The 144,179-nt window shown below is 37.2% G+C and overlaps 1 protein-coding gene across 4 annotated transcripts; it reads left to right on the top strand.

Annotated features, from left to right (window-relative positions):
* Positions 1-34,712: 34,712 nt before the first annotated feature.
* MINDY3 (MINDY lysine 48 deubiquitinase 3) lies at positions 34,713-114,803 on the top strand. Of its 4 annotated transcripts, XM_040645370.1 has the most exons (16): positions 34,714-35,050; positions 47,178-47,257; positions 50,862-50,922; positions 52,622-52,795; positions 56,052-56,103; positions 56,970-57,084; positions 59,814-59,887; positions 60,738-60,817; positions 74,037-74,107; positions 78,966-79,046; positions 96,537-96,609; positions 106,697-106,769; positions 108,825-108,912; positions 112,362-112,433; positions 112,756-112,788; positions 113,833-114,803. In XM_040645370.1, exons 1-16 carry the CDS (start codon positions 34,957-34,959, stop codon positions 113,980-113,982), a joined length of 1,371 nt encoding a protein of 456 aa, XP_040501304.1. In that variant the 5' UTR covers positions 34,714-34,956; the 3' UTR covers positions 113,983-114,803. The 4 variants fall into 4 exon arrangements, with proteins under 4 accessions (XP_040501306.1, XP_040501304.1, XP_008690251.1 ...); XM_040645372.1 differs by lacking the exon at positions 78,966-79,046 and having other exon boundaries at positions 34,713-35,050; XM_008692029.2 differs by lacking the exon at positions 52,622-52,795 and having other exon boundaries at positions 34,715-35,050.
* Positions 114,804-144,179: the final 29,376 nt, after the last annotated feature.

Consider the following 144,179-nt stretch of genomic DNA (forward strand, 5'->3'; position numbering starts at 1 on the left):
ACTGTGTGCTAGCATTGTACTAGGCATGGGAAATATAATAGTGAACAAGCTGCTTCATCAGATTTTATTTTAACCATAGGATGTTGGGAGTCTTGTCCAATTTTTTCAAATACCAACTGGATATAGGAAGTCGGGGTATTTTGCTTTTTTTTTTTTTTCATTTTTATTGAGATTCAATTGACATATAACACAATGTAAGTTTAGGGGTACAATGTGTTGATTTGATACACTTGTACATTACAAAATAATTACCAGTATTGTGTTGCTAACACCTCCGTCCCAAGACATACCTACCATTTCTCTTTTGTGGTGAGAACATTCAAGATCTACTCTCTTAGCAACTTGCAAGTATATAATACAGTATTATTAACTATAGTCACCATGCTGTACATTAGATCCCAGAACTCATTAATCTTGTAACTGGAAGGTTGTACCCTTTGACCACACTTCTCCTCATTTCCCCCATCCCACAGCCCCTAGCAATTACCATTCTACTCTTCTATGACTTTGGCTTTTTTAGATTCTACTTATAAGTGAAATTATATGGTATTTGCCTTTCTCTGACTTATTTCACTTATCATAATACCGTCAGCCTCCCTCCACGTCATCACAAGTGGCAGGATTTCCTTCTTTCTCATGCTGAATATTATATTACACATATATGCCACATTTTTAATCCATTCATCTGTTCACAGACACTTAAGTTGTTTCCATACCTTGGCTATTAAATAAAATGATCTTCCCAACCAGATGTTACGTCTTCTCACTCTGAAGAATCCAATTTATGTTTGCCTTTCTTAGAGACCTTGGGCCATTCTTCTTTGTATTCAAATTAGTTATGTAATTGTCCTTTTAATCACCACTGTCATACCATCACTCCTCACTATACCCCGCCCCAACATACCTTTTCTGAACTAAATGTCCTGAAACAAGGACTCTCTGTTTCTTCCACAGCCCTCAGCACAAGTGTTAAGGAAATACTTGTCAAATTGAAATTTATTCATTAAATACATGTAATTGTCTATAACTTCAGGGACTCAATGAAGATTCCAAGTGTATGATGTGACGATTTCATAGAGCTATGAGGGAGTTTCATGATGCCTCATAGCACCTATTCCTGTGGTCTCATAGAATTATAGAAAAATCTATTATTTTGTCTTTCCCGGGGTTAGCAAAATTGCCAAAACACATAAAGCCCATTGAATAGTACTAAGGAATAAAATATTATTTTCTGACACAGTATTAGAAAATGGATTGTCAACAATTTAAAGGACATGTTGTCCAATTCCAAGGATAATTCCCAGTTATTTGGTATCCACAAAGCAGGTTAGCCAAATTTCTGTGAGATAGGCCCCTAGGCACTATTACAGGTTGAAAAATTAACCTTCCTTGCCTTAAAAAATACAATAATTGGATAATTTTTACCAACATAGATAAGGGTATTTAAATCTTCATTTCAACATCAGCCAAGATATTATATATATATATAAGAATTTGGAGAATTAACAAATATTTCTGAAACTTTGGATCATTAGCAAGTAATAGTTTTCAAGAACAAAGTTCAATTCACTTAATCTACCAACAGGCTCCAAATTCCCAAACTTCGAGTGCAAACTAGAACACCTAACTTTTGGCTGGAGATCTTCTGAGTGACAAATAGCTTCCCCTCATGCTACCAAGAGCTATGGAAAATGGCTTATGAGTGATTTTCCTGATGGTAAGTACCTTATCTTATACTTTTCATGAGATATAAACATACTAAAAATAATATAATTCCCACTCTCAACCACACTCTACTGTTCTAACACTCACTCCTTGAAAACAGATAGAATCCTGTTGTATCAGCAAACATTTTTAGCACTGTCCTCTCTAACTTGATTTCCCTGATATTAACAAGCATTCATATTTTGGAAGACACTTTACCAGAGCACAGTTAGCCTAAGTCTTTATTCAACAGTACCTGGCAGGGAGAGGTTCTGTAGGGGTGTATTCTCCTGGGAGAGGAAGACAAGGTGTTTTATAAGGCAAGAGAGCATCATCAATGTGTGGAGGAACTGTTACTGGATAAAGTCAAAAGAAATAGAGGGTGGGGAGAAACAAGTACCAGAGACAAAACCATGCAAATGCCAGAATAGGAAACACTCAAGTCTGAATTCCTTCAGGGTTTTCACAGCGTTGGTAAGTATGTTGACAGTAAAGTCCAAAACAACATAAGAAAATCAAATCTTAATAACGTACAACAAAGCTCCATTGTAAGCGGATAGCTTCTAGCTCAGTACATGTGTCATTTCTAATAGTGGATTTTGTTAAAACTCATCCAGCTCCAGCTGAGTAGAGGATATTAATTTTTGTTAACATTTTGCAGAATGTTGGTAGAAATCAATTTCAAATAATGGTTACATGAAGACTTTTTGTGATTTAAAACAATATTAGCTTTGGTTACATGATTTTCATAAGTATTTCTGTTTTGGTTGCCACGTAAACTACAGAATTAACTTTTATGCACTTTGTATTTATTTGTTCATTTTTAAAATGAATATTTATTAAACCACTGAAGTATAAGTAAAATGTTTTGCCAGGATATTATAAAAAATAAAGTGTTTGACTTAGAGGCTTTGACCTGCTTGGGATAAAATAGAGATAAAAATATTCACAAGGATCATTGGCACATGATAAGCATCTATATGTTTATTTTCCATATTGGGAATTTTAATTTATTTTACAACTAGTACATTTTTATCACTTTTAAAAACTAGAAAAACAGATAAAAATAAAATATGTTTTAAAATTAGCTGTAATCTCTCCTTCTAGATAGACAATATTAAGACTTTCTCTTTCATCTTTCAATCCTTTCCCCACACATATTGGTGAATCATATGTAGCAGGGAAAAAAATTAAGCATCCGTAGTCTGTGCTGGCTTAGAAGAATACTATCTGTCCTCAGAGCTCTTTGTTAGTTTACAGTGCAGAATGCAGTTGTAGGAGATGGAAAGTTATTTAAAAGTAAAATAATCAAGACTGTAGTCCTAACCATCTCTTTTCTGTTTGTTCTCTATTGTTAAGTCTGTTTCTTGGTGTGTGTCTCTCTCTCTCACTCTCTCTCTCTCTCTCCCTCCCTCTTCCTCCTTCTCTCTCTCCTTTTTTCCTTTGCTCCTTTGTTTCATTTCTTAAATTCTACATATCAATGAGATGGTTACCAGAAGGGAGGTAAGTAGGGGGGTGAAAGAAATAGGTGAAGGGGATTAAGAGTATACTTATCATGATGAGCACTGAGTAATGTAGAGAAGTTTTGAATCACTATGTTGTATACCTGAAACTAATACAGCACTGTATGTTAACTATACTAGAATTAAAATTAAAAACTTAATTTAAAAAAAAAGACACCACCATGGAAAGAAGACTGGAAGGAAATATACCATTCTTTGGATGATTAAAAAAAAAAAAGACTCTAGTCCTACTTGCCTACTTTTGCTTTTGGTGTCATATCCAAGAAATCATTGCCTTAGACCAGTGTCATGAAGTTTTTCACCTAAATTGTCTTCTAGGAATTTTATAGGTTTAGATTTATGGATTTAAATCATCAATTCATTTTGAGTTGTTTCTTTGTGTGTGGTTTAAGGTTAGGGTCCTATTTCATTCTCTTCTGTGTAGATATCTAGTTTTCCCAACACTGTGTGTTGAGACTGTCCTTTCCCTGTTGTGTATTCTTGGTAGCCTTGTAGAAAATTGGTTGGTGGTATATGCATTCTATTCCATTGGTATGTATGTCTGTTTTTATTCCAGCACCATATTGTTTTAATTACTGTAGTTTTGTAATATACTTGGAAATCAGGACATCTGATGCCTCCAGGTTTGCTATTCTTTACCAAGACTATTGTGACTATTTAGGGTCTTTTTTGATTCCACATCAATTTTAGGATTTTTTTCCTGTTTCTTTAAAAAAAATGCCATTGGGATTTTGCTAGGGATTGCACTGAATCTGTAGATATCCTCGGATAGTATGAACATCTTAACAATATTAAGTTTTCCAATCAGTAGACATGAAATATCTTTCCATTTTATTAGCCAGTCACAGAAGGACAAATACTGTGTCATTTCACTTTTTTGAGATATTTAAAAGTCAAACTCATAAACAGTATAGATATGGTTGCCAGGGGCCAAGGGGAGAGGAAATTGGAGAGTTGTTGTTCAATAGGTATAAAGTTTCTGTTATAAGAAATGAGTAAGTCCTGGGAATGTGCTGTACAACATTGTGTCTACAGTTAATGATACTGTATTATGCACTCAAAAATTTGTTAAGAGGGGCGCCTGGGTGGCACAGCGGTTAAGCGTCTGCCTTCGGCTCAGGGCATGATCCCGGCGTTATGGGATCGAGCCCCACATCAGGCTCTTCTGCTATGAGCCTGCTTCTTCCTCTCCCACTCCCCCTGCTTGTGTTCCCTCTCTCGCTGGCTGTCTCTATCTCTGTCGAATAAATAAATAAAAAATCTTTAAAAAAAAAATTTGTTAAGAGGCTAGATCTCATGTTAAATGTCCATACCATAATTTTTTTTTTAAAGTAAGAAATACTGACTTGAATGATTTACATAGAAAAGGGCATTGACAGAGAATGAAATAGATGTGGAATATGGAAGGAAAAGAGAAAAGAAGATTGTAATGAAAATGAATGTAGGTAATCTGACAGAGGGAAAATAAAGCTTTGACTATCAGATGGGGGGGCGCTGTATGTGTGTGTGTGTGTGAGACAGAGACAGAACAGAAGAAACTTTAAGAAATGTGTGTCAACTATGCCACTATAAAGATTTAAATATCTTTTCAAATGTTTGGAATATGTTGTACTGCTATTTACTTAAATGAAGACCAAGAATCATATATTTACATATTTTATATAATGCCTGTGGAACTTGTACCCATTCCATAATCATTCCCCTTTTGGGAGCTAAGATGGAGGCGTAGGAGGAGGACCCCAGCCTTACCTCATCCTTTAAACACAGCTAGATAACTATCAAGTCATTCTGAATACCCAAGAAATTGATCTGAGGACTGACAGAGCAAGCAGTACAACTAGAGGGAGAGAAGAGGCCATACTAAGGAAGGTAGAAAGTGAAGAGACGTGGTTTGGAAGATAAATGGATCAGAGTGCTGCAGAAGGGAGGGAGCCCTGGTCGTGGAGAAGCCAAGGCCAAAGGAGAGTGGAGTGCACAGGGATGTGCACAAGGAGACCACTTTCCCAAAGCCATCTTCTGGGAAAACAAGGGGGGTTGATTTTCATGGGTTTTTGCAACCCCCAGGGCTCAAAGGAGAGTGGAGTGCACAGGGATGTGCACAAGGAGACCACTTTCCCAAAGCCATCTTCTGGGAAAACAAGAGGGGTTGATTTTCATGGGTTTTTGCAACCCCCAGGGCTCAAAGCCTGGAGTTTTAGAGGTTGGCAGTCTTGGCTGGGATAGAGCCCTGAGGGCACTGCTCTACTTCTGGAAAGAAGGCAGGCAAGCAACACCATGGCAAGCTGCATGATCTGAGAATCACCTAGAGTGCATGAGGAGAGACTATTCACTCTGTGGAGTGCATCTGTGAGAGGTGGTGTTTGCAGAGATGCCTCTTCAGGTACAAAAGAGCCAGTGGGCACCACTTCCCTCTCCTGTCCCTCAACATAGGCACAGGGACACCTGCTGAGGGCAGCTAACCCAGACACTGGCCCTTTGGTCTGCTTTGTTCCAAATCCCATGCCCCTGTCAAACCTGCATCTGTCCCAGTGCAGGCCACTGCCATAGTACGTCCCTAAAGTTTGGAGTTTTAAAAGTCAGCATACTTGGCTGAGATAGAGCCCAAAGTGTACTGCACTTGTTCCAGGCAGGCAAGCAACCTGGAGAGAATGTGAAAACAGTGACCTAAAAATCACGAGGATGCATGAGGGGAAATTATTCACTCTCCTGGGAGTGCTTCCCTAAGAGCAACAAGCACAGACCCCTCTCCCAGGACAAAAAAAGCTGGCTAGCACCATTTCCTTCCCCAGCCTCTCAGCATAAGCCAACTTCAGTAAATAGCACAGCACCAACACTGGCTGCCTAACCTGCTTACGCCAATTCCCAAGTCCCAACCCCTAACCCCCTCACTCTGATGGTACTGCTTTTCTCAGTCAAGCATGCCCAAGAAGAGCGCAGCAGGCCCCTTCCCCAGAAGGCCAGCAGAAACCCTGGCACACCCCATGTGTACTGACCACAGAGTTCTGCAAGGCTTCAGTTCTAATGGAAGTAGCATCAGGTCTCATTTAACAAGCAGACCAGAGCATGCCTAGTTAAAACTTGCCACACTCTGGCCAAGGTCCAAACACTGCCCATTGCAGGCAAGGAAAGCCTCTATAAATGACTGACCTAAGGGATAAAGCAGCCAAAACACAGCAGCAGAGTGTGCACAGCACACACCAGAGACACTCCCTGAAGCACGAGGCCCTGGACACTATATGACCTCTTCTACATAAAGCCGTTACACTCAGGAGCAGAAAACATAACAGACTTTTCTAACACAGAGAAAAAGACAGGGACCTAGACAAAATGCCAAGACAGAGGAATTCATGCCAACAGAAAGAACAAGAAAAGGTCACAGCCAGAAATCTAATCTAAAAATCACAGCCAGATATAAATAATATGCCTGATGGAGAATTTAAAGCAACAATCATAAGGATACGCACTGGACTTGAGAAAAGCATGGAAGATATCAGGAAGACCCTTACCATAGAGATAAAACAGTAAAAAACAATCAGGCTGAAATGAAAAATACAATAACTGAGATTCAAAACCATCTGGAGGTAATGACCACAAGGATGGAAGAAACAGAGGAATGAATAAGTGATATAAAAGATAGAATAATGGGACATAATGAAGCCAAACAAAAGAGAGAAAGAAGAATTATGGATCATGAGAATAGAGTTAGGAAACTCAGTGATTCCATAAAGCATAATAACATTCATATCATAAGAGGCCCATAAGAAGAAGAGAGAAAAGGGGACAGAAGATTTATTTGAGGAAATAATAGCTGAAAACTTCCCTAATTTGGGGAAGTAAACAGATATCCAAATCCAGGAGGCATGGAGCACTCCCATCAAAATCAACAAAAGTAGGCCAACACCAAAACATATTATAGTTAAATTTGCAAAATATAATGATAAAGAAAAAAAAAAGTCCTAAAAGCAGCCAGACAGAAGAAATCCCTAAGTTACAGGGGAAGACCCCTAAGGCTAGCTGCAGATCTCTCCACAGAAACTTGGCAGGCCAAAAGGGAGCGTCATGATATATTCAACATGCTGAATGGGAAAAATATGCAGCCAAAAATATTCTATCCAGCAAGGCTGTCATTCAGAGAAGGAGAGATAAAGAGTTTCCCAGAGGAACAAAAACTGAAGGAGCTTGTGACCACTATGCCAGCCCTGCAAGAAGTATTAAAGGGAAGTCTTTGAGTGGGACTGAAAGACCAAAAGTGACAAAGAGTAGAAAGGAACAGAGAAAATCTCCAGAAACAATGACAAAACAAGTAATAAAGCACTACTAACTAATAAAGCACTAGGAACAATCACTAAATACATATCCATCAATAATTCTTCTGAATGTAAGTGGACTAAATGCTCCAATCAAAAGACATGTGGTGTCAGAATGGATTAAAAAAAGACAACACCCATCTATATAAGCTTACAAGAGACTCACTTTAGACCTAAATACAACTGCAGGTTGAGAGTGAGGGAATGGAGAAACATTTATCATGCAAATGGATGTCAAAAAAAAAAAAAAAAGCCAAAGTAGCCATACTTAAATCAGAAAAACTGCAATATGTGCCCTCCTTAATACCCATCACTGGCCTATCCCAATCCCCCACTCCCCTCCCCTCTGAAGCCCTCAGTTTGTTTTTTTGTTTTTTTGGTTTTTTTGGAATAGTCTGAGAAATATTGGTATTAATTCTTTTTTAAATGTTTGGTGGAGGGGTGTCTGGGTGGCTCAGTCAGTTAAGCAACTGCCTTTAGCTCAGGTCATGATCCCAGGGTCCTGGGATCAAGTCAGGCTTCCTGCTTGGTGGGGAGCCTGCTTCTCTCTCTCCCGCTCCCCCTCCTTGTGCTTGCTTGCTCGCTCTTTCTGTCAAATAAATAAACAAAATCTTTTTTTTTTAAATGCTAACGCTTCACCTCAACTTAGGACAACTCTATATAGGGCCATTTTGACTCCAGAGCTCTCATGTAGTCAGCCAAGACTGGTGTTGGTTCTGCAACACAGCTGGATCTTCCTCTGCCCAATGCTACTTCCACGCCCTCCCTTCCACAGTACACCTCTAATAAACATCTGGAACCCTAACCTCTGTCTCAGAGCCTGCTGCCCAGAGAAGCCAACCTGCAACAACTGGTACTAAGAATCATCTGCGAAAGGAGATAAGATGGAGTTTTGGAGCTGGGTTACTTGTCACTTTCCAGCAATGAGGACCATATCACTGCTAGTAGGCAGAGCATAGGTAACAGTCCAATTGTTAAAACTTTCACTGGTGATGAACTGGGATGGTATGTCAATCAAAAAGAATGCACTACATGCTGTGGTGAATCAAGCATTGAGAGATATGGTGGAAATAGTAACTACAAAGATAATGAAAATGGGTGAGTCTGGTTAAACCATATTAAATGCTGGAAAAAGATAACAAAAAGCTCAGAGTGATTAGTGGCCAATTGAAAGCTATGTCTGAAATCCAGATGGTTTCCTTTGTAGTTTATCAAGTACTGGGAGGGCAGTGAAAGCTGAGGATCATGCTTAGGAATAAACTTTCAGTATACAGTTACACTGAAACTCTAAAGAAAGTTGAAGTCAAAACTAGACAGGTCAGGGCCAGGGTCTGATTGGGAAAGAATGGCTCCTGGCACATGAGAAGGATACATCTGGCTTAATGGTCTCAAAATCTTGAATCCCAAGATTCCCCTGAAACTTCTGAACATGTACAAGTGTTCCACCCCTAATAAAACCTGGCATCGTCTTAAAGAGAATGCAAAAGCCTTAACATGTGCCCTTCTCAAGAGCTGCCCCATCTCCTGTCTTGGTGTCTAGGCCTATAACTAGGATTATGTCACAATATAACACATTCAGGAGCATGCTGGGCCTGATAATGGAAGAAAAAGACTATACTTCAAAAGAACTACAAGATTAGCTTATATATACTGGAAAGAACCAGGGATATTCTCATGGGATTAGATTCTAAGGGAGTTATGATGAAATGGGCTAGTACATAAAGTTGAATGCATATTCTAAAGATTCAGGATTTAATATCCTGGCAAGGACCCCAGATGATGGTACTAGAAGCATGGAAAAATTAATGGACCACACTAAAGGATTTGTAATACCAGAATTGCCATAGAATATGGTAGAAAAAGGGATTCAAAGGCTCAAAGTAGTGTTCATGCTAGAGTGAATATGTCATCTAAGGCCAGAAAACCTATCAAATTATTACATTCTATTGGAAATCCAAAAGAGACATTATTTCCAGTCCATAAGAAATACACTGGTGAAAGATCACCAATATCATTAAAAACTTCAGTAGTATATCTCCTATGTAGTATGGGACTGACAGTAGGAAAGTCCTTTAAAGAGTCTCCCTGGTAACTATGGGGTTGATAGAAGCCCCTACACATTAGAGTCCAGGTGAATGCACATAATCATAGGAAAACAGTTGGGTGCAATTATAATGGGTAGCAAAGTTGGAAGGGCATCAGGATGGACCTGATACATAGAGAGTTGTGGAAATGGTTTAATAGAACACGCTCCCCCAGGGCAAAATGGATGGATAGCCAACAAAGTTACTACTCAATTTGTCCCATCGAAAGAAAGGATTTATTTGAAGGCAGTTGCCACCGTATTTTTTTAAAAAGTGATGATCTGTACACCAGCTTCCAGACCTCGGTCAGGTTTTAAAGATGGAACTCATTGCCTTGAAAAAATGACTGGGTCTCCAGGAAAAAGGATCTTGTAAACAATATAGCAAGTATACACAGTCTTGATTTTCCATAGTGCTTCCCCAACAGAACCTACAGGTATTTACTCATTGAATTATGCACTGGAATTGGCGAATGAGCCGAACATTTCTAGAACTCTTTAAACACAGAGTTCAAGTTAACAGTGACACCCAGAGACCCAAAATATTATCATGGCCCCCTATTATTTCAGGGGCATATGGGAACAAGGCAATAAAAAAGTCCTGGACAGGGTGGTGACCCTCGGTGAGTTCACTGGGTCCATGTACAAACCTGATGGTCACTTCCCTGGATCCTAAAAGTAAAATTGGAATGGACATTACTTAGGGATTAGCACAAACCCCACATTGGATTCTTGGCCTATAGGGTAAGATCTATCATAGTGGGAAAGACCAAGTGGAAATCTCTGAATCTGCCTCCCATTCAAGTTAAGGTAATAATTTTTTTTTTAATTGTCATATTGGGCATGGGTCAGAGGCAGAAATGAGTGCCACTCTTAAAGATTCAGGATGAGGGAGCGATGGATCCCACTACCTAATTCACCACTCTGGCCCCTATAAAAAATAGATCCTAGAGAATGACAGAAGACTACCACAGACTTAACCAAGTAGTAGATTTAATTGCAGCTATGTTACTAGATGTGGTCATCGTTGCTAGAGAAGATTATTAAAGCCTCAGGTACATGCAGCTGTTGTTTTGGTCAGTGAATTTTTCCAATCCTATGGAGGGTCAGAATCTGTTCACATTCCCATAAAACAGACAACAGTATATACTACAAATTTTCCCAAGGGCTCTGAGTCTCCCACTTTCTGTTAAAATATTGTCTGAGAAGTATGTGGACATCCTTCAGAATATCACATTGATCCACTATATTGAATGTTCTCATACAAAACACCAGGCAGCTGGCATCCTGGAGACCTTTGTAAGACACATATACTCCGGAGATGAGAGATAACTTTGCCAATACTCAGGGCCCTGCCACATCAATAAGATGTTTAGGGATTCAGTTGTCAGAGGCACACCAGAATATCCTGTCCATGATAAAGGACAATTTATGACACCTTGTAGCTTTCACCAAGAAGAAGGAAGTACAAAGCCTGATAGATATCTTTGGATTCTAGAAGCAGCATATTCTATACTGGTAGATGCTCCAACCCATACACTGGGTGGCAAAAAGCCTGGAGCAGGAAAGGGCTCTATAGCAGATCCAGACTGTGGTGTAAACAGTCCTGCTCTTTGGTCCGCACTACCCATTAGACTCTATGATATTGAAAGAATCAGTATTGGGAAAAGTTGCCATGGGATGTTTTTGGCAAGCCCCACATGAGAATCACAATGCAGAGCCTTAGAGTCCTGGAGAAAGGCCATTCCACCTTCAGATATGCTCCTGGAACCTAGTACAGACAGTGTCCCACTGATGAGACAGCAAGAGATCATATGGCTACAACTGCCCATCTTGAGGTGGTTTCTGTTAGGCCCACCAAGTCTTGATGTTGGGTAAGCCCAACAATAATCCATCACAGGTAGCAGTAATACATCTGGGATCAAACCAGAGCAGGACCAGAGAGCACAAATAAGCTCCATGAGCAGATGGACCACACCTCCAATCATCACCATAGTTGTACTAGTACCTGTGTCTAAGTCACACTGAGGGATTCCTTATGTTCAGGTGACAGGGGAGGGGAAAGTTCAAGCTTGATTCATGGATTGGTCTTCTTGGAATGTAGTTGCAAGCTGAAAATGGATGGCAGTATAAATCCACTCAAGTACAGCCTTGAAAAACAGGAGAGATGCACCTGGGTGGCTCAATCAGTTAAGCATCTGCCTTCAGCTTGGGTGATGGTACCAGAGTTCTGGGATCAAGCCCTGCATTGTGCTCCCTGCTTAGCAGGCAGTCTGCTTCTCCCTCTTCCCCTCAGCCTGCTTGTACTCTCTCTCAAATAAATAAAAATAAAATCTTTAAAAAAAATAGAAAAGAAAATATTCTCCCCGTGGCCAGAACAATGTACGTGGTCAGACATTTTATGGAGAAAGAGACATTGCTTAAGGTTAAAATATATACAGACAGACTCTTGGGCAGTAAAAATGGCTTGGTCAACTGGTCAGGGACATGTAAGAGGAAGAAAGATTAGAAGATTAAGTTCAAGGAAGTCTGGCATAGAGGCATGAGGATAGGCATGTTGAAAGGGCATGAAGTATGAAGACATTCATGTTACTGTCCATCAGAAAGCATTCACTATGGATGAAGTATGACTCAACTAGATGACATTAGCCATCTCTGACGTCAGTTGTTCCACTGCTGGCACAATGGGCACATGGCCATAATGGCAGGGATTGAGGACTTTGGTGGAGTAAAGATGGACTCCACTTACCAAATGTACCACACTCCAGCAAAAACTAAACCCTAATATGGCACCATTTCTTGGCCATTTGCTGGCAAGATGACCACAATGGACCTTTTCAACCCTGGAAGAGATAGAAATTTATTTTAGTATAAATAGATACAACCAGTACAGCTTATGCTATCCACGTTCTGCAGCTCCTTTGATGAATAATCCCTTTTTCCTTAAGCAAACCCAGAAATTCTCCAACTGGGTTATGTAAAAGCCATCAGGAAGAGGCACCTCCTGGCCAAATTGGAGGCATTTAGGGCATCAGAATAAATAATGTTAGTAACATATCCCATGATGATTTAAATGATTATAAAAATAAACAAAAATTACATAGCAAATATGCCAGAAAATTAATTACTTCAGTACTTGATGACATATGAAATGTTTACATATTTTTGAAGTATCCCACTATAAAATACTTATTAATGACAAAAGAGGAAAAAGTAACTTTATAGTAGAGACACCTGGAAGTCACTGTTTTGATCATTTAAGTGACCAAAGTGGACATCATTAGTAATGGAACAAATTGAAATCACATGCCATTTGACAGGATGCCATGAAGAGAACACAGCATTCACTATCAAAGATGTATAACCTGAGTTTCATCATCGGAAATATTAAACAGATGCAAACTGACTGATATTCCATAAAATAAGTGTCCCATATTTCTGAAAGTGTCAAAGCTATTGTTATGAACAGAATCATGTCCCTCAAAATTCATATGAATTTTAGATTGAAGCCCTGACCTGCGGTGTGACTGTACTTAGAGATAGGGCCTTTAAGGAGGTAATTAGGTTTAATGAGGTCATGAGGGTAGGATCCTAATCTGATAGGGCTTATAAGAAGAAGAACAGAGGGAGATAAGGAGTTAGAGAGAAAGAGAGAGAGAGAGAGAGAGAGAGAGAGAGAGAGAGAGAGAACAAGAGATCTCTTGGTGTCCATGCAAAGAGGAAAAGCCATATGAGGACACAATGACAAGATGGCTACCTACAAGCCTAGAAGAGAAAGAGGTCTTATCAAAAATTGGCACTGACATCAGCTTGATCTTGGACTTGCAGCCTCCAGAACTGAGAGAAAATTAATGGTTGTCGTTTAAGCCAGTCTGTGGTATTTCGTATAGCAACCCTAATAGACTAATACAGCATGAAAATCAAGAAGACTAAGTAACTGGCTTTGCCTTTCTAATTTGTACACATGAATCTTGGTTAAGCAAAATAATTTCTAAAATTATATTAGCTATATTATTTGTCTCAAATGTCTTCTTTATGAATTTTGTAGAGAACATTGTGGTTAACTCCTCAAAATCCAATTCCACCTTTCCTCCACTACGTAACAACAATATGATTGAGTAAATTACTTTAGCTCCAGGAATGATTTCTGATTAATATAAACCAATCATTGCAATTATAAAACTCTTCTTACAGAATGGTTTCTACCTTCAAGCTTAAACCAATCACAATGTAGCAATCCCCTGGCAACAGAGACGGATTTCTAAACTATTGGCCAAATTAAGGAAGAACACTTCTTCAAAGCTTGACGAAGAGATGTGCTCTTTATTCCACTAAACATGAGTGAAGAAATAGCCATTATCCTGAAACTCCAAGAGGAACAAGCCTTAAAAAGAAGCGTATACTTTGTATACCAAAGAGCAATAGTAAGGATATAGGGCCTTGAGGACATTCTTGTACTACTGGATCAACCAATCTTGACCTTTATTCTATTTCTGGACTTCTAGTTGTGTGACCCATTTTCATTAATGATTGCAGTCTAATTGACTTATGTTTTCTATGTTGCAGATTAAAGCATCCTAATTGAAGCAGTAAGCAATTAATTATTTTTTCAATAAATACAGAATGAATACCTACCATGAGGCAGGGACCCTCCTATATGTGAACAAAGGAGAAACAATTGCCTTTGCCTCATACAGCTTATTCTAGCCAATTATCTTTATTTTGATTCCCCATCCTCTCTACTTCACCTACCATAACTTACACATTGCTCTAATCTTTTGTATGCATGCTGGAAGACTTATTCTGGTTTGTCTACTTCAGTGCTTAACTGATTTTCTACACCACTAATTATGCTTCTTATCACCTCTATGACAGATATTTCCTCTTCCCTCTACTTCCCTACTATGTTTTTAGTTTCTTCACCATCCTCTCCCAATGCAAATCTATTTTGTATCATCCATCCTCACTTTCCTCCTTATCTATTAACACTTTATCGCATATTTTCTATCTTTATGGGTTTTTTAATAAATAAAGGTAATTTCTTTTTTATACTAGTGATGATGCAAACAATATCTTAAGTTGACCTCCTGCAGTATTTTCCACTGAAAGCATACTGTCTTCCTTGTAACTTCACCTGTTCTCCATGATCTTCAACAATAACAAAAAAATTAAATCCTCTATTTTCTTCAGTTTCTTAAGTTATACAAACTTCATTTGTTATATGTTTATATGTAATATGCAAGATGAATATATATAACCACTTTGCATAAAATTTCTATTAAAAGGGGCGCCTGGGTGGCACAGCAGTTAAGCGTCTGCCTTCGGCTCAGGGCGTGATCCCGGCGTTGTGGGATCGAGCCCCACATCAGGCTCCTCCGCTATGAGCCTGCTTCTTCCTCTCCCACTCCCCCTGCTTGTGTTCCCTCTCTCGCTGGCTGTCTCTATCTCTGTCAAATAAATAAATAAAATCTTTTTAAAAAATTTCTGTTAAAAAAATGATAAGCAACAATTTTTTCAATGAATAAAAGCACGCTTTCTACTACCAAGGAATACAAAGTCTCAAAGAAGATAAAAGGTAGAGCCTAATTAATAAATCATTATTCACTTCCCTGGCATAAAGAAAAAGGGCAAATGTAAAATCTTATAATCTCTCATAGAATGGATAAGTACCTGCAAACAAACTTTGAAAGGGCATAATGGCAGATAAGAATTGAATATTAACAAAATAAGTCTGGAATATACCTGTTTTGTGCCAGGAAAAATGAAACTCCCCTCTCCTAACTACTCCAGCTAGAAGAAGAACCACATCTGAAAATCAGTGATTCTGCCACCTTAATTTAAACCCTAATGAAGACAGAATTACAATATGGTAGGATAATTCATGGAGAGGATAGGATACATATTGTCCATTAACACAATTTAATAGAAATAACTTTTGTACTATTCTGCATACTGCCCTTGTCCTCTAAACTTCTTCACTTACCGTACTACAAAGTAACTATAGTTGTGGTTTTTAATCTTCTCGATCCCCATTTTCTAATGAAAAAGAACACATAAGATAGAGGGATCTGGCTTAGTCTAGGCTACAACACTTAATTTCAGTGTAACTTTTGAAGATTTATCTTAATTGTGAATTGTGAAAAGAAATGGATTGTTACAGACTTGTATAATAAGAATCAATGAGAATAAATTTGAAAATGTGTCTTTAAACCACAGAAATATGTTAAAAATAATTACATATTAAGTGTTTCATTAAAGGAACATAATTTTAAGAATATCCCTTAGCTCATTAACAAAATAAAACAAAATGTGTTTACTGTTTGATAATTGTATCACTTAACATATAGCCCCTAACTTGGGTCTCTGTTCCCACGTGGATTATATGTTATCTACTTTGAAATGGATTTTCCATCTGCTGACCTACTCATCTAGCCAATATAAATATGTTTGTTTCATGTGTTGATATTTGTGTTGCCTACATTTTTAGTACTGCTAAAGAACTGTATCATTTTCCTTTACTTTTTTCTCAGATCGTCCATATCAACAACACAGGACTGACTAATTAGCTTAGAAGACCTAGCTGTTCCTGAAATCACTGAGGAGAATCACAAGAAGCCTCGAAGTAATCTCTGTCAGTAAGTTCCCACTTCTTATTCCCACCTTCTGCGATCATGCTGTGACTTTGACAGCCGCCCTTGAAGGAATAGTTTTCCCAGCTGACATAGTGAATCAAAGGCAGAACTAGGAAAGGGACGGAGCCCAATGTTTTCCACTATTTGTCGTCTTTATGTCCGTGCACACGGGGTTTCCTATTCCAAACTGACCCTGCATGACTTGCTGCAACATGATAGGATCCCCGCAGTGGTGTTATTTCTGGGAACACTTAAGTACAAAGAGAGCTCTTGACATAGCTATGACCAATGTAATATTTAATAGCATCCGTAAAGGAAAAAAACACAAATGGGTATTGTCTTGCTCTTCTCAGTAGTTAAAAAAAATGCAGTGTTCTTACAAATACAAAGGAGTATTTTGAAATTAATAAAATTAAAATGAGAATTTGTGATGATCTAAAATATTAAAGTATATATTGTAGATAAGTAGATACTGAATATATAGCTACCTGTCACAAATATTTTTTTGGTAATGAATTGCTTTGCAAACAAAATAGCATACAAGTGCTCCTACAGTTTCTTAAAGTATAACATACATTAGAAGAATCCAGCCAATTTTATTCCACATGATTCTAACAATATAACAGTTCTTTTAAAAGAAAACCTAAAATCATGGGGTGCCTTGGCGGCTTAGTGTGTTAGGCATCTGACCTTGATTTCAGCTCTGGTCTTGATCTCAGGGTCCTGGGATGGAGCCCTGTGTCAGGCTCCCTGCTATGCAGGGAGTCTGCTTGTCTCCCTCTCCCTCTGTCCTCATATTCTCCCTCTCTCTCTCTCTCTCTCCCTCTCAAAAATAAATAAGTCTTTAAGAAAAAAAGAAAACCTAAAACCAAAATTTCTAGGTCCCAAAAGCAATGACAGAATCATCTAGAAAAGGTGAGATGCTGGCTGATAGGTGCAACTATTCCAATTTTTTTTTCTTTTGCAATATTCAAACCATAATACAATGCCACCACCTACTGATGGAATGGCAGAACTGAAATCCTAAAATTACAAACAACACAGTATCAAATATTCATGGGAACTATAAATCAAGGTACAGAACATAGGTCATTAACCATTGATTAGATGACATCTATCAGTAATACCTTTAGATGGTAATTGATTTGTTTACATCAATTTCTTCTTTGACTTTCTGGCATTCTGTGGAACAGCACAGCATTTCTTTAAGGGCTAATTATTGGTTAAACATAAGAAAATATATAATTAATGTTAGTTTTCTTACATATATTTAAAAGTAAATTTTAGAAGAAAAATATTGTAAGAATTATTTTTTCATATAACTCATAGTCACACTGGATTGAATATTAGAGATCTGCAGAACATATTTTGGGGAATCTAGACTTCATTTTCTGAAAATATGTTGGATTGGATAATATCCAGTAAACACATTTAAAAATAAACTTTATAATATGGAAAACGTACTCTCCAGTACATACTTACACTTGCAAAAAAGCAAGAGACATCCACATAGACCAAACCTGAGGAAGAGCCCCAAAAGGAGAACCATAAGCCAGTGAACTAAATATCCCCCAGCTGTCCTGAAGGAATGTGTATCTGTGTTTGGGAGTGGAGGTGGGGATTGCTTTCAAAGTTCTTGGGTTTTAAAAGGAGTCAAATCAAAAGACAATAAGTTGAACTTCTATGATGTTGTTAGATGGAACTGAACCTTTCAAATAGCTATACATTTAGTAAACGTGCAAAATAGAAAAAAAAATACACCCACCAACTCAGGAAAATGACAAGGAAGTAAGTTTGTGTTGACACAAAATCTAGATGGATCAATAGAAAGTTGGGCTTGAGAATTTGTGATATTGGAGTTTTCCTCTGACAGGATGAAGTTCTTATTTCCACCACCAATATGGTCCAGGAATGTTTTAGCTGAAAAAGCAAGATAAAATTAGTCTATGGCTGCATTACTGTACAATATCACTGGAATGTCTGGATGAATCAAATTCAAAATCACTTTGAAGGCCAAATGATCTAGATTATAAAGCCGTACAAGATTTTCACAAATAAAGCTTCACAGAAAATATGCTTATAATCCAAAATCATAAAATCAACAAGGAAACATTTCATCATAAGTGAGTCAGATAACACTATTATGAAAGCTCTGGCAAATCTGAAAAGCAACCACATATTTTGATTTGTATAAATTAAAAACAATCATTGATATTTAAAATTCAATAAGTTGGTTAAAAGCAGGTAAAACAAAGCTAAGTAGAGAATTAATAAATAGAAGACCTTATTTCATGTATAAAATGCTGCAGAGACAGATAAATGAAAAATATGAAAGACAATTTGAGGCATAGAATATGAAATGATTAAACCCAATGTGTGCTTCTTCAGAATTCCAGAGATGGACAATAAGTGGTATGACTGAGAGAAAGTATTAAAAATTAAGTGGCTGACAAATAGCCATGTTGATGAAAAACCTAAATCTCTAATTCAAGAATATACAACAAACACCAAGCAGGATAAATAGAAAAGAACCATACCTACATAATACAATGAAACACAGAAAACCAAAGGTAAAGAAGTACTCTCAGGTGCAAAGAGACAAGTTTCCTAAAAGAAATTGCAATTACATAAATTACAGACTTCTCAACAGAAACAATAAACAGCAGACAATGGTAGAATGTTATCATTAAGCAATGGGAGAAAATAATTCTCACATTATTCATGTATTTTATTATTTTATTTTATTTATTTTATTTTTATTGATGTAGGGTTGCCACATAACGTTACATTAGTTTCAGGTATACAGCATAGTGATTCAACAAGTCTATGCATTACGCTATGCTCACCACAAATGTAGCTGTTACCTTCTGTTGCCATATGACACAATTAACGATATCATTGACTATATTCCCTATGCTGTATCTTTTTTCCACATCACTTTTTCATTCCATAACTGGAATCCTGTATTTCCCACTCCCCTTCACCCATTTTACCCATCCCCTTTCCCCCTTTGCCTCTGGCAACCTTCAAATTGTTCTCTGTATTTATAAGTCTGTTCTTACTTTTTGTTTGTTTTGTTTTTTTAGATTCCACATATAAGTGAAATCATATGATATTTGTCTTTCTCTGACTTATTTCACTTAGCATAGTATCTTCTAGATCCATCCATGTTATTGAAAATGGCAAGATCTTATCCTTTTATGGCTGAGTAATATTCCACTGCATCTATCATTTCTTCTTTATCCATTCATCTGTGGATGGACACTTGGTTGCTTCTATATCCTGACTGTTGTCAATACTGCTGCAGTCAACAAAAAGCTGCACATGTCTTTTCTATTTAGTGTATTTGTTTTCCTCAGTTGAACATCCAGTAGTGGAATGACTACAGCATATGGAATGACTGTTTTTAATTTTTTAAGGAATCTCTAAATTGTTTTCCATAGCGGCTGTACCAATTCATATCCCCACCAACAATGCACAAAGTTTCCTTTTTTCCCACATCCTCACCAACACTTGTTATTTTTTCTCTTTTTGATTCTAGCCATTCTGACAGGTGTAAGGTAATATTTCATTGTGGTTTTGACTTGCCTCTCCCTGATGATGAGTGATGTGGAGCATCTTTTTATGTGTCTCTTGGCCATCTGTTTGTCTTCTTTGGAAAAATGTCTATTCAATAGGTCTTCTTTCCATTTTTTAACTGGATTATTTGTTTCTAGGGTGTTGAATTGTATGAGTGCTTTATATATTTTGGTTATTAATCCCTTACCAAATATATCATTTTCAAATATTTTTTCCCATTCAGTAAATTGCCTTTCTGTTTTGTTGGTGGTTCCCTTCTTTATGAAAAAGATATTCTTTGGTGTAGTCCCAATAGTTTATTTTTGCTTTTGTTTCCTTGCCTGATGAGACACCTCTGGAAAAATGTTGCTACAGCTGATGTCAAAGACATTACTGTCCATGTTTTCTTTCAGAAGTTTTATGTCTTGGGTTCTCACATTCAGGTCCTTAATTCATTTTGAGTTTATTTTTGTATATGGTATAAGAAAGTGGCTTAGTTTCATTCTTTTGCATGTAGTTATCCAGTTTTTCCAACACAATTTTTGAAGAGACTGTCTTTACCCCATTGTGTATTCCTGCTGCCTTTATCATAGATTAATTGACCATATAAGTATGGCTTTATTTCTGGGCTCTATATTCTGTTCTATTGATCCATGTGTCTACTTTTGTGCCAGTACCATACTTTTTTTGATTATCACAACTTTGTAGTATATCTTGAAATCTGGGATTGTGATGCCTCCAACATGGATGTATCCTGGAGTATGTTCCACATGCACTTGAAAGGAATGTGTATTCTATTGTTCTTGGATGGAATATTCTGTTTATATGTGTTAAGGCCATCTGATGTAAAGTGTCATTCAAAAGATACTGTTTCCTTATAAACTTTTTTACCTGGATGATCTGTCCATGGATGTAAGTGGGTGTTAAAGTCACCTACTATTATTGTATTACTGTCAATTTCTCCCTTATGTATGTGTTAGTATTTGGTTCCTGAGCACTCTGCATCAGAGGTGCCCTAGAAAGCTGTCTGAATTTGAAGTGACAGAGACCTGGAGTGTTCCCAGTGCAATGGCTGGAGCTGTAGAACCAGGGGTGTTGCAGTGTGCCCCATGTAGGACCGTATCGGTAGAATGGCTGGAGCTGGTGTGGTCTAGGTGACCAGGACTCACTGAGGCAGCAGGCTGGCTATAGTGTCTAGAACCCTGCTCTTGTCCACACTACCAAGGTGGAAGGGGAGCATAAACTGGGACATTTGCCACCCCCTCGAACCCAGAGAGTTCCAGCAACTCCCCCAATTTTTGGCATAATTCTAGGCCTAGTTCCTTTATGTTCTATTGCTCTTTTAAACCACAGCTTTTTTTCTGTACCCCAGGGCATAGCAGGCTGGATGGGCTAGGGACCTTGCTCACCAAGGCAGCAGGCCAGCTATGGCATCCAGAACTAAATATCAGACACTACCACTACTCATACTAATTGAGGTCGTTACTTATAGTTAAAGGAATAATTTTCCAGATAGAGATAGCAATTCTAAATTCATGGACACCTAATATATAATATGGCAAAATATAAAGCAATATTTGTCACAATAAGATAAATATTGACAAACCCTCCTTAACAGTGGGAGATTTAACATTCTCTCTAAATGACCGATCAACTAGATTTTTTTTAAGATTTTATTTATTTATTTGACAGAGATAGAGACAGCCAGTGAGAGAGGGAACACAAGCAGGGGGAGTGGGAGAGGAAGAAGCAGGCTCATAGCGGAGGAGCCTGATGTGGGGCTCGATCCCATAATGCCGGGATCACGCCCTGAGCCAAAGGCAGACGCTTAACCGCTGTGCCACCCAGGCGCCCCTGATCAACTAGATTTTTTAAAAAGTTTTTCAGACTGCGGCTGGATACAACAATGAATTAATCTCTTAATTTATTAGTGATACATTGGATGATATACTAAAAAATCAGGGAGCAGATACTCCTCTCAGTCATGGACAAAACTTTTACAAAAGTCGATCATGAACTAAGCCTAAAAGCAAGTGTTTCCAAATACCAAAGTAACAGGATCACAAAATTTGTGTTCACTAAACAAAATATAATCAAACTAAAAATTAATAAGTAGATTAAGAAATATTTGAATATTTGAAATTTACTTGGAAATAATAAATGAAGGGAGAAAAATAATGGGGATGTAAACATATTTAAAGGAATGATTATGAAAATAGTATACATCAAAACTTGTTTAATCTTACCAATTTTGTAGTACTAAATACTATATTGGAAAGCATCAGAAAGATTAAAAAATAATGAAACTAACAAACTAACTCAGAAAATTTAAAAAATAGGACAACAAATGAAAAGAAGATAATCGTTTTGCATTTCCTAATGAAGTAATTGATTCAGGCGAAGATTTTTAGTAGATACCAAACCATTAAATAAAGGGTTGACAGAAAATGGAATTGATAAAGAACTAAAGTATAAAGCCCACAGATTCCTTGCTGGTGACACCTTCCACTGATCAATATCAGCAACGTTAATAATTAGACGGCCAGCTTTTAGATGTGATGTAATAAGAAGCACATAGTTTTATTCTTAAAATATTCTTGCAAAGAAGCATTTTACCAACTCAATAATGTATTCAAATAAAATCTTTACACCTAAACTTTCAATTTACAGGAAATACCAAAACCTGCAGTGATCCCAAATACCAAACAATCCACAAAGGAAGCATATATACTTTAAAAATCAGATGTTCTAAGGGAAAACTGATCTCTTCAAAAAACTAATGTCATAAAAAAGAAGGGAGGGAATGCACGATATTAAAATACCTTTTAGAGAAATACAATATATTGCCATTGATTGAATCATGGTCTGAAGAAAGTAGATTTGAAAGGAATTGTATGAACTAATCGAGACATATGGATAATATTAAATGATACTAAATTATTTTAGGGAATGATTAATTTTGTTAGGTGTGATAATACTGTTGTGGTTATGTAGAAAAGTGTCTTAGTTTTAGAGATACATACTGAAATAATTAGGAGTATATTGTTATGTTATCTTTAATTTATATTTTAAAATTTACCAAAAACAGATGAAACCAATGATTTAATTGTTAAATCTAAGAGATAAGTGTTTATAATTCCCTTCATTTTTTGTGTTTGAAATTCTTTTATAATAACAGATTTCAAAAATAAAAAGCAAAGAAAATAGAAGCAGACTCAGAGATCTGCTATTCTTTGCTAATGTAAACCAGACGTCAGCCCATCTAGGCTTCAGCCTCATCTAGAGCTGCCTCCCAATGTGCACAATGTGTGGCACTGAAATGTTTAGGGGCAGAGGTCATTCATCCCTCAGCAAGCTTGGCATTCTGCTGTGAATGATCATGACACTAATTCAACCTGGGAGTTCATGATCATACACCTTTTCCTTCTCTGGTTTTATACTTAGCATTCCAATGTGAACCGTGAGTCAAGCAAATTTGGACAGCTCCTACTTGAGATAACCAAGACAACTGGGGAGACATTCTGGAATTAAAAGCAGTTTCAACTCTTGGAACCAATTTTCCTATCCAGTTTTACCATTGCTACTTGGTTTCAATCCTGCAGAACATTTCTTTTCTGGCTGTCTCATTCTCTCCAATTTATAAGCTTTACCTGACAGAAATTGCCATTCTTCTTCCAGAATATGGAAAAAGAATTATATTCTAATATTGATAAAAATTAAGCAGCTCAACTTCATATTCATGTATCCAATCTATCCAAAACGCATTCAGTATGTGCTGTGAGGGACTCATACATAGGCAAGCCCTAGAAGAAAGCGTGACATTGAGAAAGATCTTGAACATTAAAGGCAAAGTTTGCTACAGAAATCCAGAGAAAAAGTACTATCTATAGAATGAAACATGGGGCAGGCTATGAATAATGATAGTGTTGTTTCTACCTTATTCACCCTTTCATTTCTTTTTCTTGTCTTGCTGTCTATGACCTCCTTTTTTATGTTGAATAAAAGTGACAATAGCAGGCATCCTTTTCTTGTTGCCAACCTAAAAGGGAAAATTTTCTAGTTGCTCCACTAAGTATGATGTTGCCAAAGGCTTTTTTACTTTTCGTTCCTGTAATGGATTCTATTGGTTTCCACCAAGATTCTTTTCAATGAATCAGTCAGTGTAGCCAACCCCCAGCTACTCAAAATTACTGACAGTTAAAGTTTACAGGTGCCCTTTTCCATAAAGAATTATCCTGAATCAAACTGGAGCCAGTGGGGCAACCAGAGTCTACTGACTGAAATAGGATTACAAAGACGGACCACTTTGTAAATACCATTGAGACATTGAGGAAAGAAAAACACAGGCTCATATTTATTTATCAGCAGTCTAAGACAAAGTATAAGGCTCAAAATTCTCCTTGGCAGCATTAAAAAAAAAGGACCCATTTCTTGCAGTAAGGGAGTTAACAAACCTAAAGGCTAGATATATAATTTATTTGTGAGAATATCAGAAATTCAAAGGAAGCCAAATTCTCGTTGTATAGATCAGGGCCCTCATAATAAAGTGGGATCCTGAGGTTTGGAATGGGGATATGCAGCCTCACTTGCTCTCTACATGCGTCTGTTGGCAGACAGTTTAAATACCTTCCCATTATGGCAGTTGGCTTCCCACAAAGTGGAAGATCCAAAAGATGAAGCAAAAATTTCAGTACCTTTCACGACCTAGTTTTAGACATCAGGTACCATTACTTCCTCAATACTGTGTAGGTCACACAGTTCAGCGCCATTCAGTGGGAGGAAATCACTCAAGGGCTGGAATATCAAGAGACATGAATCATGGTTGCCATCATGGAGTCTGAGTCCCACAGACTATCCTTTGGCTTTTAATAATTCAAGTCTCTCCTACACATGAATTCTCATAAAGTCTCATACCTTTGCAACATCAGTTTGAATTCCATGGACCTCATCATCTAAATTAGGGGCAAGTGTGTATGAGCTTCCTTGAATGTAGTTTCTGAAGACCAGTGAATGAAGAGACAGTTATCTGGTCTGCATACCCATCAGAATGGTGGTGCAGGGATAGGATAACCATAATAGACTCGTCTATATAAAACTGGTAAAACAGAAAGTACACAGGCATTATGGGCCCATAGCATTTCTACAATCTAGAACATCAGACACATGTTCATAGTTCCTTGATTAGGATTTAAGTCTTGGGAATGATTCACTGTGGTTCTGGATCTGCCCTCTGAACTTTCAGTTCTACCCTTCTTTTACTATGAAAGGTATCTTATGTTTGCAGCTGGGCCGTGTTCTCGGGCTTCTTCCTGTATAAATTTGAGGATTCAAAGTCCAATTCTTTTTTTTTTTTTAAGATTCTATTTATTTATTTGACAGAGATAGAGACAGCCAGCGAGAGAGGGAACACAAGCAGGGGGAGTGGGAGAGGAAGAAGCAGGCTCATAGCAGAGGAGCCTGATGTGGGGCTTGATCCCATAACGCCGGGATCACGCCCTGAGCCGAAGGCAGATGCTTAACCGCTGTGCCACCCAGGCGCCCCCAAAGTCAAATTCTTTTTTCATTGTCCCTGTTCCTTTCAGTTCAAATCAGTGCTGCTTCCATAAGTAGGATTATTTTTTAAATCACACATTAATGTTTTTTAAAGTTTTTATTTTCATTTCAGTTAATTAACATACAGTGTAATATTAGTTTCAGGTGTACAATACAGTGATTCAACACTTCCATACCAGAAATGAACTCACAACTATTTGGTCAATTAATCCTTGACAAAGAAGGAAAGAATATCCAATGAGGGAAAAGACAGTCTCTTCAAAAAATGGTGCTGGACAGCAACATGCAAAAGAATGAAACTGGGCCACCTTCTTATACCATACACAAAAATAAATTTAAAATGGATTAAAGACCTAAATGTGAGACCTGAAACCATAAAAATCCTAGAAGAGAACAAAATATGTTTATTTTTAAAATCTTTGTGGTTCTCCTAGGAATCTTACTGAAGTTTAGTCCCTTAGATAATGGCCACACTGCAAGTCTCTTTGAGATAAGCCTTTTTCTAATTGGACTACCCAGTGAGGCTACTGAAGTATAATACACTTCAGATTCTTAGAAGCCCTATGATTTAAAGTAGAAGGTCCATGAGACACGACCTTAAAACATTACAAGGACTTTTGTTTGATTTTTTCTAAGGTCTTTACAGGCACATTCTCCTCTTCATCTTTAGACCATGTTTTCCTGAACTTTCCCTGTACTTAATCTTTGCCTGGAATCCATTTTTAAATGTTTACATCATTCGTCATATGGAAAGTCCAGGAATTCTCCAAACCAGCAAATCCTTGATTTTCATGCTTAACAGTTACTTCTCGAGCATATCTCTCTTCTTGCGTTTTACTACTGGTGACAAGAAGCCAACTGGCATGTTCAGCAGTGTACCTGGAAGTTACCCATTTCACTAAGAAAATTTTCCACTTTCCATGTTAGTGCAGGAGACAGCATGTTACACAGGGATCCACTTCCCTCTAGTTTCTTTTCTCAGTCTCAGCCCTTGATGTCCATTTCCTTGGGATCACTTGACCCCCATAAATAGTCTCTTTGCTGCCATTTCCCCAGAATTTCTCTTAAAGGCCTTCTACCTTATACCTCCTTCCTAGTTTCAAAGCAATGCCTACATTTTTCAGATTTTTGTTAGAGTAGTATCACAGTCCCAATACCCAAATCTCTATTAATTATCTATTGCTACATAAAAATTACCCCCAAATGCAGTGCTTTAGAATAACAACAAATATGTTCTACTTCTTAGTTTCTTTTGACAAGAATTTAGGTGCAGCTTGGCAGGGTAGTTCTAACTCAGGGTTACTCATGAGGTTCAGTCAGATATCAGCTGGGACTGCAGTGATCTGAAAGCACAAATGGACTGGAGGATCCACTTGAAGGTGGCTCACTCCCATGGCTATCAAGCTGATTCTGGCTATGGGAGGAAGGTTTCAGTTCTTCTCTGTGAGGGCCTCTGCATAGAACTATCTCAGTGTGTCATGACATGTTAGTTGGCTTCTCCATGAATTAGATATCCAAAAGAACTAAGACAGAAATTTTAACACCCTTTATGACTTAGCTTCAGAAATCACACAATGTCATTTCTGTAGCATCTTATCTTCTGAGGTCACACACTTCAGCCCTATTCACTGTCGGAAGGGGCTATACAGGACATGAATGGCAGGAGATAAAGGGCATTGAGAGCCATCTCAGAGACTAGCTACCTTGAGATGGCTACCTTCAACCAAGACAGAAAATCAAATACAATACTGCATTCTGGAAGGAATGTGAAAGATCAGTGCCATGCTAAAAGACTTAAAGGATGCAGAATAATGATCTCCATCATAGTCCCCATTTAATTCACCAGTCTGGTCCCTTTCAGAACTGGATGAATAAAGGTGGATGTCAGTAGATTACTACAAACAGCTAAAGAATAGCCCTTCTCATGGCTCCTGTGTGGGCTTTGGTATCTTTACTACAGTAGATTTGTACAACTTTGGGTGTGTGGGATGTGACTACTGATAAAATAAATGTGTTTCTTCAATACTTTAATGAGGATCAGAAGCAGTTCACATTCACATGGGATGGATGGCAATACATATGCATTATCTTGCCCCAAATTTGTATTATGTCTACTGCTTTCTGTTACAATACAGTCCCGAGAGATCGGAACTATCTAGAAATTCCATGAACGTTGCATTGGTACAGTATATTGATGATGTATTATCTATTGCTACATAATGAAGTGCCCCAAACCTTAGGACTTAAAATACCAATAAACATTTATTACCTCACATAGTTTCTGTTGATCAAGAATTTGGGAGAAGTTTAGGTCAGTGGTTTTGGCTCAAGGTCTCTGAGGATTTTACAGTCAAGGTGTTTGTCAAGACTGCAGTCATCTGAAGTCTTGGCTGGTGGTGGAAGCCCCACTTTCACATTGGCTCATCCATCTGATTGGCAAATGGGTGCTGACTATCAAGAAGAAACCTTAGAACTACATAGATCTCTCCATGGGGCTACTTGAGGGTCCTTATAACATAGAAGGCAGCATCCCCTGAGAAAACAAAGAAAAAGTTTTCATGACCTTGCCTTAGAAAGATTGCTCTATTCCATGTGAGAGAGGAATGCAGAAATAGAGAAAATAGCAGAGGGAGAGAATCACTGGGGACAGGCTTGGAAGCTGGCTACTACACATGACATCATGTTAATTGATGTCCTAATAACTAAGAAATGGCAAGTAAAGTGGATCCTTGAAAACGCAGAGGTTTAGAGGTGCTGACTTCTCATGCAATTAAAAATTTGTGTACAACTGTTGACTCTTCAAAAACCTAACTACTAAGAGCCTACTGTTGGTTGGAAGACTTACAAATAAAATAAGCAGTCAGTTACCACATATTTTGTATATTGATGTATTATAGACTGTGTTCTCACAATAAAGTCAGCTAGAGAAAATAAAATGTTATTAAGAAAATCATAAGAGCAAATTTGCAGTACTGTACTATATTTTAAAAATCCACATATTAAGTAGATCCGGGCAATTCAAACCTATGTTGTTCAAGAGTCAACGTACTCTGGATGCCTGGTAAGAAATATGCTCCAGACGGTGAGGGATAAACTCTACAAAGATTCAGGGACCTAAAAAATGAGTGAAACGTTTCTGAGTTTATTGGTCTGAGTGTTTCTGGACTTCCCTCCAAAATAACCAACAAGTTATGTACCTTGTACCTCCAACCACTAAGAAAAGAGCACAATGCTTAGTAGCCAGCTTTATGCTTCAGAGACAGTACGTTCCATACTTGACCACAATATTCTGTCTCATTTATCATGTGGCACATAAATCCTTGAGTGGAGTCAAATGCAAAAAGATACCTTGCTGCAAGGTCGGGCTGCAGTAAAACCTCTCTGCCCTCTCTGCAATATAATCTTACAGACCTCATGGTTCCCAAGATATCCATGGGAGAGAAAGAAGCTGGGTGGACCCCTAACAAACCCCAATAGGAAAGTTGCAGCACAGACAAAGGCTGTTTCCTCATTTGTCCCCAACCTCGGTGTGTACCCTGCAGTTCTTCAGTTGTCCTGGCTATCTGTCCATTTGTCTTTGCAGGGGCTATTTCCTCTTCCTGAACTATTTTCTCATTGTGTATCTTGGCTCACTCTTTCATGTGTCTGCTTAGATGTTACTTTATCACCAGTTGGGGAAGGACTAGATAAAACTGCAATCACTACTCCTCACCCAGAGCTCTCCTTTCTCTGCTTTACTTTCTCCAGAGGATCTAATGTAACACAACAAATACTTCATTTATTTGTTTTTTGTATGTGATCCACATTATAATGTAAATTTGATGAGGGTAAGAGTATTTGTCAATTTTTTAACTGCTGGATCCCCAATGTTTATATAGAAAAGTGCCTGTATAGTAGACAATAAGTAGATATTTATTGGACTGATAAATGCTAGACTCCAAATTTTAGTGAACATCTAATGAACGTCTTCATTTCAGTGCCTTTGAGACACTGATCATTATCTCTCATTCTGTATGGCAGGTAGAATACCTCCATCCAAAGACGTTCATGTCCTAATCCTTGGAAATTCTAAATATAACTTGTGTAGATTACATGGAAAGGGTGAATTAGGTTGCAGATGAAATTAAGGTTGTTAATTAGCTGACCTTAAAATAAGGGCATTAACCCAGAGGAGATGGGTGGACTCAGTGTAATCACAAGAGTCCTTAAAGCTGGAAGAGTGACAAGAGGAGGAGCTCAGAGTGGTGTGATGTTAGAAGAACGCAACTAGCTTTTGCTGGCTTAAAAGACGAAAGAAGGGGTTGACAAGCCATGGAATGCAAGCAGCTTCTAGAAGCTGGAAGAGGCAAGGAAATGAACCCTTCCCAAAGCCTATAGAAAGAGCAGCCTTGGCTTTAGCCTGGTGAGACCCTTGTCAGACCTTCAGAACTAAGGTAATACATTTGTGTGTGGTCACTAAATTTTGTGGTAATTTGTTATGATTGCAATGGAAAATTAATACACTTCCTCCCTGTTCTCTTTCGATCTACTAATTCTCCTACACCCTCTTTATTACCAGGAGCACAGTATAATACAGTGGTCAGAGCTTCCTTTCAGGAGCAGGGTCGGCCCCCTCAAATCCAGTTCCTAAGTAGCTTCAGGAACCTTCAGCCTTCTGAAGATGAACTCCTACTTATTTACTCCTGTTTCCATTTCTGGAACCAAGCACACCTATAGCTTTGATCCCCATTTGTGTTTCTATTCTGTTTCTGATCTACAGAGATGCTAATCTTGTATTTAAGCATAGTTAAGTTTTATTACATTTTTAACGTCCCCTTCCTTTCATGGTAAATCACCAAGTTTTATCCATTCTGCTTCGAAAATGTCCATGGGATTTGCCCCTCATTGAAATTGCCACTAGTACTCTTTCACTTTAAGTCCTAAGCATCTCTTCAGGGATTATTGCAATAACTTCTAACTGGTTTAGCTGTTTCCAGGCTTTCCCATTTTAAATCATTGTCCTCACTGCATACTGCCAGTTATAAGATGGTGTTATTATTACACTGTTGAAAAATCTTAACTAGTTCCTACTATATTTAGAGTAAAGTCCATAGAATTGAGAACCGAGTAGTACTAAGGCCACAGGCTCTGGAATCAAATCGCCTGTGTTCTGAACTTTGTTTCAGTACAGGTTCTGGGTCAGAAAAATCTGAGTTTGCATCCTAATTTTTCCATGTACTCCATGACTCAGGGAAAAGTTTTTATCCTCCTAAGAGATCATTGTAGTACTTATTCCAGAGTGGTGAGTATTGTACTGTAATGTAAATTGCTTAGACAGTGACTGGCATAAAATGTGATCAATAAATATTAGCTACTTAACTATGTAAGATAGTATTCAATGTTATTAAGATTCTGGCCCTTTATATTAGTCTGTCAGGCTGCCATAACAAAATTCCAAATATTGGGTGACTTAAGTAACACAAATTAATTTTCTCACAATTTTGGAGGCTGCAAGTACAAAGATCCAAGTACAATCAGTGTTGGTTAATGGGCCTCTCTTCCTGGCTTATAGACAGCCACCTTCTTACTGTGTTCTCACGTAGCTTCTTGCTGGCATATATGTGGGATGAGAGAGATCTCTGGTGTCTTCCTGTTCTTATTAGGACACCATTGGTCTAGGGCCCCATCTTTATGACCTCATTTGACCTAATTACCTCTTTTTAAGGAACAGTCTCTAAATATAGTTACATTGAGGGTTAGGGTTTCAACATATGGATTCGGACGGGACACAATTCAGTCTATGGCACCCTCCTTAACCTGACATTCCTGACTCATCTCTTTCTAGTGATACAAATGCCAGGCTCCCGCCATAATAGTATTTCGTGTCAAAAATGCACATCTTCCCTTTCTTCTCTAGTCAAAATTCTATCCCATTCAAATCCAGAAACAACTCATCTTCCATCTTTGCTCCTATGGTACTTTGGTCAAACCATTAACAGAGCTAACATGAGAATAGTATTTTTCAGTTGCATATTTCTTTTACATACGATGTTTTCTGTTAAATCTCATAATCGTTGTATGATGTAATTATTATTAATGATCTTCCTTTATGAATGTGGCAACTGAGCCTCCAAAAGGTTGTTTATTCATCCTATCAGAAATAAGAACACTAAAAAATATGCTTGTTGTACAGGATGGTACTATTCATTGATGATGAAACATTGAAAGAGGATTAGGTTTTATGGAAAAAGATGTTTTATTTGACACATAGCAAGTTCATGGTGCCTATGACACATCCAAGTATGCAAATATTCTGTATCCATTTAATATAGCCAGTCTTGGAATAACATACAATTTGGGATTTAATCTTCTCATTCCATAATGTTAGCAGAAGTAAGTGTTCAGTGGCAAATAACCTCTTCTAGTGGTTAGTGAGGAATAACATGTTAGTGAAGAATAATGCCAAATTATTTGTTTATTCTATATGTTCAACATTCTTTTTCTTCTCATTCTTACCATATATCTTAATTTCTAAGCAGACAATTTTTTAAGTCATAGAAGTGGACAGGATCTGAAGTGAATGACATCTTAAGAGATTATCTAAAGGTAGTCTTTTAATTTATAGGTGAAAAAACATAGTATAGTTAAAATGACTCATCCAAGTCAAATTTCATTTGTTTGATAGATTTATGCTGTTATTGGAAGATGTAGGGCATGGGGCACCTAGGTGACTCAGTCATTAAGCATCTGCCTTCGGCTCAGGTCATGATCCCAGGGTCCTGGGATCAAGCCCCACATCGGACTCCCCACTTGGCTGGGAGCCTGCTTCTCCCTCTCCCTCTGCCTGCTGCTCCCCCTACTTGTGTTCTCTCTTTCTGTCAAATAAATAAATAAAATCTTTAAAAAAAGGAAGATATAGGGCATATTAAAAAATAGTTTTATTAGTAAATGAGTATGGGATTGTTTGAGTAACTTGCCTAGAATGTATTAATTGTATTGTAGGGTAGGTTTTTTAAAGATCTGATTTTTCTTAGGTAAATGGAATATAAATACACTAAATTGGGTGTTTCTCCCAACTGGTGCTTCCAGTTGGAGAATTGTTCTTTCCATGGTAGTTGCTGGGAACCAGGTAATGAAGTCATTGTGCTTTGTTTGACAGAGAAATTTTGGGAAAGACAGGAAACAAAACACAGAGTTAGGGTTTGACAGAGTAATTAATTCTATTGATGTGAACTAGTAAAGAAGGCTCAAGGGAATTAATCATGATGGAAATCTCAGCCCAGTTTTATGGCTGTGCACTGACTTGAATTTGAATTAAAGGGAAATATTACTAATAAAATTAACATATGAAATTTTCTGATTTTTTAGGACTCTCTTTTAGGACTAAAAATCATTCATGCAATCTGTGTACATCTTAATGATACATATCACTTTAATCAAAGCCATAGATGGTACTAAGAAAAAAATAAGTGCTAAAATATGGAGCAATATAAATACTTTAAAGTAAATTTACATAATTTTCAAGTTACTTTGGGAAGAGAAAGGCATTATTGTCCTGTACCAGATATAAATGCAACAAACTTGTCTGCTTTCAATATGTATTATGTTTATATATAGTGAATAAGAAAATTTTAAATGAATATTAATTTTCACTTCTATTGTATTTAAGCAAGTTCATATATTAGATGTTATAACTAATGGATTTAGCAACATAAATAATTTAACATTAATCAAATATTCCTTGTTAAAAATATGCCCTGCTAATTAAAAAATTTTTAAACATTGCAAATAAAGAATGTAACTTAAAGTGGAAAGGACATATCAATGTACTGAAGATTTTGCCAGCTCATTGTAGCTGGAAACTTAGAAAAATTGCAGATCAAGAAATATTCTATTTTTAAAATTGTATTTTGGAAGTTTAGCCTTTTCCCCATATCTATAGATAGTTAATCAAATCTATAACTACTATCTGTATATTAATGGAAAGGAAAGAATTGTGACAAACACCTCTGAACTTAGAGGTCTGCCACTTCCATGCTCTCTGAACATAGACCCTTCTATGTCTTTCAGGAAGTGAATTAAACCTATAAATTGGAAGCCACCAAGAAAACATTAGATATTTAACTGAAGCAGTCAGTACTACTTCCCCTGATCCCTCACGTGCTGAAAGGCAATGAATTTTTAAATTCCAGTAAAGGCAAGTATCATTCCTTCTACTAACACTTATGGATCCAGCAATGTTCAATGCTCCATACTAGGTACTATGAATAAGACAAGTCCTTAACTTCCATAAATTTATATGCCAGGAGAGTAATTCCTTGCAAGTACCAGGATGAAGGTAACTGTCATAAGCAAGTTACAGAAAAGTTACCACGAAAATTTCAGAAGCTAGAATTTTTACTTCCAATTGTAACTATTGGAGTCAGCTTTATTACAAAATTGCATTTACACTATGTCTTCAAGAATGGGTAAGGTCTGCTTTGCAAAAATAGGGTAAAGAGAATTCGAAAAGGAATAAAAATTAGGACGACTATAGATACGATTCAGGCACTTTGAACAAGTCCTTTTAACTACAGCTAAGATTGTTGAAGTCAGAAATAAAGTATAAATTAACAAGCCCCCTTATTTGCAACCTATAAGGAACCCATCAGATTTTGCCCTTTTGTTGTAATTTCAAAGGTTAGCCAATATGTTCTCTTCTTTTTAAGCAACACAAATACAAGTTTTTACACAAACTAAATTCCACTGAATGCTTGTCAATGACTAAAACCTGGACTTCAGTTCAGGTGTTGTGCACACAAGAGGGTAATGCTCTGATGAAAATACTCTACCATTTCCAGAAAGGCTGCTTTGATCTGTTTCCCTATAAATAGTTTGTAATTCTGCATTACATCCGGTAGAGATATTTCTAATGCACGTTACACCACACCCTTCGGTTATGTACATAACAGTTGGTTGGACTTTATATGATTTATCGAAGCATACAGGCTGACAGCGTTCAAATTATTGGTGGCTCTCCACACAGACACGGATGTTTCCTCGCTGAAACTCAACCATCGTCTTGGAGTTATAGTTCAGTGTAACAAATATTACACATTTTGAAGAACAGGCTATGTTCCAGGCCCTAAAGCTTGGGCCTCAGAGCCTACAGCTAAGACCAGGGCAGTGCGCGGAGGGAGGTGTTTCTGGACGGTAAAAACATGCCAACGCCCAGGGAACGCGGCGCGCCTGTCAGTACAAAAGCTACCACCCCACCTAAGGACGCTGTTGAGCTCAGGAAGGCTGGCTGCCTCCAGAGAGGGCCGAAGCTCTTCCTGCCCCCCACTTCCGCTTCCGGGGAGGCGACTCCCGGGCCCTCTGGGCGTGGGGGGCGGTAGCTAAAGGGGAGCCGGAAGTGGCCCGGCATTTCCGGTACGGGAAACTCCTTGCTGCCGCTCCCGGCTGGCTTGACAGGCGCGGTCTCTGCAAGTAGATCTCTCTCCTTTCGTCTTCCTCGCGTCCAACCCCCGAGCTCTTTTGCCGCTGCCGTCCCGCAACTCCGGTCTCCGAAGGCGCCCCTTCCCCATGTTCCGGGGCAGGAGTCCTGAAAGCGAAGACCCGCTCGCCGGTACCCCATCATGTCCGAACTGACTAAAGAGCTGATGGAGCTGGTGTGGGGCACCAAGAGCAGCCCCGGTCTCTCTGACACCATCTTCTGCCGCTGGACGCAAGGTACCCTGGCTGGGCTCTGACTTCCAGCCGCTTCCTTTGCCCTGTGAGAGGCTAGCTGTGACGCCTCTGGCGCCACATCCCCCTGGTTTGACCCGCACTCTGTCCCATTTACGCTGCTCAGCTCTGAAGCTGGACTTTCTAGAAACGCCCGGCCTGCCTTGCGGGGAGTGGTTGAGTAGGAGAATGGTTACAGCTGAATGGTTACACTAAAGCCCCGAAGCGCCTCTGCCACTCCTTGGGCTGCCCTCCGGCTGGGGAGCAGGGGTGGTTGGTGGGCTGCCGTGTGTGACACTGAGGGTGTCCCTGTGCCCCGGTGTCAGTTTCTCAGGAAGTGTTGTGGCCCCCTGAATCTTTACCCCCTCCCCCAACAAGGCTTCATGATATTGGTATTTGGTTTAATTTTGGAGAGAGCGAAGAAAACAGAAAAGTCAAAGTGGCTAATTCCAGAAAGCAGCTCTGTTGTTTGTATTTTAATTATGTGGTTAGACGTAGTACTCGGTGTATGAATATAGCGTTGCTTGCTATCAGGGGCTCTCTTGACCCAAAGTATCCCGGGTTTTGAGATGGTTTAGTATCTGTTACAGTTAAAAGGAATGTGGATCATAGCACTTCCTGTGCTGGTCTAATTATCCAGACAGGATTTTGAGTTATGTAAGAAGTTTTATTAATACAAATACTAATGAAATAAAAATTATCATTTATTGAATTTCTGCTCTGTGCCGGGCCCTGCGTTAGTACTTTATGCTAGTAATTATCTGTAATTCTGAAATTAAAATACTACGTTGCACACTACTTAAGGTGACTTAAAGACTGGTGAAGTGAGGTTAAGAGTCTTTGGAGTCAGAAGGATTGGCAATGTAGGTATGTAAAACCTCACAGGCCAGTAAATACTAGCTATTCATTCTTATTAAATCATTTATTTAGAAAATATCTGTTCTCAGAGGATTTGGGGCAATTTTAGCATAGTCCAAGTTCCTATCTCATAGTGTGTATTTTGTAACAAAAATTCAGTGTTTAGGTCAATCCCTTCCTCTCTCCCAGATATGCTTCATTTAAGAGCTGGTAAAATTAAGACTCATAATGTATTACAGTCAGCTTATTTAGTCCATCATTCTTGTTTTGCAGATGAGGAAAATGAGTGGTGGGGCCAAACCGGCCAAAGTTGCACAAATTGATAGAATGGAAGTGAATTACAAGTCTCTTAATTACTAATACAGCTCTGTTTTCACTATATTCCTTTGAGTTTCCAAACCTTAGTACATAATTAGTTTGGCTCTTTTTACACATTTTATTACGTCACTGAAGTAATATTTTCTGAATCTTGGGCACCTGCATTTGCAGATTTTAAAGCTTACTTTCTACTTTGACTTAATTTATCCTAATAGTGAACAGCCCAGAAGTATACACGGCTGTGAAGGATTAAGAAAAATTTTACTCCCCGTGTAATTAGTTACCCTAATTAAGCATTTACAACATAGAGTAAGATAGTATTCAGCCTTGTTTATGTTAATCCTGTGATGCAGATTCCAGGAGAATTCAGAGGCCATTCTAATAATGATTAAGAGAAGGCTTTGGAACAGGTGTGCTTTGGTCCCAGATCCAAGTTATTTAATTTAGTTTAGGCCCAGTTTCCTTCTCTGTAAAATGTAGATAATAGTAGTGTCAACCTTATGGGGTCGTTGTGAGGATTGAAGACATGTATAAGTCCATTGAGGCACTTAGCACGATATCTGACATACAGTAAACACTCAGACAATGGAAGTTATTAAGACTTAATTGGAAAAGCATTTAATTGTAGGCTAAGCCTAAGATCACTCTCTAGCCATGACCTAACAATTACAAGAAATTGTTTATTCGATGAATAATCATTATTTTTTACTTTTATTTTTTTATCAAAGCATAGAGGATACATGATAATCATTATTTAAATAAAATACAGTTTTATAATGACATTAGAGAATGCTGTGCCAAGAAGTTCCTTAAAAAGATTCATTCACTGCCATTTAAAAATAAAGGATTTTTTTTTCTTTTTAGAGTATGTTTATATTGTGGATATATAATTTTTCGTGGTCTTACATTGATTAAGATTTTCAGATGACCAAATATGTATTTTTAAGTTACCACGTCTGAATCAGAGGGAGGTTGTTATTGGCTTTGCGATGTTAACTGTCCTATTCATTTATTCATTGAGAGGCAGAAATCACTGCTAACGATTGCGTTAGCAGTCTTTGGGGACTATGAGAAGAGGCACAAGACACTGCTTTGCTGCACTTGCCTTACAGCATTTGTAATGTGACACCAGCTTTGGCTCTATTTCCTAGTCTGTAACTGTGCTTTGACAACTGTAACCTTATGAGTTTTTTGGAAGCAAGTTAAAAGTGTAAGATGTTTAGGGTAAATATTTGTAAAATTATGTTTAGGCATATTCCATTTATGAACCCATATCGATCACATTAAAATTCTTTTTGATACATTAAAGCAAGCTGCAGGAGTTGCTGCAGCACAGAGTTGGGGTTTTTTCCTTAATTGATGTGGCAGTTTCAGATAATACGTGAAATCAGTGAGCCACAGAAGTGGCATATAGTTGTTTTAATTCATTTGGCGGTTTTAGATAATTCTCTTCTCCAATTCCTTTTTCTTTGGGGGAAAAAATAGGGTTTTGTGGGGTTTTGGTTTGGGTTTTTTTTGTTTTGTTTTGTTTTTTGTGGATTTTTTTTGCCAGTTTTTCTTTGAAAGACAGCAAGTCACATAATTTAAAGATTTGCAGTTGTTATTTTTTAACTTGGAAATTGAGTCTCTACTCCTGCCTCCTTCCCTCCTGCTCAATTGCCTGTGATCATTTTTTAAGAAAAGTGTATATTTTCTACCTCTTATTCAGAAGCACCATTTATCCTCCTTGCCCCTTTTCCTACCAACTACAGCAGTGTTCCAGGCCTCTGCAGGTTAGACTGGGTAGGCAGGATGGGAAGGAAGACAAATAATAAGCGTAGCACAAATGAAATACATGTAGTAGTTAGAAGTTAAGGAAATAAGGAGTTATGGAATGGGGTGGCGTGGCTAGGCCTTATTTTAAGATGAGATTTGGGCAAACACTGGAAGCAACGGAGTTAGTTATGCACTTATCTGAAGAGTTTTCCCAGCAGACAGAATAGCCATTATAAAAGACTTGATGCAGAATATTCCTTCCTGGCTTTTTGTTCAAGGAGCAGGAAGGAGACTAGTTCAGCTGAAGAGGGAATGAGGGAGAGAAATAAAAGGTGATGTAAGAAATAATTTTCATACAATGACCAGTAAAGCCTTATAGGCCATGGTAAGGATTTTGACATTTATTCTGAATGAAATGAGAGGTCATTGCAAGGTTTGGAGCAGAGAAGAGAAGGGACATGACAAATTTTTAAAGGACTGATCTGACAGCTGTGTTTGAGGATAGACTGTAATAGCTTGAATGAGACAGCAAGATCAAATGAGAGACATTTCCAGTAATCCGGGATAGTAGCACTGGGGATGGTAGCAAGTGGTGCGATGGACCATCTCCCAGCAGAACCAAAATAAAAGTCATCTAGGTCTGACAGGAGTAAGTATAAATCTTATTATAAATGAAAGCATTTTGACTTATTGGGAATTTCTGTTTTCTTTTCAGTATTGATCATCTAGTTCAGTGTTTAGCAAACTTTTTGTGTAAAAGAATCAGCTGCATTTATTGTTTCTGTCTCAATACTTATCTCTGCCATTGCAGCAAAAGCAGCCCTAGATAATATAGGTATGGCTGTGTTCCAAAACTGCATTTACAGAAACGGGTCAACCCCTGATCTAGATGATAAGTTCTGAGAAACTACTTTTTTCCCTTTTCCCCCCTTTCCCCTAAGCTTTAAGTTATTTTATTGTTTAACCTGTAAGATTAACCCAAGAGGGAGAAACACAATTCTATTTATACCTGTTCATTGTTTTGGGGGTGCTCCTGGGGGTGAATGGGGAATGGAGCTGTAGTTGGCTGAAATTAGAGTTTGGACTTTTGGTATAGGACAATTTCTGTTATGTAACATGAAAAAAAAATAAAATTTAACAAACGACTTATGATAAGTGAGGGATTGGTTAAAATATAAGTATCAAATGTATTTATAAGTTAATACATTTATTATAATATGATTTAACATTTTACCAAAGTAATAAAATGATAAGCTAGTATTATTATTGTTATTATGGAGAGAGGGCGAGCGAGCATGCGCAAGCAGGGGAGGAGCAGAGGGAGTGAGAATTTTTAGCGGGCTCCCAGCCCAGTGCAGAACCCGACATGGGGCTCTTCTCATGACTCTGAGATCATGACCTGAGCTGAAGCCAAGAGTCAGATGCTTAACTGACTGAGCCACCCAGGCGCCCTGATACACCATTATTAAGGATAGATACTCCTTTCTCCAAACTACCTGAATCATGTCACCTAAGATCCAATTCTTTTAAATTTAAAATTTGTAAGCTTATATTGACAAAGTTAATTTCTGGTGCTTTGAATACATAATGTGTTTTTTAGTTCAAAGTATCTATCATAATATCTTACATTGCATTATGCTTTACAGTTTCTGGAAGTCTTATTTAATCCTTGCAACAACCCTGAGAGATAGCAAAGGATAAATGTAGTTTTCCTCATTTTTATAGGGGAGGAAACTATGGCACATTTCAGGTTTGACTCAGCCAATATCAATGAGTTTGTAATGACAAACCAAGTCTTTCCCATGGGCTTTTGTTTACTTGGGAGCCTAGAATTATGGAGGCAGAAGTTAAAAAACTGATTTGAATAACATATATATGCATAGTAAGTCATATGAAAGTAAAAGATTGGAAAATTACAAAGAAGTCGTGGCTCAGGTTTAAATTAGTTATGAGCTATAAAACTGAAAGATTTCTATGTAGTACTGCGGAATGTGATACAAAATTATATATTTAGGATCAGTGCTTTAGATGGCTAATTTCAGATCTAATCAGAAAAAAACATTTTGTGAGAAGATAATTCCTTTTAAAAGTAGGAAATAATTTGGATATAAGAATACAAGAGAAGGGGCGCCTGGGTGGCACAGCGGTTAAGCGTCTGCCTTTGGCTCAGGGTGTGATCCCGGCGTTATGGGATCGAGCCCCACATCAGGCTCTTCTGCTAGAGCCTGCTTCTTCCACTCTCCCTGCTTGTGTTCCCTCTCTCACTGGCTGTCTCTATCTCTGTCAAATAAATAAGTAAAATCTTAAAAAAAAAAAAAAAAAAGAATACAAGAGAAATAACTGTATATCCTAAAAAATTTAAACTCAAGTGAAACCTTACTATAAAGAGAGAAGCCTACTTAGCCTAGTCCTGTTTTAGCATAGAATGCTTAATTTACGTTTAGTTGACTTTATTTCATTATATTTATTTCATTATAGCTTTTGTTCATTATCAGCACACTCAAACATGTATACCGTAATTAAACAATTTGGAGTACAGCAGATCTGCCTAGAAGTCTCTCCATGGGATTTTTAAACCTAATATATAAAAGCAACTCTCTGTAGTTCATTTCAGCAATAAGCCCCCCCATGGATCTTGAAAACTGCATTACATAATTAGTAATTTTAAGGAAGGTAAGAATTCATTACTGATTCATGTTTATTACATACGCCAACTGCTTGATAGATTCTAGTTTTCCTTCTGCCCTTAGACCAACATCAGTGATCCTTTCCTTATTTCCAATAGGAACAGAACTGGACGGAGTGGGGGGCCTCTTGGCTTCATCTCTTGTTCCTAGGTTAGACCTCAGATTTGGTTGTCTTGACGTGATAACCAGCACCCTTAGATCTCATTTGTCCTTATTTAATTTGTCCTGTGCGTCGTACCTATTTCTCATCCTCCATATAGCCTGTCTTCTATTTTGTTTCTCCCAGGCTGCTGCATATCGATGGAGAAAATTGTGGTCAGCATCAGTACAAATGTAGTCATCAAACCTTAGCCGAACCCTCAGCATTTCTCTCAGTTCTTTATCTTGTCAGCTTTTCTTAATGTTTTTTAGAATTAACATTCTCCTCAGTTCTCTCTCTCTCTCTCTCTCATTCCCCTCATTCTTATTCAGTAATATCACTTCCTTTTTGCCTATATCTTTAATTTAGAAGTCTCCTAAGATTCACTTCTTCTGCTAGGCCAATGGCTTCCAAGTTTTTTTTTAACTTGGGGCCCCATTATACTCTGAGAAGTTATTAAGGACTTCAATATGAAAAATAAAATTAATGAGACCTGAGGCATTGTTTTACGTTTCTCTGAGTCTCTCTAATGTCTGCTCATTAGAAGACAGCTGAATCCTCACATTTTCCTCTCTGTTCAGTCTATTGCAGTATGTTGTTAAAAAGTGTATGCAGAAAATCCAGCCTCACAAAGATTGTAATTGGTAAGGTAGGAGTCATACAACGGCCTTTTTAGGCAATTGTGGATATTCATCTTTGATACTACACCAGAACTTGACAGGTGGTAGTTTCTTAGAGGTTATTCACAATATGGAATCTGAAAGCACACGAGTGAATTTTTTGTATTGTTAAATTGAAAACTGTTGGTTTGTCTTGTACTTTGAATGGATCTTTACCTGTGCATTCATTTCTAACAGCACTCATCAGTCATTTGAAAGTTATTGGTCCACCGGTTTTTTCAGACATTCCAAATGATAACACATTTCATTCTACAATATCAGAAGTCACATTTATTACTATCACCACTGATCTCATTAGAAAAATATCTAAGAATTGAGATGTTGTCAAGTTCACAGTGGTAGATGCAGGTTTTCCAAAATTTTAGTAACTGCTTGAAAGCCTGAAATTTTGTCACTCGTGAATATAACTATCAGTTATCTTTCTTGAAATACCAGGCTCACTTCATTCACTTCCGAGAGGGGGTTTGCCACATACCCAAGTATGAATAATCATAGTTCGTCAGTAGCTCTTCAGAATAAAAACAGTACTCTACAAAAAAGTACTTCCAGCTTGCAATTCAGAAAATTACACACGTGCTTTTCTTGAGACAAAGATCAGTCATCATCCAGGTATGTAGCACAGGTGCTTTATGGATAGTTTCCATTTTATCAAAAAGACACTTTATTCAAGGTCAAGATGTAATAAAATTAGCATCAGTGAGGGCATTCTTTAAATTGGCTTTTTTGTGTGTGTTTGAGAGAGGGTGGTTTTGTTTACTAGGATGGTAACTGCTAGTACAGTTTAATGACCCTGCCTTTGTGTATGCTAAGACCCCAGCAATCACACCTACTATTGTTTTTGTATGGCTATGAATGTCAACACAGTGTAAAGAGCAAATAATGTCTTAGTGTCCTTATGCGAATTATTTTTACCCTTAGTAGATCCCCTGAGAGAGTCTCAGACCACACTTTGAGAACCTCTCTTTATCCAGTCCTGTCCCCCGCCCCACCACACCACAACTCTTTCAAGACCTAGAGTCTTTAAACTTCCTCTTTCCCATGTAATCACTCTTTTCCTGTTTTTAAACTCATGCCCTTCAGTCTATATAAATAATAATTCTTTATCCAGCTACCCTTCAAGTTGCCATATTTTCCCCCTTCATTTGTTTAACAAGTAGTTTGCATTTACTCTTTCTCCTTGTATTCTGAATCACACCTCAACCCTTTAAAATTTGCTTACTCTCTCCAGTGCTCTAAATATCTTTTTTTGTGTGTGTGTTCCCACTGATGTGCTTAATCCAGTGTTTTAATTTATGTGTTTACTCTCCTCTGCAGCATTTGTAGCAAGTGACTCCTCTTTGCTTCCTGGAGGACTTCATTGTGTTTTTCTCTTACCTTTCCAGTCTTTGCCCATCTTCACTGGCTCAGCCTCTGCTTACTTTTTAATGTTCCCAGCTCCATTATTTTTGTTTTACATATTCTCATTTACTTTGACTGCCAATGCTGAGGATGTTTCAAATTGCTGTGTTGAATCTTTTTTTTTTTTTTTAAAGATTTTATTTATTTAACAGAGAGAGACAGCCAGCGAGAGAGGGGACACAGGCAGGGGGAGTGGGAGAGGAAGAAGCAGGCTCTCAGCGGAGGAGCGCGATGTGCGGCTCGAACCCAGAACGCTGGGATCACGCCCTGAGCCGAAGGCAGACGCCTAACCACTGCGGTACCCAGGCGCCCCTGCTGTGTTGAATCTTAATCCCTGTCCTGAGTTCCAGACCCATATTTCCTCACTCGTAAGAAATGTTGCCAAATGAGGGTGTCTGAGTGGCTCAGTCAGTTAAGCTTCTGCCTTCGCGTCAGGTCATCATCTCAGGGTCCTGAGATCAAGCCCTGCGCCGGGCTCTTCACTTAGCGGCAAATCTGCTTCTCCTTCTCCCTCTGTGATATCTCTCACTTTCACTTTCTCTCAAATAAGTAAATAAAATCTTAAATAAATAAGTATTGCCAAATGGTTATCTCACAACTGAACTTGGCATACCTAGAAACAGACTCCTCCATTATCTTTCCTTGCAACAGATCAAAAAAGCGTTTATTGAGCATTAACTGTACAATATACTGGAAAACAGTGGTCAGAACAGGCACGATACCCGTAAGGCAAATAATAAACAAGTAAACAAGCAATAATGTACTTAACACAGATTATGAAATGTACTGGTTGTGCTGGGCGATGGTAGGAGAGATCTCCTTAAATAGATTTATCAGGGAATATCTCTGAGAAGTTAACACCTAAAATGAGTCCTTAAGAATGAGAAGGATTCAGGTTTCTGAAGAGAGAAGGGGAAATGCATGTAAAAAGGAACAGCAAACACTAGGGCTTAAGTAAATACCTTGTGATGTTCTAAAGTCACTGTAGATGGGGAAGAGGAGAGGGAACCAAGGGAATGTGGGTTTGATAGATCACGGTGTCTTTTAAGGCCATGAAAAAGAATTTGGCTTCCATCCTAATTGCCATGAGAAGCCACTGAAATGTATTCAGCAGGCTATGACAAAATCTGATTTCCAAGTCTACAATAGTCCTCTGGTAACTCTATCGTGATCAAATAAGGATGAGGGCGGGGTAAGTGGGGAGGAATGGGGACATCTCGTTGGAAGCTCTTAACAGGACTCTAGAAGAGATGACAGTGGTTTGAACCTCAGGGTAGACCAGACATGAGATAGAAATGGACAGATAGAAATCATGTTTTAGGGTCTTGAACCATGAGGATCTTGCCTTAAGATGACAAAGAAAGGGTTAGCAAGTGTTTCAAGTGCAGGCACAGTACGTTCAGAGGGTAAGAAACCTGACAGAAGATGGCTGTTTGAGGACCTGAAAGATGCTCAGCATGCCTCAAGTCCAAGAGCAAGAGCGGCAAAGAACGAGGTAGGAGACTGAGGTCGAAATCAGATCGTGCAGGACCGTGTTAAGAAAACTAAACTCTGTTTATGTCTGGAATTGTAATCTGGGCTCTACTTGAGAATTCTCTGATTATAACCAGGAATAGAAATCTTAAGAGTAGATGAGTTACCCAAGGAGAATGTATGGAATGCAAAGAACATATCCTAAAGCCAAGACATGAGGAACATTAGCGCTGAAGAGGAGTTGACTGAGGGGACTGAGAAGAAACTGAAAAGGAAAATTTGCAAAGAGATGGACCAGTAAAGCCAAGTGGCAAAGGTTTTTCAGAAGAAGTCCACGGTCAGCATTTCAAATGATTCTCTGGAGAGTAAATAAGGGAAGACTTGAAAAATCGCCAGTACTGGTCATTGATGGACTTGGTGAGAATGAATGTGGTGCAGTCAATAGTTGAAAACCAAATTTTGAGGCTTGAATCAATTGTGAGGTAAGGAGATTGAGAGAATGCATATAGTAGACAACTAGGTGGGCTTTGAGAGGGTGGTGTTTGAAGTTTTGGTGGTTTTTTTTTTTTTTTAATGGTCAACTGCATGTTTTAAATTTAGGCTTTACTTTTTTAGAGCAGTTTTAGGTTTACAGCGTAACTGGGGAAGCTACAGAGATTTCTCATATACCTCCTGCTCCCACAGCATGCATAGGCTCCCCTCTTGTCATTACGCCCCCACCAGGGTAGAATTTTTGTTAATTGATGAACCTGCACTGACACATCATTATCACCCAAGGTCCATAGTTTACAGCTCACTCTTGGTGTTGTACATTCTCTGGGTTTGGACAAATGTATAATGACATTTAACCATCAATATGGTTTCACAGTATTTTCAGTGCCCTAAAAATCCTCTGCTTTGTGTACTCATCCTTCTTCCCTTTCTCCCTCCACCAATGCCTGGAAACCACTCATCTTTTTATGGTCTTCATAGTTTTGCCTTTCCCTGGATATACAATAGTTGGAATCATACAGTATGTAGCCTTTTCCAGTTGGTTACATCATTGGGTAATATGCACTTAAATTTCCTCCATGTCTTTTCATGGCTCGTAAGCTCATTTATTTTTTAGTGCTGAATTATATTTTGTTGTCTGGATGTATCGCAGTTCGTTTACCCTCTCATTAACTTATTGAAGGACAGCTTAGTTGCTTCCAGATATTAGCAGTTATGAATAAAGGAGCTGTAAACATCTGTGTGCAGGTTTTTGTGTTGACATAAGTTTTCAACTCTTTACTCAAAGAACTTTGGATGGATTCTTAAGGGTGATTTTTTTTTTTTTTAATATGTGAGAAACCTGTTTAAGTACTGTTTGAAAGAGAGGGATTGAAAGGTTAAGAGAGCAGAGGTGGGATGGAATGGGATCCTCTACGCTGTTTCTTATCTCAGTTGCTATCAGCTGGTGTCTCAAGCTAGAAACTTCAGAGTCTGCTCTCATTTCTTTGCCCCACTTGCACATGCTTATCAAATCTTAATTTTTACCTAAGAAATACTACTTAGATACAGTTTCTCCTCTCCATACTAATGTCAATTTTATTAGGTGGATAGCATCTCTATATGGCTGTTGAAACAGTCTCGTCCCCATTCTGTTCCCTTAAAAAAAAAAAAAAAAACAGTGTGATCATATTACAGTTTAGTTAGTACTTGTCATGGTCTGGCCCTTCCCAGTATTAACCTCTTGTCAGCTTTCCCTCCTCCCATTTACCATTTCCCCCATCCTACCCCCATACTACCCTTAAGCAACGTTAAATTTCCCCCTGCCCCGTAAACTTGTCCTGTTTTTACCAAACCTTTTTCCTTTAATAAAGGTAAGTGTTCTTTACCTGAAAATCATTCCTCATCCTCACAAATTCCTATTCAAGATCAGCCTCGAAGTCACCTGTTGTGACTTAACTCAGGCAAAGTAAATCATTCCTTTCTGTATCCATAATATTGTCTTCCTACTTCTGTTTTAACATTTATTTATTATTTGTTCATATGTCCATGTTCACCTGTACTGTTGGCTCCCGCAGACCAGGGACTTCATCCTTCGTGCATACATCCTAGATGGCTTGCTGTAGTATCTTACGTTCATTAAGTGTTGGTGGGATGAATGACTGCACTACAACCATTAGTGAAACTTTACATATTCCTAGCATGTTGGAATTGGAAAAGACCATTTACACAGAGACCTAGGGAGGCGGAATGATTGCCCAGCCTTGATACAGACAGTAACTCAGTCCTCTGGACTTCTGGCCCTATGCTGTCTGTAGGAACGTCTACTAGTTGCTCTCAGTCAGTGCTGGTTGGTTAATAGTGAAATTGAGATAGAGCTAGTACGAGCACATTCACTGTCTCTGATGCCTTTAATTTTTAGCTTATAGAATGTGACTCAAAGATTTGAATGGAAAAAGATTCTAGATGGAAAGGATCCTAAAAATTGTGTTTGAATTCAGTAGCTAGACTAGTCTTTCTTCAAATAAATTAATTTAGTGTTCTTTTACTAAGGTCCACACTTTATCCACTCAGTCCACTTAGAGGGATCCCTAGGTGCAGATTTCGTGTGTGAATGCATGAGTGTGTTTGTGTGCTTACGTGCATTTGGGGCACAGGGTGGGAGCATAGGCTCCAGATCTTTTTTCAGAGGGTTTCTTGATCCCCCAAAAAGTTAAGAACCACTGTGCCTGAATAACTTGGAGATATTTTGCCTTTGTAATAAGTGACCTTTCTCAAAGCAAAGTACATTAAAAATTCTTTGGGCTGCTGTTTGAATTACCTTTTTAATCTTTGCTACTTGCTTTCATTTTTAGGGTTTGTGTTTAGTGAATCAGAGGGATCTGCATTAGAACAGTTTGAAGGTGGCCCCTGTGCTGTTATTGCACCTGTTCAGGTAACATAGACTACTTTACCAACTCCTTAGAGGGACATGTTCATACGTTTCATACTTTTCGTTTTCTAATATCTGTATGTAATGAGACATGATCAGTTATCTCTTAACTTTTGTTCATGTAAATTGCTATAAATATCCAAAATAAAAAATGAATTCAGAACATGGGCAGGTTATGCAACGATAGCCTTTGGACTGTCTTTATTTTCAAGAAGACATAACAGGTGTTCCCTGACCTTCAGAAAATGAGGAATTAATGATGATGACATCTTTCTAATATAGTGATCCTGTCAAGTCATAATGTTTTATGCTATTGTTAGGTATATCATAGCAATAGTATTCTTTTCATTTGTTCTTTCTGTAAAAATGACTTTCCTACAAAGTTGAAGATGAGTAATATTTTCATGCTCCTAAAACCTTATACATTTTTAAAATAAACTGTATTTACAGTTTTAGGCTGTTGGCTTTTAAAATAAAATTAGTAATAACTGACTTCAAACAGAATTTCCAAAATTAAAAAAAAAAAAGGTTTTTTTCTTTGGGCAAGATAGTGTTAATCTAAATATATATATATACACACACACACATATATATATATATGTGTGTATATATATATGATTTTGAATCCTAATGTATTGTTTGAATTTCAAAGGCTGATTTGCTGCAAATGTTACATTGTTAAAACCACGAATTGAATTTTCAGTTTACTGTAATACTTTAAATGTCTTGAATAGCAGTGTCACTTCACAACTGTTCTAAGAAAAGCTGGAATTTATTATGTTCTAATCACGTTTTGAAAATACGTATTTAATGTGATATTTATTATTCATTGGGCATAAGGAACACATTCCTGAACTGTTAGCTGCAAATTAAATTTGTCTCTCAAGCCTTATACTCTACATTATTAAATTAAAAATTAATATCTGAAGGAAGCAAAAAAAAATCTCCTTTCATGACTGATTCCAAAATATATCCTTTATAGGTCATCGTTTTATTTCTTTAAAGGGTAAAATTGATTTTTTTTCGCATTGTAGAATTATAAAAATTAAGGAAAATTTGAATGTTTGAACGTTGCCTGGGAGTAACTGAATATAAAGAATAAAATTTAATTGTAAATTAGTATTAGAGTTGTTATACTGTTATGCTGAGGGCAGATTTTGGTTGCTCGCAGAATCTTATTATCTGAATTTGAAGATTCCTTGTCCTATCTGTATTTAAATTATATTAACACTGCTCCTCCTGGGTTTTTACTAAAAGTCTGTGAATGTAGTTAACAAGGTATACCACAGGAGTTCCACTTTATAAAATTCAGTAGATTTCCACAATGATAGCTATTTTTTCAAGGGATAATTGTAATGTTCAAAGCCCTCTTGTATCTTTGAGGTAGTAATTTGATTTCATAGTCACAGAAATCTTTTCAATCATAGAAGAATTCTGTGGGGTTTTTTTAATATTTCCCTGTAAAAGTTAAAACAACCATTAGGCCTAATGAAAGGAAATGAGCAAGTCTAGATATTAAAACTTTTTAAACTATAAAAATTAGAACATGGTACTATTGCCAGAAGAATAGGCATATTATGGAACCCAGAGTTAATACAGGAGTAGACCACATTACATATAGCAATTTACCAAGAACTTATCACATACTACAAATCAATGAAAATCATTTAATGAATGTCACTGATATGACTGGTTGCCAATTTGAGGGGGAAAATGAATTTAGATCATCCGATACCATATACCAAATATGTTCTTGATATAATATGTAACCACAGAAAAACTGAAACTAATGTATTGTCAACACTAGAGAAAGGATGAGTTCCAGGCTCAGAAAAATTTTTGCAGTGAATATTAGCAGTAAGTGGATATTGTCTTTCTTATACAAAGAACTAGTACAAATTGGTTAGAAAACACTAAAACACCAGTGGTGAAATGATGTGTGTACAGTCATCACGGGTGGAATAATGAGAGGCAACCAGAGAATCAAGATGTTCGACCTCACTAGGAATCCAAAAGAGTACAGATAAAACTGTAGCTAGATTCTATTGCTTACTCTTTCTAATTTTTAATTATAAAATAATTGCCAGTGCATATACAGGTAGGATGATGCTGGCATATTCATACTGCCATATAGTACATTTGTACTTTGATTTGGGAAGGGATTTTACATTATAACAGGAACCCTAATGCAGATTTTTTTAATGAAATCATAGTACTTCTCAATAAGAAGTTTTTATATTTATAGTACTAAAAGTTATAAACCTAATATACTGTAATGTAGTTTACACATGAAATGATGTTTGAGTACATTTGGATAGCTCAATAGACATTTAGCGATTAAGAATTATAGTTATGAATCCTGTGGGAAAACAGAAAAATGGGAAACATAATCACATACCCATTATGCTTCTCACTTATAGTAAAAATTAAAACAGGTATGAAAGACTGGAAGGAAGTATATCAAAATACTACCAGCAGTCGTATTAGTGGTGAAATAATAGGTATCCCACCACACTTTTCCCAAATTTTGTAATGTGGTTATACTCCTCAATTTTATGGTTGTTGCTGTACTAGGGAAAAGTCAGAAGCACTTGATTATAATATCTGTAGATTTTACTTCTGTAAGAATGTTGTAGAATATTACTTCGTCTTCTGTTAAAATACTTTGAAGTGATTGCTTATTAGGTGGCAGGTACTGTGCTAAGTGCATTACTTAGATTACTTCATATAATCCTCACTGCAGCCTTTTAAAGTTTATGCTATTATTATTTTTAGTAAAGTAGTGGAACCAAGATGCATGCCTAGGTGTCTCTGACTAAAAGCAGTCCTCTTATCAACACACTACTGCTTTCAGACATGTAAGTGAGAAGCATCGAAGCAACGTTTTTCTTGGATCTGTCCCCTGGAGATTCAGATGCAACAGGTGGAGCAGAAGGGTCTTCATTTTTAATAAACAAGTCAGGTGACTAGGTTGAAAGTGGTCTCTAAACTGCACTTTGAGAAGGAAACACTGCTGAACTGCTTTCTATCAAATCATTAGTGTAACTCAGTTGACTCAAGGAAAGGTGAGAGATCAGTTTGTTTTTTCTTTTAAATCTTACAACTTTTTTTTAGTTAAATCAGGAAGTTGGAACTCGTAATAAAGTGAGGAGTCTTGTAGTGATGTTCTCATATCACAAATCAGAGCTAATAGAGCAGAACCACTTTTGTATTTTGATTTCTTTTCCCCCAAGGAGTCTAAAAGAAATGTAGACTTGATCATGTTTCTAGGGTCTTCACTTTGTGAATGAGCAATAAGTTTCTTTAATTTTCTGGTTATGTGTTTGTTATTTTGAATCAGTTGAGTCAATTCTTCCATTTGCCAGAAAATACGTATCATGAAAGAAGAATTTTTTGGATCTAGAATCAAGTTTATAGTAGTATATTCTGAATAATATGCTCAATTACTATTGAATGTGAAGGGAAACTATCTGAGATTTTTATAGTACTATTGAGTAGATCATAAAGGGGCACAACTTAGGGGCTTTTTTTTCCATTTGAAAATAAAAGAATAATGTAAGGTGTGTTTATAATGCATTCTAATAATTGTTGCTTTAATTGTGTAAAGGCATTTCTTTTGAAGAAGCTCCTGTTCTCTTCAGAGAAGTCTTCTTGGAGGGATTGCCCAGGTATGATAGTGGTCTTCTGTAAACTTTTCCTTCACCTTCTAATTTATAGGTGATCTATGCAGCTTTCATTGGCAATAGTTTAACAGAAATTATGTATCTTAAAAAGTAAACTACAAACGGGGTATCTTTTCTTGAGGCTTATTTTTTTTTTCAGTGTTTCAGAAAGTTTCATGAGCAGTGACTCCAAATTTAAATATGTGTATTCCCAAATTTGGTTTACCCAAGAGGTCTAAGACAGGATAATAGAACTAAGGGCAAAAACCTTTGGCCTCTCACTAAAAAGTGGTGCTGTTTCCCCGAACTGTTAAATGATAGCATACCATAAGGAATAGTCATTTGTGTTTGTTTTGTGTTACTTAGCTCTGAGCAAGAACTGAATTATCTATGTGTTCCTGCAACTTTTAGTACAGTGCCTTACACAATGCAGATAACACTGCAAGTATCTCTGGATTAAATTGCAAACGAGGCTGTCCTAGCTTCTGCAACATGATTAGGTCAGAGAGCTGTGTGGTGCTACCTGATAATAACAAACATTTGCATTCCACTTGACAGTTTACAAAGTCTTTCGTTCAATAAGTGAACAATTTCATGTGAACATCACAATAATTTCTGGAAGAATGCGAGATATATTATAGTCCTAGTTTGGTATATAAAGGCAAAACAGTTTCTGTTCCAAACCATACCCATAGAATCTTCTAGTGATTGTGAATTTAAGAGCTAACGTGTCACTCATGTATTTTTAATTAATTAATAGCGGAAATGCAAAGTAAATTGTGGTAGAGAAGAAACCAAGAGATACTATTGTTAATATCACTGTCTTATTGATAAAATTTATAGTATTATACAGATATATATTCACATTGATAAAATACATAGCATTGTCATAAATGTAAATGTCGTGGTTACAAAATGAATGACCTAATTCTTGCCTTTAAGAACTGCTAATCTAGTAAGAGAAGTAGATTCTCCTCATAGCATAGAATTTTACATAGGATGTGTACACATCGTATCCCTTTGAAAGTTTCAGGGGCAGCACTACTTTTGGAGAGCGATATTGCTTGGAAAGGAGACGTGGCTAAGGCTCAGGAAGAAATTGAGCATTTTTTCATTGCCCTTTTCTATAAAAGTCTGATGTTCACATCACTGCAGTATAATATCAGGAGCTTCTGTATTATGCAGCATGACTATGACGGCGTCTGCTAATGTAATGAATTGTGGTATTGTATGTGCTGACTGTGTGTTGTCTCATTATCCTTACCCCTGTGGGACAAGGAGATCAAAGACATTAGACTAACTCAGAAATGAGGAAAAAATAGAAGTCTCAGCAGGCCTCACACTGTGCCTGGTTCTGCAGTAAAGGAGACCTCATGGCTCCCGTGCTCCCCTTCGCAGCCCAAGGAAGGGGAGCGATCAGTACCAGCTTATTCCAAGTAACATGTCCTTTCTCCTAATGTTTATTAATTCTTCATTTTTCAGGATTCTTTTTCTAATTAATGGCAGTATTTAATAGTGATGACATATTAATCCTCAAGCACATTGTTGGTTTTTTTTTTAATGCAAGATTGTTTATTGGAGGGGAAGAATCCTCCACTTAAAATGCTTGATTTTCATTATTAAAACATTCTTAATATTGTTATCCATGACAGGATTTTTTCTTTTCAAAGAAAACCATCATAACTGATACTTTGGTTATTTTTAGAGGAAGAGCGGAAGGAACTCCTTTGTCATACGTTATGTGATATTTTAGAAAGTGCTTGTTGTGACAACTCTGGATCATACTGCTTGGTTTCCTGGTTAAGAGGAAAGACAGCCGAGGAAACGGCTAGTATTTCTGGGAGTCGTGCAGAGTCTAGTTGCCAAGTGGAACATTCTTGTAAGATACATTTTTATTTCCTGAAGTAATTTCTTATACCTTTGTTTTAATAAAACTATTGAAATTTTTAAAGAGAAAATATTTAAAATTCTCATAACACATCTCTTTTTTTAGCCTGAGCTTAATTCATGAGCCTTAGTATTTTTCATTTCCCTGTCAATTATTTTAGCTTCTGGAGGATATTGCACTTGTTTATCATGTCGTTTTTGGAAAAAAGAAAGGAATTGCATCTCTTAAACTTTTCTAAAAGTTTTAGTTAATTTCTGCTTGATGACAATCTCTTCTGAGCTTTGGAACTCTCATTTAGAAAGTTTAAAGACCATAATCATACATACTTTAGTTTTAGATGCTTTAATGTTGGTTTTCTTGGTATTGGAAAAAAGGAATTTTGGGGGATATTAGAAAATTTCTGAAATATCTTTAGTTTCTTAGAGCAGAGATGGGGACATTATTCTTCATTACATATTGTTTCTTTGCTTCCTGAACTTTTTGGACATTATATAATACAGTCTACATATATGGATTATTTTAAGGTAGTTTTAAAAAAGGATTTTAATTATTCCTTCATTTAAGTTTTTCAGTATTGAAGATTTCTCTTTAAGAGCTATTCTTTTTCATAAACAATATATATTCTGTGGATTTTAGCCTTTGAAAAATCTTACGTAATAGACCTCAAAACTGCCAGAATGCACTAGTAAAATGGAGACTTCTGGTGGTGCTGAAGGTAGATAAAGAATTGCTTTTCGGTTTTTCTTTTCAGGAATTATCTTGCTAGTATGTGACTTTTGATAACTGGTAGTTTCATGTGCTTATATTGAAGAAGTGACTTATTCTACCTATGATGCTTTCCATTAACTATCATCTCTGCAGAAATTATTTTTAACGAAACTGGACACCTGATTTATACAGAGTAAATTTTGATTACTCACGATATACATCTCGATTTCCATGTAGGATTATCCCTGAGGCACGATTATCTCCACAGGCTGAAATGACTCTGATATATCAGCGCCGCCTTTTCCTGCAGTTACAGTGGCAAAATCTAATAGGAGGACATTTGCAAGGAATAATTTTTAAAATTTAAACAGTTGAATGATGTTTCCTTTTGAGGCCTTTTAAACATAGCCTTTCAAAAAGAATTTAACATACTTTTAGAGTTGATGATGACAGCTGAAGAAAACAAGTGGAAAATATTCACAAGGATGATAGTCAAAAATCTTAAGATTGGTTTTAAAATATTTTCCAGGTTTTACTGGGTTGCATGAAAGCACGTTTAATACTTGCATTTAGGACTTTAAAATTCTGACAGAGGAAGAGTTGAACTAATTAAAAGTTGTTTTAGAGAATACCTGCTTAAAGCCAATCTGTATATTAATATGCAAGAAAATAGTAAGGTCTTTTAACATTTTTCGTTAGTATTTTTGTAGTACACTCTGTACTTACCATGGGGTATACTGTACATTTCTGTAGTTAGAGGTGCAATCGCTCTGGGTTAAACAGCCTCATAATGTATTAACTTTGGTACTTCAGTAGCTACTTGAGGTGGGCATAGGAGATTGAATTTCTCTTCAAAAAACGTAGTTTAGTAGTTGTCCAATTCACTTTGCCTCATTTTAAAAGTGGACATGAAATAAAACCATATATTAAATCTGTTTTTAGGACTGTAAAAATTTGAAAAGTTTTGTTAACTGAAAATTAGAGAATTTAGATGTTGACAGATGCAAAGAACTTACATCAGAGTTTTTATTCCGTATAACAATCTGTTTTACCTGTTCTTTCCTTTGTTCCCAGCTATGTTCCTTTTCTTGTGTTTTATATTTTTCACCATCCTGCCTGCTAAGCTTTTTATTTTGCTTGCCTCTTTTTTCTAAATTACTATCTTTATGTCTACTTTCATGGTGTATACCCAGTAGGATTATTTAGGTTATCAAGCACTGCAGAGCAATTAATACAATTTGGAAAAGGTTAGGTCAAATTTTTATTTTATCCTGAAATTTTACACGTGAACTGTTTTCCCCCTTGTCGGTAGTACATTGTGCACAAACATTAATTTCATTGGCTTGTGTGGTGTGTGTAGTTTTGGCTTTCGGTAACGCACACTTGTTTGCAGTAGTGAATGCTCAGGTTCAATTTCAGTTTGTTTCCCACACATATCAAAAGCTTATTGAAATTAACCCATTTGGACTGGTCAAGATTTTTAAAAGTAGTTTAAAACATTTGAAAATTAAAATGATTTTAAAAGGAAAGCCTAAGGAAACATTTTTAATTGTAATTCAGAAAATCCTAATTTTGAATTCATAATGGATTTCTTTCATTCTCTAGTAAGAATTAATATTTAAAAGTACTAAGATTTGCTTTATAAAATATATATGAAATTTTTCATTGTGATAGAGTATTTTAATTCACGTATGAGATCTTTAAAGATGTTATCTTTGTAAAGGGAGCCAAAACTCTCTGGATTCAAATCTCAGCCTGCCGTTTGTTGCGTTGTGCTCCAGGGAGGCTGCCTCTCTGGCTCGGTTCCTCTTCTGTAAAATGGGGATAATAGGGTTGTTAGAGGATTAAATGAGATTAAGACCTGTAGAGCATTTAGAAAGGGGCCTGGCACTTAGTATAAAGTGCTGCATAAACATTACCTTGGATCTAAATGATTTCTTTTATTTCCTTTGTTTTTTTTTAATTTATAATTGTACTGTATTAATGATCATAATCTAAATAAGTTACTGAAAACTTCCTTAAGAGTTGTACAAATGAGGAAACAAACTTAAAGCTGTCGTTGAACCTGGGTAGTTTCAAAGTGCTATGCCTTTTTATACACATTAGTTTAATAATTAAACATTAACCTAAAGATTTTATATTATAAAGGAGAAAGATTAGCTATGATGATTTTATTTGGATCTATGAATTGAAAATTATTTAAAAGTGCAGCACACACTTCAGTGATGTGTGAAGCACTCTGTCAATAATTTCTCATATTTTATATACTATCCTAGCCTAACTGAATTAAAAATAAGTGTTTATTATTTAATCACCCTTCTATATTCTCAGTATTATGTCCATTTTAGTTATAGTCATGGTAACTAAGATCCTGAAAGATAAATTTGTGTTATAGTAAAGTTGAAAATAAATTGAGAATTTTAAGGGAGTAAGGAAATAGGGAGAATTTCGATTGCTTGAAAGTATTTACAGCCTGCTGTGTGTATCTTGTGTCATTTATTTGCCATGTGTAGTGCTGAAAAGTGTCTTTTATGTATAGCTGCCTTGGCTGTCGAAGAGCTTGGCTTTGAGCGATTTCATGCATTAATTCAGTAAGTAACATTGGAACATTTAAAATACTTACCTTGTGGACACATTGCCATTTTAAGTCTGTTCATACTGTGGAAAGGTACTTAGATTTATATACTTGAGGATTAATTTGTTATCAGTTTTTTTAAGTAATAATTTATAAATGTTTACTTAAATTATTCTGATTCCTAAATTAGCTAACTACCAGAATACACTTTTTTATAGTATTAAAAACTTCTTCATCGTTATAATGAAAAAAATCATTCTAGCTTAATGTTTCTCTGACCTGAATGAATACATTTCTAATAGGATAAATATTTGAATTATTATTTCATTTGCCAAAATATGCCTTCTATGATTCTCGTTAAAAGTGCCGTTATTTTCATTAGAGCATTTAACTTTTTATTGTAAAAGGTAAGGATAGCTACATTGCTAGGATTAGAGGTGGCATTTGAAATATGACATTAATTTCTTTTAAAAGAAGCCACAAATGTACACGTTATCTTTGGTATTCAGACATTTATTGTATAATTTTCAGGCTTTACAGAGTCAAGTTTTCTTTTTTCTTGAACACCTCTTAGAGTTACTTCATTCTTTAAAAATGTATAATTACTGTAGAATTTCTTGATGCCAGACAGTTGACCTAAGTGATGAAGAGTTTTCCTGCCAAGTAGGCATTCTGTTTTAACGGTGTATATATATATATTTAGCAGCATTTGTCAGCAATAGCTTTTGCTTTTAATGGCTAAATTTGTATTTGAAAATTTGAGACACTTACAGAAATCTCATTTGTACACATACAGTTTATAAGATGATTTAAGATTTTCCCATTTGTTACTGGAGTCATTCTCATCATTATACTAATACTTAATTCTTTTTTCCCCCCCAGAAAAAGATCATTCAGAAGTTTATCAGAATTAAAAGATGCTGTCTTGGACCAGTATTCAATGTGGGGAAACAAATTTGGAGTATTGCTTTTTCTGTATTCTGTGTTACTGACAAAGGTTTGTTTAAGAAGATACTTCTTCTGGCTTATATTAGTTTGAGTTCAGTACTGTTTTTCATGCTGTGATGAGTAATTTTATTTTTGATACTGTTTCTAAATCTCAGAATAAAAATCTCTTGTGCTATAATAAGGAGTCATTCAAGTTCTCTTTCCTCACCACTCACTTAGTACTTAACCACTTTCAGACTTAGTTTTACCCCTGATCTTCTGTGTTGTAGAGGTTATCAGTAATGTTCTAATTATGAAATGCTCTCAGTTCTTCTGAATTTTATTTTCTTTCATCTTAACAGTATCTGGCATTTGACGCCTTAATGCCTTCTGGAAGCTCTTTCTGATCCTCAGTCCCTCTCTTAACTTACCTGATAAGTCATTGTGCTGGTTCCCTTTCTTTCATTAGAGTATTAAACTTTTTATTGTAAAAGGTAAGGATAGCTACATTGATAGAATTAATGTCTCATGATCCTTCCTCCCTCCACTTTTTTTTGATAGCTTCATTTTCTTCTTTACCTGTTATCTCCTCCTTTCTCTCCCCCTCTAGATTTTTATATTGCAGAAATTTTCATTCCCTGTCTTCAGCATGCTTTTTCTTTTATGGGCATTTTATTTTTTCAGCTTGCTTTTATGTGGTTAATTCCAGTGTGTACACTTCCTGTCCTACCTTCTTCCCCCAACTGCTAATCTATCTCTAACAGCCTGTTAGTCTCCGTTGAGTATCCTGCTAGATTTACCGTGTCTGCTTTCAGACTTCTTTCATTTGACAGATGTTTACTGGGCATTGACTCTGTGCTAGGGATTGGAATTATAATATGAAAAGTTTTTTTAAATGATTCCTCTTCAGTACTGTAAAAAATAAAAATTGATACATTAATAATTCCGTGATGGCACTGTTTTTAGGTGTTTATTTGTTGCACTGACAAAGCATGGGGGTAAAATAGAAGAAGGTGTGTCTGAGTCTTGGGTTTGGTTTTTGTTTTGTTTAGTTTTGTTTTTTGGTGGAATCAAGGACAGACTTTACATAGTAGGGACCGTGTGGTGGATGTAGCATCTTGATGGATGAGGAGAAGTCTTCTAGATGGAAAAGCTGTGGGAAGAATTTGAGTCATGAAAACAGCAAGTATAAAGGCATAATGAGTTTGGGGGTGTAACCTGGGAGAACTCTAAGGAGTTCAGGATTACTGCAGCATAATACACCAGAAAGGCAGTGGTGGAAGAGGAGACTGTGCACTTAATGTAAAAAAGGCTCAGAATGTGAAGACCCTTGTATTCTGTGCAAAAAATAATTGCAGTTTCACCTGGCCAAAACTTGAACAGAGCAAAAATTTAGGACAAGGTAATAACAAGATCTTTTTGCTGATAAGGTTCCTTAAATTGAGGTAAGAGTTTTACGAGAGGGAATTGGTGGTGGGATTGAAGACTAGAGTCAGGAAAACAGAGACTGGTTACTGAATAGTGAACCTAGGCTAGGGCAGTGACCATAGAAATGGAAAAGACAAAGAGCGTATTTAGAAGCATGTTCTAAATTTGGAAATTTAAAAACATTTTAGGAGCACATTTAAGAGAAAGAACCAAAAGTACTTTGTAGTTGGTTAGATGTGGTGAAGAGCAATGAGGGTGGGATCTGAGGTGACTGGTCTCTCGAGTTTGGCTTTGACTGTTCATTATTCCCCCCGTTTTTTATGCTGACCTTTGATAACTCCTCTTCCCTTTACAGCCAATAAACCATCATGTCTAGTTGTTCTTACTTGAGCTGGTCTTTGACATGATGTCCCCCCCTCACCAGTGATTACGTCACCTGTTCATATTATTCCTTTTGGCTTTATCATAGCCTGCTTTGTATTGTTTACAAGGCAGCAAGTGCAAAATCTCATACTTGTTTGTATTGTCCTACAATATGTAGGCGTTGGTTAAATTTTTGGATTGTTGATTAATGTCTTTAATCCTTAGAAATGGCCTTACTCTGATAGAACCAGTGGTTAAAGTTAGGTGAACAGCACAGTGAAGGGCAGTTATTCTTTGTTCTTTCGGGGTTGATGAAATGAAAATGCCCAGGTCTTGTGCTTACCTAGACTTCTGGGGATTTGGATGCCCTTTTGAGGAATTAAAAAAATATCGGAAAATTGGCTTTTAAGAAAATAAGCTTCCTGCCCTCCTAGTTTTATATTTTGTCAGTACCTGTTTAAATTACTGATATTTCTGAGAACGCACAATCAGAATTCTATTTCCTTCTGTTACAGTTAGACCTTTTGTATATTTAAATTGACATCTCTATCAACACTCAAGGGTGTGCCTTTTGTACTAATAAGTTTTTTAAAAGGCCTAAGTAAATACTTCAGATGCCTTAGCAGATGTATTAAGTCTGAATTTACTTTATCCTGAAATTAAATGAATATTAACTCTTAGGATTAAATAATTTTCTCCTCTCTCCTCCTGAATCACTTAAACATCTCTCAGTACCCCTTGAACCAACACGCCATGAGATCTATTACCCGTGAGACAGTCAGTGCTCTCTGTATAGAGCCCAGGGAAGAAAAGATATTCTTGGAAGAGCTACTTCTTACCGTTATCATCTCACATGTTTTCCCACATCAAATCTGGGTAATCTGGGGGGAGAAAAGTTACTTAAATAAATGTGTTTTACTCATTTATAGTAAAAAATGGTCAATTTATAAACTATCATTTTCATTTTTAGTTTTTAAAATAAGCCAATGAATTTTTTGGTTCCTTTAGGGCATTGAAAACATAAAAAATGAAATTGAAGATTCAAATGAACCTTTGATAGATCCTGTATATGGACATGGCAGGTAATTCACTAAAATCTTTTCTCTTCCTACATGGACTTAAGTTTTTAGAAGCTTGACTTTAAGATAAAACACTACTGAGTCAGATACTTTTGTCAGTGTTGACAGCGTGAAGCCTGTGGATTTAAGTACTCTGTGCTTTATACTTTGCTTGCTCTATGTATGAAACGATCATTTCCACGTCAGATTTATGTATGCACTGTACTTACTGTGGCACGGATTTTCTTTAAAGATGACAACACGTGGTATTTTAACAAATTCTGCTTTATGTTCCACTTAATTTTTTAATGAATGCAATTTACTCATTTTGACTTAGAAATAAGTATATCCTTCTCTATTTGTAAATGCTTTTCTGCTTGAGGGAAATATTTTTTCCTTAAGTTTCTCTGAAACCACCTCCCCCAAGCTCTTTATAATTCTGCTAAAACCAGTGAAACAGTGCTAGTTAACCCACTATATTACATAAGTCCTTCTCTGTAGATCTTTGTGCCTCAGAGGTTAAAATTCAATCGGCCATCAAACAAAAAAATAATAATTACATATATATTTATAGATGATTATAAATATTATTAGTCTAATCTTTTTTCCATCCATTTAAACATGATATCTTAGATAAAGTTGTTAAATTTAGATGAATGTGTGGAACAATAGATACCATTGTGGTGATAATGCTCAGTGATACATTTCGAAGGCTGTTGTTCAGTTGATCATATAAAATAAAAATGTAAGGTTTTCCCTAACTTTGTTTCTTAACCAACATAATGTAGAAGTCGTTACTTTATGCTTTACCACAGGGCTCATTTGACGTGAAAACTAGTTTATTCATATTTTAATTTTCAATTTTTATTAATAGCCAAAGTTTAATTAACCTCCTACTGACGGGACATGCTGTTTCTAATGTGTGGGATGGTGATAGAGAATGCTCAGGAATGAGTAAGTATATTTTTTGCTGTGTTTATCTCTTTGATGATGACTGTTTCCCTAGAGTACGGTTGATGGTTATTCATCTACTTAATGGCTCTACATTACTTAGAGGTTAACATAAGTGCTTTAATATCAAAGAGTCCTTCCCTGTTTTCAAGGCACTGTCACTTAGAGAGTATGGAGTTTGGAGGCAGACAAACTTGGATTCAAATTCCAAGTGTAAGTCAAGTTACTTTTCTCCCACCTTTAGTTTTCTCTAGTGTAAAATTGGGATTGTGGGACTAACTTCTTTTCTTTAGAAAGTAATAAATACTTTTTATCTATAAATCTAGTATATATTTATCCAGTGGTATCTGTCAGTCTCAGACACTATTGCAATTTCTTAAAATTGAGGAGAATTACAAGTACTGCAATTTGAAATTTTTGGTGAGTCTAGTGTATATAATTTCCTTTGAAATGCTGGGCAGATTTAATGTTATCTGAGAATTTTAAACCCCCTCCCCCACCACACCTCCATTTCTGATCTCAGTTATTTCTTTGCTGTAGCTTCATGCAGTTATTCACTCCTTCAACTTATATTAACTACTACATACCTCTTCTTGAAGTATGTAAAGCATAGAACAGGAAGCTTCTATAGTTTCTATTTTTTTTTTTTTTTTTAAGATTTTACTTATTTATTTGACAGAGATAGAGACAGCCAGTGAGAGAGGGAACAGAAGCAGGGGCAGTGGGAGAGGAAGAAGCAGGCTCATAGCGGAGGAGCCTGATGTGGGGCTCGATCCCATAACGCCAGGATCACGCCCTGAGCCGAAGGCAGACGCCCAACCGCTGTGCCACGCAGGTGCCCCTTCTATAGTTTCGGCAGATCACAGGGAAATTTATTTCTTCTATAATGAGATGAAACTGTCACCAGATAGCAGAAGCAAATATTATGATTGAGTTGCTGCTTTTTACTCCCATTTAAATGAGTGAATCTTGATCTTAAATTTGAATTTTTCTCAAATTTTAGAAATAGGTATAGTTAATAGAAACAGGGAAGATATAATATTAAGGGGGGGGGAAGGTCAGTAAAAATTACAGAATTTCAGGTTTAAAAGCACCCTAGCACAATCCAGCCCTTCGTTTTACTACTTAAGAAATGAAAGAACTACCTTCCCTCCATACATTAGATAAAATATGCAAAATTATTCACTCAGTGTTTAGGTTAGAATGAGAACCTAGTTTCGCTGATTTCTGGCAAAGGACAAAAAACTCATGGACAAGAAAACTACACAAGTTACCCTGCTCTGTTTTTTGTAAGTGAGCCCATTCTATTCTTGAACCTTCCTCTGATTCAAAGCTGTGAAGGCATTTAATCCTGCCAGTTAAAGGTATGTCATTCTGTCTTCAGTAGTATGCGCTCACCCACATGGCTTCTAGACACCGTCTCTTTTTCCTTCCCCCTGTGGTTTCTGGGGCCTGCGTATCTTAGATCATCTCAGGTGATCAGAGAAGGAATACTTGGTTCCTGTTGAACTTGGGTTGAGGTATCTCATCCCGCTTGTCCCTGTCTTTGCTGCTCCTCATATTTCTTTCCACTGGGACTTCAGTGCGTCACTCTGGCTCTTGATACTAGTTATCATGGTCCTCCTTTCTCTTCACTATGCAAATTCTCCTAAGCCTCTCCTGCTCCCAGAACTAGACTATTCTATCTCCCTAGGCTTTTCCTCACCTATCCTCCCGTAGGCTTTTTTTCTTGCCATGAATTTGTTACTTTCCTCATAGAGTATTAGTCACTTATCCAAGTTTTGGTTCTTGATATGTACAAATTCATTCTTTCCTATTGCTTGAAATATTAGCTTTCAAAGCTATTGTCTCGCTGTGAATTTTTTTTTAGTATAGGTTAAATATCAAAACTAAGGAATGACTTTGAAGTAATTATCTGGGAAAAGAAAACGGGCAGGGCATAATTCTTTCATTTTCTCTTAATTGTTAGGAGTATTGACTTGTTGAATTTGTTTTCAGTCACCAGACTTAAAAATCTGTACATTATTCAGCATTTATTGGATGTTTTTCTGATCTGACAACATGGAAGGAGATATATAATATACAAAGAAAAAGTATAATTAAAGAGTTACTAGTTGCGAAAGCAACTAGGCAAGCCACTTTACTTCTCCTAGCTTCAATTTACTTAGTTATAAAATATAGAGGTTTAATGCCTTCCTCAATGGGATGTTATGAAGATTAAGATCAAATTTCTAAAATGCCTCAACTGGCCCTTGGGGAGAACACAGCTTTCCCTCAAAAGCACACAGACCTAGTTTGGGGAAACAAGAACGTGCACACACATAACTATAATGCAATGTGAGAAGAAGCATGTTGGAATAAAGTATTAAAGAGGAAGGAGAAAACTTTTCCTACTATGTTTATGTTGGGGTAAACAGAGAGAATTTAAGTAGGAGTTAACATTTTAATGGGGCAAGATGGAATGAGCGAGAGGGCGTTTTAAGAAAAATTGCAGGTTGTGTTTAGGGGCTAGAGACATATCAGACCTGATTAGAGCCCTGGTTCTTAATCCTGACTACACATTACTACTTGGGGAGCTTAAAAATATGTCAATGCTTAGGCCCCAGCCGAGAGTAAATAAATAAATTAGAATCTCTAAGTGGTGGAGCCTGGGCATGATAATTTAAAATTACCCCAAGATGATTCTGATGTGCAGGCAGGTTTGAGGACCACTGGATGAAAGCACTGGATCTGTGAAGCGGACTAGTAAGAGGAAGGATCGTAAACATGGGGCTGAGGAAGAACTCAGAGGATCTGGAGAACTTAAGAAGTTTGCGTTTTAGTTGGCAGGCATTAGGAGGACAATCATTGAAGGCATTTGCAATGGAAGAAAAAAGAGCAACTAGTATTTACGTACTTTGGGCTAAGCAGTATGTTTTAGATATGTATCTTCTTAACTTTGATAGATAAAAAGGCGAGCCTCAGATGATTTAGTAATTTGCCCGTGTCAAACAGCGGAGGTATAAACTGCTTTTGACCACATTCGAAGCGTGTGCTCATTCCGCCATCGCGCGTTCCGCTGTACCACTCTGCCTGTCAGACTGACTACGGGAAAGTAGAAGCTACAGGAGTCAACTGATGAATGAGAGTAAAGTACAAATAACTAGTAGGTTTTCAAATAAAGCTTATTGAATAAACGAACACATGAAGAAACATAGTAAACGGACTGGAATTCACTGTGTATGTTTTGGAGGGGAAAAAATAATCTTTGTCCCCAAGGATTTCATTTTCTTTGAAGAGCAGTTACAGCTATTGATGGTCAGGAATGCTCATTGTGCAGCAGCGGTGAACATTTGTTTAACAGTGCTGAGCCCCGCTCTTCGTACCTAATGACTATATTCCCCCACCCATTTGCTTACTTCATTCTTAGAACTACTCTGTGAAGATCGTAGAGGAAACTAAAGCACAGAGTGGTTAAGTATCTTGCTTCATTTCACACAGCTTAATAAATAGAGCTGAGATTTGAACAACTGTAGTCTGATTCCATGTAACAAGCGTACTTAATCATTACAAAAGACTGCCTCTTATACTACATTTCACAGAATCGAGTGCAATAATAAATATATAAGATGACGTGGAAGAAGTTTATCTTACTAAATTTCATACCGTGAGAGGTAGTAGTTGCCTCATTTATGGAGAGACTAATTTTGAGAATTTAATCCAAAGGTTCTTGTCCATGATACAGTCAGTGAATGAGCTGTGCTGTATTTCTCATTCAAGGAGAATGAGGACTAAGAATAGGCTGTGAATTTAGCAATTAGCAAGGTCTTTGCTTTAAAAGAACAATTGAGATAGAAACCAGAGCGTAAGGAGTAAATATTTTAGCCATGTAAGCAAGGAAATCTTACTGGTGAAAGAGGGAAAGAGGAGTTGATTGCCAAAGTGAAGAGATGGTGTGTGTAGGTTTTGTTTTAAGGGATAGAAATCACTTGAATTGTTCCTTGGCCAAGGGAAGGGAACCACCTTTAATCAAAGTAAATGGAGTCAGGGGTAACAGTAACCTTGGAAAGATGCACAGTTCTTCTAAGACAGGAAGAAAGAATGTGCTGAGAAAAGAAGGCATTTGAAGTGTGAAAGATTTAAATAGGGAGAACTTTTAAGATTTTGAAGTCTGCTAAGAATGGACAGAGATAAAGTTGGAGGCATATAAAGGAGAGAAAGGGTTTGAGTCCACTGCTTTAAGAAGAAATAAAAAAATGGATCATGGGAGAAATTTTTAAGTGTGCAGTCAGCAGTAAGAGATATAGAGATGAGTTTACATTGAGTAATTTAGAGTGGATCCAGCCAGTAAAGCTTATAGTTAGGCTTCTTCCTGGCAGTAACATCAATGAATATGAAAACGAATATTATGTATTATCCAGGAAAGGCCAAGAAGGTTCAATGAAAGATAAATAGGTCATTTTTCTTGTCTTTAATTTTTAAGGATATCAATGCTTGATCTGTCATATATTTCATATTATGTATACATATTATATACAATAAACATATTTTTCCCAGTTTGTCTTTTGCCTTTAGTTTGCTTATGGTGAACAAGTGTATTGCTACCATTTTTGACTGTTATAAACAAATACTGCAGTGAACATTTTTGTATATAAATTTTTACATATTCAAGTATTTTGTAGGACAGATTTCTTTTTTTTTTTAATTTTTTTTTATTTATTTGACAGAGAGACAGCCAGCGAGAGAGGGAACACAAGCAGGGGGAGTGGGAGAGGAAGAAGCAGGCTCCCAGCGGAGGAGCCTGATGTGGGGCTCGATTCCAGGACTCTGGGATCACGCCCTGAGCCAAAGGCAGATGCTTAACGACTGAGTCACCCAGGCGCCCCCCCTGTAGGACAGATTTCTAAAAGTAGAATGTGTGATAAAAATTTAAGCATCCGTTAATTTTTGTTAGTTTTATCAAGATAGAATTCACATACCACACGTGTGATACTATTTAAAATGTATAATTCTACGGTATGTACATATGTATTTATTTCAATTCCATGGTTTTTAATATGTTCTTAGAGTTATGTAACTGTCGCCAGATCAGTATTAGAACATTTTTTTATCAGCCCAAAAAAAACCCTGTGCCCATTTGCAGTCACTCCCCATAATTGCCTGCCCCTCAGCTCTTAGCAACAATTAATCTGCTTTCTGTCTCCATAGATTTGCCAAAACTGGGAATTTCTTATAGAATCATGTAATATCTGGTCTTCTGTGACTGACTTCTTTTACTTGGCATGTTTTCAAGGTTCATCCATGGTTTAGCATATACAGCACTGTACTGCTTTTTATTGGTGAATCATATTCCATTGTGTAGAGACACCATATTTTATGTATTCATTCGTCAATTGATGGGCATTCAGCTTGTTTCCACTTGACTGTCCTGAATAATGTGGTTAGGGACATTTATGTAAAAGGTTTTCTGAGGATATATGTTTTAATTTTTCTTTGGTATCTACCTAGGAATGAAAATCCTGGGTCATATGCTAACTCATATATTTAATCTTTGAGGAACATCTGTAAAACTGATAGATAAAGCCGGTTTACCTTCTAAAATCTCCTTTACCAACTGCTAATGTATCAACTTTGGTTTTAACCATGTAGGGGACTTCCTGTTTTTCTGTATCCTGGCCAACCTTCAGAACCGTCCGTCTTTACTCTGTCACCTTACTTATAATTCACATTTCTCTGATTCCTCCTGAGCCTCTGCTTGATTGTCTTTTTGTGTGTTTGTCAGCTTTTAGTATTTCCTCTTCTGGGAATTGCTTCTTTCTAGCTGTTTGCATTTTGAGGGGAAAGGTTATTGTCTTATTCGCAATCACTAGGAACTCTTTCTAAATTCTTTCTTTGTGTTTTAAAAATGTGTTGCAAATATTTTCCCTCAGCCTTTTCTGTCTCTTAACTTTGTTATGGGTATCTTTTATCATACTCGCGGTTTTCATTTTTATAAAGATAAATCATTTCATCTTTTCTGTTACGGCTTCTGTTGTTTTTTTTTTTTTAATTTTTTTTTTGAATCAGTTTTGTATTTCTCCCACAAGATTAAACGAGTATTTTCTAGTATTTTCTTCCAATGATTTTGTAGGCTTTTAAAAAATATTTAATTCTTTAATCCATTTGGATTATTTATTTGTGAGCGGAATGAGATAGAGATCTGCTTTTTTACATTTTCCCAAAGAACTGCCTAATATCCTAACTTGTCATTTCTCCACCTGACACACCTACTTGATAAAATAACAGATTTTCCCATATGTATGAAACATTCTTTGTACTATTCTATTCCAGTAATCTATTTGTGAGTTCTTATGCCAAAACTACCTTATTGCCTAGTTTTATGTTCTATATTTGTCAGCACGTTTCCTACTATTATTATAATAGAAATAATATAATAATGTAAAATTATTATAGCCATTTTTACATTATCTAGTCCAATTGAACCTGTTTTTGGCTTTTTAAGTTGCGGTTTTAAGAAATTTGTGAGAATTCGAATGAGTTATGTTAAATTTGTAGATAATTTTAAAGAAGGGCCATCTTTATAGTAGTAAGTCTTCCTATTTAGATTGGGCTTTTTTGTACCTTTTAATGAAAGTATATAGTGTTGAGTATAGGTTCTATAGTTCCCAAATCCATGGACTTTATTCTGCCTCACCTGTTAAAACTGTCTTTTGCTTCTGCAGTAGAGAACAGATAACCTGCAGTGCAACTCGTCACCTAATTTCATTTTTGCCCACCCCCTAGTCTTTCACAGTGGCTAGTGGAATATTTTAAAAACTAAGTCAGATCGTGACAGTTTCTCACTTAAAACCATTCAATGACTGGCTTCCCCGTGCACTTCAACTCTTTCCAAAGGCTCTCAAAGCCTTTTGTGGTCTGGCCGCAGTCTAGCTGCCATCTGTCTTTATTTTGTACTACTACGTGTCTTTTGAGCTGAGATTCTCTTTGCTTGGTCTGTCAGCAGATCAGTTTTTCGATGGTCTCCTTCCTACCTTTCAGGCGTTCTGCTGTATTTGTGCATCGTGTTATTGTACATAGTATAATTCATCGTTCATGTTTATTTGATTATTTGAATGTTTTCTTCATTTTATGGGATTGACATAGAGTCAGCTCTTATAAATCAGAAACCCAGAGCTTGCTTTCTCTTTCCTTTTTAATAGAAATCATTATCAGAGTCCATCCAGGCTACAACTATGTAGTTCGCTGAACATGGATGAACTTATGATACATAGACGCTAAGAGAATCTAAACCGAAAATTAAGATCATTTTGAAATTTTAGTATTTTTTAAGTAATATGAATTGCAGTTAAGTGGCTAAGTGGTATATAATTTTGAAGTGTTTGGTTTATCAAAATTTGAGAGAAGGGCAGAAGTGCTAATTTTCTCTATATATTTTATTACTGTAAAAATAGATTTAATTAGCTGGAACTAAGTTGTCAGATATAATACAGGACTCCAAGTTAAATTTATTTGCAGATAAATCATTTTTAGTATAAGTATGTGCCATTCAATATTTGGAATATAGTTTTACTAAAAAATTACATTTTTTTAATCAGGAGTTTAAATTTAACTGGGCATCTTTTGTTTTTATTTGCTAAATTGGGCAACCCTAGCTATATGTCAGCCCTGTAGCAACCTGACTTCTTAGGAATACAACAACCAGTAAATGGGTTTGAAAAACTCTTCACTTTCAAAAATAGATTTCACAAAGTTCATAGCTCAAATTGCGTATATGTATGCAATTTATGTATCAGTGAGATAGCCAAGTCTTTCTCAGTATCTTACTGCTTTTTAGTTCAGCTATTCTGACATTCTTACAAATAAGTCAGTTCTTTTCAAATTTTTCTAACTACAGATTTTTTTACCTTACTCAAGGACCCTATATGATTTCATCCTGGCTTATTTTTCAACCATCAGATCTATTCTTGAATAAAATTACGCCACTTGCTTTTGTTTCTTTGTTCATGCTACTCCTTTTGCCAAAGACCTATATCCCTCCCATCTGTGCCTGTGCAGTCCTCCGCTGCCTACTTCATACGCCATCCCTCCAAGGAGAGCTTCCTGATTGTCATGGCCGAAAGTGATCTATCCTCTGAGCATTTTGTTTTCATGGCACTTCCACATTCTATTTTGATACCTATTGTTTAGGGTCGGGGGGAATATTTTTAATTGTATTAAGAACATTTAACATGAGATCTACCCTCATAGTGAATTTTATGTTAAGATACACTATTAACTATAAGCACAAAGTTGTACAGTGGATATCTAGAACTTACCTTACATGACTTGCAACTCTAGCTGTTGAATCGCAACTCCCCGTTTCCGCCTCCTTCTAGCTCCTGGCAACCATCATTCTGTGCCACTTCTTTGAATTTGGCTATTTCAGATACCTCATCTAAGTGGAATCATGCAGTATTTCTCCTTCTCCGACTAGTATATTTCACTTAGCATAGTGTCCTGAAGGTTCATTCCTGTTGCCACGTATGATAGGATTTCCTTCTCTTTGAAGCCTGAGTAATAGTCCATCATATGCATATACCACAGTTTCCCTATCCATCCATTCGTTGCTGGACTTTTAGATTGTTTCAACATCTTGGCTGCTGTAAGTACTGCTGCAGTGAGCATGGGAGTGCAGGTATCTCTTTGAGACTTCTGATTTCAGTTCTTTTGGACTGAATACCCAGAAGTAGAATGGCCCTGTCACATGGTAGATGTATTTTTAATTTTTTGAGGAAACTTCATAACTGTTTTCCATAGTTGCTACACCATTTTACATTCCCACCAACAGTGTACAAGGGTTCCAATCTCTACATCTCCTCTCTAACAACTTATGATTCGTTTTGTCTTTCTTTTTGATAGTGGCCATCCTAACAGGTGTGAGGTGATATCTCTGTTGGGTTTTAATTTGGAACTCTTATGATTGGTGATGTTGAGCATCTTTTCATATATTGTTGGCCATTTATATGTACTCTTTGGAGAAATGTCTATTCATGTTCTCTGCCCAATTTTTAATTGGGTTTTTTGGGTTTTTGCAGCTGAGTTGTAGGAGTTCCTTATATATTTTGGTTTGTTAACTCCTTATCAGATATATGGTAGTCCCCAAGGTAGCTTTGTATTCTTGCACTATGAGCATTGTTTTGGGGTTTTTTTTTTCAATACTTGGCACTCAGGGTATGTTTCTTAAATAAATGCAGTTCAGTCATCTGGTTTCCAAGTTGGCATCAAGTTGGCATCAAATTTAAAAGTCTCAGGTGGGTCTTCTGCAGATGCACTGACAGCAGTGAGAAGTGACAGCTGAAGTGGAAGAGAAGAAGAGGGAGAGGCAAACTGAGGAATATAAAACTTTGCATATATATATATATGTATATATATATATATACACACACACATACATACATACAGTCTCACTGACTGAAACAGCGTTGAGAGGGACTCAACATGATTAATCTTAAATGCAAGGCTAAGGAAACAAAGTTAGAAAATTCTAAAATATGACACAATTATTAGGATTTTCTGCAAATGTCTCAATAGTCAATTTACAAGTCTTATATAAGTAAATTCTGTAAGTTGTAATATATGAAATTGCTATATTCTCACTACATTTACAACTCAGTGTGCTAATAAATATTCTTAAGGACCCATATTAGCTATCAAAGATAAAAAATTTTAAATATATATTGTTTAAAGAAATAGTAATTTTTAAATATTACCACTTAAACTACATGCCTAAATATGTGCTTACTGACCTAATCTGAATAATTCATTACCCAAGAATTATGAACAGCTAGTTTTGCTCTAGTTAGTAGCATGATATTATTATAAATATACTATTTTAGGTATTTGTTTAAAATTCCAAGGAAATAGATGATGTAGTATCTAATCATAACACTAGGTGGTGGTATCGGATTTTAGAAATCAAAGTATGGACCTGTTTCTCAACATACGTATTCTTTGAACTTGAAAACATTTAGTGCTTAAATCTCAGAAGGAAGAGGGAGGAAAAGTAACTAAGGCAATAGAGTACCATTTCTACTTCGTAGGGTTGTTCACCCCCACTCCCTTTTTATTGCTTTGAATGCAGTGATTCTCATATTGTCTGGTCTCATGCTCTTGACACTTGTTTATGTTTTGTTTTTTTGTGGGCCCCCCCCACACTCTGACACTTTTAAAAATTATTGAAGATCTTGGGGCACCTGGATGGCCTAGTCAGTTAAGCATCCGACTCTTGATTTTGGCTCAGGTCATGATTTCAGGGTCATGAGATCAAGCCCCATTGGGCTTTGTATGGAACCTGCTTAAGGTTCCCTCTGCCCTTCCCCCCAGGCATGATATCTCTCTCTCAAAAAAGTTAATAAATAAATAAATAAATAAATAAATAAATAAATGGTTCAAAATCCCAAAGAGCTTTTGCTTATATGAGGTATAACCAAATGATGATCAGTATTTTTCTTCTTAGAAATTAAGACTCAGAAATTTTTTTAATTTTATTTTTTTATTTGAGAGAGGGAGAACATGAGAAGGGGGAGGTCAGAGGGAGAAACAGATCCCCCACTGAGCAGGGAGCCCGATGCAGGACTCCATCCTGGGACTCCAGGATCATGACCTGAGCCGGAGGCAGTCGCTTAACCAACTGAGCCACCCAGGCGCCCCAAGATTCAGAAATTTAAAAAGATGTATTAACTCATTTTAAAATAACAATAACACACCCATTACTTGTTAATATAAATATTTATAATAAACACTAACTTTTGAGAAGAAAATTAGAGTGACATTGTAAGTCCCTTCAATGTCTAGGTTATTAGTGGACATTCTCATATCTGTGTATAGATTCAGTCTTTTGAGGTAGAACATCATTTGGCCTCTGGAAAACTTCATTTTATACTCATGAAAGCTTAAGAGAAAAAAGCAATTAATGTCTTTCTAATGGAAATCATTTTGATTTCATGTAGTCTCTAAAAGAGTATTATGGACCCCTAAGAACCCCGAAACACAATTTAAGAATTATTGCTATATCTCCCAAGTACCTGTAAGAAGCTAGTGAAAAAATACAAATTATATGTATAATTACATACACATTCTATTAATTTTGGATTTGCAAATCCAAAAGGTTCAACAACCAGTTCTTAGCTTACACTGTGAATGTTGTATTTAAGGATACATAGTATGATTAAGAGTTGCTACTATATTAATTAATCAAAAAAATAAAATATTTTCATAGAAAAATGGGCAAAACATGACCAGATGGTAAAAAGGAAACAAGGTTATATATGCGTTGTATTTACAGTGGGCATACAGAGAAAAAATGCTTTTTAGAAATATATATGGACCCAAAGTACTATTATAGTTCCATTTAATGTACATTAGCTGAAAGTTATAGTCTATAAAAAAACTTGATTATCATTATAATTACATCTCTGTTGTGGAATAATTTACTATTCATTTTCTGAGCTTTGTCCATTCTTTATTATCCACATGCATGACCTCAACTGTCATCTCTATGCTGACGCTTCCCAAAACTCCGTATCCCAACCCTGGCCTCTCTTCTGTGTGTTCCTGAGCCTTACTACCAGTTGTGGATCCATCTCTAGCTTGAACTCCTGAAGTTTTCTCCATCGCAGCTTGTCTAAAACCAGTCATGTTCTCTCTTCATACCGCTTCAGGACTTCTTAATTCTTCCTTTTGTTTAATCACCATTAATCAGGTTCCCCAGGCTAGAAACCTTTAAATGAAGGTTTGACATATTCATCACCCCTTGAGTACATAGATTTTTCATACTATGTTGTTTCCTCCGCCTTGAATTTTCTTCATATCCTCTTCTTGGTGGCCTGAAAAACTCCTACATATGCTTAAAGATTCAACTCAGATGTTGTCCCCTTTTTTTTTCTCTTTTAAGATTTATTTATGGGTGCCTGGGTGGCTCAGTGGGTTATGCATCTGCCTTTGGCTCAGGTCATGATAACAGAGTCCTGGCATCAAGCCCCACATCAGGCACTCTGCTCAGCGGAGAGTCTGCTTCTCCCTCTCCCTCTGTGATCTCTCTTTCTCTCAAGTAAGTAAATAAAATCTTTATTTAAAAAAAAGATTTATTCATTTGAGAGAGAGAGACAGAAAGGTGGAGGGGGCAGAGGGGGAGAGAGAGAATCCTCAAGCAGACTCCCTCGTGAGCGCAGAGCCCCATGTGGAACTCAGTCCCACAACCCATGAGATCATGACCTGAGCCAAAATTAAGAGTTGGACGCTCAACTGACTGAGCCACCCAGGCGCCCCTCACATGTTGTCACTCTATACACCTTCCCTGATACAGTATCACAAGGTGAAGTGTATATGGGGGCACCTGGGTGGCTCATTTGGTTACAGGTGGGACTCTTGGTTTTGGCTCAGGTCGTGATCTCAGGGTCATGGATTCAGCCCAGGCCCCCCGGCCCATCCCACCCCGTACTGGGCTCTGTGCTCAGCCTGAGTCGGCTTGCCATCCTCTCCTTTTCCCTTTGCCCCTACCCCCTCACAGACCTGCTTGCGCTTGCTGTCTCTCAAATAATAAAATCTTAAAAAAAAAAAAAAAAAGATATTGTGTATACATATATGTAAACAGAAAAGACACACATTTTTTTCTTCTTTCTTGATAAACTTAGCCTTTGTAAGGCATACACCTTGTTCTATTTGTCTTTATTTCCCGAATCTTAAGCATACTGTGTTTATTTATAGGAGGAACGGAATGGTATCAAATACCCGTGTTTTAAGTATTGTGCAAGTAGGTTCACTGCTATCCAGTGATAAATTTTACAAATTAAGATTAGCGTATTCATTTAAGTCAAAGTCAATTCAAGTTAGCTGTTTTGCATGGATATTATTAAGTATCTCTTTCTTCTTTATTTTTGCCAGTGATTCCTTGCATTTCAGAGGGGAAATTGTCTTCATTTTAAAAGTTAAAGTTGAATATAAGGTTTTATAAATACATTTAATGTACATCTGAAGCATCACATCACCCACCATAAGCATGATCTAATGGCATTTTATAATAAGTAGTAATATAATGATAATTTGATGGGAATGCTTAACAATAAATACGTGCTAGGTTTTAAAATATACTTTTGGGGAAAAGTAAAAATTTTGGTGTAAAATATATGTATGAATACATCTCTATTTACATGTAAGTAGTTTTCAGATTTATGTATATTAATGCGGTACAAACTTTTTTTTGTAGAACTTCTTGGTATACATGAACAAGCAGCTGTAGGATTCTTAACATTAATGGAAGCTTTAAGATATTGTAAGGTAAGTTGATTTTTATGGTATTTTTCAATGCTTTTTATTCACACGTCCACTGTTGTGGACAGTATTTTCTTTTCTGACGACATGTAGCTTACGGCTGTTACTATGCGCTTCTCAGTTCTTTCCTGATGTCCTTTCCTAACCTGACAGGTGTATTAAGGGTGGAGTGAAGTTGGCTGGTCGTGCTGAGTTTCCTATTTGTGAGGTTTGTTCCTTTTTGAGGATAGAGGGCAGAACCAAGTAAAAAACAGTTTTTAAAAATAGAGACACCTATTATTGAAAATAAGTATATTTTTTGGTAAACCAAGGGAAAAGGATGTATTGTTTCTTCCTCATAACAGTATGCTTCACGGAAACAACTGGTAATACTTACCAGGCAAAGAAAAAGAATTTGCTAGATGCCTGAAGTTTTAACTTTTGTCTGTCCCATCTGAAAAATGATTTCACACTTAAAAAAAAAAACAAATTCCAAGCATTTCACAGCATTAAATTCTTTAGCACATGGGCTAAGGTTAGGGACTGCCATGAACCTCTCATTTATTGCTAAATATTTCATTGTTTTCCTACATCATCTGAAATAACTATTGGATGTTCCAAATAGTTTTAAATGGGGTTCAGATCATTAATGATTTACCTTTCATGAGATGTCCTGATTTTGGAGGAAGGATGAAGTAGATCTAATTTTGTTTTCCATTTTAGAATGGTGGGTCCATAGCAGTAGTTCTGGTAATGGTGATTTAGTAAAATAACAGTGTCTTGCACTTTCTTTCTTTCTTTTAACTGGAAGTGTTCCTCTTTCATGACAACACTTGGAAAGGCGTGATATGGGTATGATAATCAAATAGGTTTCATCCTGCCCTTATCCATTAGTAGGGATCATATTGTTTCACAGTAGTAACTCTTTTGTTTTCGTGACTTTAGTTTACAAGCTAAAGCTGTTCCGAAGTAGCCTGGCAGCCAGAGCATCAGGCTGCATCCCGTTCTCCCAAGAAACACACACATTCATCGATCCTGAAAGTGTGTGTGCATGCATGCGTGCACGTGCACACACACAAATGATAACTACAGAGAGGTGATGAATATGTTAATTAACTTGATCGTGGTGATCTTTTTGTAGTGTATACATATACAAAAACATTAAGCTGCACACTTCTAATATATACAGTGTTCATATGTCAAAGATATTTTAATAAAGCTGTTTTTTATAAAGTGCGTGTGTGTTTTGCAGGAGGATCGGGTGTGGAGATGATAATACCATGAAATCTTCACCGTGTGGCCTGTAATGCCCTGATCTAGATCCTGTCTGTCCCTCTTCAGTTGCTCTGTCCTCTCCACTGCTGTGTTCTAGCCCTGCTGGTCTCCTTCCAGATTCTCAAACACACCTAAGCCCTTTCCTGCCTGATAAGACTTCATACTTGCTGTCATTTCTGCCTGGAATACTCCAGCTTGTAAATGGATGGCTCCCTCTCCCCTTCAGGTCCTACTTAAAGTGGTACCTCAAAGACCTTTTCCTCAGCCATTCCTTCAGTGACTCTTTTTCACAATTTCATAGGAATAATCACTCTTTAATGATCTTTGCTGTTTACTTTTTTTTTTTTTAATCTTGAATTTGCTTTTTTATTGTCATCCCCAGTGCATTATACACTCTCTGAAGCCAGTGACATTGTCTTTCTGGGTACATATACGGTGTTCAGTAAACATTTGTTGAATGAATGAATGGCCAATTTCACCAGAATTGTAAGCTTTTCTAAATCATGCTTTTGCTTTTCTTTAGCTGTTAGTAGAACAGGGGAATGCCTGTTTCCCCCCTAAGATCTTAGGGGGAAAACAGTAGTGGCTGTGTATTCTCCTGTTACTTATTGCTCTAGTGTTCTAGCAGTAACTGGTATTTTATAAGATTTAAAGATTCTCTTAATGGCAGGACATGACACGGTGGTACTCAGATAGATGAAAGGCAGAACTCTCCATTACTTACACCTCCAAAAAAGGGAGAGCTACCAGACAGGGCCATGAGGGGATTATACCTGTGGACAGGGCTAGGGTGAGGTGCAGCCATAGGGGATGGGGGCAGCTTTGGTCTGGGTGTTGGGATAGAGCTAGCTAGATGTCATGGGCTTCCTGCGGATTGGATAATTTCAGTGAGCTCTAAGGCTTAGGGCTGCTTCTGCTTGTCTGACACCTGGCTCCGGGGCACTTAGGGCCATACATAGTGGCCCAGAGTGTAGGAGACCTGGAAGGGAAGTGATTGGGATGGTGTGATACGGCTTTTTTGGACAAACTGTTACACTGGTGTGTTCATCTGTACAGAACTGTAGATGTTCCTCTGAAAACCTGTATACATTTATTTTTCACCGAACATTTAGAGAATAGCATTAAGGAAATCATTGTGTTTGTATTAGTTTTGCAAATCTGAACATTTCCCTGTCTTTTAATATTGTAGCAAATTGCTCTTTAGCATTAACATTTTCATATCATTTTGACTGTATGTGTTCATTAACACAAATGAAAGTCTATACACATAGATACAATGAGAAGATGACTCGAGTGCTTTTGACTGTGCCCCCCCTTTTTTAAAAAGATTTTATTTCAGAGTGAGCGAGCACAAGTCGGGGGAGGGGCAGAGGGAGAGGGAGAAGCAGACTCCCTGCTGAGCAGGGACCCCCCCCCCCACCCCGCCCACCACGGGACTTGATCTCAGGACTCTGGCATCATGACCTGAGCTGAAGGCAGCCATTTAACCACCTGAGCCACCCAGGCGCCCTTCTGTGCCTTTTTTTTAATAGATAACTCACATGCTATAAAACTCACCATTTTAAAGTGTGTGATTCAGTGGTTTTTCACAAGGTTGTGCAATCACCACTTACCTAATTTCAGAATGTTTTTCTTAACTCTCACAAGATCCTCTAAACGCATTAGCAGTCACTTTCCCACTCCCCCCCCCCCCCCCCCCAGCCCCTGGCAGTTTTATTTCTCTGTGGTTTTGCCTATTCTGGACATTTCATCTAAATGAAATCGTACAATCTGTAGCCTTTAGTGTCTGGCTTCTTTCACTTAGCATAACATTTGCAGTGTTCGTTCTTGTTTGAACATGTATTAGTACTTTGACCAAATATTCTGTTGTATTACGTATCAGTTTTATTCATCTGTTCATCAGCTGATGGACATTGGGGTTGTTTCTGCTTTTATGCTGCTACAAATAATACTGCTAGGAACATCCATGTGTAAATTTTTTGTGAACATATTTTCATTTCTCTTGGATGTATACCCAGGAGTGAAATCGCTTGTCATATAGTAATTATATGCTTAACTTGCTGAGGAGCTGTCAGACTGTTTTTCCAAAGTGGCTGCACTATTTATGTGCTCTTACTTATTTATATTATTGTAAGACACTTAATGAGTTCATTCATTTACCTTTTGATCCTACTGTATATGATCCTCATTTTACTTCTACCTTAATTAAATACACACAAATGCACACTTACTTTCTAAAAAGAGAAATTAAGTAACCACTAAGCTTTCCACCACAAGAGGCAGTTATCACATGAGGAGTCAGAAAACCTAAGTTTTAATTCCAGCTCTGTAGTAGTTACCTGTTTGAATTCAGACAACACACTGATCCTATTTCTGTTTCTGATGTAAAATTGAAGGACTTGTGCTGAGCACCCCTGAAATCCCTTCTACTCTGAACCTGTGATCAGAACTTTTCCTTTGTCTTTGTCCTTTGCTCTTACTTTGTCCCCAAACCATCACCCCTCCTGCTCTCCCAGTTCACCATTGCCATTAGCACATCCCCCTCATCCTTCCCATCATAGGACAAAGACACTGGTGTTTCTGTCCATGAATACAAGAGAGTACCTGTTTCCCACTTCCTGGTGATAAGAAATTCCAAAGGGCCACAGTGGTGGTTGAAAGCAGGGCATCCTATCGGGGCTGTTGACCAATGAGGGCAGAATTGCCCTGACTGCTGACAGTAGCTGCTGGGCATTTCCCCATTCCAGGGAGTCTGTGTGAGAAAGAAAATACAACAAATTGGATTGGTAAGGTTGTTTTTAAGTTGTAGTCTCTGTCCTCATAAGAGTATAGAATTGATTGATGTGAACATGATGGGATTTCCCAAGTCTGTTTTGTTGTTGTTGTTGATTTTAACCTTTCTCAGTCACACACACACAAAAATAATACTCTCAAATTTTGGATACTGTGGTTTTTATAGATTAAGTATATAACCTTGAGACAGGCTATAAGTGTAACTTTTTGTACATTTTAAGGAGACTTCATATTATAGAACTTTGAACTTACATCCAACCATGAAGAGTCAAGTGACAGGATTCTTTCATATCCTTAAGTATTTTGGAGTATATATTTTGCTTTAGAGAGATTTATTATATTGTCCTAGATTCTTTGAAGACAGGATGTGCTTAAGGCTTTTTCCCTGTACTTATTTATTTGTAAATACATTCATTTGTTAATTTATAATTGTTCTTCTGATAAAGTAATTATCAAGTTTATGGTTTCAGGATTTGAGAACCAAGCTGAAAAGCTGGAAGTGGTCATTCTGTCTAGCAACTTTAGTAAAACCTGAGAATGATTCTTAGGGCTAAACTACGTTTTTCCAGCTCTGTTAAATCTGTAGTAGTGTTACTCTGATGTAAAAGTGCGATATAAGCTTAGCCCTGACAGTCTTTATAACATTGATTTTTACATTCAGCATTTGACCTTTATGGGGAAGGCATTCTGGCACAGTACATTATTCCTTTAAATATGAATTGGACACTTCAGTTATGCTTCTAATATTCGTGGGCAGATATTCAGCAGGCAGTATAAAATTTTCATTTGTTTGTTTATTTTGCTACGTTTGTTCTAGGTTGGTTCTTACTTGAAATCTCCAAAATTCCCTATTTGGATTGTTGGCAGTGAAACTCACCTCACCGTATTTTTTGCCAAGGTATGCTTATAGCAGGATTTATTTCTTTTTTTTCTTTTTTCTTTTTTTTTTTTTTTTAACATATGACATCAGGCAACAAGTAATCTAAGTCCATATTTAGTTTGGATCTTTGTGCAGAATTCAGTGTATTCCTACTAACAAGTAGATTGTTCCAAAATCTAAAAAATTAATAGTAAAGAAAATACTGTTACACTGCTCTTGTTTTACAATTATTTCAGTAAACTCTGTCATGATTTAGCTATAGTTTCTTTATCTTTTATGACCTTAGAGCTTTGGCTTTTGATATTTTTCAGAAATCACTGTTAAATAACTAAATTTAAAAGTTTTGGATTGCTCTTTTGTAGAGAGGATAAGAATCTAATTTACATAATATAAAATAATTTTAGTTATAACATCTAGGAAAATATTTTTAAATCTATTAATAGTTCAGTGGTATAGAAGTGCTCTTTTAAGATGTAATATTTCCTACAATTTTGATAGATACATGGTTACAATATTGACATAGATTAAATGCATTTGAATATGTTTATTTTAATTCTGAAAACGTGTTTCTAATTTCATCCTTTGGCGATGGTATTTCTTTCTCTGCATGGAGTGGTTAAGAGCTTTGGAGTCAGACTTCCTTTGAATCCTAGCTTTCCCACTTCCAAATGTTGTTCAGCCTCTTTTCCGTGTCTTTAAAATAAGGGTTTCTGATAATACCTCACTCTTAGGTTTGTCGTCAGGTTTAAATATAAAATGTTTAGCAGTACGTAGTGCAGGTTAAGTGCCCAGGAAATCTTGGCGGTTGCCGTCATCATCCTCACTGCCATCGTCCTTATTCTGCATTTATTGAACATGGAGTTGCTGATGTTGGAGGAAAGGGAGAAAATACAGAATTGCTTATTTTGAGGTTCTTATGTCTAGAGGACCTTCCTGATTCCCCCATACACTTTTTTAGATTGTCCTTTTTAGTGTAATTTTGTGTCTGAAAGACGTATGACTCGTATAAATTGTACCAAAGAGTGAGCTGACAGTGCTAGGTTGTGTGGACCTATTTCCTCACTTACTACTGGATTACTTTCAAATTGCTGCCAAAATCTAGTGAGTGAATTTAGAGCAAGATACGTATTTACCTTAAACAGAAAAAGCTATAAAATATAACTCAAAAAGTACAGACTTCGACAGAACTACAGTAGTAAAAGTACTGATAAGTTACATTTAGTCTGAAAGCTTTTTCTGTTTATTTCCCTCCTAAAGTAGAAAAGAGGTTGAAAACATAATGTAAACTATAGAAACTGAACAACTTTGAATTCCAGAGGGAGGATTTCATCATTTGACTGATTTTTGTGTCAAGTGTTCTAAATTTCCAGAAAAGAAAGTCAGTTCCAATTTAGATGCAAAAATGTAGTTTCAAGCCAATTATTTTATCTCCAGCCCCATTTTTAGCACAGGAAAACTAATAAATTCTATGAAACAATGTAAGTTTCAAATATAAATGATAATGAGATGAAAATATTTTAAATCTTGAATTTTATGATTGATATTTAAGAAATTATTTTGTTGTCAAGTAGCTGAAGAGATTTTACAGAAGGTAAATATAAGGAACACTGTCAACTGAGATACATAAACATTTTGTATTTTAGCATCTAAATGTTAGGTCTGTGGATAGATACCTTTTTTTCTATGAAACATACACTTCCTACCCACCTGCTTGGTGTTCAGTTGCATTTATCAACAGTGCATAGTTCCTACTTCCCATACCTTTTTTTGTGTGTCCTGTGGTCAGCATGAGCCTTGTGTAGGGCAGAGACCCTCTCATTCATCTTGATCACAGACCTCAACCACATGCAACGAAATATTGAATGAGAGACAAGAAGTGCATAGAGAGAAACAAAAACCCTTGCCACACCAGTTGTAGGCCTCACAGAACAAGCTCCGTGTATGTCTCCTAAGTCAGACAAGGTTTTCAAATCTCCATTTATTTGCATCCCTGGGGCTACTGATAATCCTGATAGGAAAATGCACACACACAGAAAGTGATTAGAAAGAATTTTATGGTAAGATTTAAGTTCAACAATTATAAGTCCTAAAAATCATATATATCAAGTACCTTATTTCTCTTTTAGAAGTCTTGAATTTTATACTAATTGTTACTGTTTTGGTACTTACCTTTGTATCTCTGGGTCTGATACATAGTCTGGCACATAATACAGGGGATTCATTAGTTCGATGAAAAAAGCCTGTGCATAAATTTTCCACACTTGGGTTCCAGTGATATTTATATCTTCTAAAAATATTTTTTCATGACTCATTCTGAAGCTTCTTAAAAGCATGGGTACTTCCTCTTCAGTGTATTTTAAAACAACTGAATTTAGGTTGTTTGGATATGGTTCTTTAAAAAGAGTTGCAAGTAAAGAATTTTTCCCTTTGAGATAAAAGCTGAAAGATCAAATAAGTAGCAAATGAGATCAGTAATGCTTCATAACATTTATTAGGTCCAGTTTAAAATTTTTTTAAAATAAAAGTAGTATTTACGTAGTCTTTGTCTTATAGAAAATACTGTAAATTTTGCTGTTCTTTACATTATAAGACCTATTATTTGAGCATTCTTTAATATTTCTATATTTGAACAAGTAATTCTGGCCTTGTTTTTGTTACTCAAAAAGTAATCTGGAGGTTTGTTTTTCTTATATATTTTTGAGTTTTGGTTTATTTATTTGGGGGGGGGGCGTCACTCACTTTATGTTCCATGGCCTGAAACAAACAGCAGCGTAACGTAAATGCTGAGGTCTTGTTCTGTAAAACTGATCTGTTTGTATGGATACGTATTTCAGGTGCTGACCTCTTTGTGCTGATTATGATTAAGTAAAAAAGCAGTTTAAGGTCACAGTTTTCAAAGTAATCTGTAATTTCACATTTTAAAATGCTTTTGAAAAGCAGTGTGATTCTTCATGTGCCACACTGGAGGTGATGCTAGTTGCCCCTGCCATCGTTCGTGTGTATATTCAAATGAATATTCAGATAGTTACTGGACATCTAGTATGTGCCTGGCGTTATGCCAGGTGCTGTGAAGACAGTGCTAAGCAAAAATAGATGTGCTCCTGTCATTATGGAGATACACACTGTAATGGGGAGGCTTTCATCAAAGAGTCACTTATAAAACTGTACAGCTGTAACTCTGATGAGGTCTGACAAAGCACAGGTCTATAAAGCTCTAAGAATTTATCTTAGTTTTGGAAGATTAAGAATGTTTCCTTGAAGAAGTGATGTCTACAATGAGCATCAAGGCATTAGTAAGATGAAACTATGGGGAAAAGGGAAAAAAGCCTTCCCTAGACAGGAAATAGGAGGCAAGGACTATAGTGGGAACAAACTGGACGAGAAGAACAGGAGCACTGAGGATCTGAGGGGCAAGGGGTAAGATAAGGGTACAGAAGCAAAAGCAGGTCTTTGACTAGAAAGACTGTTTCATAGAGTAATGACAGCAAAAATCAGTGGTGGGAATAGTTTTGGGAGAGATAGGAAGGAAAGAAACAGGATTAAATTTGCATTTTGGAGATGACTGTGACTAATTGTGGAAAACAGACATACTGAAGGATAAGCTAGGGAGTGGGTAAAGAAGACTTTTGTGGTATTCTAGGTAAGCAGGGGATGTGGTTTGGCCAGGGTGATAATGGTAGACATTGATGGAAGTACATAAATTTGAGAGATTTGTTCCTGAGGTAAATTGTCAGGACTTGGTGACAGATTGGATTGGATACAGGAGAGGTAGAAAAAGCTAATAAGATGAGTGTTTTAAATGATTAATCTTAAGAGTCTCAGAAGGAGCTCAGCAGCTTTGCTCTCATTGAATGTACCCGCTCATGATTAAAGCAATTAATGTTTTATTGGGCCAGCTGACCCAGTTAAAAGACGGAGACACTGTGGTTCGGGGTATCTCAACAAAATGGCCCAGCCACATAGCCCCACAGTGCGGTTTAAAGTCCCACCCACATGGACAATGCTTGGAATGCTTACGTGAAAAACAGAAGTCAAAGCAATAGGGGAAAAGGAACTTAACAAAATAAATTTTAAAAAAAGAAGGAACGGAGATAGTGTAAAACAGTATAGGGATCAGGGGCGCCTGGGTGGCACAGTGGTTAAGCGTCTGCCTTCGGCTCAGGGCGTGATCCCGGCGTTATGGGATCGAGCCTCACATCAGGCTCCTCTGCTATGAGCTTGCTTCTTCCTCTCCCACTCCCCCTGCTTGTGTTCCTTCTCTCACTGGCCGTCTCTATCTCTGTCGAATAAATAAATAAAATCTTTAAAAAAAAAAAAAAAACAGTATAGGGATCAAAAGAAAACTTCAAAAAACCAAAAACTGTAAGAGAAGTTATTATATCCATGAAACTCTGGAGGCTATGAGGAAAGAACATTTGACAGACTAGAAAGTGAAAACTTAAAGAATTGAAAGACAAATTGGAGAAATCTCTCCTCTAGATCATTGGCAGTAGCTTCCTAACTGAGTACTATACTGTTGCCCTTCGAGGAGCTGTAGTATCTTCTCAGCAACTGAATTCAGCAACTGAAATGACCCTGTTAAAATATAAGTCACTTCATGTTACTCTGATGCTCGAAACCCTGTATTGGTTCCTCTTCATTAAGCATGAAAGCCAAAGTCCTTAGAATAACTTAGTAGGCCCTACCTCACCTCATCTGATTGTTTCCCCATTGCCTTTCTAATCACATTTCCGGGGCGCCTGGGTGGCTCAGTCATTGAGCGTCTGCCTTTGGTTCAGGGCGTGATCCCGGAGTCCTGGGATCAAGCCCCACATCAGGCTCCTCCTCTGGGAGCCTGCTTCTTCCTCTCCCACTCCTCCCCCTGCTTGTGTTCCCTCTCTCGCTGGCTGTCTCTCTGTCAAATAAATAAATAAAATCTTTAAAAAAATAATAATAATCACATTTTGTCCTACTCCCCCTTCCTTGGCCATGCCGATCTTACCTGTGACTCAGGAATGAGGCAAGCCCTTTGCATGTGCTGTTCCCTTTGCTTAAAATGATCTTGCCTCAGATGTCTGTATAAAGGATTCTTTCCTTCCTTCAGGTTGGTATTCAAAAGTCACCTCCTTAGTTAGACCTTCCCTGGCTACCTTTTCTAAAATGTCAACCCCTTACTCCCCCACCTTTTCATTAACATTCTCACAGATACAGATATATTTTAATTGAGGTGAAATTCACATAACAAAATTAACTATTTTCACGTGAACGACTTAGTGGCATTTAGTACATTCAGAGTGTTGTGTGACCACCACCTGTAACTAGTTCCAGAACATTTCCATCACTCCAAAATAAAACCCCATATCCATTAAGCATGTACTCCCCATTCCTTCTCTCCAGAACCCCAGTAACCACCAGTTTGCTTTCAAGCTCTAGGAATTTACCTGTTGTGGGTATTTCATATAAATGGATCCTATAACATGTGACCTTTTGTTGGGGATTCTTCCACGAGTGTAATGTTTTTGCAGCACGTTCTCATCACTACTTCAGTCCCTTCTATGGCTCACTGATACTCTGTGTATGCACAGAACACAAGTCAGTTATCTGCTCAGTAGACATCTGTTTCTACCTTTGGCTAGCGTGAATAATGCTGCTGTGTTTCTCTATGAACACTTGTTTGAGTCCGTTTTCAATTCTTTTTGGTAAATACCTAGAACTGGAATTGCTGGGTCATAGGGCAATTCTGTGTTTAACTTTTTGGGAAACTGCGTCGCTGTTTTACATTCCCACCAGCAATACACAAGGGTTCCAGGTTTTCCACATCTTTGCCAACACTTGTTATTTTCCTCTTTTCTTTTTATTATTATTGCAACCATCCTAGTGAGTGTTGAGTGGTCATTGTAATTTTGATTTGCATTTCCCTAATTCATGAATAATGATGTTGATCTTTTATATACTTCTGGCCATTTGTATGTATTCTTTGGAGAAATGTTTATTCAAGTTCTTTGCCTATTTTTGAATTGGGTTGTTGGTTTTTTTTGTTAGTGAACTGTAAGAGTTTTTAATGTATTCTGAGTTTAGGTACATACTATATATTTGTTTTATAAAAATCTGTCTTTCTCAGTAAGCTCTCTGAAGGCAGGATTTTTGTCTCTCTTGTCTCCTGTTTTCCACTGCCTAGAACAGTGCCAGACACACTGTTGGTGCTCAGGAAATTTTTCTTGAACAAATGAATTGCAGAAAACACTGAAGATTTGTTTCACCAAAAACTGTGATATAACCATGTTGGTATTTGAATAAGGGAGAGAGATGGGGACTTAGGAAAGCTAAGCTGTCTTCGATCAATTCAATAGATCTTCGAGAATTCAGTAGATCTGTATAACAGTTAATGTATGCAATATCTATATGAAGAGTAAAACAGAAGAACTCGCTTTTGCTCTTACAGATTCTTTCTCCAGATTAGTGAATAAGAACAACTTTGATGAGTATTTATAAATAACCATTGTCACATAAACTCTATCGTGTTTAAAATTTATGTTCGTGGTTTGAGGATGGGGAAGAAAATTGTTCCTAATCAGTGCAATAACTTTAAGGACTATAAGTAATTAACTATAGTTTATTTTAAAAGAGGTGTAAAGTCTGTGATTTTAAAATTCAGTGCCAGACTGTTTACTTAATAAAGTTATCCCTTGATATTTGAGATGTCCAGTGGCCCAGAATTTAACTTTTTTATTTTATTGGAACCTTCTTCCTGACCCATGGAGAATCATTCAACACATTTTGTAGGGTTGGTAGAGATTTTTCACAATTCAATTTTATTTGAAAATCAATTTGCAAAATTTCAGATTGATTCTAACCATCTTTTTTATCTTCTTTAAGTTTTTAAATTTAACTGCCACATTTTATAAGTCATCTTACTCTCCCATCTGACATAGACAAAGTGATCTTTCTTATCTTATTAAACCCCTGTGTCTAGGAAACAACAAATATTGTCCTCTTTGATGTATCTTAGAGAATGTGGTTGCAAAACGTACATAGAAGCGATCCTGCGTAAGTGGGAGTTTCATACTTAGGCTACGTGCTGTTCCTCCTCACTGTGAACTGCAGGGATCGCAGAGGAACTGAGTCATCACGCAGCAGGGGGCCCACAGACCCTGTAATAAGAGGATGCGGGCAGGTAAAACGCAGTTCGTAAGTGGACTTCCTCAAGGAAGGAAACTCACTTTCCATTAAGTAGGGTGGAGAATTCGCCAAGCAAGTCCTCTGAGCCGTGACAGAATAAAATTTTCAGATCTGTACATTGTGAGAGAGCACGCCTCGTAGGTCTGGGTAGTATATTGAACGTCATTCTAAAGGTCATCGTACCATGGTACTTTTTTTTTTTAATTCAAGTACCATGGTACTTTTGAGAAATTGAAAACTTAAAAACTTACTACACAGGTAAAAGAAATGATTTTGAGTAGTAGATGCTTGAATACAGAACCTGTATTTTTAAGCTTATCTTTCTTGAATTATTTCCCTTAATTTCAAAAAAAAATATTTCTTATTGTTAAGACAAGGCTGTATAACGTTTTAAATCATCTTTTAGGAGTCTATTCTTTTTATACTGAAACATATATACTTTAAATGCCCAAATATCACCTGACAGAATATTTGGGCAGTTGTCCACTTACCTTTTTCTTCTCTCTAACCATCATTTTTCCCTTTGATTTCTTTGTCTTCCTTTTTTTATACTTTGGGTTTAAGATTAAATTATTTAGGTCATTCTCACTATTTCATCTTGAATTGGAACGAACTGTGAAATTAATTTTTAGAGCAAATTCAAGATGAGGGCTTTACATTTGAAAATATGATGCTTTTAATTTTGTTAGAATTATATGTATATAAAGTAGTAGACAAAATAAATTTGTCTTTTTTGTTTTTATGGTGCATTTCAATCTCCATGTGGGATGACAGCTGCTGGTTCAATATAAAAATAACTGGAACCCACCTATATAACATCTCGTTTCATCTTCGGAAGATCAGTGACTAATTTCCTTGGTAATCCATTTCATACTGCCTTTTGAAGTTGGAGAGATGAGTTTTACATCCCTTTTTATTCTCTTTTATGGTTAGAAAAAGGCCTCTTTGTATGTGCAGAGTATCACCTTTGACCTTTCTTGTGATAAAAGCAGTTTTCCTTTTAGGTAAGAACACATGAAAATACATGACTGTTGAAATGCAGAATATATAAAGAAACTGTATTGAATGCGAAGGAGAAACAAAACATGTAACCGTTTCTGCATGAGCTCACTACTCTTATTGTGCTGTTACTGGGAGTCTGTTCAGAATTCTTTCTCCAGGGCAAGCTCCTTTTGTGCGTTCATCCTTGGGTGTAACGTTAGGAAGGCTACTGCGATCAAGTGTTAGGTTTCTTTTTTTAGGTGTTTAAAAACTGGACAGCCCTATTTGACCATTAATACATTTCTCTACATGTCATAAACACAATTTTAAGAAAAAGTAAAACAATGCTTTGGAGACTTTATTTGTTATAAAGAAAATTCAACCTCTGTATCTTTCATTGTTGGGTCAAAGTCCTGGAACTTCGAAAGCAGCTAAATTGATAGGCATTCTGTAACATGTAGAATGTTGCAGTTTGGGTTTTGCTATGTTAATGCAGTTCATCACCCCATCCATTTATGTGAAGTAAATTTGTGAGTTTGTGCTTATGTTTCAATGTCATGCCTTCTCTACTACAGAAAGGAAATGGATTTGAGACCTAAACTATTTATTTTTATAGTTAAAGTCATAACTTGTCATGTGTGCTTTTAACACCTATCCTCTAATGTAAGAAATAGCATCTGGTAGTTGAATGACTTGGAAAGTTTGGGTAGAAGTCTACATAAATTAACAATTTTCAGTTATTTAAATTATTGAAAAACTGTGAATTTTTAACCACAAACTGTTTGCTAACTGCTTAGCACACTTTGGAACTACCCCTCATCAGCTATCTGTAGGGTTATGCCAGGGATTTGTGCCGTCATAATAAAGCTTTTATTTTTAACTGTTTTTATCAGAGATTTTTCAAAATGTATTATAAATATTCTTACCTCCTTAAACAAAGTGACAATTAAATTGCTCTTACATTCTCTTTCATACTACCCTGAATGCCCTTAGGCAGCTGTTTCTGTGTCTGGATTTTATAATTTTTAGGATTTTGCGTTTTCTCTTTGTTAATCATGTTAGTCATGTCAGCCTGCTGACTGCAGTCCGTCCCTCTTTCCCTTTCAGTTTGTTTCCAAGAATTTTTTGTTACGGTAGAGTCATATAATTGTCCAAACAAGGTAAAATATCGTTGATAAAAAGGCCTATATGTGGTGTCATGAGTAAAGTCTACGAGTGTTAATTAGAATCAGGGTTGATAGGTCAACATCTCTAGGTTGGAATTGATGGAAATAATTGCAGTAAATACACTGGGTAGCAGAATAGAGCAAAAGGTCTTATATCATGTATTTAATGTATGATTGTGTTAACAAGTTTGTGATTTTATTTCTCTGTGCTTTTATTTATGTTACCCTCTGCCCAGAATGTAATCAAAATCCTGCTCATTATTCATGGTCCAGCCTTGACATCTTTTGTGTTTTGACCACTGCTTCTCTTACTCCCTCATTGCTCCTAAAATTTCTTCCAACATTCTACCTTCTTGTGATCACTGATGTTAACTGCACTTTACCTGTTTTCCCACAGGACCTAGTATAGCTAACATTAGGCATTGTACTAAGTCCTATTGAAATGCAAAGATGAATGATGCAGTGTAATAATTTTCTGTTTCCACTTACTGAGCGGTGCCTGTGTCAGGCATTATGCTAACCATCTTGCATGCATTCCTCATTAATCCTCAGGGCACCCTTGTGAGGTAAGTACCATTTCTCATCTACATCTTATAGTCTGGGGCCAGTGAAAAATAACCTCCCCAAAGTTATACACTAGTGAGCACCAAAGCCAGGATTCAAACTCCAGTCTTCTGACTCTGTAGCTTTTCACTATTTCTGTCCCTTAGGATAACAAAAAACAAAAAATTGCACAAGAGTGGAATAGAGACTGGGAGAGGGGAGAGGTGGGTGCATAGGATATGATACTTGAATTAAAGGACATGATAAGTTTTGGACTTAATATGAAATGAGGGCTATAATCTAGGCTTGGAGAAAAGATGAAGCAAAAAGACGAGATGTGGGATGTGACAGTCCATGCTATATTTGGGGAATAGTACTTGGTTCCGTATGGCTGAACGATACTGGTTGTGCTAGTAGATTAAGGAGGAAGCAAAGGTTGGGATCAGATACAGGACCAGCTGGAATAATCCTTTATTCCCAGACCGTCTTCGCTCTACTATGTCTGCACGCTTAGCTTGATTTGGAAGGCTTAACATGAATTTCCAAGGCATGAATATAAAGCATGTACATGGAAGTAGAATAACCTTCATAATGAACAAGAACTTTTCCATAAAGCTCTGATAAAACCTAAGATTATTAGAAATTTGAATATTGTGACTATTTTTCATAGTCAAACCCTGTTTAAAATAATATAAAAAGAGAAAGGATTTGGAGGGGGGAAGAGGGGGGGTACGGTCAGGGTTGTCCCTTACTTTGCATTGATACTAATGCAAGCCTGCCAAGCTTAAATTACATAGTGTCGGGTGGACTACAGCGTAATCCTCGTAGGCATTCATTTCATATGAAACATAGAAAGTCTGTATATATGGAGATTCCCCTGTATGCAGCTTACATTATTACAATCAGTGTCAGAGGATAAACATGAAGGGAAAGACAAGAGGAGAAGGCAGGCCAACTATGAACAGGAAGAGCAAATATACACGTGGCACAAGCAAAATAAAGCCCCAGCCAGAATATGATGTTTTAATTCCTTTTGCCAGTTTCCTGAAATAACAACCCTGAAATTTCAGTGATTTATTCCGTATTCAAGAAGGAGGCAGTGAAAGCAGTCCACCCCAGGCAGGAGGGCTATTTGACCACTAAAATTGTTTAGATTTGCCTGCATGTGTTGGTGATTATAAAAGCATTTCAACAAGGTGAGTTTTGTTATATTTAAATCCTCTACAGAGAGTGCAGCCTGTATTTGCCTATACTGGGGCACCGCTCCCACCATACCCCTCCTCCCCAAACACATGCCAGAGCTTCTTTCTCTCTCTCTTAATTGACACAGTGGCTGCAGGTGTGTTCCATGTGCCTTACCTCATTCTAAGATCTGGACTGAAGGAGCAGCCTGTGGGGAATGTGCAGTTCTCCTGGTAGAGGGAAAAGAGAAAGACACTTGGCAAAGCCGCAGGTGGCACTTAAAGCTTCTAAGAGCTAGCAGAATGTCACTTTTGCTTATATTGCTCTGGCCAAAAGAAGTCACCTGGCCAAACCTGATGTCCGCGAGGGTGGGAAGTAGACCCCTCCCAGAGAGGTACTTCACAAGCCCATAGCCACAGGCCGTGATGAATAATCCTCTTACAAGGCAGGGAGGTATAAGAAATTAAGAAAAACAGTACCATCTAGCACCGTAAGTTACTTTGCATCCAGGCGATTTAACTGAGTTTAGAATGATTCAAATAATATAGAGTCTTTACTTAGAAATAAGGAAGAATTTTCTGATTGTTTGATTTTTATCCAGGTGGTCATTGAATATTAACTTTAACCATTTAAAGAAGTCAGAAAATCGGTGTTCTTGAATTATGTAGGTATTCATGTGCTGAGAGAGGAATGGCTTAGGTTAGCTGTTCTCTTAAAGAAATTCAGTAGTTAAAAGGCTAACAGCTTCTCTCCATCTGGTTCTTCACAAGGGAACACAGAAAATGACTGTAGGTACACAGCAGAGTCATTACTCAGAGTGGATGCCTTAGGCCTTAGGGATGAATTCTCTGGCAGAAACCAGTTGAGAAAGGCTGGAAGGATTATTAAGGTGAGTTGTATAGTTAGGATAATAGGGAGAAAAAGAAGCCCATTCATTAGTATTAAAGTAGTAATGATTCTAACCATGTCCATCGGAGACGTCCTCCTACTGCCTTATTTCTACTTGCGCATTTAGAGTTTGGTTTTTTGGAGAAAGAGCCTTGAAGGGCTTTTCTTTACGTTCCTTCCCTGACTTCTCTGCTAACGCGGCACAGATCAGCGCTGCACAGCAGTGGGCTGTTGTGGGGAGAGCCTGGGGCTTTTGCACATTTGGGGAGAAGTAATGGAAGAGTAAGGAAAAAGTCCAGTGTCCTAGCTACTTTCAGTTGACTTGGCATTACCTGAATTGTTGCTGACATCGGCACTGAAGAATATTACGCACTTGAGAGCATTTGGTACTTGATTTAAAATCTGTTTCATAGTGATTCCCAAAATATTTCCAGAAGTATAGTTAGTGAGTTTGAGTCAATATGAAACATAAAGTGATTTTAAAGCGAAACATTACTTAAAGCTTAAAGGGAAATTATGTACCAGTTAACTTTTTTTCTTTTGAAGGGCTCTTCATGGCACTGTGAAATGTTATCTGTGAGCTAAAATGTAATTTATATATGTGTGATCATTCCTGAAGTTAGGTAAAACTCTCAGAGGTTCTTTGATTACTTAGGAGATTTATCTTGATAATGATGAAAGGTATAATGAACAAACTTTATAAAGACCTTTTTTCAGTAATGACTTACTTATACCTAGCCAACGAACTGAACACAGGCCTGCCTTATATTTCAGTAGGTGTTTAGAAGGATAGCTAATGTTACAACATTTAAAAGGTTTATGGTGAACAGCGAATAATTATAGTAATAGTGCAGACAGAACTACATGAAAAAGAGATACTTGTTTCGTGATTATAGGATATTAGATAGTCCCATTACAGCATGGCTTTCTTTTCTCCCTTCTCTTCTATAGCACTTTGCCAGTTAAGGAAAGTTGGTTGAGGCTAGATAATTTTAAAAGCTATATTGTTTAGCAGTCCCTGTTGGCCAGTAAATTGGCTAAATAGAAATTGTTTGTTCTAACATTCCTCTGATAAAAGCATACGATTATATTTGACCAAGTAGAGAACTACTTTTAGAGTAGAAATAATTTTGATGATAAATCAGAGTTTAAATAACTAAAACAATATTTTAATATTTAACTATTGGGTTTAGTATCTTTGCCCAGTGGAGGTACCTAAAAGAGTTTCAGAGGCAATACACAGGGAAATGTTGTTCTACTTAATAAAGCTAGTGATGAAGGAAAGAAAATGCTTACAGCTAGCCTTGTTGACTTGGATAACTTGGAATTGCATCATTGGAAACTCTATAACTCAGTGGTTTTCGGGGGGGGGGGAGTTGGTGTATGTTTAGATTTTATTTTAGGAGGTAATTTTCTTAATACTATTCAACATAAGCATATAGTAGCATATTTTTCTCTTTTCTGTTAGATTGTGACTATAAACAAACAGCGCAGGTCTTTCTTTACCACTTAACAGGCTTGCCAGCCAGTATTCAAAATGGTATGGGTGTGTGGATAGTTGTATGCAAAAAATGTATTAAATATATAATCTAAAAGCTACTGCTATGTAAAGTCCTAGATATGGAAATCTGAAGGGTAAAGTTCTCGCATTCTTCACACCTATACAGCTGTTACATGAGAGTTCTCTTTGATGTCATCCTTTATGTTCAGTGAGAAAAATACAGCAGTTGTATCTCTCACTAAAATATTTTGTCACAAGATTATAAAGGACGCTTTCTCAGTTGAATGAATTCTTTACTTCCCAGTCAAACTTGCTACACAAGTATGAAATATAGTTGGCATTTAATATATTACCAGATTCACCACATCGATCCTTCTGTTAAAGATCTTTAAACTAGGAACCTTGTTCAGAAGTCTTTAAGTTCAATACATTGGCCAAAATTAGTGTTGGCATTTGTCATTGTAAATCAAATTAGAAAGTTAAAAAGAGTTCAGCATGGAACACTTTAGTGGGAATAGGTGGTTTTATAACTTTTCCAGATTTCATCCGTAAACCTTTAAACATTACATAAATTTAAACAAGTTTTAACAAAAGATCATTTTCTATAATAATCTAAAAAGCATTGTAAACACAATAGGCAAGCCAATAATCAGTTTGGAAGACTCTACTGGCTTTGATTTGTGGATGAAAATTTTTGGAATGTTTTCCTTGGAATGTAATGTTTGTGGGGGGAGCTTCCCCCCCCCCTTTTTTTTTTACACCCTCTGGCATAAAATGAGTAGTATGATTAAAACCAGTTAATTTCTAAGGAGTTTAGCAAATTAGCTATTAGTATATCATTGAGACAAAAGGAGCAAAATGAGATTTTAAAAAAGATCATTGATAAAATTTACTAGTAATGACCATTACAGTTGCTGGGTTCGTTATGTGGAACCTGACCCATGCCACTAGGTTGTATTTTGGGAGGAGAAAAGGAATTTCTCTTTAGGTAGTTCACATCTGGGTTATTCGCTCACGTCCAGGGTTTTGAGCTACTTGTTTCACACTTCTGAACTTCAACCAGGAAACTGTCTAAATTCCTTTTCTACAGTCCTCCTGTCTGACATCTTTGAAGTAATCTGCTGTCCTCCGTTTCCGTGTCTCACCTTGTAGGTTCTCCAGCCCTGGCCTCCTCTAGTGCTCAGGTCCTGCTCCCCCTGGCCCGCGAGCAGCTTGCAGTTGGCAGGCCTGGAGCGTTCGTAGTGTGCTCAGCGTTAGGAGAACTCCATGTGCTCTACTTGGATACATAACCATCATCCTAGCCCCTGATGTTCACAGTCAGATTCATTCTTCCATCAGGGCCCTTCCTTGCTGCTGCTTTTCTCACAGTTCTAGTCCCCCACCCACGGCCCTGCTAATTCCTTCTAGCCAGGACTCCCTACACTCTTTCTCTTTGAGCTGAGAGCCAAAGTATCTTCTTAGTAAAATCTGTTAAGGGACACCTTTGTATTCCCAGATGTGTCAGAAAGAAGGATGTTGAGTAAGTGCCAGTGCACTTGGGGAAATAATACATTCTCTACAGCAAGGGTCAGCAAACTGGCCCATAGGCCAGACGAAGCCACCAGCTAGTTTTGTAAAATATTTACTGGAGCACATCCATGCTCATTTGTGTATGTATTACTGTATTATCTTGCTGCTGAGGTCATATGGCCCTATTTACTGTCTGGCCCATTACAGAATAAGTATGCCAGCCCCTGTTCTAAATGAACATTTGTTAAACCAGAGTACCCTGGGAGTTGTGCCCAAGCTTCAAATGATCTTCTAGATCAGGCCAGCATGTAGAGCCAATTCAAATAAGAATAATACATTTTCTAAAGCATAAGTTTTTTGTTTGTTCATCACCAGAGGCAAGAGATATGCAGTGAACATTTCATTAAGTCTGTTTTAATTCTTTTCTATGTTAGCGTATTGTATTTTCTATTTATACACTTAGACATAAGGCATCAGGTAGTTCACTTTCAGTTCTTTCACACGCCTGCATTTTATTCCATTTTTATTGCCAGAGAATTCGATGTAGACCTTTTTCTGTGGCTAGGACTGGAATCTTCCCCGTTAGCTCAACAGTAGTAATTCCCAAAATTTCACTATGTAAGAATATTAAAGTAATGCTTCAACTATATTCTCTGCCACCTCTTCCCCTGACAAGATTTTTTTTGACCGAGAAAAGCAGTATTTCCTTTCCCTTTATTTAGATCATATTTATATTTAGAAAATTCAAAGTCCTGTTTTAACACTCGTTTTAAGCTTTTCCTCATCACTTACCAATAACAAAGGTTGAAATGCAACAGATAGTTAATAGAAAGAATGTATCCTCATCTTGGGCCCGAGTAAGTTTGCCTCTTGGGTAAAATCTCATCTGCAGCTCTACCCCCTTCTCCTCATCTAGAATTTCAGAGATGAATCCCAAAATTCCAACAGCCATTCTAAAGGGAAGAATCGAAAAGAAGTGGGAAGGAAACTAAAGCTTACGGTGAACTACATGGAGCAACTTTTGTAATTACGGTTTGGAAGTGATAAAGGCAGCTAGGGGATCATAATAATAGCCGCTGTGTCAGTAATTGCTCCCTAAATTGGGGAGCTGACACTGCAATCCTAGTGTCAATACAAAGTTAATTATAGGGCTAAGGCTGTACTGGTGATATATTATAAAAAGGAAAGAATTTTTAAGAACTACTGTTCTAAATAGGCTAAATAAACATAACCCAAGAATCAGGCATTATCAGCCCAAATGACAAGTGCATTCTTCCTTTGACGTAGCAGTCCTGCTCTGGTGCTCTGAAGTACAGAGAAAACCGCACATGTGTGAAATTACATGTTCAGGTTTATTAGGTGCGGCCGTGTTCATCACAGTGAAAGATTAGACATCGTCCAAGTATCCAGCAAGGAAGGACTGAATCGTAAAATCAGAAAGGGACTGAAAGTTTGGCCAGATGAAAACATGCCACTTGACATGCAGTTATCTGCAAAGTAATATTGCAAATGCAGGGAAAGGAGACCCTAAAAGTTGCTATCGAGGGATGGTACACGGGAAAGAATTGTACATTCCCAAATTTTACTATGTTATAAAATAGCACTTTTTAACTTTAATGTGTGAAACATGTAAGGGCTTGCATCTGTTGTTTTCCCATTCCCATTTGACTTCTATTCCCATGCAAACTGAAGCACCTTGTCTCATGATAAGAACTACACTAACTGATTCTTCTACTTTGTTCCTTCTTCTCTGAGGTAAAGAGGGGGTGGTGATTAGGACAAAAGTTACCTATAAAAATGTATTTCCACAGAGGAACAGCATTTCAAATTGTATTTAACAATTTTATCCTATAGCTTGTTAAAAAGGATTCAAGGTAAAAGGGGGGTAGTTAGAAACTTGTACTCTGATAAGATTTATGTGAGTGAACACAATTTTAGACAAAGGCTCAGACCAACGTTATGAATGGAGGAAAACAACTGGAGCCCAGAGTCTAAATTTCTGTCAGTCAAGTAGAATTTCATAACAGTTTAAATATGTGGAGCAAAGGTTTGTGAAGAGTGTAAGATAACTTTGAATTTTGTGATTATTGATCTGTGGCTAGGTATTGCTATAATAGGCTTACTAAAGTAATAAATACCAAGTGCATTTCCGTGTAATTGTTGGCTATCATATATCTCTAGATTTAATTTTTAAATATTTGAAAACTAGATATATTGTAAGTTATATTTCTTTTTATTTGAACAACGATTAAAGCAAAAGTATAAGTCATTACTTTTTGCAGGTTGCATTTTTGTAGTCATTCTCTATTTAATATTAGACTTCTCGGGTGTTTTTATATAAGGCTTCTGTATTGTGCTCACAGCAGTTGCCTATGGTTGCAGTGGTATTCCCATTTTTCAAATGTACATTTAAGGCCCAGAGAGTTTGTGACTTAGCTAGTCACACACATCTGATAGAAATACCACTCAAAATCTTCTGACTCCAGGTTTCCTAATTTCCTCACCCTAGCCTTGTATTTGTTCTGTTTAAGGCCATGATGTTACTGTGGCTGGTTGATAGCAGGCTTTTTGTCTTTTCAGGATATGGCTTTAGTTGCTCCTGAAGCTCCTTCAGAACAAGCCAGAAGAGTTTTTCAAACCTATGATCCAGAAGGTAAAAGATTTTATTTTATTATCATTGACTTGGTGTTTTATATCTTTATATATTTGAAATGGATACCTGAGTGTTATTCAAAAGCATTTTTGGATTATTGAATGAAATGTAGGTTGCATTTCTTGAAAATTTTAAATTGGAAATGTGAAAATGAGAACAAATAAGGATGCTTCATGATTGTCAAATTCTCACACAGTATATGGTTTGCAGTTTTCTTGGGTTAACAAAGTTTTGATTACTTGCATTTTGACCTCTGATAGTTTGTGTTAAACAGGAAAACACCAGCTTCTGAACAAGCTTTTTAAAGTTATTCCTTTATTCTGTTATTCAAATTAATATTAAATAAGTCTTCCAGAATACTTCTTTAAATATTGAAATATAATTGACAAATATTCTATAAATTTTAGGTATACAAAGTATTGCTTTGATAATTTATGTATTGCAAAATGGTAACTACAGTAGCACTAGCTAACACCTGTCATGTCATATAATTATTTTTCTGTGGTGACAATTAAGATCTAGTCTCTTAGCAACTTTGAAGTTTATAGTACAATATTTTATACTATAATCACTGTCTTTAGATTCCACATACAAGTGACATTGTGCAGTATTTCTTTTTATCTATCTGACTTGTTTCACCTAGCATAATGCCCTTGAGGTCCATCCGTGTTTTTTCAGAAGATAGGACTTCTTTGTTATCATGGCTAAGCAATATTCCATTTTGTATATAGATATATAGACCACATCTTCTTCATCCATTTACTCACTGATGAACAGTTAGGTTGTTTTCATATCTTGGCTGTTGTGAATAATGCTGCAGTGACCGGGGTAGCGCAGATTCCTCTTCAAACTATTGATTTCAGTACCTTCAGGTAATACCTGCCAGTAGGATTGCTACATCATATGGTAGTTCTGTTTTCAATTTTTTGAGGAATTTTTTGATATGTTTTCTTTAATAGGTATACCATTTTATATTTTCTCCAACAGTGTATACTGGTGCTCTTTTCCTCCACATACTCATCAACATTTATCTCTTGTCCTTTGGATAAAAGTCATCCTAAGAGGTGGGAGGTGATGCCTCATTGTAGTTTTGATTTGCACTTTCTTGATGATTAGTGATCTTGAATATCTTTTCATATGCCTATTGGCTGTTTGTATGTCGTCTTTAGAAAAATGTCTATTCGGACCCATTGCCCTTTTTTAATTGGATTATTTTCTTTTTTTTGCTATTGAATTCTATGAATTCTTAATGTGTCTGGGGTGTTAACCCCTTATCAGATATAGGGTTTAGGAAGATTTTCTCCTGTTCTGTAGGTTGCCTTTTTAAATCTGTTTCCTTTGCTGTGCAGAGGCTCTTGAACTTAATATGGCCCCACTTGTTTATTTTAGGGGTTTTTTTGTTTGTGCTTTGGTGTCTTATCCACAAAATCATTGCCAAGGCCAATGATGAGGATCTTTTTTCTTATGTTTTCTTAGCGGAGTTTTACAGTTTCAGGTCTTACATTTAAGTCTCTGATCCATTTCAAGTTAATTTTTGTGAGTGGTGTAAGGGGTCCAGTTTCATTCCATTTCATAGCCATCTCATGTGGATATTCAATTTTTCCAACACCATTTATTGAAGAGACAATCCTTTATCACTGTGTGTTTGTGGTATCCTTGTCAAAAATTATTTGACCATATATGAATGGGGTTAAAGCTAGGCTCTCTACTCTGCTAAACTGGTCTATGTGCCTGTTTTTATGCCAGAATCATACTCTTTTGAATATTATAGCTGTGTAATATAGGTTGAAAATTAGGTAGTATGACACCTTTGGCTTTATTTCTCCTTCTCAGGATTGCTTTGGCTGTGCAGTCTTCTGTGATTCCAAACAAATTTTTTCTATCTGTGAAAAATTTTAGAACGTTGAAAGGGATTGCACTGAATCTATAGATTGCTTTGGGTGCTATGGACATTTTCACAGTATTCTTCCAATCCAGGTATACAGGATATCTTTCCATTATGTGTCACCTTTGATCTCTCATCAGTGTCTTCGTTTTTTGTTTATAGGTCTTATATCTCCATGGTTTACCTTATTCCTAAATATTTCATTGTTCCAATGCTATTGTAAATGGCATTGCTTTCTTAATTTCTCTTTCCGATAGTCCGTTGGCATATAGAAATGCAACTGGTATCAGTACGTTGATTTTGTATCCTGCATGTATACTGAAAGTATATTACTTCAAACAGTGGTTTAAGGGAGTCTTTAGGGCTTTATGTATAAGATCATGTCATCTGTATAATTGCCTTTTCATTCTTTTTCTTACCCAATTGCTATGGCTAGGACTTTCAGTACACTGTTAACTAGAAACGACAGGCATTCCTGTCTTTTTTTTCTTGATCTTAAAGGACTTTTTTTTCATCACTGAGAATGATATTACCTGTAGCTTTGTCATCTATGCCCTTATTACACTAAGGAACATAACTTCTATAAGACATTTTTTGAGCATTTTTCTATTATGCCAAGTGCTTTTTCTGCATATCGAGATGATCATATTTTATTTCATTTTATTAATGTGACATATACCACATTTATTAATTTCTGTATGCCAAACCATCCTTGAATCCCTGGAATAAATCCCACTTGATCATAGTGTATCCTCTTTTTAATGTGCTATTGGATTTGGTTTACTAATATTTTATTGATAACTTTTGCATCTGCATTCATCAGGGATATTAACCTGTAGTTTTCTTTTCTGGCTTTGGTATCAGGATAATACCGGTCTCATAAAATGGTTGAGAAGTATACCCTCATCTTCAGTTTTTTGGTACAGTTTGAGAGGAACTGGCATTAATTCTTTAAGTGTTTGGTACATTCACCAGTGAAACCATCTGTTCCTGGGCTTTTGTTAAGAGGTTTTGGATTACTTTGTCAGTCTCCTTTTTGTTATTGAGCTGTTCAGATTTCTGTGTCTTCTGATTCAGTCTTGGTAGGTTATATATTTCTAGAAATAAATTCATTTCTTCTAAGTGGTCTAATTTGTTGGTGGATGGTTGTTCATAGTAGTGTCTTCTGATACTTTGTGTTTCTGTGGCATCAGTTGTAATGTTTCCTCTTTCATTTCTGATTTTGAGCCCTCTCTTTTTCTTGGTGCAAATAGCTAGAGGCTTGTCTGGTTTCTCAAAAACAAGCTCTTAGTTTCATCGATCTTTTCTGTTGGTTTTCTGGTCTCTATTTCCATTCTGATTTTTGTTATTTCCTTCTTTCTGCTAACTGTGGACTTTGTTTTTGTTTTCTAGTTTCTTGAAGTGTAATACGAAGTTATTGGAGATATTTCTTAAACTTGTCTTAAAACTGTTTTTGCAGCATCTCAGAGATCTTGATATGTTGTGCTTCCATCTTCATTTGACAATATTTCTTGATTTTCAAGTTTCACTTCTTTGACCCATTGGTTGTTCAGGAGCATGTTGTTGAATCTCCGTATATTTGTGAATTTTCCAGCTTTCCCTGTTACTGATTTCTAGTTTCATACCTTGATGGTCAGAAAAGACACTTGGTATCATCTCAGTCTTACTAAATTTGCTAAGATGTTTTTTGCGATCTATCATGTGATCTATCCTGGATGTACCATGTGCCCTTAAGAAGAATATGCATTCTGCTGCTGTGGAATAGAAAATTCTGTATATGTCTAAAGTGTCATTTAAGTCCATTGATTCCCTACTGATTTTCTGCATCGATCATCTGTCTGTTGTTAAAAGTGGGGTATTGAATTCCTCTACTATTTCATTGCTGTCTAAAATTCACCTCCATTTTAGTGTTTAATATAGTGAGGTCTTCCAATATATGGTACATAAAGGTTTACAATTGTTATATCCTCCTGATGAATTGATCCCTTTATCATTATATTATGACCTTCTTTTCTCCTGTTACAGTTTTTGACTTAGTCTACTTTATCTGATATAAGTATAGTTACCCCTGTTCTCTTTGGTTTCCATTTGCTTGGAGAATCTTTTTTTGATTCCTCTGAATGTCCTTCGAGTTTGAGTCTTTTGTAGGCAGCATACAGTTGGGTTTTGGTTTTATATCCATGTAGCCACTCCTAATTGGAGAATTTAAACCAGTTAGAGTAATTATTGATAGGTAAGGACTTACTATTGCCATTTTCTTAATTGCTTTCTGACTACAGTTCTCCAGTTCCTTTTTTCTCTTGCTGTCTTGGTGACTTGATTTTATAGCAGTATGCCTTGATTTTTTTTCTTTATCATTTAATACAAGTTTTTGCTCTGATTACTGCGAGGCCTTCATCGTATGTGTCTTATAGCCATCCATTTTAAGCTGATAACACTTCGACTTCATTTACATCAGAAGGTTCTACCCATTTATGTGCCCTAGCCATAATTATTTTTAGCACTTTTGCCTCTTAGAGTTCACAGTGATTTACACAGCATTACAGGATGAGAATGTTTTGTTTTGTTTGTTCGCTGGGGTATAATCGATATAAAACAGTTTCAGCTGTACAACATAATGACTGTGTGTGTTGTGATCACAGTAAGTCAGGTTAACATCCATCACCGTACATAGATTTTTTTCTTGTGGTGAGAAATTTTAAGGTCTATTCTTTGAGCATCTTTCAAATTTGCAATAGAGCATTGCCTGTAATCACCCTGCTGTACGTTATATCCCTATAAGTTTTTATAACTCGAAGTCTACACATTTGACACCCTTCAACCTTTACGTCATCTATCCCCTACCACCGACTGCCCCCAAGCAGTGTGTTCTCTTTATCTGTGAGCCAAGTTTTGTTTTTAGATTCTACACATAACAGAGATCACACAGCATTTGTCTTTCTCTGATCTATTTCACTTAGCATAATACCCTCACCTTCCATCATGTTGTAGATTGCAAGATTTCCTTTTTTATTGATGAGTGATTTTCTATTGTGTGTGTGTATATATATATATATATATTTTTTTTTTTTTTTTTTTTCCCATTCATCCATTCAGGGACACTTAGGTGGCTTCCATATCTCAGCTGTTATACAATGCTGCAGTGAACATGGAGGTGCACATATCTTTTCGAGTTAGGTTTTTAATTTTTTAAGGAACTTGCATACTCTTTTCCAGAGCAGCTACACCATTTTTTGTTCCTACCAACAGTGCACAAATGTTCCCTTTTCTCTACATCCCTGCCAACCCTTGTTATTTGTCTTTTTGATAATAGCCATTCAACAAGTGTAAGGTAATATCGCATTGTGGTTTTGATTTGCATTTACCTGATGACTAGTGACGTTGAGTACCTTTTCATATACCTGTCGGCCATCTGTGTATCTACTTAGAGAAATTTCCATCCAGATCTTCTACCCATATTTTAATCCGATTGTTCGGGTTTTTTGCTGTTGAGTTGTAGGAGTCATTTATTTTGGATATTGACCCCATATCAGATACATCATTTGCAAATATTTTCTCCCATTTGGTAGGTTGCCTTGTCATTTTGTTGCCTTTACTTTTGGTGTTAAATTCAAATAGTCATAGCCAAGACACATCCTAGAGCTTACCACCTATGTTTTCTAATAGGAGTTTTATGTTTTCTGATCTTCAAGTATTAAATGGATTAAATTTTTATGTATGGTATAAATTTTCCATTCACAGAAGAGACTGTCCTTTCCTAGTTCTATATTTGTTAAAAATTAATTAGCCATCTGTGGGTTTACATCTCTGTTCTGTGCCATTATGTGTCTGTTGTTATGCTAATGTCATACCCGTTTGATTACTATAACTTTGTAATGTACTTTGCTATCAGGCAGTGTGATACCTCCAAGATTTCTTTGGGTATTTGGAGTCTTTGTGGTTCCATACAAATTGTAGAATTGTTTATTCTAGTTCTGTGAAATATGCCATTGGTATTTTGATAGGGATTACACTGAATCTGTAGATTGTAATTAACAATATTAATCCTTCCAATCCTTTTTCAATGTGTTAGAGTTTTCAGTTACAGCTCTTTAACTTCCTTATAAAACTTCCTTATTAAATTTATTCCTAATTTATTCTTTATGATGCAATAGTAAATGGGAGTGTTGTCTTAATTTGCCTTTCTGATAGTTCATTATTAATGTATAGAAGTGCAACAGGTTTTTGTATTCTGCAACCTGAATTTGTTAAACCATTTTTTAGTAATGTCATGTTCTCTGCACATAGTGACAGTTTTACTTCATCCTTCCGAGTTTGGATGTTTGTGTTTGTTTTCTTGCCTAATTGCTTGGCTAGGACTTCTAATACTATGTTGAATAAAAATGGTAAGAGGGGACATCTTTGTTCCTTACCTTAGAGAAAAAGGTTTCAGCTTTTCACTGTTGAGTGTGATAGCAGCTGTGGGCTTGTCAAACATGGCCTTTATTATGTCGAGATAGTTCCTTTTATATCTGCTGAGAGTTTGAATCATGAATGGATGTTCAGTTTTGTCAAAGGCTTTTTCTGCATCTATTGAAATAATCGTATGATTTTTTTATCCTTCATTCTGTTAACATGGTATATTATATTGAATTGTGGATGTCAAACCATCCTTGCATCCCTGGAATAAATCCCACTTGATCATGGTATATGGTACTTTTGTTGAACTTGATTTGCTAATACTTTGTTGAAGATTTTGCATCTGTGTTTATCAGGGATATTGGCCTACAATTTTCCTTTCTTTTGCTATTTTTGTCTAGTTTGGGTATCAGGATAATGATATGAGTTTCGGAATATTCCTGCCTCTTCTATTTTTGGAAGAGCTTGAGAAGAATTGGTATGTATTCTTTTAACATATTTAGAATTCACCAATGAAGCGAGCAGGTGCTGGACTTCAGTTTGTTGACAGGTTTTTTGATTACTGATTCAATTTCCTTACAATTGGTCTGTTGTAGGTTTCTGGGAATTTATCCATTTCTTCTTGTTTAGTTGTCCCCTTATTTGTTTATAATTGTTAATAGTCCCCTCTGATTGTATTTTCTTTGATCATGGTATCAGGTGTCATGTCTTTGATTCTGATTTTATTTGAATTGTCTCTTATTTTCTTGGTGCATCTGGTTAAAGGTTTCTCAACTCTCTTTTCAAAAAACCATCTCCTAGTTTTATTGATCTTTTTCTATTTAGTCTCTGTTTCCACTCTGATTCTTGTTCTTTTTTTCCCTTGCATTAATTTGGGACTTCACTATTTTCTTTCTAGTTCCTTGAGGTGTCTGACATAAACAGTCTTCTGTTACACTTCCAGTAGAGGATTTTGAGTTTGTGTGGTCACCTTTACCAGTGAATTTTATACTTACGTTTTCATGTTACTAATTTAGTGTCCTTTCATTTCCACTTTAAAAACCCTAGTATTTCTTATTTCTTATAGGATAAGCACATGGTAAGAAGTTCCCTTACCTTTTGTCTGTCTGGAAATGTGTTTACCCAGCCAAAATATCATTCAGAACAGAAGGACAGATAAAGTGTTCTTTGTTGACAGGTTTTATTCAAAAGCATTTTTGGATTATTGAATGAAATGTAGCTTGCATTTCTTGAAAATTTTAAATTGGAAATGTGAAAATGAGAACAAATAAGGATGCTTCATGATGCTACCATCTTCCCGCCCCCCATCTCCTCACAGTTGTCTCCTGCCTTCTCTGTTAATTCCTGGAATTTGCTTTCCTCCTGCAGCACAGTTTAGTGACAAGACTTGCCAGGCTCTGTCCCTTTTATTCCCTTGTCTTTCAGAACAGAAATCGGGATTCGGCGCAAATGGTCAGCTTATCGGGAAATGACTCACTTAACTGTAACTGTCCTTCATCAGTGCTTTTTTTACATTGAGTTACTCCTCCTCTCAGCCACTTGACACTTTTTACAGTCTGTTGAGTTGAAGCTTATTTTTAAACACACAGCTTTTCCCCTTTTTAAAACACAATTTAACTGTATTAGAATACTTAGATGGTAACTGCTTAAGATCACAACTGGTACACTCTCTTGTCCTCTCCCCACCTCCTGTTCCTCATTCTTCTGAGCTTTAAAGCCTCTGGAATTCCATTTTATGTTCATCAAGTTACCGATGCATTCAAGCTCTAGAGTGCTTCTTAGGCCTAGTGACTGGTCAGCAAATGGTCCTCACTGGTATTTCCTCTGCTGTTAGTACGAAGGGCTTATCATTGCGTCTCTACTTCCATCGTCTCTCAGGAATTCGTTGCCTAAATACTAGATGTCCTAAGCTTCATCTGCTTTCAGACTTAAGGATTTCATTTTCTAAAGAATTTGTCTGATACTTTGTCTGATTTTGGTATGAATTCAAGAATAAAGTAACATCAAAATAAAAAAGTTTTAACAAGGTAAGCATTTTTCCAAATCGCCTCTTCTAATCAGGGGTATAGTGAAAGTCTTTGGTATATTATGAAACTTGCATTACAGGCTAGCTTTAAAATACTGTCTGCACTAAATGTAGAATCACTGGGTTGGTAGTTGCTATTGTTCTCCAGAATGTTTGTGCTTAAGATACTCAGAAGTATCTTAAAATATGACGGAATATTTATGCTTGAGGTTAATCGTGTTTGAGTGAAGAAGGTTGTTTGTTTTCCTAGTTGTTTGCCTACTTTATAGGGCCAGTGAGTGCCTTCTGGGGGGGAAGCCGAGTGTCCGTGTAAAGAAGAGGTCAGACTGCCCACCATTCAGGGTTCAGCCCGGAAACCAAGGAAACCTATGCAGAGAATTATTCCTGTCAACTAGTGGCCAGATAAAGCCTGTTGTACATTTTGAATGCTGAGGCTTTTGTGGCTTAGCTAAACAAATGAGTTTTCTGAGTTTTCTACCTTTTAAACTGATCAAATTTTTTACAAAGCTTGAATATTTTTCTCGTGTACCTTCAAACAAGTTCTTTACTCTCTATGCCTCAAATTACTGGTAAATTGAACATTTGGAATGAAACCTTCACTTTTAACAAGTATACAGTTTTAATTATCCTAAATGAGGGGGGGTGCTGGGTGGCTCAGTCGATTAAGCATCTGCCTTTGGCTCAAGTCAGGATCCCGGGGTCCTAGGATTAAGCCCCACATCGGGGCGCCTGCTTGTCCCTCTCCCTCTGCCCCTGCTTGTGCGCTCTGTCAAATAAATGATACTTTGCCTTTTAGTCAAAGCCAGTTTTTCTTCAAATGGCTAAGCCTCTGTTTTGGAGGTTTAAGATTGTAAAGTCTTCACTTCTTTCCTTCCTTTCTGATAGAGTACATGCCACGTCCTGAAAGAACCACTACATTTTATTCTGTGGTACGATTATAGAAGCGGGCCTTTTGTACATCTCGTTCTCCATGACAAGACTTTGTTTTTAAGTTTTCTAATTCCTGAAAAGGATTTTGTGTGGAAAGTTGAAACAGTCTCCAGGAATGAGTACAGGGGTAGAGAAACTCAGGCATTGCACATTTAAGGGAATGAACTTGCTCGTTAAAACTGTGATTTCAAATGGCCCTACACGCCTTCTCTGTGTGTCATGTCCTATTGCATCATCCGAGTTTTGGCCCTTTCCCAATGCTACTTCCTCAGCAAGCGCAAGGAAAGGAATATTTTCCACAAACTAAACTAGTCTTCATCAACCATTTGATTCTGTTCTGAATTTCAACTTTTGAATTTTTCCCATTAAATCTATGGCTTTTATTTAAATGAAGTCTGTTACAGGGATAGCTCTTGGTCTTATATTGTCAGATATCTAAATAACAGCATATCATTAACATTCTTTCAAAAAGAATGGCATTATAACTGACATTGTAACTAAAGGAATTTGTTGGTAAAGACTTACTTTAAGACTTTAATTGAATTTCTTAAAGGGAATTTAAAGGTTCACATTGTTATTCAAAGACATACCTCATTACTAAACAATTACAGTAACCTTAAAGAGAAACACTTTAATGGTTGAAATTTATAAGCCTCTTTGTTTCCTTGGAATTCTCAGGTAGAAGTGATGTGGAATTTTTTTATTAGAAAAATAAATCATTGCCTCTGTGCCCAAGAAAACTCGAGAGTATCTAATGTTAGGCACAGGTGCCTCTCAAGTGATTTTTCTCATAGCATTTCTTGAAACAAACTCTTATTCAAGATGCTAATGCTATTTTTTTCCCCCAGATAATGGATTCATACCTGATTCACTTCTAGAAGATGTGATGAAAGCACTGGACCTTGTTTCAGATCCTGAATAGTAAGCTAAATAGGAAGTGTTATTTAACTGACTCAAAAAGATTCCCATTACATTTAAAACGTAACACACATTTTTGCCTTTCTTAAAAATCTACCTGCATATAGGAAGCTTAGTTCTTTATATAAAGCGAAGATTTAGGAAGAAATCAAACTAATCAGTATTTGTAGCAGAGACTCAAAATGACCTTTTCCCCACTCTTTTTCTCACTACAAAACCTTTTCCATTTTTTAAAATGTTGTGCATATCTGAAAGTGATGACAGTTAATGTCCGTATTGCCAGTCGCCCCCGCTTAAAGGACATTCTATATCATCAAACTGATCTAAAACCTTTATAAGCAACCCCAGTATGTTACAGAATATAGTTTTCAGTATTGCCAAATGTTAATGTCATGTCTTTTTCATTCTTTTATAACTTCTTTCACAAACTTGCGCTTTTTGTTATCCGTGAGAATATCTCTCGTTAAGGGGATACATCTATTACTCAAATATGAAAATATAAAGACCTATCATCTAATTTTTCCTTCTTCACAGTTTTTTATTTTCAGTCTGAAAGTTACCTGACGATGAACAAATTAGAGCTTACAAAACATCAAAGGAAAAGATTCAGCGAAAGCATCATCAAACATTAGTATACACAGTTTTTAGAACGTGAATAGCTTGGTGTATTTTCTTTGACAGTATGAAACACGTCAACATTTTCAAATTGCTCACATCTGAATTAATTTGTCTCTTACTACGTAGAGGTGTGATATTATTCATTCTTAATAGACATAATTGTGTCCAACCTAAAGAGGAGGAAGTTTAGAGAATTGAACTTGTCCAATAAATGGTATAATCGTAAATCATATTTCTTCTAAATGGATTTCCAGGTAGAAACCACATCACTGTAATTTGCACAAGAGAACTGAACTCAAGCAGTTTTGGTTACTGAGAAGAGGAAAAGAAAGAAAAAAAAAATTTTTTCAAAACATATGTGGCTCTATCTCATCTACATAATTTTCCATCAGAATACATAACATACCCTGAATTACCCAGTTAGTACACTTGAGTTAGACTGTTTTTCTAGATGTAGGTGACAGATCAGACTGAGTTCTTCCTACTGTATTTTGGTCTACTCACATTTATAATATATGATGGCCTGTAAACAGCGCGGAGCAGTAGGATTGATGAGTTAAATACATTAAATATGACCTTGCCTTCCTTTGTTTCATGTCCTAACCTGCTGCCCTTTCTCAGCCCCACTCAACGTCATATCCTTTGTGTTGTATAACAAGGTATATTTAATCTGGCGTGTAGGATTTGGGAGATGACGTGGAAAATGGAAATTTTCTGCAAAGACCATTTTCATTTTAACAGCTTTGCCCTCCTAGTCACACGTAACCCCTTTCACCAGCCTTGGCTCCGCCCCATGGCCAGGCCTGAGCAAAGCGCAGTTCACGGGAGCCTGCTCCTAAAACTCCGTAGTCCGTGCCACTCACTGTCAGTCAGTCACTACACCTCAGCCCTCTCGCCCTCTTCACCCTTGACCCTTCCCTCTTTACCCTTTACGTTACATTGTCTAAGAATTTTAAGCTTCCTTCACATTTGGTTCTTGAAAGTCAGCTTTTGGGAGATGTTTTTGACTATCTGATGTGCCTTTTTCTTTTTCTCTTTGAGCTTCAACATTTTTTTCAGTTAAATGCCTCATATGATTGTTAAATTCAGGCATACCTATGAAGCAAAGAGAATTGACTTTGGGAGGTTATAAGCTTGTGTTTACAATCCAAGCTTTTTAAATTACTTTACCTAATAAGGGACAATATTCCAAAGTCGTCATCATCATTTAAATTCTAAATAGTAACAAAGTACTCTGGTTTAAAAATAACCAAAAGTTTTGGCAAATTAGAGGTCGTTCCTGTGTATTTGTCATTAAGGGTCTAAAAAGAACAGCTCTTAAGATTTTTGGCAGTCTGATGTGTTATAGTACTAGTAATTTAATCTTTATGAAATAAGGAACATAAGCTTTTTCTCCTTTGGTATCCACTGTTTTTCTTTTTTTTCCCCCCCTCCCCATAGTATAAATCTCATGAAGAATAAATTAGATCCAGAAGGATTAGGAATCATATTATTGGGTCCATTCCTTCAAGAATTTTTTCCTGATCAGGTAACATAGTTGAAGAAATACTTAATGTTTTGTTCTATTGGGATGAGCATTTTGTGATTGTTTCAGCATTTCTTTTCTACTCCTGTAAAATGGTCTAACATGCAGATAGAAGACGAAGAAAGCACTGTTATGATGTAAATACTTTCCCGTACAGAGAGCATAGAAGGGTATGTGTGTCCCAGTACAGTAATGTAAGAGCGTACACACGCCAGTACACGCACCACGGTGCTGGTTTTCTAAAGGAAGGATGACGTTAAGACGTGTGAAGTTAAAGAGAATGATCCTCTTTGTCCACATGCACCCTGTTTTCCTTCTCTCAGGTCACTGTTATTCGTATGTATCTTTTGGGTACTTTCTACATAGAGAAGGTAAAGGAGTCCCGTAGGTAGTGGAAATGACGAAGTTCCAAGAGAATTTTAGTTGAGTAAAAGAAGAAGAACCTTTGAGTGGAGCTGTGCTAGTTCATGTTAGGACATGTCTTCCACTGGGCTTCGATAGGAGCTAGTCTCGATACTCCAGAGTTACGACTACATCATTGACGAAGCCAGTGTTGTACCCTATGCCTGTCTTGTCTTCAGGTTTCCTATCCCAGTGAAGGATTTTACTGACAAACCAGCTGCTAAGTTTAGGCCAGGTATACTGAGATCATTTCATCAGAAACCATCGTGGTTTAAGTTAAAGATCAATAGAAATGCCAATTTCTATTTCACCTCTCTTATAAAGGAGATATAGTGCCAAGCTTAAAATGATGGAGGGAAAATGTCAATTACATCTTAACAGAGTAGACATTATTACGGATATTCGATCTTGGTAATTAAAAGAGAACCCATATTTTCTAAATCTGGATCTGTTATGGTTAATGTGAGTAAAGAAAGTGAGGTGAAATTTAAAAAGTAACTATATATCACAGGACAGCTAGACTTTAAATTTTGGTAAATCCTTCATGAAAAAAATACTTGTTCTGACATGATTATGATTATAATGACTACTGGATTGTGATGTTCTCTATTTGAAAAAACCCTAGTATAGTTGGAGTGTGAACAAAGTTCTTTTTTTGGAATAGTGTGTTTTAGATAGCTTAATAAATGTTTAGTAAATTATAGCATTAACTTTATAGCATTAAATTAAGAATTATTACACTAAATTTGGGGGCAGATTTTGAAAAGTGCTTGGGAAATATAAAGAGTAGGATGGTTCCCCATTCTTTTGGAAATCTACACCTCAGATGTAATTCATTACGATAGTACTTGTAAATATTCTAAGAACTTACTAAAGAAATTAAATTTTTAAATTTTAGTATTCCTTGAGGTAATTAAAGAGAATTTTAGCCCCCTGGTCTTTGCAAGTGTTATCTCCAAAATCTTATTAGAAATGCAAGTTCTCAGGTCCCTCCTCCAGGGGAGTCTCGTGGTGCCAGAGTCTGAGACCTGCTGCTTCAGAGGAAGACTTCTCACATTCTTCTGCCCACAGCCCACACCACTGCGGTCCTCTTTATACTGCTTTGTACCTGACCAATTTTGTGAAACTCAGTAACATTTAATCAAGTGAAGTTGCAAAGCTGGGGTCAGAAGGACAGCCAAGAAAATATTTATCTAACTCCAGTCATCTCTACAAATGCTTAGAGTAGGTGCTAGGGAAGAGCAGTTTCTTTGCCTGAAACAGAGGCATATCGGAGAGGGAGGCTGCGGAGGAAGAGGGGGAAGCATTTCAAGGCAACTTGTTTACAATAAGAATAGCAGAAGCAACTACCATTTTTTTAAGCTCATAACTCTGCCCGGGGTACTGGGTGCCTTATAAATTAGGTACTGTTTTCCCTCCATTTTGGCAATGAGGAAATGGAGGATTGGGGAAGGTAAGAAAATCACTTGAGGTCGTACAGCTAGACAGCGGCTAATTCAGCCATCCAGGGTAGGTCCTTCGCCACTGTGTTGGTTACCGTCTGTTGATATTTTAGCATTTTCTGCCAGTTGTTAATGAGTGGAGCTAAAGAATATAAATTGTGTATCTATTCCAGTAAAATATTTACTTTCTAAGTTCAAGTAGACTAACTCTGAAAATAAATGGTGAAATTACCAATTCCATCGACTCAAGTATACAATTAAGAAAATGATCAAGTTATTGATTTTACTACTTTCTGTAAAGCATTTTGAGTAGGATACAAAGAATTATAAGCTTGGATTTTTTAAGATTTTGAGAGAGCATGGCAGGGGGAAGGATAGAGGGAGAAGCAGACTCCCCGCTGAGCCAGGAGCCCGACGCGGACACGGGGCTCCATCCCAGGACCCCGGGACCTGACCTGAAAGCAGACACTTAACTGACTGAGCCACTCAGGCACCCCGATTTATTGATTTTCAAGGAGTTTAAAAAAAAAATGAATAAAGAGCCAAAACGTCTTTCCATCGGAAAAGGATATGTTTGTCTAAACAGAAAATTCAGACAACTGAGTAGTTGGAGAAATGGCAGAAAAGGTAGATTAGGTCCTGTAATTTAGGATTCTTGGTTGCCAATCACGGCCTGAATTGACTGAAGTGGAAGGGAAGGGTAAGAATTGCGAGGAGTAGCTTACAGGCATTCAAGAACGGAAGCAGGGAAGACTGAGGTCGTCTGTCCCTCTCTCCCAGAAGCCACTGTTGCCAGCAGCTTTCTTCTCTTAGTTCCAAAAATGGAACAAATTGTAAGGCGGACGGGGACCAGCTTTTGTCCCACGCTCATCCTTGCATCAATCAGATAAGGCAAGGAAAACAAAGCCGTAGGCCCTGAGGGAAATCACTGGAGCCCGGTACCTTAGGTGGGGCCAAACCATTAATGGCCTCGAATACTAGGTTACGAAAATGGAACCTGATTTTTAGCTGAGGTTAAGGCAGTAGGGATAACATGATCAGATTTCCTGCAAGTTTAGTAAAATAGGAATTTATAGGATTTCCTTTATTGGATATTAAAGGCTCTAAGCAGTATAATTTTGCATTTTCATTTCCCACAAGGCTCTTTTCACTGTTTAAAAGTTGACAATATTTACATGGGGGAGGGTGAGTGGAAATCCCTAATTCAACATTGTAAGCCAAATGGAAAATACTGGTACATAGGTGGTGTTTGCAAGCTGCCGAAAAGTGACATTACTGCTCTTGAGAGAAACAAATTATTTACAACGAGGAAAAGAAAGAGATAAGATTCTAGGAAATATTTTTGTGTTTTCGCACCCTGGCCTTTAAAAAAAATAAACCAGTGCAGAAGAGCTAATAATAAAAATCAATACTTCCCCACTTTCCAGCCTCTTCCCCAGAAATAACTATTTAAGTTTTCTAGTAGATAAAGTCTTAAGTTTCTTGCTTTAGCAAATGATTCCCCAACCAAAGGTACAGTTTTAAGAAACTTGCATTTTCCTTTCAAGTGCTAATTAGAAATTACCTAATATAAAAGTATAAGTTTTAATAGTCTTCCATTTATAATAGGGCTCCAGTGGTCCAGAGTCTTTTACTGTCTATCACTACAATGGATTGAAGCAGTCAAATTATAATGAGAAGGTATGATCATTCAGAGTAATTTGTCTTCACCTGAATTGGTAAATATGAGTTATTAACTAGGTTTGATGCCCATAAAATTCTGTTGTCTGTACTATTACAGCGTATTTTAGAACTGGTTATATTTTGATCAGTATATGTTAGTCATTGAGATCTTCATTGGAGTTTTGGAACTATAGTTTCACTGTGACAGAATAAGTACATCTACATATATTTTGTTACTCTTGGCTATATAGATATCACTAAATCAAGTTTTTCCCATGAAATAGGTCCTGTTTTATCTGATAACTGTAATAAGGTAAATTCTTTGTGGACAATTTTTCAGAAAAGGAAGTTGTACTGTGAGGAGTTGAAAAATGTGAGTTGTTTATTGTATCAAATTTATTTCATCACAAAGTAATATACTCATGAAAATAAAGATGCAGATGTGTTTTTATGGAAACTCCCAGTTAAAGCTAATAAAGTTGTTTCTTTAGGCTCCTTAGTCAGATAGTTTATATTGGAAGAACATAATTACAATCATGTGTACCAAACACTGAATATATATGTACTTTGGAAGAAGGCAGTCTGTATCTGTTCCTTTTAAATTATACATTTGGAATTTCTCTTCCTACAAAAAGAAATTAATGACAGACTCATTTAATGTACACAGTGAGCCCTTATAATGAGTTAGGGTATATTATCTCATAGACCGTTCTAAGAGTTTACTGCAAATTAAATCAGAATAAAACTTGTTTCCGATATCCACTGGCCCATGTATAGTTTATATGATCATCGCCACTGTATGTAACTACCTGGCTAGTTTTATCAGCCAAACTTTTTTTGATTTTTGTTTCTGTCCCGACACCCTTCTTAATTTTTTCTCCATGGTTTTTCACACAGTACAGAGTATACTCATGAATAGCATTTCATAATTACAATAGCAGATTTCATTGATAAACATCCAAAGAAAATAAAGTCCTCCTCTGAATATACAGCTCTATTTCTGTTACAGCTTCTCATGAGACAGCATGACCATTCCATTGCCTCCATATTAAAGCAGTAAGAACTATATGTTATATAAATAAACATTTCTTCCAATTGGTATATGTTAATTAAAGGATGATTTTTCCTTTATCAGAAACAACCTACATGTATTTTAGGATTCACGTGTTTTTTAAATCATGATCTTAAAATCACCTGCCAAGCTATCAGTTAAAATGTGTATCACCATCTTGTTTCCAAATATATTTTCACACTAGTGAGCAGATATTCTTGCTCATAATATCGATCAAAATAAAATTAAAGTTCCATATGAAACAGTATGCAGTGCCTTGTTTGCTAGCCCATGCAAAGTTTTGTATCCTTCATAAGAATTTGCTAAGAATATTGGTTGACCTTTGTGGCTTTCTTTGTTCAACAGGTAATGTATGTTGAAGGGACCGCAGTTGTTATGGGTTTTGAAGATCCCATGCTACAAACAGATGACACTCCTATTAAACGCTGTCTCCAAACCAAATGGCCATACATTGAATTACTGTGGACCACAGATCGCTCTCCTTCACTAAACTAATTTGCCTATTTATAAGGAAGATTGTAATAGCAGATGTTGAAAGAGGGATGCAGGACTGGCAGTTGGCTACATTAAGCTGTACACTGGTATCACTGAATAACTGTAAATAACTATTAAAAACACATTTTCCGTGTTTAAGATATGGTTAAATTATTTGTTTTAAAGCTTTATGTTAAAGGTTGCCCTATTTTAACTCTTTATGTGAAATTTACTAGCAAAATTAAGCTTTAATCAGAGTTCATCACTTTTACAGTCAGATAATTGGTCATTTATCGAATTATAAACATCCTAATACTATACAGCATTTGTATATTGAGTATCAAAGTTACTATTTATAAACTACTGTGGGTTTTTATTTCATTCAGACGTATTTTATGGTTTCAATAATTCTGGCTTGCAGTCTGTCAGCCTCCACATTGAAATGCACAAGAGTTAAATCTTTGTTATTTCTTCTCTAAAATCTGGTTTCCATTAGGAATACTGATAAAGTATCAGCCTGAATTCTTTGCCAATTGGCTTAACTCTGGCATGTTTATAAAAAGTAGAAACTATAAGGGAACATTACCATTTATTCACTGATATATAGAGGATGCATTTCAAAAAAAATGATAGGTAAGAGAATCTGTTTGATAGTCTTAACACTGTTAACTTACTGTATTGCCAAATACACTTTTCCAAATTTGTCCCAGCAGCCCTGTAAGCCAGCTTTCTTGTATATTTATGTGATAAATGCATGAGAACATCTGTTATTACATTAGTATATTACATTATTTATTATGATCCTGGTGGACGGTCTAAATAAACATTTTTCTTTAACTGTAGCTTGGCATTTTTTACATTAGTGGTGACTCAAAAGAAACTAAAACGGTGTTTCTGCCCAGCAGTCCTGAGAGTACCTCATAGAACAAATGCCTAATGGACTTCTACAGCACTTGGAAAAGGAGCCCAAACCATATGCTGACCTAAGAGATCTATAATTTACATGGACAGTCAGGAGCACTAGAACGTGAGTAGGCAGAGTTACAGAAGGCCCATCCTGTTTATTTTAGAGAGAGATTTTACTCTATTTCAATAGGTTTGTTGCCCAGCAGTTTGAAATGTGAATAGCCAGAAATACTTTACAAACGCTTCTCAAATGAAGGAAAGAAAGTATCTTCTTAGGAATTTAAGAACTGAATTTTAAGGGTACCTGTGTGACTCAGTTAAGTGGCTGCCTTCAGCTCAGGTCATGATCTCAGGGTCCTGGAATCGAGCCCCATGTTGGGCTCTCTACTCAGCAAGGCCTGCTCCCTCTCCCTCATTCCCACTCTCTCTCAAATAAAATCTTAAAAAAAAAAAAAAAAAAAATCCTGAATTTTACCTTCATTGTTTAGCTGAATATGTATTTGCTCTGTGAATTTGGGGTTTTAAATTTTATTTTTATAAATGTTAATTCTAATATAAGTAGGCTTTAGCATAAGAAAAAAGTGGAACAAGATTTTATGTATGATTTTTGGTGACATTATGTTCGGGAGTATGATACTAGCTGCTAGAATTACAGCTGTACAGTGTCTTTTATTGTTGTTAATCTTGGCTACTTCCAAATGTATATAAAACACATTGGTCCCAAATTCCATAGGATTATGAAAAAGCATAGATTTTCTCATAAACATTGAGCCTACAAAATAGTGTTTACGACTGTCCTACAACAAACCATCCCAAAAACTTCATGGCATAAAACAATCATTTTACAAATTCTGCGGCTGTAGAGTTTAAACAGCACAGTGGGGAGGGTTGGTCTGCTTCTTAATCTAGAGGCTCAGCTGGGAGACCAGAGGGGTCTTCCCTCACGAGTGGACCTTAGCTTGACCTAAGGGACAGATATAGAACACCACACTTAAAGCTGTGAATACATTTTCTTTACACATGCATGTGAGATGCTTACCAAGATCAACTATATGCTGGGCCATAAAGCAGTCTAGAGAAACCCCCAAAAGTTGGGAAATTAAGCAGCACACTTCTGAATAACCCAAGGGTCAAAGAGAAATCAGAAGTGAGAACATGTTTTACTGAATGATAATGAAAATAAAACAAAAAATTATGGATGTGACTATAGCAATGCTTAGAGGGAAATGAATGAATGGCTTTAAATATATTATTAAAGTTTGGAAATTGGAAAACTAAGCTTTCATCTCAAACTCAAAATAAACCAAAGAAAGTAAGCAAGATAAAAAGAGGTATTCACATAAAAAAGAATTTGTACTCCTATCTCACACACCATATGCAAAAAATAAAATGATCAGAGGTCTAATTTTAAGAGCTAAAACTATAAAATTCACAGAAGAAACAGGAGTAAGTCTTCATGACCTTCAACCCATAGCAATGATTTCTCAAAACACCAAATACAAAAAAAGTCTGGACTTCAACAAAACTAAAACCTTTGTGTGTCAAAGGACCTTATGAAGAAAGAAATATTTTCTCCCCATTCTGTAAAAATCATGTATCATAGAGAATTTGTATCTAGAATATACAAAGAATTCATAATTCAGATATTTTTCAATGGGCAAATTATTTGAAGAGCTGTATCTTCAAAGATGATACACAAATGTGCAAACATGAAAAGGCGCTCAACATTATTAGTCATTAAGCAAAATCAAAACCACAAAATAACCATTTTGATATCTAAAAATCAAAAAGACAACAAGTATTGGCAAAGATGTAGAGAAATTAGGACCCTCACGTTGGTGGGGCTAGGAAATGGTAAAGTCACTTTAGAAAAATAGTTGTACGGTTTCTCAAAAAGTTAAATACAGAGTTACATACGATCCAGCCATTCAATCCTAGCTACATATATTTGCACAAAACATTTACAGAAAATCTTTTATGTGGGCATTCGTAGTAATGTTATTCATAGTCACCAAAAATGGCAACCTAAATGTCCATCAAATGATGGATGGATACATATAGTATATACATACAACTGAGTATTATTCGACCAAAAAAAAAAATTATACATGCTACAACATCGATGAAATTTGAAAACATTACAATAAGTTAAAGAAACCTATCACAAAAAGACCATATATTATATGATTCCACTTTTGTGAAATGTCCAGAATGGGCAAGCCATACCATAGAGACAGGAGTGGGATTAGCAGTCACCAGGGGTTGAGGATAAATGGAGTAAGGAACAGAATTGGAGAATAACTGCTAATGCGTATCGAGTTTCTTTTTGGGGTGATAAAAATGTTCTAGACAAGATTGTGGTGGTGGTTGCATAATTCTGAATATGCAAAAAAAACTGAATAAAAAAGAAAAATGAAATAGGAAGCAGTTATATAATAGGGAAAAAACAAATCCAGAAGTTCGTTGGCTGGATATGGATCCTATGTATGTAGACACACGCACACACAGGCATATTACTCAGCCATGGAAAAGAATGAAATCTTGCCATTTGCAATGACATGGATGGAATTAAAGTGTATTATGCTAAGCAAAATAAGTCAGGGAAAGACACCATACGATTTCACTTGTGGAATTTAAGAAACAAAACTGATGAACATAGGGGAAGGAATGGAAAAAATAAGGCAGAAACAGAGTGGGAGGCAAACCATAAGAGACTCTTAGCTATAGGAAACAAACTGAGCATTGCTGGAGGGGAGGTAGGTGGGGGCATGAGGTAGTTAATTGGGTGATGGGCATGAAGGAGGGCACTCGATGTCATGAGCACTGGGTGTTATATGCAACTGATGAGTCACTAAATTCTACCTCGGAAACTAATAATACACTACATGTAAAGTAACTTCAATATAAGTAAAATCTAAAAATAGTGAAAAAAATTAAGAATGGAAAGGTGAACTAGAAATTCTCTAGGTATTAAAAAAAACGAGGATATTATTATATTATTTATTTTGCCACTAAATTTAAAATTTTAGATGAATGGACTAATTATTTGAGAAAGCAGAACTGACACAAGAAGAAAATCTTGCATCCATTAAAGAAGTTTAATCAATACTTTAAAGCCTTCCCTCAAAGAAAACTCTCGGCCTAGAGGATTTCACCAGCAAATGCTTCCAAACACTGAGGAAAAAAATAACACAAATTGTAAACCAGTACCCCCGGGAAATAGACAAAAGACTGTTTATTTTATGAAGCTAAAATGGTGCTGAGAGGAGACCAGAACCTGACAAAGACTTTACAAGAAAGATTACAATGAAATATTCCCCATGCTCATGAACACAAAAATCCACTACAAATATGAAAACCATGAATAAATTTTTATGTGTGTACAATGTACTTATATGTAATACATACCTAGTGAGTACTGAAGTATTAAGTTCGTTTAAGATAGAAAAAAAAATCAGCAGCTTAACATTAACAGATACAGGAGAAAAAACATATGATTATCTCAATAGAGAAAAATCATTTTATAAAAGTAAAACTGTGATTTTAAAATAATCCCAGGATAATGATGATGTGGTGTGTGTGTGTTCTGTGTATACATATACATATAAACACACGTATATACACATCTCTATGATGCAGTATTACTCAGCTATCAAAAAGAATGAAATCTTGCTATTTGCAAGGACATGCATAGAGCTCGAGCGTATTATGCTAAGTGAAACAAGTCAGTCAGAGAAACAAAAATACCATGAGATCTCACTCATATCTGGAATTTAAGAAAGAAAACAGTTGAACGTACATGAAAGGGGAAAAGAAAAAAAGGAGAGAGGGAAGCAAACCATAAGAGACTCTTAATGATAGAGAATAAACTGAGGGCTGATGGAGGGAGGTGAGTGGGGGATGGACTAGGTGGGTAATGGATATTAAAGAGGGCATTTGTGATGAGCACTCGGTGATGAATGTAAGTGATGAATCACTGAATGAAACCAATATTGCGCTATATGTTAACTAAACTTTAAATAAATGAAACATAATAAAAATTATCTCAGGAGAGGGAATATGGCAAAGTACAAGGATCCTGAGCTTTCCACATGCCATGGATGCACTGAAGAAACAACTCACCGAAAACGACCTGAAGACTGACAGAACAGGGATGCCTCGGTGGCTCAGTTGGTTAAACGTCTGCCTTCAGCTCAGGTTATGATCCCAGGGTCCTGGGATTGAGTCCCACATTGGGCTCCTTGCTCAGCAGGGAGCCTGCTTATCCCTCTGCCTGCTTCTCCCCCTGCTTGTGCTCTGACAAATAAATACATAAATAAAATCTTTAAAAAAAAAAATACTGGCAGAACAGATCTTCCACAGCTAAAGTCATAAAGAGAAAGCCATGTTGAAAAGGGTAGGAGGACCAGACACATGGTAAGGAACCAAACTGCAGTGTAGCTACCCACAGCAGGAGGGATATCATAAGCATGAGGGAGCAAAGGGATCAAGCCCCAGACTGGGGATCCTCAGTTCTGGATACCTGCACTGGAAAACTAGTCCCTCTCATGTCTGGCTTTCAAAATCAGCAAGACCTAACTCCAAGAGAGCTGGAGGGCAACAGGAATCCCAATCTCTAAAGAGCCAGCATGCTGTATAACTCACCACAAGACCCACTGCAAGCAGTTTGAAAAGTGCCTGGGTTATATGTAAAGGAGATTTATTGACTAATTTTAGGACATATGCTATAGGGGCAAGTATCTGCAAGAGCTTTCTCCAGGAACAGAAGTGCTGGAAAATGCCCTTTTTCTTGCCCTCTTTCAGCCCAGATAGTCAAATGCCTGTGGGGCCACTTCTGACACTTACCATCTACCTTGCTAGCACAGCTTGCCCCACCCAACATTCCCTTGTAGACCTGTCCCACACAACCCACCTGCCTGCCCCTGCAGGCCCCTTTCAAATCACCTTTTGCCCTGGGGTCCTGCCCAGAAATCACTGCCCCTGCTGTAGCTGCAACCAGGCCCCTCACCAAGGTACACTGTGGGGAAAACCCTGCCTACAAATGCACCTGCAGCAGAGACAGCCCATCACTGCAGACAGCCAGGCTGAGGGCCAGCGCCACCTACCTGAGCTCCCAGAGCAGCTGCAGCAGGGCTTCTCAACCAGCCACACAGGAGACAAATCCTACCTATTAATGGGTGCACAGCACTCATGGCTCAACCACAACAGGGGGACACACAAAGCCTGCAGGAGACACCCAGGAGTGCCTGGTTTTGGTGGCCATGGAGGCCTGCACTACAGGACCCACAGGGTACCTTCTCCATAAGAACAATACTTTCAAGATGAAGAAACATAGCTGACCTACGTTATACATAGAAACAGTCAGACAAAATGAGGAGACAGAAGACTATGTCCCAAATTAAACAAGACAAAACTATAGACAAAGAGCTAAACAAAATAGAAATAAACAATCTACCTGATGAAGAGTTCAAATGTAATGGTCATAAAGAAACTCACTGGACTTGAGAGAACAGTACATAAACTCAGTGAGAACTTCAACATAAAGATAGAAAATACCAAAAAGAACTAAGAGCTGAAGAATACGGTAGCTGAAATGAAAAATACACTGTCAATCAACAGCAGATTAGAGAATGCAGATGAAGAGATCAGCTAGTTGAAAGACAGTAATGGAAAGCAACCAAGCTGAGCAGGAAAAGTAAATACATAAATAAAACAAGGAAGATAGGTTAAAGGACCTCTGGGACAACATCCAGCATAACAACATTTTCATTATATGGATCCCAGAAAAGGAGAGAAAAAGGAGGCAGAAAACTTATTTGAAGAAATAATAGCTAAAAACTTCTATAATTTGGAGAATGAAACAGACAAGATCCAGTAAGCACAGACAGCCCTAAAGAAGATGAACCCACGGAGGTCCTCACCAAGACACTTAATAATTAAAATGGAATAAATTACAAATAAAGACAAAATCTTAAAAGTACAAGACAAAAGGAACTAATAACATATAAGGGAAACCCCATAAAGGTATCAGTTAATTTACCAGCAGAAACTTTTCAGGCCAAAAGGGAATGACAGGATATATTCAGAATGTTGGGGAAAAAACAAAAACAAAAACCTATAATCAATTATCATATCGTTTCACTCATTTATGGAACATAAGAAATACCAGGAAGATCGGTAGGAGAAGGAAGGGAAGAATGAAAGGGGGGTAAACAAAAGGGGGAATGAACCATGAGAGACTATGGACTCTGGGAAACAAACAGGGCTTCAGAAGGGAGGGGGGTGGGGGACTGGGATAGGTCGGTGCTGGGTATTAAGGAGGGCACATATTGTATGGAGCACTGGGTATTATACGCAAATAATGAATCATGGAACATTACATCAAAAATTAAGGATGTACTGTACAGTGACTAACATAATAAAAAATTATAAAAACAAAAACAAAAACCTACAACCAAGAATACAAGAATACTCTACCTGGCAAGATCATCATTCAGAACTGAAGGAGACATAAAGAGTTTCTCAGACAAGTAAAAGTTAAAGGAGTTCCTCAACACTAAACTGGTCTTGCAGGAAGTATTAAAGGGATTTAAGTGGAAAAAGAACAGGCCATAACTGGAAGAAAATTATGAAATGAAAATTTCACTGGTACAAGCAAACACACAGGAAAGGTAGTAGATCAGTCACTTACAAAGCTAGCATGAAGGTTAAAACACAAAAATATTATACTCAATTATATCTACAAAAATTAATCAAGGGATACACAAAAAAATCTAAAATATAACATCATACACAGAATGTGTTCACACCTCGGTGACCATCAACTTACTATAGACTGCTATGTAAATAGGAAGTTATATGTGAACCTCACGACAACCCCAAACCAAAAGCTTACAATACATACACAAAAAATATAGAGAAAACAATCCCAACCACCACCAAAGAAAGTCATCACATCACAATGGAAGAGAGTCACAGAAAAAGAGAGGAACAGAGAAGAACTACAAAAACCAGAAAACAATGAACAAAATGACAAGATGTACATATCAATAATTACTCTAAGTGTAAATGGACTAAATGCTCCAATCAAAGACATAGGATGACTGAGTGGACAAAAAACCAGAGACCCATCTATATGCTGCCTCCAATAGATTCACTTCAGGCCTAAAGACACAGAGACTGAAAGTGAAAGGATGGGAAAAAAATATCCCACACAAATGAAGTTTAAAAAAGAAAAAGAGCTGAGTAGCAATACTTATACCAGACAAAACAGACTTTAAAACAAGGAACAAGAGACAAAGAAGGGCATTACATAATGATAAAAGGATCAATCAAGCAAGAGGACACAACAATTGTAAATACCTATGCAGTATGACATAAAGGGGAAAATTGATATTAATACAATAATAGCAGGGAATTTAACATCTCACATCAAAGACTAGATCTTCCACACTGAAAAATCAGTAAGGAAACAGTAGCTTTGAATGATAAATTACATCAGATGGACTTAACAGATATATGCAGAACATTCTATCCAAAACAGTAAAATACATATTGTTTTCAAGTGCACATGGAACATTCTCCAGGAAAGATTACACATTATGTCATGCCTCAATAAATTTAGTAAGACTGAAACTATATCAAGCATCTTTCCCAACCACAATGGTATGAAACCAGAAATCAATTTCAAGAACTGGAATAAATAAAAAAAAATGAAGGCTAAACAATATCCTACTAAACATCCAACTGGTCAATCAAGAAATCAAAGAGGGAATCAAAATAAGAGATTAAAATGTAAACATTACAGTTCAAAATGTTTGGGCTGTGGCAAAAGCAGCTTTAAGAGGGAGGTGTACAGCAATACAGGCCTATGTCTAGACAATACAGCACTATGTTGGAAGGAAATAATAAAGATCAGAGCATAAATAAAAGAAAGAGAAACTAAACAAAAAGATCAATGAAACTAAGAACAGATTCTTGGAAAAAATTTTTAAAAATAGTGACAAACCTTTAGTCAAACTACTCAAGTAAATAGAGACATTCGAATAAAATCACAAGTGAAAGAGAAGTTACAATGACACCAAAGAAAAACAAAAGATTATAAGAAAAAAAGAATTTCTCTAAAAACTAAAAAGATTATAAGAGACTATTATAAACAATTTTACCTTCCAACAAATTGGACAACCTAGAAGATGTGGAAAAATTCCTTGAAATGTACAAATATACAAACTTCTAAGACTGAATCAGGAAGAAATAGAAAACCTAAACAGACTGATTACTAGTAACCAAGTTGAATCAGTTAAGAAAAAAAAAAATCTCCCCACAAAAAGTGTAGGACCAGATGATTTCACCAGTGAATTCTACCAAACGTTCACAGACAAGTTAGTACCTATACTTCTCAAACTATTCCAAAAAAAAAATACAAGAGGAAGAAACTCTTCCAATTGGTCTATAAAGCCAGCATTATCCTGATACTAAAACCAGATGAAGACATTACAAAAAAAAAAAAAAAGGAAAAGAAAAAGAAAATTACAGACTTCTGATGAACATAGATGCAAAAGTCCTCAACAAAATATTAGCAAACCAAATTCAAAAATACACGAAGAGGATCATTCATCACAACCAAATGAAATTTATTCCAATGATTTAGCATTTACAAATCTATCAACAAGATAAACCACATTAAGAAAATGAAAGATAAAAATTCATATGATCATCTCAATGGATGTAGAAAAAGCATTTGACAACATTCAACATCCTTTCATGATAGAAACTCTCAACAAAGTAAGCATAGAAGAAACATAATAAAGGCCATTATAACAAACCCATTGCTTACATCATACTCAATAGTAAAAAGCTAAAATGTTTTACTCTAAGATTAGCAACAAAAAAAGGATGTCCACTCTCACCACTTTTATTCAACATAGTACTGGAAGTCCTAGCCACAGCAATCAGGCAAGAAAAAGAAATAAAAGGCATCCAAATTGGTAAGGAAGAAGTTAAACTATTTGCAGACGCCATGATACTATAAAGAGAAAATCCTAAAGACTCTACCAAAAAACTATTAGAACTCTTAAAAAGAACATCACTGGCCCAAAATGTTATGACTAAACTGGAGCTTAATGCCTAATCTAAGTGCGTTTTCACCTACCCCAGAAACACAGCCTTAAGGGGTCAGTCAGGAATTTTCTGGTCAGCATCAATGAGGCAACTTGACACAAGGGCCCTCTTCATCCCCAAAGGAAGATGCAATGGTATGCAAAATAAGATCCCCTGACCTTCCTTGCAAGGGAAGGCGAAGGGCAGGTGATCTTGCCTGAAACAATCCTTCCTTTTATTTTGCTAATAACTTTCTTGGCCCACCCTCCTTCCTATAAAAAGCTTCCATTTTGTAAAACACCTCAAAGCCCCCCTCTGTTTACTAGATGGGATACTGCTTGATTCATGAGTCATTTAATAAAGCCAGTTAGATCTTTAAAACTCACTTGGTTGAATTTTTGTTATGTAACAGATTCGATAGCAGCAATGGGATCCTAAGTGAACTTCAACAGCATTCCAAGACAAGAAATACAGGCATAGCACCTGAGAAGCTTCTGAGTTCACTTTCTTGCCATTTCTGAGGGCTGTGGGTAAACTCCTCAGTTGTGAGCTCCAGTGTTTTTTTTGCATTTGAGCTCCCAAATTAGCTGTATTTCCTTTACAGGACAGGTTAGCTTGAGAGGGCAGATGGTTATGCCTGGAGACCGAATGAGCTGGCAGTTTTGCACAGAGCTCAACTCAGCCAGCAGAAGGGTTTGTGAGAGCTAAGCCCCTAGCCTTTCAGACCACAATTCCCCAGGTAGAAAACCTTGGTAAGGTTCCATGGGAACTGATGGTGCATAGAGGGTCTTCTTGTGTCCCAGACACAGTAACATCTCTTGATTACTGCTGGTACATTAAGGTGCAAGTTCGTTTGTCTTATTTTGTGTACACAAAAGCTATTGCTAACAGGGATCTTGGAGGCCAAAAAGCTGCAAAATTTGGTGGCCACAGGTAAGCATTTAAAGGCTGTTAGGGTGCTCACCACCTTAAGAAGACTCCCATAATAGAAAAAGTTGGTCACAGCATGGGTTAGATTGACAATGATGTCACCCGCCAACCTCAAGAAAACTTCTGTGCAGTGAGATACACTGTGAATCACACACAATCTCCAACCCTGAGGCATATCCCTTCTTCTAGGTATTAGTTTGGCTCTGAAAAACCCAAAGACTTAGCTAATGAGATCCTTAAACTCTCAAGAGTCAAGCACACCACTTTCCAGCATCTCTGGTTCTACATGTTCATATGTGTCTATGTATATGTGTTATAGATGTATGGTGTTTACTGATGGTATTGCTAAAATTAATTTGTAAGCTCTATTTAATTGGCTAAAAAAATTAAGCACCTATGTCATTAAGTTCTCAAATATAATGGACATAACCCAAATGTAAGTTCATAAGATCTGAGATAATTTTCAGTAAGTTGAAATTTAAATGTTTAATTAAAACAGACATGTTTAGAATTATCAATATTGAATATAATGCAGATATTCATCTTTTATTCTACCTGAATTTACCTGTTAAATTCATGTTATGTCTGTTGCAATTTGTCAGCAAAAAATGACTTAGGGTAATAGTTGATTTTGTTTATTTTTTTAATGAAGCTTTCATAGGTAGTTTAGACATAAATGTTAAGAACAAGTAGATGGAATACAAATTTTTAAGTAGTTTTTTAAATAGTTTCCTAAATCTTGGTAACGTGAAACCTTGAAGATTTGTTACATGATGAGTTAAATTAATTGAAAATCTATGGGGTGCCTGGCCTGCCTCAGTCAGTGGAGCATGCAACTCTTGATCTGGGGGTTGTAGGTTCAAGCCCAATGTTGGGTGTAGAAATTACTTAAAAGTAATATCATTAAAAAAAAAAAGTTAAACTCATTAAAAATCTAGATCATTTCCCAATAAGATAAAATAATGCAACATTAATTACTGTACATAAGTTTATCTACTTTGGCTTCTTACTACAGAGAAACCAGAAGATAATTGGATACGTTAGTGAGATATTGGAAAATTGAAAAAAGCATATGTTTCTAGAAATTAGGAAATAGATTCATAAATTTGCAAATTTAAAGAATGCTGTTAAGGCAGTTTAGAATTGTTTACTTCTTAGTTTTCACTAGAAATGAAGGTTTCTAAGCATTAAGAATTCAAAATAATATATGTAATTAAATATACGAAAAATAATAAGGAAAACATCTTTGTACACCAGGAAAGTAGGATTTGTTTTCAGTAGGAGAAGGTATGAGAAATGGAAATACACTTTGTTGTTGAGGGAAAAGAAAGCAATTTGGTCCTAAAGCGAGTGTGATTATTTAAAGAGGAAAAACATTGGACAAAATCAGAATGTAAAGAAGAAAACTGTAGCAAGTTTATGGAAAAGGAATCTTTAATGTGTGGTCAAGCTAAGATTAAAACGAATTTATTTTAAAATGAATTTTAATATCAAAAGTAAGCTGCCGCAATTTTAGAATTTGGTTTTCTTTTTGTTAAAAGGACAGTATTCTTGGACTTCTGGTCTGCTTTTGGTAACGGATTGTGAAAGTTTATCTTTTCATTATTAAGTTTCACGCTTATCTGTGATCCAATAGGCAAGTGCTTTAAAGACTTTTTTTTATATTTTTTCACAAACTTTCCCAAAAATCAAATTCTAAGTGAAATCTTTTTAACCTGGAATATTCCAAAGCACTTGTTAAAGTAACTAGGTTTATTGGATATGTAAGTTATACGGGAAACATTGTCAATAAGTAATACTAAGCCTTCTTTATCTCATATTTCTAAGATTGCAGCACATGTAAAGTCCATTCTCCTTCTGCAAGAAAAGGCCCCTCATTGCCAGACTTTTGCCATCCTGATGTCCTTTTAATATGGCAATGGTGTGCTCCTGAGTCAGAAATTAAGATGAGTAAACAATGGCTCTTGCAGTCAGGGCTATGGGAAATCCAAGACAACCACTTAGTTCTTCCTGGTGCCCTGACAAGCCCTGTTTTTCAGTTTTTGCATCCCTTTACCTACCACAGTGCATTTAAACTGACTCCAATTATGAATAGACATTGATAGAGAGACTCCTATAAAATTTTTTAAATACTCTACCAACAATATCTGACCTGTTAGCTCCATAATCCTAGAAAAACTGGCTTTGTTCCCAAAGGCTTCATGCCTCCTTCTGGACCCCTTGAACACCTGCACCTGTACTTCATTCAACTGCCGCTTAGTATGAGTTATCCATCTGTTCTTGTTACCGTAGATGTGTTTTCTGGATGGGCTGAAGCTTTCTCTGATGCAAGGGTGATGTCCTCACAGTGGCAAAGAAACTGTTAGAGAATGTTTCTCACTTGGTATACCTTCCTCAAACTACAGTGACTGAGGCACCCAGTTTACAGAGCCCCTGTCATATGAACCTTAACAAAAACCTTGCAACCTTTTTGGAATTACCATTGTCCCTATCATCCTCAATCTTCAGACAAGGTCAAGAGAACTACTGGGATTGTCAGACTTAAAAGTAGTAAACTTGCCAAAGCTAGCAGACTTCCCTGGCCTAAGGTATTGCTTTTAGTCCTGCTGACTGTTCTCAGTATCCTCTTTGGGAAACAAACTCTTTCCACACAGGATAGTCACTGACAGATGCCTATTGGTATACAACTGTCTGCTGATCTCTCATTATCTCATGCTAATACGACCGGCTCTGATAAATCTTTAATGTCTTATGCTAAAGCCTATCATCAACAGGTTAAAGAAGCCTTCCTGGAATCCAATTTAAAGGATCCTGTTGGTCACAGTGATTGGTGCTCTGGAAATGTCATCAGAGAAAAACAGCCCTCAAACCTCACTGGAAAGTACCTTAAACTTGGTAGTGACCTAAATTTCCAATAATAGCACTCCCAAATAATTATTTAGCCATTAAAAATAAAAAACAAGAATGCACAAATTAGATACTAATTCTTATAATTTTACAGTAAACTTTGGTTAATGTTATGTTCCTTTTGAAAATCAATAGAACATTTAAAAATTAAGAAAAAAATTAAAAAATGGAAAGTACCTTACCAAGTGATCCTGACCACTGACAAGGCTGCAAAATTAGAAGGCACTGAGCCTTGGATAAATATCTCATAGTTGAACAAGTCTTCACCTGACATCGGGTCCTGTATAGACACTGTGGGACCTCCAAATCAAACTGAAGAGGAAGAGAAGTAGCTGACATTGGGGTAGACTTCTTCTACCCAAGACAACAGATAAAGATTTTCTACTTTAGCTGAATATAAAAATATTTCTTCTTCTTTTCCATTACTCTGTCGTTGCCCTGGAAAGGTAATGCCCTCATCGGTACCTCCCAGGACATTGGAACAACATTGAGAATAGTTCAGCCACTGAAAAAATCTAACCCTGCTCCTAACTTTCCACAAGCAAAGTAAGATATCTCATTGTTTAACTCCCCTGACTTTATATGGTCAGATTAGACAAGACCTACTAGCAGGCTTTCATGATTCAGGATTTACTCCTTCTGGCAGGTTCTTACTTCCCTGGTTAAAGATAAATGTAAATGAGGCTATAATCGGGAACTTCTTAACTCCTGAAATTACTGAAGAATCTGCTGCTAGAGCAACAGCTGCCCATTAAAGATCCTTAAACTTTCTGGCCAAAAGTTGTATTCGGTAACAGGGCAGCTCTTGGTTATTTTTTAGCTGAGCAAGGAGGATTTTGTGCTATGGCTAACATCACCTGCTGTATCTGGGGTTAACACTCCTTGGGAAGGTGAAACTCAGTGACAGAAGCTCACTGAGCAAGCCACTTGGCTTAAAATGGTGACCCCTTCAATGGGGTGTTTCTTCAGGTGTCTCCTATGTGTTTTGCTTGCATCCTTCGATTGTGTCTGAGTCACTTTTCCTTTCAGTCCAGATGTCTGCACTGACTCTCTGCCTGTTGTAGGCTGTGCTTGTTCTCTATGATGTTAGTGGGACCCAGGCAGGCCACCTCTCAGGGGGTGTGACGGCAGAAGTGCACGGAGGGTGGGACAGAGGTGTTAGCAAAATTGGCACTGAGTCACCAGCCCTAGATCAGATCCACTGAAGTGCAGTGGTAGCCTGACGTGTAGAGCATGCTAGCGGTGGTAGGCAGGTGTGAGTAGCATCTGTGCATCCAGGTCTGGGCTCAGCACACATTATCTGTGCAAAGTGCTGGGGCATGGAGCATAATGGCGAGGGCACAGTGTATCTGTGTAGCTGGTGACAAGGTGGGATGCACAGAGTGTAGCAAAATTGGTGCTGAGCCAGGACCAAGGCCAGCAGGCTTGGAGAGGGTGATTTCTCAAAGAACTTATGGGTGAGGCATACTGCTCGCAGGTTAGGTAGCAAGCATCTTTGTAGCACCAACTCCCACAGGTGGCTCTGTTTTTATGCTGGATTAGGGGAACAAAATGGCACCGGCCAGCTCCTTTGTTCCCAGAGCAGTACCCCCAACATGCTCTGAAATTGGTATAAACAGATCTCCCTCCCATTGTGCAAACTGTGCTTCTATGTTTTCTCTCCTCAGGCTGTTGTCTCTTTAAGGGCGGGGACCAGGTTATCATTCACCCTCCAGGCTCACCTAGTACTGAGTCAACTGACTTGAAACTCCAGGCTCCAAATCAAAAACTACATGGAAACAAACGAAACAAAACACAATCATCCAAAACCTTGGGGATGCAGCAAAAGCAATTTTAAGAGGGAAGTTTATAGCAATACAGGCCTACTTCAAGAAGAAAAAATCTGCAACAACCTAACCTTAAAAGCAAAGCATCTAAAAAAGAACAACAACAAAAAACCCACACCAGCAGAAAGAAGGAAATAATAAAGATTAGAGCAGAAATAAATTCTATAGAAACTAAAAACAAACAAAAAAAACAACAGAACAGATCAATGAAATCAGGAGCTGGTCGTTTGAAAAGACCAACAAAAATCAATAAAATGTTAGCTAGGCTCATAAAAAAAGGGAGAGAGAGAGAAAGAACTCAAATAAAATCACAAATGAAAGAGGAGAAATAGCAACCAACACCACAGGAATACAAATAATTGTAAGACAATATTATGAAAAACTATATGCCAACAAATTAGAAAATCTAGAAGAAATGGATAAATTCCTACCAAAACTAAAGCAGAAACAAACAGAAAATCTGAACATACCAATTACCAGCAAGGAGATTGAGTCAATAATAAGAAACTCCTAACAAACAAAAGTCCAGGACCAAATGGCTTCACAGGAAAATCGGATGAAGCATTTTTTTTTAAGATTGTGTTTATTTATTTCCACATCCTCTCCAACAATTGTTGTTTCCTGCTTTGTCAATTTTTGCCATTCTAACTGGCGTAAGGTGGTATCTCAGTGTGATTTTTATTTGAATTTCTCTGATGGCTAATGATTTTGAACATTTTTTCATGTGTCTGTTAGCCATTTGTATATCTTCATTAGAAAAGTGTCTGTTCATATCTTCTGCCCATTTTATGATTTGTTTATTTGTTTCTTGTGTATTGAGTTTGAGAAGTTCTTTGTAGATCTTAGATATCAGTCTTTTATCTGTAGTGTCATTTGCAAATATCTTCTCCCATTCCGTGGGCTGCCTCTTAGTTTTTCTGACTGTTTCCTTGGCTGTGCAGAAGCTTTTTATTTTGAGGGGGGGTAAACAGAAGGGATGAACCATGAGAGACTATGGACTCTGGGAAACAAACTGAAGGCTTCAGAGGGGAGGGGGGGTGGGGAAATGGGATAGACCGGTGATGGGTATTAAGGAGGGCACGTATTGCACGGTGCACTGGGTGTTATACGCAAGTAATGAATCATGGAACTTTACATCAAAAACTAGGGATGTACTGTATGGTGACTAACATAATAATAATAAAAAAAAAAGATTGTATTTATTTATTTGACAGAGCACAAGCAGAGGAAGCGGCAGGCAGAGGGAGAGGGAGAAGCAAACTCCTCACTGAGCAGGGAGCCTGATGCAGGGCTCGATCCCAGGACCCTGGGATCATGACCTGAGCCCAAGGCAGACACTTAACTGACTGAGCCACCCAGGCATCCCAAGGACCAAGCATTTAAAGATGAATTGATACCTATTCTACTCAAACTGTTCCAAAAAATAGAAGGAAAAATTCCAAATACATTCTATGAGGCCAGTATCATCCTGATACCAAAACCAGATAAAGACACCACAAAAAAAAAAAAAAAAAAAAAAAGAGAGAGAGAATTATAGGCCAGTATCTCTATTGAGCATAGATGGGAAAATCCTCAACAAATACTAGCAAACAGTACACTAAAAAAAAAAAAAAAAAATCATTCACCACAATCAAGTGGGATTTATTACTGGGATATAAGCATGGCTCAATATCACAAATCAATCAATGTGATACATCACATCAGTAGGATAAAAACCATATATATGATCATTTTAATAGATGCAAGTAGTAGTTCTATTTTTAACTTTTGAGGAACCTCCATACTGTTTTCCACTGATGGACTACACCAGTTTCCTTTACCACCAACAGTGTATGAGGGTTCCTTTTTCTCCACATCCTCACCAACACTTGTTGTTTCTTGTGCTTTTTATTTTAGCTATTCTGACATGCATGAGGTGATGTGTCATTGTGGTTTTGATTCATATTTCGCTGATGATGAGTGATGTTGAGCATCTTTTCATATGTTGGCCATCTGGATATCTTCTTTGGAGAAATGTTTGTTCATGTCTTTCATGTCTTCTGTCCATTTTTTAAAAAGATTTATTTTTTAGTTGGTGGAGGGGGTTGCGGAGAGGGAGAAAGAGAGAGGGCATAAGCAGGGAAACAGGCAGAGGGAGAGGGAGAGAGAGAAACCCAAGCAGAATCATACTGGGTTTAGGAGTGATTAGCCCATGGTGACTAATATAACAAAATAAATATTGTTAAAAAAAATTTAAAAAGAGTGATTAGCCCACCACCATTGCATTAGAGTATTAATTTAAATAAATATTTGTATTCCATACAAATGAAACCAAAACAAAGCAGAGATATTATACTTTTATCAGACAAAATAGACTTTAAGACAAAGACTGTACTGAGAGACAAAAAGGTCATTATATAAAAAGAAGAGTAACCCGGGGCGCCTGGGTGGCACAGCGGTTAAGCATCTGCCTTCGGCTCAGAGCGTGATCCCGGCGTTATGGGATCGAGCCGCACATCAGGCTCCTCTGCTATGAGCCTGCTTCTTCCTCTCCCACTCCCCCTGCTTGTGTTCCCTCTCTCACTGGCTGTCTCTCTCTGCCAAATAAATAAATAAAATCTTAAAAAAAAAAAAAAAAAGAACTAACTAAGCCCAAATTTAGAAAAAGAAAGAAAGGAACAAAGGTCAGGTAGGAAATAAATGAAATAGAGACTAAAGAGAAAACAGAAAAGATCAGTGAAACTAAGAGCTGGGTTTTCGAAAAGATTTTTTTTTTAAGTGACTAATTAGCCAAACTCACCAAGAAAAAAAAAGAGGACTCAAATGAAATCAGAAATGAATTCATTTCTGAAGAAGTTATAGTGGTACCACAGAAATATAAAGGATCACAAGAGACTGTTACAAACAATTATATGTCAGAACACATAGAAGAAATGCAAAAATGCCTGGAGACATACAACCTATCAAAATTGAATCATGAATAGAAAATCTGAACAGAATAACTATTAGTAAGGATATTGAATTTATAACTAGAAACTTCCCAACAAAGAAAAGTCCATGACCAGATGGCTTCACTGGTGAATTTTACCAAACGTTTAAAGAAGAACTAACACCAACCCATCTCATACTGCTCCAAAATTAGAAGAGGCAGAAACCATTCCAAATTCATTTTATAAGGCCAGTATTACCCTAATACCAAAGCCAGGTAAGGAGACTCAAAAAAAAATTTTTTTTTAGACCAATATCCCAGATGAACATAGATGCAAAAATGCTCAACAAAATATTAAGAAACTGAATTCAAGAATTTATTATAAGGATCACACACCATGACCAAGTGGGATTTATCCCTAGGATCCAAAGAGGGTTCAGCAAATACAAATCAATAAATGTGACACGTTAATAAAATTAGAGGAAAAAATTAACATTAAATTCTCCATGCTACCCAAAGCAAACTACAGATTAAATACAATCCCTATCAAAATTCTAATGACATTTTTTACAGAAATAGAAACAATCTCAAAATGTATATGGTACCACAGAAGACCCCAAAGAGCCAAAGCAATCATGAGAAATCAGAAAAAAGACAGACGCATCACATTTCCTGATTTCAAACTATACTACAAAGCCAGTATCAAAAGAGTGTGATATATAAAAATAGACACACAGACCAATAGAACAGAATAGTGAGCCCAGAATTAAATCCTCACATATGCAGTCAACTAATATTTAATAAGGGAGCCAGGAATATCTGGTAGGGAAAGGTTAGTCTTTTCAACAAATTGTCATGGGAAAAGTGGATAAACATTCACAGGAGAATTAAATTGGTCCCCTGTATTACCCCAGCATCAAAAATTAACTCAAGATTGATTAAAGACCTAAACATAACACCTGAAATCATAAAACTCCTAGAAGAAAACATAGAGAAGAAGCTTCTTGACTTAGTCTCAGCAATGATTTTTTTAATATGTCTCCAAAAGCACAAATGTAAAAAAAAAAAAAAAATCGAGGGGCGCCTGGGTGGTGGTTCAGTTGCTTGGGTGTCTGCCTTCAGCTCAGGTCATGATCCCAGGGTCTTGGGATAGAGCCCCATATCTGGCTCCTAAGCAGGGAGCCTGCTTCTCCCTCTCCCTCTGCCTGCCACTCCCCCTGCTTGTGCTCTCTCTCTCATTCTCTGTCAAATAAATAAGATCTTAAAAAAAAAAAAAAAAAAAAGAAAAGAAAAGAAAAAAAAAAAATCTACACGTTGCACTTCATTAAGCGTAAAAGCTCCTGTACTGAGGCGCCTGGGTGGCTCAGTCGTTAAACGTCTGCCTTCGGCTCAGGGCGTGATCCCGGCGTTCTGGGATCGAGCCCCACATCGGGCTCCACTGCTGGAAGCCTGCTTCTTCCTCTCCCACTCCCCTTGCTTGTGTTCCCTCTCTCACTGGCTGTCTCTATCTCTGTCAAATAAATAAATAAAATCTTAAAAAAAGACAAAAAACAAAAAACTCCTGTACTGCAAAGGAAACTATCAACAAATGAAAAGACAACCTACAGAATGGGAGAGAATATTTGCAAGCCCATCAAACAATGAGTGAATATCCAAAATTTATAAAGAACTCATACAATTCAATTCTTTTTAAAGATTTTACTTATTTATTTCAGAGAGAGAGTCAGAGCCACGAGCAGGGGGCGGGGTAGAGGAAGAGGGATAAGCAGGCTCTCCGATGAGTAGGACTCCAAGATCATGACCTGAACTGAAGGCAGACACTTAACTGACTGAGCCACCCAAGCATCCCTCATACAACTCAATTTTCAAGAAACCCCTAACAACTGGATTTAAAAATGGGCACAGAAAACTGAATAGACATTTTTCTAAAGAAGACATCCAAATGGCCAACAGGTGCAAGAAAACATATTCAGTAATCACCAGTGAAATGCAAATCAAAACTACAGTATCACTTCACACCTGTATGATTGGTAATCATCAAGAAGACAAGAGATAAAAAATAGGCAGGGATGTGGAGAAAAGAGAATCCTTGTGCACTGTTGGTGGGATTGTAAACCACTTCAGCCACTGTGGAGAACAGTATGGAGATTCCTCAAAAATTTAAAAACAGAACTCCTACTTCTGGGTGTATGTCCAAAGGATATACTCCCATGTTTGCTGAAGCATTATTCACAATAGCCAAGATATATGAACAACCTAAAAGTCCATCATTTGGATGACTGGGTAAAGAAGGTGTGGTATACATTTATAATGCAATACTATTCACCCAGGAGAAAAAAGGAAACCTTGCCATTTGTGACAACATGGATGGACCTAGAGGGCATTATGCTGAGTGAAAGAAGGCAGACACAGACAAATACTGTATTATCTCATTTATACATGGGTAAAAAAAAATGAATTCATAGACTCAGAGAACATATTGTTGGTTGCCAGAGACAGGGGTTGTATTGGGGGTGGGGTGAGGGGTGGGTGAAATGGAGAAAGCTGCTCAAAAGGTACAAACTTCCAGTTACAAGAGAAATAAGTCCTGCAGATATAACGTACAGCATGGTGAATATAGTGAACAATACTGGAAAACGTATTTGAACATCGCTAAGAGAGATCTTCAAAGTTCCCATCACAAGAACAAAAGTCTAACTATGTGCAGTGATGGATGTTAACTACACTTACTGTGGCTATCAAATTGCTATACAGTATACATAAATCTAATCATTAAATTACATACCTTGGACTAATACGATGTTATCAGTCAGTTATATCTCAATTGAAAAAAGGAGGTTGATGATAGGGATGTATAAATAATTGTCGACGAACTAAGCAAAAGAGACAGATAAAGGCTAACGAAACCAACATATTCCTCTTCTTTCAAAATCAAACACTGATTGCTGAATGAATAACACAGGATACCACTGTTTAGGCTCATCCCAGTCCATTCCAGGAAGACAGACAAGAAAGCAGGAAGAGCACTGCACTTGAGATGACAACATCTGATTTTAAATCCTGGCTCTAGGGGGCGCCTGGGTGGCTCAGTCCTTAAGCGTCTGCCTTCGGCTCAGGGTGTGATCCCAACATTCTGGGATCAAGCCCTGCATCAGGCTCCTCCGCTGGGAGCCTGCTTCTTCCTCTCCCACTCCCCCTGCTTGTGTTCTCTCTCCCGCTGTCTCTCTCTGTCAAATAAATAAAACAAAATCTTAAAAAAAAAAAAACCTGGCTCTACCGCGTACTGGACTTACTCATTTAGCAGGCGTGCACTGAGTAGCTGCTGGGTACCAGGCAGTGTGCTGGCTAGTTCACTAATGTTTGAAATCTAATTCCTCTGCTGTGAAATGGGAACAATTACACTTGTCTCATACAGTTATTACCAAAGTCAAATGAGATAAGCTGTGACTGTTCTTGACTCCCATTTATACTCAGTAGTAGCTGATTGAAAACATTTTCTTTTGCTTAATTCCTCAGCATAAGATTCTTGATAACAATCAGAAAAAAGAGGCCAACTAGGAAAAACAAAAAAAAGGTCAAGTTCAGCATTAGTTCTGACAATATGTCAAGTATTACTTTCACAAAGTCTTTCAATTATAATCACAGATACCATTTTTACGGTGTCTCTGCATCAGCCACGTAGACTTGTCCTAAGACTTTTCAACAAGCCTCCTACACTTTCACGCGTGTGGTACCTCGAGTTTAGAGAGGAAGTTACTGTGCATAATCACGTGATCAGAACGCGGCAGAGCTGAGATACAAGGCTGGTTTTGTCTGTCCCTTGCACCCCATCCCTGACCACCCATGAGCCACGGTGGCCTTGAGTCCGGAGAACAATGTCACCTATGCTTTCAGAGAACGCAACTTTCGCACAGCTCCGCACAATGAGGCACAAAAGGACCTGGTCTCCTCTCTGAGTATTTGCTCCTAGTATGAATTTGGGCAACTTAAATACTTTTATTTGTATTTCACGTAAAGTGAAGTGGAAAATGATATTCATCTCCATTCACAAGAACTTAGTGATCCCTGCTGTACATACTAAAACAGATACTAAAGATGCAGCGTTCCAGCACAGACTAGATGATCAATGGATGTTTTTTCTTTTCCGCTCACATTTTCCTCATGAAGAAGATGGAACGTGAAAATTGCAGAATTGCCATATGGACTGGGAGACACTTGTACTGCATTCCAAATTTACACCAGCCCAGAATTTATAAGAGGAACTATCTAATCAGAGAAAAAAAGAAATACATCTCCTGATTTACTGACCTATAAACACAGTATGTATTATATCAGGGTATGTAACTTAAAACAATTTTCTAAGTATGAAAAAAATGTTTTGCCATGAAAGTATTTTGATTTGAGTAGAAGACTCACAGTACAAGTATTTTTTTCACCACGTTCCAGATCAGAATTAATACTAAACATCTCCACTGAAGAACACTAACTCATTCTATCAACACAGTGGTTACATTATGCAATAACATTTTCCTCCCTGTCAATGTACTTCTTCTCTTGTTCGCACTAGCTGGTGTTACATATTAAACCAATTGACTAATTCTAAACAAATATTTTGAGTGAAAAAAGCAAATGCAAGCCATTTTTAGCTGTCTTGCTGCATTGAATTAAAGCATTTTGTCACATAAATGCACATATAATCATGTTAAAAATTTAATAGGGGAAATGTGCCATGTCAAAATCACAGTGCTCAAGAAAAACAAAAAAAGGTGGGGTTTTTTTTCATTTACTAAATTTCCTGTAATGTCTTATTACCGTCACACTTCTCATCTACTCATTTTTATAATTTCAAGAAAGTCGGTACCACTTTTTCCTATATGGCCCAGTTCCAGAATCCTAATTGAAATGCACAACCTTGCAAGAGGTTGGGACCAAAAGCTAACCTGGTGGACGTTTCTGAGGGCACAGTAGACCCCTGACACCGGTTCTTTCGCTCACTAGCTATGCATTCCTGAATAAGTTGCTTTGTTTCTGTCTTGCTTTCCTCACCTATGAAATGGCTTACTGTGAGAATTCTAAATATTGTGCATGGACTTTCTGGCTCAAAGTAAATAGCAGGTGGTGGGAATTACAATGTTTATCATCGATTTTCAGGTTATTCACTTGCCAAATAATGACTCCATACCCCGATCAACCAAATATACTCCTTTTCCAAAGGAGATGGTGCACAAATCTTCTGGGACTAGATAGGAAAAAAAAAAAAATAGAACTACATTTAAAATATTCAAGCTCCCAAACAACCCAGCTTCTTACGGAACGGGGTGACAGTTTTCAATACATTCCGCAATGTAGGTCTGTGACCTCAGTTACAAAGCTAATAATCACAGCTGTGAGTTTTGGGCTTCTACGAGGTAGCAACCAAATCTCATTCCATCTGTGGTTCTAATAACACCTTGTTCAACAACCATGGTGGGTCGAGTGGTTATTCAATACAATACCCGTTTATAATCCATTTTAATAATCACCCACTTGAGTAAGGGAAATTTCATGAATTTTTTAAGATTTTATTCATTTATTTGAGAGAGAGAGAGAGAGAGTGTGTGTGTGTGTGTGTGTGTGTGTGTGTGTGTACACGAGCATGAACGTGGAAGAGGGAGAGAGAAACAGAGAAGCGGACTCTCCGCTGAGCAGCGAGCCCGAGGCAGGGCTCGATCCCAGGTTCCTGGGAAGATCCTTAACCGACTGAGCCACCCAGGTGCACCATGAATTGATTTTCCCTTAAACTGCTGGGGTTTGAAGAGTCCCCTTTCTCCAGCTCCCACTGTCCTCAGTACATGTGACACCTGGTACAACTACAGTACACGATACTTAAGAATAAAATAACATATTAAGATTCAACTCCCGTACTCTAGCAAATGAGGATATTTGGTAGCCCCACTGAATCTTGACTGGTGAAATGTGAAGCGGGATTGGTTAGGAGATTAGGTAAGAACCTCGGGTGATGGCATAAAAAAAAAAAAGACTGCTTTAGGTATAAAGGTTTCTTTCTCTCCTCACATGGAGCAGATGGCAGCTTTGGTTTGGCCCCAGAGGCAGCTTACATTTACGGAGCAAAAGCACGTGGGGTCTGGGGGCAGAACCTTGCACCAGGGAGTTGAGGTCTTAAGCTTAGATGTTTAAGAAGAGGCTGTGGAGAGTGCTGCAGTTGCAGAAAGAGAGGCGGGAGGAGACCAAATGTAAACACCCTGGTGCAATGTTTCTAAGAGGAAAAGATATTACAGCCAGGACAGGGGTATTTAAGAATGGGAACCAGATATTCCCAAAGGGGTGAAATCCAAGATGGGGGAACTCTTTTCAAACAGCAGGCAGGAGGGCTATCCAGAAAGACAGAGGCTACCTGGTAGAGTTCATGTTACATCCCCACTCCACAGGTGGGAAATCAAAAACTCAGAGGTTGAGGCCCAAGGTCCCTGGTAAGTGGCAGAGCAGCGGCTCAAACATAAGTGTCTGAGTAGGTCCCACCTGTCCCTAAGCTGAAGGCAAAGCTGGACTGACAAGCAGGGAGTCTGCAGTCTCCAGGGGCAAGGAGCCAAGCCAATCAGTACCCCTCCGTCTGCAATCAATTCCCAGCCACCTCTAGTACTGGTTCTTCTAGTTCAGCAATGTTGCACTGTTCACCAGCTACTGTCCTATATCACGAATTTCTTCCTTTCTTTGTGTAAGAAAATGAGAGGAAGAGGAGGAGCAGAGAGGGTCTCTGGGGGGGGGGGGTCTGTCCTTGCAGCAGTGCAATATTCAAAGGGCATTTCCTCCTCAAATCATGTTTGAGAGTGGGTACTGGGTCTCCGCTCCCTAAGACCAAATGAAAGAGGCATCAGGGGAAAACACTTTTTATAACAGTGGGTGCCTGAAACATTGAGGGACCTTCTCAGACAGCAGTTCTGGGAATATGTTCATATGCTGTTTTGGTTTTTTTTTTTAAGATTTTATTTATTTATTGGACAGAGAAAGACACAGCGAGAGAAGGAACACCAGCGGGGGGTGGGGGGGAGAGAGGGAGAAGCAGGCTTCCCGCTGAGCAGGGAGCCCGATGCAGGGCTTGATCTGAGGACCCTGGGATCATGACCCGAGCCAAAGGCAGATGCTTAATGACTGAGCCACCCAGGCGCCCCTCATATGCTGCCCTGAGCAAGATGAGGAGAACTGGAGAAGCCATGCAACAGCAGTGGAATGACCCTTATTTCTACTTATTGGGGACACCGGGGGTGGGGGGGTAGCTGTGCTTGAACTACATCCAGGTGGCCCAGCTAGGACAGCAGCCCCCAGGAGTCTCGTATGTCACACAACAGGGAACTGTAGAAGGGAGCCCCTCAGCACACCGTAAGGAACTCATCCGTGTCCCTCTTGGAGAGGACACCACTGGGAACCCACACATGAGAGGATCAATGGCAGGTAATGTCACCCAGGAGAGGAGTACAGCCAGCCAAGAGAGGGCAGCAAGACCTTCCAGTTACATCCCTTCCCTCTCCTCCCTCCCTGGCCAGCCCACTGAAACGTCACCCCAAGCACTCTGCACACCCCCTCAAGTAGGCGGAGTCCCAGTAAGGGTGGGGAATGGGGGGGGAGGAGCTTCGTATGGAGTTGGAAATTCAGGCTTCAGACTAGGTTCATTTCATAACTTCGAGTAAGCTGAAAGTTAAGGACTCTTAAAATAATTCTTAATCTCCACCCTGCCGCCTTCCCACAATCAAACCAGCAAAGGAACCTGTCAGTTTTACCTCCAAAATATGTCCATAATCCAACCACTTCTCACCACCACACTGTTTCCATTCTGGGTACAAGCCACCACTCTCTTTTTCCTAGATTATTCCAAAAACTCTCTCCCCCATTGTATCCTGGCTCCCAAAACCTTGCCCCTCTACAGCTTATTTTTAACACAGCAGACAGAACAATCCTATTAAAACGCAGTTCAGATCATGTCATTTTCCTATTCAAAACTCTCCAATAGTTGCCTTTCTTGTTCAAAATCAAAGCTCCAAAAATCATACGTTACCTTGGAATTAACTTAACCAGAGACGCAAAGGATCTATATTCTAGAAACTACAAATCACTCTTGAAAGACATTGAAGACGACACAAAAAGATGGAAAAATATTCCATGCTCATGGATCGGAAGAATTAACATAGTTAAAATGTCCATGCTACCCAGAGCAATCTACACTTTCAATGCTATCCCGATCAAAATACCGATGACATTTTTCAAAGAACTGGAACAAATAGCCCTTAAATTTGTATGGAACCAGAAAAGGCCCCAAATCGCCAAGGAATTGTTGAAAAGGAAAAACAAAGGTGGGGACATCACAATGCCAGATTTCAAGCTGTACTACAAAGCTGTACACAAAGACAGCATGGTACTGGCACAAAAACAGACACACAGACCAATGGAACAGAACAGAGAACCAGAAATGGACCCTCAGGTTTTTGGGCAACTAATTTTTGACAAAGCAGGAAAAACATCCAGTGGAAAAAAGACAGTCTCTTCAATAAATGGTGCTAGGAAAATTGGACATCTACATGTAAAAGAATGAAAACTGACCACTCTCTCACACCATACACAAAGATAAACTCCAAATGGATGAAACACCTCGATGTGAGACAGGAATCCATCAAAATCCTAGAGGAGAGCATAGGCAGCAACCTCTACGACATCAGCCACAGCAACCTTTTTCATGACACATCTCCAAAGGCAAGAGAAACAAAAGAAAAAATGAACTTGTGGGACTTCATCAAGATAAAAGCTTCTGCACAGCCAAGGAAACAGTCAAAAAAACTAAGAGGCAGCCCACGGAATGGGAGAATATATTTGCAAATGATACTACAGATAAAAGACTGGTATCCAAGATCTACAAAGAACTTCTCAAACTCAATACACGAGAAACAAATAATCAAATCAGTAAATGGGAAGAAGATATGAATAGACACTTTTCCAATGAAGACATACAAATGGCTAACAGACACATGAAAAAATGTTCAAAATCATTAGCCATCAGGGAAATTCAAATCAAAACCACACTGAGATACCACCTTACGCCAGTTAGAATGGCAAAAATTGACAAGGCAAGAAACAACAATTGTTGGAGAGGATGTGGAGAAAGGGGGTACCTCCTACATTGTTGGTGGGAACGCAAGTTGGTACAGCCACTCTGGAAAACAGTGTGGAGGTCCCTTAAAAAGTTAAAAATTGAGCTGCCCTATGACCCAGCCATTGCACTACTGGGTGTTTACCCCAAAGATACAGACGTAGTGAAGAGAAGGGCCATATGCACCCCAATGTTCATAGCAGCTCTGCCCACAATAGCTAAATCGTGGAAGGAGCCAAGATGCCCTTCAACGGATGACTGGATTAAGAAGTTGTGGTCCATATACACAATGGAATATTATTCAGCAATCAGAAAGAATGATTTCTCAACATTTGCTGCAACATGGACAGCACTGGAGGAGATAATGCCAAGTAAAATAAGTCAAGCAGAGAAAGACAATTATCATATGATTTCTCTCATCTATGGAACATAAGAACTAGGAAGATCGGTAGGGGAAGAAAGGGATAAAGAAAGGGGGGTAATCAGAAGGGGGAATGAAGCATGAGAGACTATGGACTCTGAGAAACAAACTGAGGGCTTCGGAGGGGAGGGGGGTGGGGGAATGGGATAGGTTGGTGATGGGTAGTAAGGAGGGCATGTATTGCATGGTGCACTGGGTGTTATACGCAACTAATGAATCATCGAACTTTACATCAAAAACCAGGGATGTACTGTATGGTGACTAACATAATAAAAAAAAAAAACAAAAAACAAATCAAAGCTTAAGTCCTTACACTGGCCAATATTGCCAGATATGATCTGTACTCCCCCATTTCCTCTCTCATCTTATTCCTATAATCACCCTATGAAGACATTCATCTGTTCCAGCCACAACTGGCCTCTTGGCCAATTTTTAAATTAGCCTGCACTTTCCTGCCTCAGGACCTTTGCACTTGCTTTCCCTTTTCTCGAAATTCTCTTCACCCAGATATCCCAAGCCTCACAGAAACAAGGAACCTACAAAGGCCATATAATGGAATCTTTGTCATTGTCTTTGAAGGTCATTACCACATAACTAACTCTAGGCTGATACACTTATTTATTTTATTATCTTTATTTTCCCACTAGAGTGTAGGCTCAATAAGGATAAGGATGTTTGCTTATTTTGGTCACTACTGAATCACCAGTGCTTAACACACAGTGGGAACTCAGTAAGCATTTGCTCAATGAAGTACGTGAGCCAAGAATTTTTTGAAAGATGGAAAAGGAATATTTGACAAATTATGATTTAAGCCAGTGACTGGGAGTGGGGGGGGGAGAAAATGCTTTGAATTTGCTTTCACTACCACAGAGTTGTCACACAATGATGAACCTGTTATCTCTGTGCTTGGTGCATAGCAAATGCTGCGTTAAGGTTGTATTATGCCTGTTATTATTTGTATGTCAAGGACATGCAACTGAAATGAGGGTAGAAAGACCAAAGGTATTTTGTGAAGGAAAATTATGTGTTGGGGCTCGGATGCTGGGGTAGTGGGAAATTCCAAATGGCCTTGCTTATGTGGCTGAGTTGGTGCAGGCTGGCCATTGGGAGTTCACATGGGGTGGTGTCCAGGGTCCTCAATTCTTTTCCGCATGGACCTCACCACATGGCTGCTTGAGCTTCTGCACAAAGCAGAAGCTGGACTCAAAAGGAGTGGCCCGAAAGGAGAAGTCTCAAAGTGCTCGTGCCAAGCAAGCTTCCACTCACGTTTCATTAGTTGGTGTTTCAATAGCCAACATTAGACACATGGCCAAGCTCAGAGACAGCGAGCGAGGTGACTCCATCGGGACAAGAGCATCAGGGAACATGGACCATTGGGAGGGGCCAGAGGAAGAGCTTCTCACAGCCATCTCAGAGAGTGTCTGGACCAAATACAGACTGATCATTTAATTCAAGTGTATCTCAAACTGATCATTTAATTCAAGTGTAAACTCATTTGAGAGATCATTTCACACACACCAACTTTGCAAGAGCCTGATTTATAAACAATAATATCAATTCTTTAATTTTTCTTGGGAAATCTGCCTATATCCAAACTCATTGCCATTCATGTATGGCCAATAGGTCCTTGTAAGGGGTCAACAGGAGTCAAAAATTTCTGGTCACTTGGTGTGCGAGCAATCAGTAAAAAGGAGAAAAAATAAGGAATAAAATAAAAATTTTGCCTTTTCAAAAGGTCATTACGGCAAGTTAATAACACCTAGTGCTATCATTTTCCAAGTCAAAGAATATTTTCATCTCTGTCACTGGAACTGGTCATTAGAGTCAAAGCAAGGAGCCCCACGGGCAATGCTAGACAGAGCAACCTTAAAATTTCCACTTTAAAGACTTAATATTGGCTTGTGCAATTATTATTTCAGAATTAAATACCACTAAATTACCAAGGACACACCTACTAGTTTAAATTTAAACTGGTGGTTTCTGGATAAAATTCAAGGATACCAGTTTCAACAGCAAAATACATAAATAATATCTCACAGTTGATTAGTTACTTTAATAGTTAATCACATTCACTTCTTCATGCTT

This window comes from Ursus maritimus, unplaced genomic scaffold, assembly GCF_017311325.1.
Source record: "Ursus maritimus isolate PB19 unplaced genomic scaffold, ASM1731132v1 scaffold_31, whole genome shotgun sequence".
NCBI classification, from domain to species: domain Eukaryota; kingdom Metazoa; phylum Chordata; class Mammalia; order Carnivora; family Ursidae; genus Ursus; species Ursus maritimus.

Excerpts from the sequence above, each read along its gene's own strand:
- MINDY3 (XM_040645370.1), top strand. The coding sequence starts at position 34,957 with ATGTCCGAACTGACTAAAGAGCTGATGGAGCTGGTGTGGGGCACCAAG. Across the intron at positions 47,258-50,861 it reads CTGTTATTGCACCTGTTCAG|GCATTTCTTTTGAAGAAGCT; the intron begins GTAACATAGACT and ends AATTGTGTAAAG. Across the intron at positions 106,770-108,824 it reads CTTGTTTCAGATCCTGAATA|TATAAATCTCATGAAGAATA; the intron begins GTAAGCTAAATA and ends CCCTCCCCATAG.